At 43.1% G+C, this 141,770-nt stretch overlaps 6 protein-coding genes across 19 annotated transcripts in view; 4 read left to right on the plus strand and 2 right to left on the minus strand.

The window, feature by feature from the left end:
* Positions 1-7,728: 7,728 nt before the first annotated feature.
* Positions 7,729-8,868, plus strand: LOC130595919 (protocadherin-8-like). The gene has a single exon (XM_057403044.1). The coding sequence runs from the start codon at positions 7,729-7,731 to the stop codon at positions 8,866-8,868; it is 1,140 nt and encodes a 379-aa protein (XP_057259027.1).
* A 9,205-nt stretch (positions 8,869-18,073) lies between these two features.
* LOC130595894 (neural-cadherin-like) lies at positions 18,074-57,011 on the plus strand. The gene is made up of 32 exons (XM_057403002.1): positions 18,074-18,268; positions 18,726-18,951; positions 20,236-20,440; positions 20,831-20,942; positions 24,567-24,816; positions 25,814-25,956; positions 26,302-26,474; positions 26,817-26,985; positions 28,206-28,376; positions 31,146-31,318; positions 31,444-31,611; positions 32,515-32,764; positions 34,601-34,728; positions 35,881-36,067; positions 36,228-36,371; positions 38,964-39,247; positions 40,229-41,846; positions 43,735-43,828; positions 44,605-44,789; positions 45,418-45,650; positions 46,656-46,933; positions 47,982-48,196; positions 48,491-48,622; positions 49,445-49,568; positions 49,747-49,879; positions 49,978-50,158; positions 52,736-52,902; positions 53,188-53,452; positions 54,182-54,362; positions 54,797-55,050; positions 55,955-56,109; positions 56,531-57,011. Exons 1-32 carry the CDS (start codon positions 18,139-18,141, stop codon positions 56,930-56,932), a joined length of 7,530 nt encoding a protein of 2,509 aa, XP_057258985.1. The 5' UTR covers positions 18,074-18,138; the 3' UTR covers positions 56,933-57,011.
* Positions 57,012-58,194: 1,183 nt separating this feature from the next.
* On the plus strand, positions 58,195-81,512 carry INTS8 (integrator complex subunit 8). 5 transcript variants are annotated; one of them, XM_057403005.1, is made up of 27 exons: positions 58,195-58,390; positions 59,917-60,091; positions 62,082-62,222; positions 62,604-62,675; positions 62,915-62,966; positions 63,918-64,100; positions 64,684-64,791; positions 65,794-65,949; positions 66,368-66,468; positions 67,574-67,715; positions 68,531-68,601; positions 68,744-68,919; positions 69,866-69,999; positions 70,635-70,745; positions 71,309-71,510; positions 72,000-72,121; positions 73,144-73,328; positions 75,323-75,356; positions 76,006-76,062; positions 76,144-76,205; positions 77,063-77,181; positions 78,979-79,082; positions 80,067-80,117; positions 80,578-80,651; positions 80,726-80,790; positions 80,890-80,933; positions 81,297-81,512. In XM_057403005.1, exons 1-27 carry the CDS (start codon positions 58,261-58,263, stop codon positions 81,411-81,413), a joined length of 2,988 nt encoding a protein of 995 aa, XP_057258988.1. In that variant the 5' UTR covers positions 58,195-58,260; the 3' UTR covers positions 81,414-81,512. The 5 variants fall into 5 exon arrangements, with proteins under 5 accessions (XP_057258988.1, XP_057258989.1, XP_057258990.1 ...); XM_057403009.1 differs by lacking the exon at positions 58,195-58,390 and adding an exon at positions 58,817-58,835; XM_057403006.1 differs by lacking the exon at positions 76,006-76,062.
* Positions 81,513-82,360: 848 nt separating this feature from the next.
* CCNE2 (cyclin E2) lies at positions 82,361-97,062 on the minus strand. Of its 3 annotated transcripts, XM_057403031.1 has the most exons (12): positions 96,909-97,062; positions 95,339-95,377; positions 95,135-95,246; positions 94,916-94,975; positions 92,850-93,001; positions 89,843-89,978; positions 87,388-87,534; positions 85,900-85,995; positions 84,993-85,127; positions 84,091-84,202; positions 83,125-83,279; positions 82,361-82,714 (listed from the first exon to the last, which is right to left on the minus strand). In XM_057403031.1, the coding sequence occupies exons 2-12, from the start codon at positions 95,350-95,352 to the stop codon at positions 82,613-82,615; spliced, it is 1,221 nt and encodes a 406-aa protein (XP_057259014.1). In that variant the 5' UTR covers positions 95,353-95,377; positions 96,909-97,062; the 3' UTR covers positions 82,361-82,612. The 3 variants fall into 3 exon arrangements, with proteins under 3 accessions (XP_057259014.1, XP_057259013.1, XP_057259015.1); XM_057403030.1 differs by lacking the exon at positions 96,909-97,062 and having other exon boundaries at positions 95,339-95,627; XM_057403032.1 differs by lacking the exon at positions 96,909-97,062 and having other exon boundaries at positions 94,916-94,972; positions 95,339-95,625.
* Positions 97,063-105,846: 8,784 nt separating this feature from the next.
* On the minus strand, positions 105,847-116,951 carry TP53INP1 (tumor protein p53 inducible nuclear protein 1). 2 transcript variants are annotated; one of them, XM_057403034.1, is made up of 4 exons: positions 114,135-116,951; positions 113,290-113,638; positions 111,623-111,656; positions 109,125-109,282 (listed from the first exon to the last, which is right to left on the minus strand). In XM_057403034.1, exons 1-4 carry the CDS (start codon positions 114,244-114,246, stop codon positions 109,265-109,267), a joined length of 513 nt encoding a protein of 170 aa, XP_057259017.1. In that variant the 5' UTR covers positions 114,247-116,951; the 3' UTR covers positions 109,125-109,264. The 2 variants fall into 2 exon arrangements, with proteins under 2 accessions (XP_057259016.1, XP_057259017.1); XM_057403033.1 differs by lacking the exon at positions 111,623-111,656 and having other exon boundaries at positions 105,847-109,282; positions 114,135-116,949.
* Positions 116,952-136,265: 19,314 nt separating this feature from the next.
* Positions 136,266-141,770, plus strand: part of NDUFAF6 (NADH:ubiquinone oxidoreductase complex assembly factor 6) — a 22,105-nt gene continuing 16,600 nt past the window's right edge. For 2 of the 7 annotated variants that reach the window (XM_057403038.1, XM_057403041.1), the window contains exons 1-3: positions 136,292-136,429; positions 139,812-139,915; positions 141,150-141,272. In XM_057403038.1, the coding sequence (XP_057259021.1) occupies positions 139,895-139,915; positions 141,150-141,272 (144 nt within the window). In that variant the 5' untranslated portion in view covers positions 136,292-136,429; positions 139,812-139,894. Of the gene's footprint in view, positions 136,430-139,811; positions 139,916-141,095; positions 141,273-141,770 lie in introns of those variants that run through there. The other 5 variants (XM_057403035.1, XM_057403037.1, XM_057403036.1 and 2 more) reach the window with 5 other exon arrangements.

Genomic DNA, 141,770 nt, shown 5'->3' on the forward strand with positions numbered 1-141,770 from the left:
CTATCCTTGACTGCCTGTTGCTTTTTACCGCAGTACTGTATGTATGTGTTACCCCACATAGTTTGACTGCTTACACGTACAGCACACATGTTAAGAAAAAACCCACAAAAGAGGCCATCTGTACTTGTAAAGAAAACTACCTTGTAGTGTGTTGGCCTTTCTGCACATTTAAACAAACATGTTGAACTTTATTTGAACTGTGACATATTTTAGTTGTTAGTTTTGTCATAGTTTTTAAGATGTATTCTTGATACTTCAATTGATTCTGCTTTAGGAGAATCATTCAAGATTTTTACCTTTTTATATTAGAGAAAATTGTATTGCAGCACAGTTGGCACAGCAACCTTAAATAACAGAATGAACCTTTTATGTGGTAGAAATGCTGCTGTTGTTCCAGTAAAAAGGGCATCATTTGTAAAATGAGTGACTGGAAGAATCATATCTTACTGAGAAAGATGAGCCTGAATTTCTTATCCAGCTATCGATTAGCAAAAGTTTTACTGTCTATTTTAATCTCCACCTTCTGTGAAAAATAAGCAGTAATTTTCAGTATAACCCTCAGACAAGAACAGAGCATAATTACATCAGACTAGTACACAACCTGAGCTTGGTTTTCAGCCCTGTCTCAGGTTTAACTCCCTGGAAGGGCCGGGGGAACATTTTACAAGTTTTGATCTGTTTTGCTGTAGATGTTGCAATTCAGTTGAAACACGTGCCTTGCAAGCCTCTATTAAATGAACAGAAAACTCCCTTTGTGTTTCTTTTTGTGAAGATTGTTGGTTTTGTTTTGATTTTCTTTTTCTAAATCTCTGACTTTCTGATTTCTAAAGCTTCCTTTGTGTCTTAATACCCCAGTCTCTGAGGATGCTCCTGTAGTAAGAGGTGCAGCTGAGATGTATGCCAGCCATCTAACAGCTGATGTAAGAATTTGCATAGCAATTTGTGTTGCTATTTTGCTGGCTTATTTCCTCCTTCACGTTTCCAGTTTCTGATATGCTTCATCTTAGTAAAGGCAGAAAGATTACCTTGAAGAAATAAAGTGAGTATAGTATTTTCAGGCGCTCACCTGTCACAATTACAGTTGCAGGTTAAAGTTTAATCGAGCCACAGCTAAACTGATGTGTAGTTCTGTCTTAATCTTAAAAAAAAATGCTCTTTCACTTCTTGAATTACCACATACTTGAATTCAGTTGATAGATTTGCCAGGAGGTGTTTGAGAGTAAGTAAAGGCATTTCAGAAGCTTCTTTTCCTATTACTAGAAAAAGTACTGCTTTTATTTCTTCCAAAGTAAATGGAATACAGTTTGATACACTACAATCTTAAATGCAATTTCCATCGAGAAGGGGTAAGTAAGAGATGCAGAAGGAAGAAAGAAGGCCAAAAGATTTAACAGGCATTGAAAAATATTCAAACTATTTGCTCTGTGGCATTACTGGTTACTGAAAGGTAGAAGGTTAGGGACCAAATCTTATTCATACCACCTTATTTTTACTAAGTCATCTGCAAATGTCCAAATCTTATGATCCTTCGTATGCTTTCCCATGCAATTCACATGACTAGGAGCTGTTCAGGCAGGTTGTAGGGATTTGTAAGCTGTCATTGAAACTCTTCTTAATGACTGCTGTAACTTGTATAACCAATCCTTTAACCAAAAATCTAACAGAAGAAAGTGTAGGCTGTTTGTGTGGGTGCGTGGGCATGTGTGTTCTATTTCCATTTAGAGATGTCTGGTTTGCTCTTGTGTTTGGAGATGTAATGAGTGACTTCTGTTTTGCTAATTGGTGGTCGAACCTATGAATCTCCTAAATATGGACTGACAGGTGGACTCTAGAGTACTGTGGTATTAGAGATGAAAGAAAAGCTGAGTTGATTCCAACACAAGCAATATTTTATGTGAAATAATACCTCAACATAGATCTATATAATCATGCCTTTAGTACTCTTTTAAAAACCTTAAAAAAGTGGTAATTCTAAAACATACAATGTGTGTTATTTTAATAATCATTCCTACACCCTCAGTACAGCTAAAAGAAAATACCACCTTTCTGTTGCTGCACTCTTACTATGCCAAATGCAGAGCTAGTGATGCCTAAAGGTCTTCTGAACTGTTTGGTACCTCAGCTAGATGTTTAAATGTGTAATTAATCTGGCAATGTTTTTGACTTCACAGCTAAATGGATGTAATTCTGCCTTTCAAGTTATGTTTAAGGTTACCTCTTTATTTGATGGAAAAGAGGTGGGTGTTTAATGCCTTCAAACTTTGTTACTTAGTAATGCAGAAGAATTTCTGGTGGTGCTTTACTTGTTAATGATGTTTAGAAGTAGCGTATATGGCATATGGACATATCTATGTGCAGCTATTTAATAACAACTCTAAGGAATCTAATTCCTTTTATCTTATTTGTTGTCTTGGACAGGTTTTTATTGAAATAATGTATACATAGTAAATATTTTTCTCTTGTGACAGCTTTTTTTCTGTAAAAAACAAAAAAAAGGTAATAAAAGCCAAGTTCAGAAAGTATGGATTGTTTGGGACACAAACTGGTTTCTTCTTTCATTTGAGAAGTGTGATAGCCTTTCACAAAACCATGTAGTTCATAATGAATTAACCTCAGAGGCTGCGGTAGTGAAGTGATTTTTATATTCTATCGTATTATTTGTATATGCAATTTTCAGTCAAGTGAAGACTGTACTCAAATACGTGTCTTGATGGGCAGCATCAGTACTCTTGCAGATGTCAAGGTATAGCAGCATGCTCAGGCTGGATCCATATGTCATGCTGGTTTGATGACCTCTTGAGACACACTGGCATGAGGATGAGCAGCAAAATATGAGGTGCTTCACACAGAACTATTGAACTCTGCCTTTCTCCCTCAAGATCCTCCCCACTGCAAGCATGTCACCTGGAAATAAACTGCTATGCAGCATCAAGTGCTTATTCATTTTATTTTATTTTTTTAATCAACTAATGTACCATCTGTCTTGACTTTTTACAGGTTATTATTACATGTATTGGAGCTTTCTATCATTTTACTACCTTGTTGTAATTTACCATGTACTGATATGAAAACCTTGAGATTATTTTAAGTTCTGAAGATGGTAGAAATACCCTATGAAATGCTTCTCCAAAAATCAGTCATATGACACCTAACAAAATGTGTCTTTATGTCTTTAATTCATCATGGTTCTGAGTTTGACTGTTCATCAGTTTGCTTCCTTTTAGTCCAGCCAGGGAATGCACCAATGTTGAAGTATCTAAGTTTATCCATTAATTCTTCCAGCACATGGGCTTTCTGATTGTTTGTCTGAAAGGGAGATGGAGCTTCCTGTCACCATGAAATATGTGTTGATGTTTGGGTGCTCTTCCATGTCTTTATCCAAAACTGAGACCGTGGTTACCAGCTGTGAAATACAGACTATCCTATTATATGTAATAGAATTTTATATTTATATTTGGATATAAATATAAATAAATATATCCAAATTTATATTTGGATATAAATAGGTGTGTATAAAAAAATGTGTATTTTATGTCTGTATCTCTGCATGAAATATATATTCTGATTATGGTCAGTGATTGAAGTTGTCAGCTAAAATTACTGTTGTTCTGGGGGCTTTCTCCCCTAAATGGTAGCTCTGTAATCTGTTTCCAGGACATAATTTCCCAGATTTTCCAAGTTTTGCTGTGACCCAGACCAGCACACTTCAATTCCTTTATGCTTTCAGATTGCTTGCATAGCAAATGTGGGAGATGGTTTTTAATAGTAATCAGATGAGGTGCATTTCATTATGAATTAAATTGCACATAGAGAATACACAATCTAGAGTATTACAGGTCTATTCAGTAGGTTAGAACACACCAGCAGTATATATGTGTAATTTCAAGAGTTCTGAGCAGCCTTTACAATGCCTTGGAGTTTCTTCTTGTTTCAAAGATATAACTGTAATGTCTGCTGGTAAGCCGTGACTTCTGATGGTACTATAGTGACTGGTTATAGCAAGACCAAAACCACATTAAAATGGACTTTTTACACTGTTGCAATAAATACTAGCAGATTCTGTAAGATTGTAGAATCATAGAATGGTTGGGACTGAAAGATGAGGATGCCCAAAGCCATTCTTTCCTCTGAAGAAAGCTGAGCAAGGAAGGGCAAGAATGCAGCTGCCTTCTTGAGTGCATCGTGTTGTGCTGTCTGTGAGACCCAGAGCAGGAAGCCGTGGTCTCGCTGGAATGAGGGCTGGGTGCTGGAAAGAGCACAAACAGTTTCCTTGTTTAATCTAACTTCGGCTGAACAATAAGAGACATCGCTGCAGCAGAAGTGATCCACCAGTTTATGCAGTTTTAGAAAGGTACAGTAAAATCAAGCCTTGTTTTTGTATCATCATGCAAATTTATTTCAGAAGCACTAACAGTACTTCACATCTGTTTCTGCATTATTGACACCTGCATAAACGCTGCTGCTTTTTTTTCTCCTCCCAATTGACCCACTTTATGATGATCCAATCTGTAGTCTGAACTGCTGGTTGTATTCTAGTGGCTTGTCACAGCTGCAGGAGGTGCTGAGGAAGGCTGTCAGGCTTGCTGGTAGTTTGGCCTCAGAATAGCAATTCTTAGATTTAGTGGTTGCCATTCATAGTCTTCAGGTTTGCTGGAGAATGATAGAATCACAGAATGGTTTGGGTTGGAAGGGACCTTAAAGCTCATCCAGTTCCAACCCCCTGCCACGGTCACGGACATCTTCCACTCAAGCAGGTTGTTCCAAGCCCCATCCAACCTGGCCTTGAACACTGCCAGGGATGGGGCAGGCACAGCTTCTCTGGGCACCCCGTGCCAGTGCCTCACCACCCTCACAGGGAAGAATTTTTTCCTAATATCTAATCTAAATCTCCCCATTCCCTTTGATCTGTCACTACTTGCTCCTATAAAAAGTCCCTCTCCAGATTTCTTATAGCGCCCCTTTAGACACTGGAGCTGCTCTAAGGTATTCCTGGAGCCTTCTCTTCTGCAGGCTGAACAACCCCAACTCTCTCAGCCAGCCTGTCCTGTTTCAAGACAAGTTTTGATCAGTACCAACACACAGCACAACCTACCCTCTTCTGCAATGTGTTGTGTCCTGCAGGCCTTAACACAAACTCTCAACAAGCAAACTAATCCTAGAACTGGATGATCTGAGTGGTCTGGATGCTAACCCAAACCATTCTATGATCCTGTGATTCTAAACTGAATTTCTGTTTGGATGGTGGGGCTGGCTCATTCAAGTGAGTTAATGAGCTTCGGAGTACCTCTGTGAGGCAGGGAATTGCATTTTATTTTTATGTAGGGCGCAAAGAGTAAAGATAACACACTCAAAGGCTTGCTACCAAGCTTTGGTGTGGACCATAGATGGATCCTGATGGTTATTTTCCTGCCATTACCAGTAAACCATTCCTTAAAAATCTGTGGGTAAAAATAAAGTCTGGCAGCTTGTAATTGCAATGTGATCTTCCAACAATCCCTTCTCCTTGTGATCCCCCGCGGGAGCAGAGGTGCAGATCTAGCAGCTGGTCGTCACCTTTGACTGTTGCCTGTAATGTTTGACTAAAGCTGATTGAAATGGTTTCTGGCTGTCTTGAACAAAGTTTCACTTCCAGCCGAGGTATGTTCCTAGTGCACTTACACAGCTGGCAACAAACACCCCGCCTGCCTAACAGCATTCCAGGAAAACTAGCAAACCTGTGTCCAAAACAGCAAAAGAAGGGTTTTTAATGGACAAATACCCCGTTTGACCAGCTGGATGCAGAGGCTCGGCAAAAGGCTCTTCCTGTGCTGTTACCATCACTATGTGAAGGGAGATGGTGGTGGTGTAGTTTACCAGGATGAATAGAAGCCACTGCTGGGACTTCTGCTTGGAACGATGAGAAAATGAGTACTGTTTGGTTTGACAAGTAGTGGGGAGGGATTGGCACTGGGGCGGTCTGGCTTGGATTCATGCTTCCATAGAACAGGGTATGACCAGTGCAATGACTCCTGTACCCAGGTTGTTTTATGCATGTTTAGCAGGTCTGATGTGTTTGCCCAGTTCAGAAGGGCCATTTAAGTAATGCTGTCCAGAACAGCACACACTATTCTATTTCCAAAACAATTTCACCCAAAGACTGCAATTTTAAATGTGACAGCTGGTGTTATTTCATGTTGCATATTGGGACATTTTGTTCTTCCCCCTTCTGCCAAAACTGCATCTTCCCTGAAGGAGCAGGAGCCTGCATATGCGCTCCAGAGAGGCCACGCTTCTATGACAAGCCCAGCTCCCATCAGAAAAATGTGTCTGCTGGGTTACAACTATTTCTCCATGATTCAAGTATCACAAGGCTCTCTCTGCTTTCTGCAATAGTGGCTTTTCTGCTGTTTCAGTTACTGGTTGCTCTTGTAGCTTGGCTGGGGGCTTTCATCTGTGCTCAGGAGAGCAGGAGGTCGCCCTTGTTCCTTGGAGTCCCCCATACCAGAGTGCACAGCTCCTGCTCCTGTGGCTGCCTCTCTTGAGGAAGAGCAGAAGAGAGTGTCTGGCCAGCAGGGGAATAGCAGAATCACAGGATGGTTTGAGTTGGAAGGGACCTTAAAGCTCATACAATTCCAACCCCCTGCCATGGGCAGGAACACCTTCCACTAGACCAGGCTGCTCCAAGCCCTGTTTGACCTGGCCTTGAACACTTCCAGGGATGGGGCAGCCACAGCTTCTCCGGGCAACCACCTGTGCCAGTGCCTCACCACCCTCATAGTAAAGAACATCTTCCTAATGTCTAATTTAAATCTACTTTAAATCTACCCACTTTCAGTTAAAGCCATTCCCTCTTGTCCTATCATCACTGTCCTTGTAAAAGGTAGCTCTCCAGATTTCTTGTCAGCCTCTTTACCCAGTGGAAGGCTACTCAAAGGTCTCCCTGGAGCTTTCTCTTCTCCAGGCTGAACAAGCCCAACTTGCAGCCTGTCTTCACAGTAGATGCGCTCCAACCCTCTGATTATCTGCATAGTCTTCCTCTGGGCCTGCTCAAGCAGGTCCATGTTCCTCTTGCGTTTGTGCCGCAGAGCTGGCTGCCGTACTGCAGATGGGTTCTCACTAGAACAAAGTAGAGTGGGAGAATCACTGTTGGCCACCTTTCTTTTGACTGGGAGGATACAGTTGGCTTTCTGGGCTGCAGGCGCACACTGCTGGCTCATGCTGAGCTTCTCCCCAACCAACACGTCGAAGTCCTTCTCAGGGCTGCTATCAATCCGTTTTCCACCCTAGGCCGTGTTTGTGCTTGGGATTGCCCCGACCCACACGCGGGACCTTGCACTTTGCATTGTTGTACTTCATGAGGTTGGCGTTGGCTCGCCTCTCCAACCTGTCAAGGTCCCTCTAGATGGCATCCCTTCCAGCCAGCGTACCAACCGATCCACACAGTTTGGTGTCATCTGCAAACGTGCTCAGGGCACACTCAATCCCACTGCCCGTGCCCCTGACAAAGATGTTGAACAGCTCCATTCCCAACAAATAGAAAAAGCAAACTCTGAAATGGAGCGGATGGGCTTTCCCCCGGGATTGCCATGCACCGCGCCACGAGCGGGGTGGTCCCTCCCTGTCCCCGCCTATGGCTCTGCCCGGCCATGGGGCGGGACGGGTTCACATGTGTGTGCGGCGGGACCGCGGCTCAGTGCGCTCCGTGGGGTGCTCCGCTCCGCTCCGCACAGCTCCGCGCTGTTCTGCGGGATGGGCCGGGACGACCGCTGGCGGCTCCCGGTCCTGCGGCTGCTGCTGGTGCTCCCGCTGCTGTGCGGGGCGGCGGGGCTGGGGCGCGCCTGCGCTCCCCGGCTGCTCCGCTTCTCCGGGCAGGTGCCCGAGAACAGCCCGGCAGGAACGCGGGTGCGGGGCTTGCGGGTGCCGCTGCGGCGGCTGCTGGGCCCTGGGGAGCCCGCCGGGGAGTGGGCACTGGAGGGCGGCGGCGCCTTCCGCTTCTTCCTGCAGCGTCGGGCGGGCGGCGGGCGGGGGCTGCTGCTGCTCCGCACGGCCGAGTGCCTCGACCGGGAGGCGCAGCCCGAGTACGGGCTCCGGCTGCGCCGGCGGGCGGGACGGTGCCCGCGGCAGGCGCTGCTGCGGGTCCGGATCCTAGACCGAAACGACCACCGGCCGCGCCTGCCCCCGGCGCGGCAGCGGGAGGTGGAGGAGCTGGCCCCGCTGGGCACGGAGGTGGCCCGGCTCCGCGCCTCCGACGGCGACGAGGGCTCCAACGCGCGTCTCACGTACGGGCCCTGGCCGCCGGGCGCCGGCAGCCCCCTGCTCTTCGTGGTGCCCCGCAGCGGGCAGGTGCTGACCGTGGGCTCGCTGCTGGGGCTGCGCCGCCTGCGCCTTTGCGTCGCTGCTCACGACCACGGGCGGCCGCGGCCGCTGCGCAGCCCCGCGCGGTGCCTGCGCCTCGCCGTGCGCGGCCGGCGGCCGGAGGGCGGCGGCGGCGGGAAGCGGCGGTGGGCGCGTTCGCTGCCGCTACCCGAGCGGCCGCCAGGACCCGGCTCTCGGCGCTACACGGCCCGGCTGCCCCCCGGGGCGCGGGTGGGCGACGCCGTCTTCACCGTCCCGCGGAGCCGTGACCGGGCGGTGGGCGGCTGGTTCGAGCTGGCTTCGCCCGGCGCAACACCCGTGGCGGTCGACAGGACGTCGGGGCGGCTCTACCTGCGGCGGGAGCTGCGAGCCGGAGGCCGGGCGGAGGTGCTCGTCAAGGTGCACCGCGGCGGCGACGGCGGAAGAGGTAGGGAAACCGGACGGGGAGAGCGGGGCGGCGGGGATGGGACCGCATCTCCCCTGGATGAAAACGGGTGGGGAAGGAGGATCCCCCCTCGGAAGGGGGGACGCTGAGCGGGCATGGCCGTGCCTCTTGTCACCCGAGGAGGTGCGGCAGCGGTGGGATGTGGGGAGCCGCGGCTGCTGCGGGGGCTGCCCCCAGGCTGGCCTGGGCGGCGTGGGGGTGTGCCGGCTCTTCTCCGGTCCCACCTGCTGCTATTCCGCCTCCTGACTTCAGAGGAGCAGGTGAAAACGTGGGTAATGGTACTTTAGGTATGTTATCTTGTAAGAATTCTTGTCGCAGCAGGTTTGAAGGACCAGGGGAATTTGCTCATGAGTTAAGAAGCAGTTAAAATTTGTAGAAGAAGGAGATACAGCACAACAGACAGCTTGTCTTATCGCAGGGGGAGTTACCAGAGAGCCTCTTCTGTTTACCGTGGTCCTCCAAGGCCATGGTCAGGGAGAAGTGCCACTGCCCTAGGAGTGGGCGCTTACAGGTCTTCAGAGACAGCCCATGGTGCTTGGACACCCCTCTGCGACTGGAGTAATGCTGGAGGTCAGATACAGCATTGGCAAAGCTGTGCACAGGAAGGAAAAGAAGAGGTTGCAAAAGAGATGTCAATGAGCTTAACAAACAAAACCTAAAAACTATGTGAATCTGGACTCCTAGGAGTTGGTGTATGGTTGATGTAAAGCCTCAATTCTACAACAGCTTGTGTACCAAATGTGGTTCTCCTAGTGACACAGCCAAGAGAATGGCTAGATTTGTTAAACTTCTTACACCGTGTTAAGCCTGAAGTGCTTTACAGCTAGAAGTGCCATCCTTTCCATTTGTTACTTGTATCTTACTCAGAGCAGTTTTATTGTGTTTGTAACTGCAGCTCAGGTCTCTGACAATGGTACTGGTTATCATGCTTCTTCTTGGGGTTTCTTTGATTTTTTTCTTATATGTTTACACCTTCACTACAGAGGGAATGTTTATGGGTTCCTGTAGATGGCTTTTACAGTCTGATGCTCAGGAAATGTGAAACAAAGCTGGGAGGAAAGAAAATGTGTGGAAGCGTGCTGGGGGCTGTGATCTTTGCTGCTGTGCGCCATGTGCAGTCTGATAATCCCAGAACTGCCTGCTGAGAAACATATTCTTTCAGGAATGGGCTGTGTTGTACAAGTGAGAAACATTAAACATAATAAAACCACCACACAGTATTTCTAGGTACCGACTTTAAACCCCTCACCTGAGGTTGAAAGTAGAACTTCTCATTCAAGGTAAAGATGAAGATGGAAAGGTAATGTGTTGCTTGACCATCTCGCTTATTTATAATAAAAGCAAATAACCTTGTGAGCAGTGTTGTACAGATGATCAGTCGTGTTGTCCTCTCCAGTCTGGTGCTGTATAGCATGTGTTTACCACTGCCTATGCTGATAATGTATTGACAAGAGATGAGCCTCAGGGAGAAAGGAATTCGATGATCAAGTGGGACAAGGTCATTTAGACACTCCTTTAAACTACTTTGAAAATCAAAACTACCTCATAACTTTGTACAGTAATGAACTTGGGGTCTTTTTCTGGCTGCTTACTTTACAGGAAGATGATGAAATGGTGGGAAGCTTTGAGCATCCATTTTTTTAGCTGAAGAAAACCAGTGTACTGCTTAAACCCAAACAGAATTAACTTTAGTCTGCTCCTCATTTCCCATCATGCCTCTTACTAAATATAATTAACAGTGGGGCACATAGTAATCAATATCGTGGAACATGTGCCAAACTTAATTTTCTCATTAACTGAAAAAAAAACCAACTATTAGACCCTTATTAATTGCCATCTCTTATGTAAGTTGTGAATGGACTTGGAGGTTTCACAGACGCTGCTTCTCCAGTGATGTGTGTGTCTTCTTTTTCTTGTTATTTTTCAAGAAAAGCAAAGCTTTTGTGGAACTTCAAATTAAATATATATATATATAAAAGGAGGTCGGATAGTAACTTAGAGCACTGTTTCTTGCAGCAGTAGTCCTAAGAAGACAAGGTATTCATGTACATGGTTGAAATAATGAAATAAACTGAGTGTAGGATATGACAACCTCATGAATCTTACCTGTTGCTGAGTAGTACTCTTAGCAGTGATGTGTATGGGGCTGTGCCTGTTCTGTGGGGACACTAGCTGGCATTATGAATATTCAGTTCTTCTCCCACTGAATATACTTGGTTTATTGACAGTGCACAGCAAAGAGGTTTGAACAACTTCTGCTGTCTTGTTTCCCTACAGAGAGCAGTTAACATCTTCCTTAGAAATCTGGCAGATTGCCTCCATGTCTGAAAGCTTTGCTGTTCTGGGCTCTGCATTAGTCTTGGGATTGGTACCTGGAGCTCAGACGAGAATCTTGTACAAAGATAAGATCACACACCTGCCATTTTCTCATCCAAATTTCATTTTTGGGACATTTAACATTCTGGAAACACTGACCACACCATCAGAACAGCATGAGTTTGAGCATGGAAGGGCTGGGGGTGGTGGGGAAGGGTTGAAAGGCTGTAGCTCCCTTTCCCTTCCAAGCCTGCCTACAAGCACCTATGTAGGTTCTCATGCTTCTTACTGACTTACACAGGGTGGGACATGTACAGTTGCAGGACTCAGAACAGTCCTTTCTGGTGCTGGCAATACATATTGGTGCACACTGTAGGAGCTTTACATTTAGATCTTCATCTACCATGTTTCAGAAAGTGAAGGAACACAATTTCTTACCTCTGGTCTTTGATTCAAGCAGACTTTCAGCTCTGTTTTTTTTTATTTTATTTTATTTTTTAAATCTTAAAAGCCTGCCACTAAGGGCTTATACAGCACACACTGTGTTGGCTTGGAATAGTGAGACCTGCTCGGTGGTTTCCATGGTCCTGCACACACCAACACTGCAGATACAGCCCACACGCTATCAAACTGAAAACATCCATAGTAGGAAGTCATTCCATGATCTACAAAGGTTATTTTTCTTTAGCAACAAGAGAGACTCAATAATGCACAGCAATACAAATCGCTTCTCCTCCTACATGTTTGCAGTGCTCTGAAGAGTAAGCTTGAGGCCAGCAACCCTTAAATATGGGATACCTCAAGCTGTCACAGTGAGGTAAACTCCAGCAGTTACTTTGACTTAAATGAATAAAATGGTTGCAAGGCTGTTTAGTATTTTCGTGCTTTGGAAGTGAGAGGGATCTCTCATCCCTTGTTCTCTTTCAGGTAGGATAACAGCTACTTACCACTGTAACTGAATTCCAAGGAGAAAGATCTTAAATCTGACTGAGGCAGCTGTAGCATAACACTGTTCCTCGGCTGTAGTGTCTTCTGGTGGAATATGATCAGTATTGAACCCTTATGATTCACTGGAAACAAACTGCATTTTAAAGAGGCATCTGCCAAGTCTTGAAATTCCTGAAAATGCAATCCAGACTGCACACAAAAAGGTTACACGGTTTGAGTCCTTGCACCTTCTTAAGACACTTCCAACAGGATACCTACCGAGGATGGAAAACCTTTCAATCCACCTAACAAGTAACTCATATATGTTGTTGGCTATGATTTCAAATCAAGATATAGCTTAGATATTTTTTGTGGAGCCCATTGCTTCCTGGCACCCCCCCAACATTTTTAGAGCAAAATAAATCCAACTTCAGAAATAATAAATCTGAGCTGGCAATCAGATTTGGAGGTCACGCTACAAACTGCCCCTCCTGATACCAGCTTGATTAAAACCATGTGTGGGTACCATGGCTATGCCTTCTAATTCAGGTGCTGACAGAGAAAAAGCTTGCTTCGCTTAAACTGTGAAATCATTTTAATGGACAGGGATCTTGTCCTGGGTTCAGCAGACAAAACAGCAAGCTCCAGGATGAAGGTTATAGTGTTCCCCTGTCTGTGTGCTTTTGAAAGAATCTTACTGGAACAAAAAAAGGTGTAAAAATATATAGTTAGTGACCCAGAGGCAATAAAGAAGTGAGAATGTCTGATAAAGGCTATAGGTGGGAAACTAACAAAATGCTTAAAAACTGAAGAGGAAAATGTAAAGTTTATGTTACAAGTATTCTCAGTAAGGTACATAAGAAGCTATTTAAATTATAACACTGGTGAGTGGCTTCTCAGCATGTTTCAGTGCAGGCATTAGTGTTTCCTTGTTTGAGCAGTCACACCCATTGCTCTATATATTGAGATGTTGCCTGAGTAAACAAACACAATATATATATATGCCCAACACAAACTACTTTAAACTTAATAAGTGCCATTTTAATGGGGATAAGGAGGTGCTGTATTGTGTGAGACAACAGGAAGGCAGAGGTAGGAATTGAGAACGTGGCTCTTCAAAGGATGTTGTGTTCTTGGATTTCCTTAATGATGCTACCCTTGATTTTAATTAATTTCATTATGTTTTCCTTAAGAAAATTTTTAGGATTCCCCTTAGAATTTGTGACTGTACAGTTTGAGCCTCTTTTTTTGTTGGCAGACAAGGAACCTTGCAGGCAGTTTCACTTCTGTGAGTGAAGTGCAGCCTTGTTTCTGTTACTGGGGTGTGCTGTACCACACAAACATCTATTTTCTCCATATGCTTTAGCTGCCTTCTGAAATACAGACCGGAGAGGGGAAGATGGAAGTTGGGGGGTGGGGGGTGGAAACAAACTCAAAAAAGCTCTCCTTCCTATCAACAGTAAAAGCTATGTGACCTGTGAAGAGAATCAACTTTTAAATGCCAAGGCTGTAGCTGTGTCTTAGCTGCACTTTCCTTTTAAGGGTTGAGGCAAACAACACTACTTCTGTAACCACAGGTCTGAGAGTGCTTCCCAGCCTTCCTCTGGATGCGTACAGAAGAAAGGAAACATTTCTAAATCCAGAGGATGACGCCACAGCCAGGCTTTTAAGGCTAGGGCAGGGTGATGCAGCTGCAGTAAAGTTATGATGGATTTTGGAGTTCTGTTTCTGTATCTGCCCAAAGCTGTTCCTTGTGATGAATGGAATGGACACCTGCCTGTGGAGATGTCTTTGCTGCACCACAAATGCCATGGGTGTCTCAGATACCCAGTGTGATGGAAGTACCAGCTGTAGCTTTGCATTCACACAGAAAGTGGAAAATTGGCTGAGGTGGCTTCGCCACCAGTGCCTGCAGTAGCACCTTCAGTTAGTTGCCTGTTAACTCCAATTGTCCCACTGGGTAAGCCTGCAGGTAGTTTTGAGGTAAGGAGGACCTTGTCTCCTAAAATCGGAGAATCGGTGTATGTTTAGAAAACGCATCCAAGTGCTGGTGTGTATTAAGAAATATGCCATGAAAATAATGCAAAGTGATCTCTGCAGGCTGGTCTGTCAAGCTTGCTGGTTGTGGTTAACCAAACTGAAACCCACTGACATAGCTTTAGGCAGTTGGTACAGTCACATTGCCCAGCTTTTCTGTGGCTGTGGGCTGTTCATCCACAAGCTAATGTAGTGGCTTGTGGGCTTTTAAGGGAGTAAACAGAGCTAACTGTGATGGTAAGGACATTGCCTTGCCTTGAAGACATGGCCCTCTCTGCCTAGTCCAACATGTGTCCAGTCAGCGTGCTAGCATGTTACAAGGGGAAATGATACCGCTGAGCATTGTATCCAACTTTGGGAGTATTTGTGGGAGACCAAAGCTGTTGACGGAAACTTCACCTTCACAATCTCTCATCAGTGCTTGGGGTGGAGCTGACCCATCGGTTCATGGCAACGCACTAGCTGTGGTAGAACTGCCCCCATGCAACTTCTCTTAAGAGATTCGGAAAAAAGAAATTAATAAATTAATGCTTTAATTTTGGAGGGGGCACCTGTGCTATGAGAGCTCCTCCTTGCCCCCACACTTCTCCCAGGAGGGATGAACTCTTTCCGGTGTGTGATGCAGAGGCCAGATGCTTTATCCTGTTGATAGTCTTGTTCCACAGGCTATAGTGCATGATTTGTATTGACAAAATGGGTGAGCAGCAACACCACTGGGTGATGTTGCATTTTGATTTAATAGGATGCTGCGGTTGTGTCAGTGGAACAAAATAAAACACTATTGATTTCAGAGCCTTGATCTGTTAATGCCTTTGCAGTTACGACCGTTGACAAAACAATGCATTCCTGGCAAAAAAACCCCACAACCCTACTTTATCAAGACTCGTTTTGTTTCACTGACTTGTTTGAAGTGAATGAAAGAATTTTCCACAGTATTTGGTTGCCATGTGTCTGTAACACCTTAAAATCCTTGAGTTTCTCACGCCTGGTGTATGTGCAAAGAGGAGCCACCAGTATGGAAAACTGTCTGTACTGAATATTCTGAATGATGTGGGAAATACATGCTGTTTGACTGACCTCCTGTTAGTGTCCAGACAATGTTCAACACGTCAAGCAAGTTTGGACTTGCTTTAAGATCTGATCTTTTCTTCCATTTACTCACTGCTAGAATTAGAGTTTTGATGTGTGATGCAGACAACCCAGGCTGTTTGTCAGCATGCTTATAGGCTGCTTTGATTTAAGTTTTGTTTACTGGCATGAAGAGAGCAGTTTCAAGCCTGAGAAGCTGAAATAAAAGCCGAGGAGCTGAAGGAGTGAGCCAGTTCTCAGCTGCAGAAAGACATTCCACCTGGTAGCTGAAGTTTAGTACCACCTGCTGCTGTTCCACAGCCCCCCAGGTTTGGCCTCATCCTATGTCTTTCCTTTCATGTGGTATTGGCTGTTTCTAGAGTGGCATTTACTCTTACTTTTAAGCAAAGAAAAACATAAGGACTAAAGGATGTTTATGCTAGGAATTCCCTGAAGCTGCTGGAAACAAGTGACGCATGAACATGTAAGCTCCAGAAATCAATGAAACGCAAATGCTGAAGGGCAGGGGGATTAATGTATGATGGAAAAGATTTAACAGCCTTGCGGGTACTGTGCCCCTGCCTAAAGGCAAGCTTTGCTATAACCAAGTAATTGCTGGCAGGTATTTGTCTAGTCAGGTCTTAAAGGTCACATTGATGGATGCTCTCTCCCATCTCCAGACACTATCAAGTGCTCCATTATCCTTATAATTAAAAAATTCCTGAGGGAGAATCCCAACACAAATATTTTCCTTGGGAATGAGAGTTTGCTCCTTTTTGCTTTGTGTGGTAGGAACAGCTGACTGACTTCACACATCAGTCCTGTGGCATCTTTTAGCACTGTCAGCACATCCCTAGCAATCTCCCCAAAATCTCCAGGTCTTTCCACATTTCTTGAGAGGCCATGTCTTGTGGTTGTGCTCTTTGCTCTTCTCTGGACACTTGCCAGCTGGACCACATCTTTCTTGAATTCGAGTCTGCAGAACTTCACTTCACTGGCACAGGCTGCCTAGGGAGGTGGTGGAGTCCCCCTCCATGGAGTTATTCAAAAACCATGTGGACGTGGTTCTGAGCAACGAGCTCTAGGCAGCCCTGCTTGAGGAGGGACATGGTTAAGTGGTGGAATTGGCAGTGCTGGGTTTGTGATTGGACTAGTGGATCTTAAAGGTCTTTTCCAACCTAAATGATTCTATGGTTCCATTTCAGTGCACATTTCAGAGAGGGAGAGGTGAAGTTTTTGTAGAAGTCCAGAAAATTATCATTAATTTGAACACCAAGAATGTTTCCCCTGGTGTGTCCTCAAATCAGTGACATTTATTCCCTCATCTGTCTTTTTTAAAGCATAAAGCTTTGGTCTGGCTAACATTTGATGGGTTTTACAATACTTACAGCAGGATTAGTACCTCGTTATTAACTGGTATTTAACACTTGGGTCACCTACATGGGACAGTATTAACGAATTAGTCATATAATTATAATTCTTTTAAACCATTCTCTAGGTTTCACTAAATGGGAAAAACGCTGAATGTGCAATTCATCTCTGCAGAAACTAAAACTTCCTGAATTAGACCAAAGAATGAACAAAAATATATTTAAATGCAGCATGTCCAGAGGTTTTCATTCTGTTACTTGACCCTAGCTGGGTTAACTAAGTTAACTAGTTAACCCTAGCTGGGTTAACTATGATGTGTGTTTCTCAGCCCTCCCTCTTGGCAACGGATAAAATACTGACCGCTACAGCTGCTCTTGTGAGCCACCGGCTCATGCTGAGAGTTGTGCCTTGCGTTACACTGAGCAGTACCGATAAAAATATTCTTAGAGGAGCATGTTTAACAAATGTTCCCATGTACGTAATGTTGGTGCATTAGGAAACCAGAAACCAGGTAATCTATGAATTTCCTGCAGCCAAAGAAAGCATGTCTTAAAATATTTTAAATTCTTTAAAAAAACCCACAGCTCTTCAGTGAAGCCTTTTCCCTCCTGGGAATGATTACTGCCAGTACATTTTTCCAGCACATGTTTTTACTGCGGGTTAAGGCTGCTTGTAAATACATGGCTTGTGTGTTGGCAGATGTCTCTGTCTGTGGGCAGTCTTATTTAGTAATGGGTTTGTCTGGAATTTTTAGCATGCTTCTTGCCTTTGGTCCTGGTTTTGTCCATGTGCTGCTGTCCTCTTCCTGGGAATGCCCTTCCTGTATGAGATAATAGGTACACCTGAGTGGATGCTTCTCTCAATGTAGCTCTCAACAGCCCTGCAGTTTGTGCTGTGCTTCCCCTGCCAGTACACAAGGCTTGCTCTCTCCCTTCAGCTGCTGGCTGAGCTGCCCTTTCTCTTGCCTCTACTACAGAAGCAAAGACCAGAGCTTTGCCTGGGGAGGGTTCCATTTCAAAAGACAGTGTTTCACTCGTCTAGGATGCAACCAGATGGAACGTTGGGGGCAAAAGGGGGAAGCATGTCTGCCTTTCCTTCAATATCCAGTGGTTTGAGAAAACTAAACAAATGAGTGTTGGAGCAGGAAGAATTTTAGGGAGTTTTGATTTCTTAACTACTTCCACCAATTTTTAAGAGAACTATTTTAACAAACCTTAAATCTGATTTGGTTAAACTGGCAACATTTATGCTGAATTTGTTGAAAATATAAAAGCCAAATTTCACCTGTGTCTGGATAAGTACACACTTAAAACTATGCCATATGTAACTGACATAGTATTTAATATGCATAACTTATTACAAGATATTATTGAAAGCATTTTTAATTTGTTGTTAACTGGACTTAAAGCACAGTAAGCTGCCAAAGCCTGTGTCTGTACTGAATTTTTTGTGTACGAAATAGGATGAACACGATGGGCAATTCAGTTTGTTTATAGATACTCATGGAAAAGGTCTTAAACATTCCCAACTGAAGTTTGTGAGCAAGCTGTCTAGAGATCCGTGCATCTTTCGCAGATAACGACTGGTACCTCTGCCATGTCACACTCCTTGCCCCAGAAGAGGAGCTGCTGTCCTGGGGCATGTTCCCATACCCCTACCTGGCACGTGTTGATCCAGATGCCCGAAAAGGCACTCTCATCTACCAGCTTGTCGCATATTACAGTAACAGTGAAAACACCAGTGCTGGGATAACTTACTCACTCATTGGAGGTAGGTCTGTTCTGAAAAAAACCACGATAACATTCTGTTAAGTGGCAGATTTTTCTTAACAATTTCCCATTTTGTAATTTCATTGATAGATTTTTTCCCTTGGGGAATCCTTAAACATACAGCAGGAATAGCAAGTAGAAACTGGAACTATTTCAAGTAAAGCAGTTATGTGGATAGGAATCTTCCTTGCTGCCGCTTCCTTTGCTTTACTTCTATTTTGAAATTGATTGCAGCCTTACTGTTAGCTTAAAGCTCCATTTTTCACCCATCCTTGTTTCTTTTACACTTCACTGGTCAACAGAGCACGATGTGAGTGAAAGACAAGGTGCACAGTTGGGGAGGAAAAAAGAGTGCATGCAAAGACATAGGTAGATGACTGGAAAATAGCTTATGGTGGAGATGCAAACATTCTTGCTGTGTGGCATTTTTCAGACCAGCTTTGTGTATGTATTGATAGGTGGTGAAGAGCGATTCCGAGTAGATAAGAATACTGGAATCATCATGACGACTGGCTTGCCTTTGACATGGAACAAGGAGTATGTGGTTACTGTGGAAGCCACCGATGAGTATGGCAACAAAAGCCCCTATGCTTCCATTTCCATCCTGGCGGGCTCCCGACCTCCGCAGTTCACTAACATGTCTTACAGTGTGTTTGTCCCTGAAAATACTCCAGCAGGAGAAAAGTAAGTTCTACTCTGTTGAGTGAGCTCCCTCCCTGCAGGCTGAGAGGACCCTCACAGAGCACAATAAAGTGATTTTTTGTGGTGTTGCTTCTCAGGGCTATGCATATGCGTTTGCTGTTACACTTTAAAAACAACATGTTTTCTAAAAGAAATTATGCCTTTTCTGGTGCTTGAGAGTCTCCAGTGTGACGCATGGTGTAGTCTGGGATGTGCAGTTCTACTAAGATTATTTCTTTAATGCTTTTGGGGTTTTATTGCATTGCAACATGAATGAAACCAGCCAAAACCCTTGTCTGTGCATCTCCTGGAGCACTTCAGCTATAAATGAGTGCTTGAAAAATGCTGTCTTTTCATTAACCAGATTTGGAGTTGTTTGTATCCTGTTTGACTTGCATTTAAATATTCAGAAAGGCGGGTCATTGCCAGGCTCTTGAGATAACAACGCTAGTGTGAAGTGCAAATAGATACAGCTAAATCTCCAAGGAGCTATTCTGTTGCATGAAGAGTAGCTTAGCCAAGCCACAGCACACAGCAGGGAGATGCTGCTGAGCTGGCTCAGGTTTTACTGTCACTGTTCAGTTGCTTGTGAGCAGCATGGGCTTTTAAGGCACCAAGTAGCAGGTGGAGCAGTGCCTTTAAGAAGCAGGAAACCTCAAAATAGGCCAGTGAAGTAGGAAAAAATTGCTGGAGATGTGCCACTTACTCCTTAAAAGAGACTGAATGAGGAGAAGGAGGGAGACTTTTTTCCTTCCTTGGATCTTTCACTGAGATAGGCTTAAAGTGTTGTCCTAGACTGGTGTGAGACGGAGCTTCAAAACGTTCATTTCATGTGCTGCCAAGGTGGACAGCAGGATCTGGAAAGGCTCTGTGCTTTTTGGGTTTCCCATCCATCTCCAAACCTGTTCCTTTTCTGAATACGCAGCTTGAAAAAAAAAAATCAAGTATAGCAGCTCAGTTATCTCCGAAACTGAAGCTAAACGAGTAACTGCTGCCAAGTATTTGGAAGGGTACAATAGGGAAGAAAAAGATGTCTTCTTGTTAACGGGGGTTGAAATGGGTTGTTATCCGAGCCCTGCTAAGTCAGGGGATCAGTTGGTGAGAGAAGGTAGGTGGTGAGAGAGGGTGGGCTCCCTGTAGCCAGGGATTCTCAGTCCAAATACAAAGCTGAGACCAACACTGACAGAGAGTGAGCAATTCGGCTTTCCTCATCCTTGGGGGACAGCTCAGGAGACACCTTCATTGTTGTTGTTTTGAAGCAAAGAGTTATTCTCTCATTCTTTACAGAGTAGCAGTTGTTGAGGCTGTTTCTTTCCAGAGCCAGCCTCTTTCATACACTCTGCTGACGAACCCCAGCGGGCTCTTCAGCGTGAGGCAGGAGAGTGGAGAGCTTAGCCTGACCCATCCTGTGGATTATGAGAGTGAGCACCACCTCTATCACCTCTTACTGAAAGCCATGGAAGTTGAGAGCTCCCTCAGCAGCGTGACTGAGGTACGTGGATCCCTTCACTTCCTACCCACTACCTCTGCAATGTTCATTACTCATCAGAAGGACGCAGCCTAGGAAAACTAGTGAAGATGCTTGGGAGAAGGCTGGCCTTATGGTACAGGCAGAAGGCTGGGCTCTGAGCTGGGGTCAGATCTAGGCTCTGCGAAATACCTATTGTTATTCCTCTTTGGCTTTGTCTCCCATCTGCTTGGAAGGGGAGGAGATAACACTTCTCTGTGTTACAGGAGCAGTATGAGAAAAAGTTTAGCATCAGAGGTGTAAGGATGGGACAGCAGCAAAAGCAATGACTGCACAGGCAGTGTCCAGAGTGAGGTGACCATTTTCGTAAGTGTATAAACTAAAATCCCCTCACAGCATGTCCTTTTGTCTCAGGTCATGGTCCATATCACCGATGAAAACGACTGTTATCCTGAATTCCAGCACTCCATTTACAGCAGAGACAACATTCCTGAAACCATTCCTGTGGGCACATCTCTGCTGCAAGGTGAGAACCATGCCAGTACTTTTTGTGTCAGCCTTGCCACAGACCCAGTGGCTAGTTCTTGTTACACATTCATGTTCTTACTATGAGGAAGGGCTGTCTCTTCCACAGAGGGCACTGCCTGTGGAAGACAGGGATGGTAGCTTTCCTGGAGGTCTGTGTAGATAGCTTTAAGGTAACCTGGGAGTTGTGAGGGTCTTCAGTGAATACCACTGTGCTGTGCCCAAGGGAGGGATCCTGTAGTACCCAAGAGCAGCTAGGCAGCTAACAGACAGTGACTTTGGGGATTGATATAGCTTGTTTCCTTTAAATCTTGGGGTTGACTTTTAACTCAGCTTGGTCATCTTTTAGTGTCCTGGAAGCAGCTCCAACTAATTTTTCTTTTCTTAATGTGTTAAGAAAAATAAAAAAATTAGGTTTTTTGAACGGGCAGCTGGTTTTGTCAAGTATTAATGCTGTATAATTGACTTACAAAGTGTTAAAGGAAAAATCTTTGGAAAGATTGTGAATTTTGATATTTATGGTTATGGCTTTCCAGTCCTCATTCCAAGTTTGTCATTTTTAATGTGGCCACATATCACTTGCACATAAACCCTGAGTGCGCACATGACATTTCTAGAGGCTGGAATAGTATTCTGTTGAAAGATCAGAGCTGTTGGAAATAATTTTAAGCCACAAACTTCAAGGTCACTCTTGAAATACTGTGGTTGCACAACTAAGGAGTGAACTTGGATGATGCTGAATGTCTTGTCTCAGTCTTCAGAGTCCAGCAGACAAGGAGCAGAAGTCTGTTCTCTAACCTGTTTTATGGGTGTCAGTTAAATGTCTTCAAACATATCTTGAGATCTGACGTAGTCTGTTGTGATGTGATACATACCACAAGTGTGTTCTACCTAAAACTGGGATAACGCTTACAGGCTCCTTGTCAGTATTCAAGCTGAAAGTAGGGGCAGGTACTGGGGTAGTAACAGGACCATGGGCTGAGACCTCAGCGGGCTGTTGTGAACTGTGTGAGAAATTGGTAGCGCCAAGGGAAGACTTAGCAAAAATATACATGTCCAAGTTGTGTCTTTTGAAGACAACAGTGTATATGTCCTCAGTCTGAACACGTGCAGTTTGCGTGGTGATAAGAAGCTTAGCTTCCTTTGCATAGCCACAAGCTGATAAAAGGGCTGCAGGGACTTCTTTCTCTAACCACTTACCAAGAGAGTTCAGAGCTTGCTGTAGCTCATTTTTTGGTTAATAGCTCTTGGAAAGAAATCAGTTGATCAGAGTGAACAATTCTAAAATTCTTAAGCATGTGAATTTCCTTAAAGTGATGTTTTTCTCTCGGAGACTTGTAAAGCTGATCTAAAGTCACCCAACTGTGAGGGGAAAACATGTTCCTCATCTCCAAAGCAAGCAGAACGGCAGAATGGCAAAGCTGTGCAATTGCACCCACTTTGGTTGTCTTGCCATACAGGAGACATTTCAGGAGAAAAAGCCTTCTTAGAAAAGAAAATGTGAGAGGGAAGTATTGTGACAGTCAGTGCATGAACACTTGGTATTGAAGGGCTGAGCAGCAGCTGTAGTGGCTGCAAGGAAGCAGTATGTGCAGCCACCTGTACCCTGCACTGGATGAGTGCTGGGTCACTAACTGACTGCCAAAGAAAGTATCATCTCAGGGAAAAGGGAAAATATAAACCTGCAGCTCTTACCCTGGCTATAGTTCCTGAGGGGTGGGTTTGCAGCCTCCCACAGGAAAAACGAATGCAAACTCATGACAGGCTTTGCCGTTCTGTGGCTGACTGAGTTGCTGTCGATGGCAGTGAAAGAGACAGTGTGACATATGCCATTTGTTAAAACTGTGGTTGATGTAAATGTAGGTTTTAGTTGTCAACCATTTTTATTTTAACACACTCAAAGTCTGGCTTGTATCATGTTTGTAGTGCTGAAGCAACGCTAGCTGAGTCGATCTGTCTGCTTAGTCATTATGGGCAGATTTATGCTTACTGCATGTGCTTTAAGTTGTCTGGTTGCAAACAAGCTATGATCTGAAAAGCAGGGAGGGATGCTCTCAGCAGGGGTTAACATACTCCTTCAGCTGCACCACTGTGCCAGAAGAGTGGTAGCTGGCAGCTTTGTACTAACATACTAGGCTTTTAGCTGGAGTTAGCTGACACTGATCTAGTTCGGAGCATGGGCAGAGCCAGCACAGACCTGCTCGTGGTTGCTCTATGTTCGTTGGAATACCTTTGCAATGCAGATCAGTTTGCAAGATGGAATTAGATGAAAGGAGAATGGAATTCCCAGTTGCTGTTGGGAAGTAAGGCATGCTTTTGTCATGTACAGGTAAGTGTCGCGTTCCCTGTTTGCCAGAAAACATTCGGGGAAAAAAAAGAGTATAATCCTTAAGCACATAAAATGTTTTTTTTGTTTTGTTACAATATCTCAGTAATGACTTTGTAGATTAAATCAAAACTTTTCAAATGAAATGTTTGTCACTTTCTGCATGTCGTTCTAAAAACAATACTTAACCACTAAATGTAGCAGGTTTAAGTCACTTTCATTTCAATCTTTCTTGAGTTTTTAATATATTTCACCTTTCAGTACAGCAAGATTAATTAATTCTAAAGCCCTTGCTTTTGTAGTCTGTAACACACCCAAACGTTTATTCACAGAAGGTTTTGAGAGATGTTAACTGAGATGTTACAATCACCCTAAATGCCCTTTTAAACCAAGATTAGTAACTTTCCACAGGCACTTGAGGTTTTTTGCAACTAAGCACAGCATTTCATTGCGCTTTTTCCAATCTTTCTCTTCCCCTTTCGTATTTTGAGTTAAGATTCTGATAGTGATGAGTTGTTGTTTCTTCTTTTCATTTTTGGATCATGTTTTCTGCCAGGGTGCCCTTGCAATCATTGTTTGGCTTTCAACAGGCTATGCGCTACCACGATGGCTGCATCTGTATCCTCGTAGTAGAATAAGGAGTTTGCTTAATTGCAGTGTGGGTGTGATGTGAAGCCTCATTGTTTGACTAGAAAAATGGCAGGGTAATTAAGGAGGAGAACTCCCGCTCTTAATGATCACTTTCGATGCTCCAGCTCTTTGTTCTGCTTATTTGCTGCTTCTGAGCAGATGGGACACCCAACATACTGAATAAACACTTGCTGGGGAGGAATGTTTAATCACTCTTTGTACCTTGAAGCGTCAGGTAATTAAAAAGTACTTTAGCTGTAACATCCCTGGGAGCTAAATAAATTTGAACAGCATACCCTGAGAGAGTGAGGACACAGTTTATGACTGATAATGTTCTACAAACTTGCATATTGATTGCATGGTAATTAGCAGTGTTGACTGCTATTTGTACAAAGCATGTTGGGATTATGACTCTCTTGCAAATTTACCTTACTGTGATCTCTCAGGCTGGGTTGGAGTAGAGGGAATTGTTTTGCTTTTTTACTTGCAGCCGTCTGCTAAGTTCTCAGACTCTTACCACAAAAATAAGGCTTTTATGGATAAAACAGATTTGGGTGATGCCTGTTCTCAAAAAAGGAAAAAAAAAAGCATCTGAAGTTGACTTGGTAGGAAATAGAATAACCAAACCTCTTCTGCAGCATGACTGTTGTTAAATGTGTTCTCTCATAGTGCTTGCAACAGACTGTGACTCTGGCTCCAACTCTGAGATTGCTTACTTCATCCAGAGCACTGATTTTTCCATCACACAACACGGGGTCATCAATTCTAACCAGAGGCTGAACTTTGAGCGAGCAAACCATATGTATGAGTTTGTGGTGATAGCTGTCGATAAAGGACATCCCCCTCGGACAGGGACAGCATCTGTGCGAATCCGGATGGCCAACGTGAATGACGAGGCTCCCGTGTTCTCCCAGTCCATGTAAGCCAGCTTGAATGCCTGCACTGATTGTTAAAGATGCAGTTTATATGTGTAACCTTAATAACACTTGGCTAGATGGTGACTTGTTGGTTTTTGCAACTATAAGTACCAATGGAATCAAAGGGTAATTTGTATGAAGAAAGGCTTTAGAAGTTGGCCTTTCATTTCTAGATTGCATAAAAAAAAGCACTAGTTTTGATACCAGCACATTGACTTTTTAGAGAGAGAACAGAATGAATAAAGGGCCTAACTCTATATGGAATGATTTTGACTGTGGTGACTTCTAGGTATTAAAGTGATTGTCCATGCATAAGTATATGACAAATAGATGGTAGTTAGCAAAGCATTAAACTTCATTTATCACCAGCAGATTGTATTATAAGATAATTTCATGAGGTCCTGGGTGTTTAAAATGTCTTCTTTCCATTCCTGAATGAATACAATTTCTATTTTTTGTACAAGTTTAAAATTTAATGTTAATGTCCTTTCCAACCCTAACTGATCTATGATTTTATGATTCTATAGAAATGTTTTAAATACAAAACATACATACATTTATTTTCAAAATTAAATACTTTCACATTCATCTCTCTGGTACTTTTACGTTCACTTTTACATTCATCTCTGCAGTATCTGATGCTTTCCATTAATATACAGGGACATAAGAAATGCTGCATTACAGATACTAGTCCTTTTTCCCATCTTCTGGAGATAAGTGATCCTGGTTTACATTATAGTGCAGTACGGTGCATATTGATATCTTTCCAAAGATCCTTGGACATTACTTATACCAAAACTGCAGGATTAACAATCCTAAAATACCCTGAACAAAGATGATCAAAGTATCATCTTAAATTGATTAAAGATTCCATGATTGCATGCCCAAACCTTAAAAAAATATACATTCCTAATGGATTTATAATGTTGCCTGATGGATAACATGGTTGGGGTTATTCTGATACTGAATGTGCTGCCATTGCTCCCTTATGTCTATCAGCTACAGAACTTTCCTCTCCGAAGATGCTGGTCCCAGCACCTTAGTGGCTACTGTTCGGGCAAAGGATCCTGATGGAGATGGGCTGCTCTATCTGATTACAGGAGGCAATGAGGAGGGCAACTTTGAACTAGATAGTCAGAAAGGTAAGGAAAGAGGTTTTAGGACACAGTTATTTACTGCCTAATCTGTATTGACCACTTCACCTGTGCATCAAAAGCCATGAGAAAGCACCATATTTATATACTCTGCAAACGGAGATGAATCAGTGAGAATTAGCTGTTTGATATGATGGTGATTCTCCAGTTATCAGCCAAAACTTGGGATCTTGGTCCAAGGACTTTGCAGTCTAAGATGACCAATTCCTACGCTTTGCAACCGAAAGGCAAACTAAACCAGCAATACAGTCACAGAGAAATGTGATGCTCACTTGACTTTGTTAGTTTGTTTGCACAGGAAAATGAAATGACACTCTATGCTTCCAAATTTAGGTATCATTAAACTCCGCAGAAACCCACCGCCCAACCTGAAAGGGCCTCAATACACACTGAACATCACTGCGATAGATGACAATGCCTCAGGGGGACCCACCCCTCTCAGCAGTTTTGCTGAAGTTATTGTAGGAGTTAATGACATTAATAACAACAAGCCTGTCTTCAGAGAGGTAAGATGTCTTTCTGGAGATATTCTTTTCCCATCTGTAACTGGGATAACAACTCTCTTTGCTACTGGTAATTCCTGGTGGGCTGAAGGGACTGTGGGTGCAGAGCAGAATGAATCTGTAAGTGAACACACAGCCAGGTTTCTTCATTGTTAAGGTGTAAAGTCATCATTCTCATTTTTCCTTCCTCTCCCTGAAAGCTTGATTTCTTTGTGAGTATAAGCAAGAGAAGTGATTTTCTTCTGAGTTCTTCTCAGACATGCTGGAAATACATTTTGACACTGTGCAGCAAATTCACATGTCTCTGTGTAATATATAGGGTTGGATGTTTCGGTGTATTTCTAGTGCACTTACTACAGTGACAGCACCTGGGTTCTGGAAAATCAGCCTCCAGGCACATTTGTGCTACAGGTAGAAGCCTATGATGCAGACCTTGGTGTCAACGGAGAGCTGAAGTACGGGCTCATGCATCGAGATGGAGCTTCCCTGGGCTTCAGCATTCACCCAGACACAGGTCAGTAGCTTCCAGATTACTGAGATAACATGAAAATTCTGTGGTATTTTAATAAGAATGCTACTCTATCAGTGTGTCCATATGTGCTCATGTTTTAACTGTGTAACTGAAGGCTTAGTCGTAACAGCATATAAAATAAACACTGGAAAAAGTTCAGAGTATATGGATAGCCATGCACATAGGCTAGATTAAGATCATAGTGATTTAAGTGACAAATTAAGTAGGGAAGCAAACCCCAGGTCAATAGAAAGATAAAAAGCTATTCTGTATCAGTTATCTTCCTACTGGATCAAGTGTAGCTATAAAAATGCAGAGCAGAAAGTGACTAACAGCTTGAGTTTGTTCTTTCCTTCAGTGTGTCCGTGGTTAATTTCTCATCCCATGCACAGACGGTAGGTCCAGCGTAGAGTGTACAGAGGCAAAACCCTCCTATCAGAACAGGGCACTGACAGACAGTGCATTTCAGAGGAAGAAGTTGTAAAACTTGTTGATGTTTCTACAGCCAAAACAGTAAAATGGGATATTTGCATGTCCAGGACTGAGTGGGATACTGGAAGGGGCTACAGTAGAGCAGCAGAATCCTGGTCCCTAGCATAGCAGAGACATATAAGCCTGGAACTGGCCTCAACAGGAACGGTTTAAAGTTGCCCAATCAGAAGAAAAGGGCTGAGACAGGGAGAGACTTAGTAAAGAGGAAAAACTGAAGATTGGAGAAAATTGTTCCATTTATTAACTGATCTATGTGATTCTATCCAATTTTAATCTGTTCTATGAGACAGCCTCCAGCTCCTGTAGTAGAGATTACTTTGGTCACATCACTTGTGCCTTCTGTGGTGTGACTCCTCCCCAAAGTAATAATCAGCTGTCTTTGAAATAGTCGGTTCCTTGGACTGTCACTGGGGTAAACTTAAGAGAGGCCTTTCAATGAGGAGGAGAAAGTCCTGCGCTACATGAGGAGTGAGATAGCAAAGTTATCAGACTGAAGTTCCTTATCAGGGCAGCAGAAAAGAAAGCTGTTGGTTACTGGCAATAGGTGACATGTGAGGAGAGGAGAGACAGGGGAACTGGAGTTGGTCTTCTGCAAGACATGCATTGCAGGGTTGGTGTGGATTAAGCCTGACAGTTGTGCTGCATGGTCAGAGGTTCCTGTTGTACAGGAGATGTGCAGGTCCCTTTCTGCAAATTCAGTCCCACAGAACAGGAGATGTCTGTGTTCCCAGGAGTCATCACGACCATGCAGAGTTTTGACCGGGAGAAGCAGAGGGAGCATACGCTGTCTGTTACTGCTACCGACCAGGCACAGGAACCACTGATCGGCTTGTGCCAGATCACCGTCTTTATTGCTGATGTCAATGACAACGATCCCAAGTTTGAGAACAGTCGCTATCAGTGTGAGTGTTTCTTAATACCTGTCCCAGTACCGCAACATGAACCTGGTTAGTAATTACTTGTAATAGTGGTCAGGTTTTTTAGGTGACCAGTCTTCCTTTGCTTCTCACTAAGCCAGTTATTGTTTAATCCATCATTAGTGGAAATATGCAGAATAGATTGGTCCTCTTTACCCACTGCAATACTCTTAGAAACACAGTATTCACTCCTACAGATAAGGCAGATTGTTCCCTTCCCTTTATGGCTTTTCCGTGCCCCATTTTTCTGCACACTGAATTTTTATTTGATGTCTCAAAGCAAAACACATGACATCCTAGCTGGGAATTCATCAGCCCTGACTAGAAGAGCAACTGTCATCTGTGTCTCTTTAACACAGAACGTCTGTTCAAATAGGCTGGAGTGGTGTGTATCTCTTGTCAAACAGCCTGAAATCCTTGGCTTCTAGCTTGCATTTGACTGGGAGCCCTGATGCCTCCTGTAACTGGGTTGCTGAGCTAGCTTTTCTCATTTGCTGTGGTGCAATTCCCGTTTTATGCGCACATGATGTGCTTTCTGTCAGTCTTCCGTTTAATTTGACTCTATGCTTCTCCAATAGTATCCTGCACTTCCACACACTTGGGGCATCTACATTTGATGCCACCCACAAGTGACAAACATACTTCCTAGCCGCTGGATGAGAACAGACCCTTTCTTGTGTAATTGCCTCAATATGGCAAAAAATAGTTGTTGATGCATGTGACAACAGCTCCATTTTGGAGATGTTTTGGCAGTTCTATGGCAATGTCATGTAGGGCAAAGAGTGACCAATGCTTTGTTAAAATGAAGATGGCTCATAAGTAAATCATCTTTAGCATCACAGAGGCCAGTACTTAGCAGCATTCAAAAAGAAGTTGGGTGCTCCTATGGCAGGATTTTAACAGGATGATAAATAACCTGTTCAGAAATAGTCTAAATATACATCCACACTTCAGAGTTATGCACAAGGACAGAAAAAACATTGTGTTTCACCTCTGTGTGAGTGTGACTAACTCCCAGCACCAAATTGATTAAAATGTTCAGATTGGGAAGAGCCATTTCTGCATTCCTACGGGTAGTTTCTGCAAACCTGGCCAAAGCAGTGATCAGAAATCAGGTGGGAGTGATCTCATTGAAGAGGAATACATTTGGACAGAGCAGAAAAGTCCTTAAGGTAAAGGTAATGTTTGTGCAAGGATGAACCTCTCTACCTTCAGAAATGTTCTTCATGTGAAACTGCCCAGGATTAACTTTTTTCAGCCGTAGTGAAACTGAGCAGTGATCTGGTGATTATGGGGACTCCGGCACATCTGAGGAACAGGCAGATTTTCTTCTTTTTCAATGCACACAGGGTACCAGCAAAGATCTGAAGCAAAGGCAGCCCTTTGGGACGGGGAAATGGCAGATAATGAGGTCACTTTATGCACAGTACTTTCCCAGCATCTATACATAAGTAATCAATGTTGGTACGTCACAGAATTAAAAATAGCTTCCTCTCTAACAAGATCAAATGCCATTAGTCATAGGTTTCTATTCTTCCTGGAAACTGCTGGTTCTTTATTCCTCTGCACTAGGACATTGGTCAAATCCCTGATTTAAGCCATGCAGCTTGTCATCTGCCTGCAAAACAGACATTAAAGAAATGTTTAACTGCGTGCAGCAGGGATGTCATAGTGAGTGTTGAAGTTATGCCAACAGCAAGAGAAGTACATAAAATGAAAGAGTACAGCCCTTCCAAGTAATTTTGTGGTTTTCTTACAATGCAATTTAACAGAATTTGACTATAAAAGCATAAATTAAAACAAAAAAAAAGAAGATATTTTACAGTGTTTCTTAGCAATAAATTCCGTTTTCATTAATCTGTTCTAGTGTCAATAAATCTCTTCTGAGAGTAGCTTTTCTGACATAGCAGGGACATGATCCTACACCAACTAAATATCCTGGGGAAGAGGGAAGCTAATTGAAGCTCAAATTGCTGTTCATGGAGCAAGTGATTGTAGTGGTTTAAGGGTTTTACTGCCCTGCTGCCACAGCAGCAGGTACACCTAGATATTAAGGGAGAAAACATGACTGCTCCAGTTTATAAATAATACTCATTTCTGATTGTCCCACTTTAAAAATGCCGAAGAGGACATGTACAAGGAAGATCAAAGGTACGAAAGGGTATCTGAATAAGAAGTGATTAAATTGACTGGGTTGTCAAAACCTAACTGTGACAGCCTTCCCACTACCAGGGCTATTTCAATACACTGAGCTGACGGAGACAGTGCATGGCAATGGCTCAAAAAACACAATCATGCAAACACCCCTAGTTACTTGGAGGAAGAATTGGTACTGGTTGTCTGAGGATGGAGGAAAGAGCAGGACCCAAGTCAGATCAGAGCAATCTAAAGACTGTAGTGTGGAAGAGAGACAGGTATGCGATAGCTTCATATAAAATTGTGCCCTGCAGAGAACAGGGGCGTAGGAAATGACTCCCCAACTTAAGGGAGTCTGTCTAGGACTACAGGCATAAAGACACATTTGCCTCAGGTGGATTGCTGGGAACAGGGAGTGAGAGGTAAGGAAATGCACATTTGTAAAATGATCATTGCCCTTGCCTTGGGCAGCTTCTCCAAAACACTGGGGAATCTTCACTGACCCGAGTCTTCACGCTTTGCAATAACCTGCTGACTCCCTACAATGAGTATTTCTATTATACACAGCCTGGTAAACCAGAACAAGACCTGCTGACAATATCTTTTGTCTTTTCAAAGACTTCCTCAGTGAAGACACTGCAGTGGGGACAAGTTTCCTCCGTGTTGCAGCTCATGACAGTGACCAAGGTGTGAATGCTGCTGTCACGTACTCAATGTTAGAAAATGAGGTGGAATACTTCAAGATCAACCCCAGCACAGGCTGGGTCTATGTGAACTGCCTGCTACCCCAGGTAATGCGACTCTGCTTGGAACAGAGCAACCTCCAGCCCCTCACATCCATTGCAGAGGGTTAATTGTAACCTCTTGGTTTGTACAAACTGGTTTGCAAATATCCCCAATCTCCTTCATTTCATAGACAACGCGCATTAGTAGCTATATTGTAGCAACAGACGGAGGGAACAGGAGCAGCACTGTGGAACTGACTGTAACTGTCACTAATGCACTCAGCCAGCCACCCCGGTGGGAGCAGAGCAGATACTGGGTAACCATCCCCGAAAACACCATTCGTGACACCAAAATAGTGGTATGTTAAAAGCGCAATTACTTCCCTCCTTCTTCTTTGCGTTTCAGTTTCTCCCTCTGTTGTGCTCTCTATATCAAAAGCACAAGGATGCCCACCCTGCAACCTTCCTGCATTGTGTTCTTTCCTATGTACACCATTAGTGTTTGTCAGAAGTACCTGTTACAGAACAGGTTGCCGTTTCAGCTGGCAGCAGTTTCCTAGTGACTTCTTACACCAGTGGCCATCAGGGGGTGCTCCTGCAGAAGCAAGACCCATGTCCTGCCTGCGTGGGAAATTCTTGAGTGTTCCCGTTAAGGGCCGGCTCCTCACTCCTCCATTCTCAGTGGACCGTGCTGACTCTCTGCATCTTTCCTACAGCTTTTCTTAGTTTAGTACTACATCGTGGAATGGCTGTAGTTTGCTTTGTGCTCTTCTAACCCAAAACAATTCCTTGTTAACCTGCCCAGACATATTCTTTAAGGATAGTCTCTTCTGTAAACTGCCAGATAATTCCCACCTTCCTCCTCCTACATGTAATATCCAAGCACTTGCAAACAATTTAGGTTTGGTCTGTATCTTGCCTGATAAAATATACAACTCAGTGAAGAAATGGTCTCCTTTTGGATTGCTTTTGTTTTGGAAAGAGAGAGGAGGGATTTCCTTTAGCCAGTGATGCAGTTCTTGCTTGGCACATTTAATGGCAGGTAAATTTACTGTTGATCACAGATCTGCATCAAACTTAAATGTTGTACAGTGTAACTCAACTCCATAAACTGTTTCTGTTTTTTTCTGTTATCCAACTCATACAGCCCTGTATGTTTTTGGGGAACACACATGCATGTATGTTCTTACCATCAAACTGAACATTTAACACTTGCAGCCCCTTGCTTCATGAACATATGTGGTGGCTCTTCTCTTCTTCAGACCATCAAAGCCATATCCCCTCTTGGTGATCCCAGAGTTACATATAACATGGAGGAGGGTCAAGTTCCAGAGACTAACATGCCAGTTCGTTTCTATCTGAAGCCAAACAGAGCTGATGGATCTGCTTCTCTTCTAGTCGCTGAACCACTTGACTTTGAGACAACTAAGTTTTTCACTCTGACAGTCCGGGCACAAAACGTAGCAATGACTACTTTGGCTTCCTTTACCACTGTTTGTGTGAACGTAACAGGTAAGCTTCGCTGCTGTTAGAGCAGCTCATTCAGAACAATATTCTTGGTTTTTTTTAGCATAACATCACAAATTAAGGTAACATCCATGAAATGCCAAGCCACCTAAGAATGCTTTGTGTGTTTCTATACTGCAAAAGGAAGTTGTGCAGTCATTAAAAAGGTCTATTAGAGATAATTTCTAACTATCAAATGTGGAAATGTGACAGTGCAAATATGGGCTGTCTGAATGTCTATGTGACATTAGTGTCTGCTGTTATAAATGTAATTGGAAAGATTTTCTTTTGATAGACAGAGAAATCTAGTAAATGGCCCCAAGCTATATTGAAAGAAGACTAGTATTACTGGAAATATTCCATACTATAGAAAGAAAACCAGCCCAGATAGGTTGGATTTGTGTTTGGTATCTCTTTAGGGGGTTTTGTTATATTCAGTATTTTTTATTGAACACTGAGATTAAAACTCTAGAAATGAAAATGCCAGGGTCCTTACGATAGGTGCAGTTTTCAAAAAATTGATCCAACCCTCCTTATAGCAGGATCTTTTGTAACGCTCTGCTCCTGCAGTCTAAAACTATAAATCTGATTTTAATCCCTGCTTTTTGAAGCATTAGTGGCATTACTTTTGATATGTAGATGTTTAGATGAAAATATGAATAGGCAAAGTCTCCAGCAAAAACATTTGTCTCACTTACTACCATTGAAATGGAGACTTCAGTGGTAATTTGAGTGGGGATCCAACTTCCCTATTTCACTTTATCACAGCATTGTCCTCTATTTCACAGTCCATCGATGCAAAACCGCTACAGGTTTTAGAGCAAGAGTGCTTCAAGTCAGGGTCTGAGCCTCATCATGGATTATGGACCCTGCCCCAAAAGATTTTTCCTATGGTGCAGTTACTGGTGGCAGAATTTGGTAGAAACTCATTCTGCTTTTTTTAATCTTTAAGAGAGAAATAACCTCCAGAAAGTTTCATGCACAGAATTGTCCTTTATTTATGCACAAGCACACAGAAAAGGGAGTCTTTGATAGCATCTTTTTTTCCTTACCTTGCTCAGTGAATGTACAGAAACTTAACCTTAACCTTAATTCTCTTCTATAAAATATGAAAAAACAGCCTGGTCAAAAGAAGTTTTCACAATGATGCATGTAAGAGAGAAAGAAAATTGTGATTTACAGGAGCCCTCACCCACAACTTAAAAAATTATATATTTAAGACACTGGTTGTGCAAATGGTTATGTGTCAGAATCAGTGGAGTTGTGTGGCAGTAGTAAAACTAAGCATGTGCTTATGGGTTTGTAGAATGAGGTATTAAGAATTTTGTCTGCTCTTCATTGAGACAGATGGATCCAAGGAACTGTCATCACAGCTCCTCTGTTTTGGCATTGTGCCATGACACAGGAAAATTACTTTCTTAAAATATGGCTGTTAAACTGTGAAAAGTTCAAAAAGATGTAGGGGACTGCAGCATTTCTGAGTTGAGTCCTCTTACAAAGAGGAACCTGTACTGAGTAGTCATGAGTTGAGCAGGAAGATGTGATCCCAGGGCAATTTAAATGGATCCTAGTCAGTGCTGCCATAGTTCTCCTGCCTGAACCTTGTCCTCACCTGTCCTACACAGCAATTTTAGGGAGAAAATGTGTCAGAATCTGGCCCTTCAAAGCATGTCTGTAAAATGCCTCCTGACAACTCTCATGAAAATGGGAAAACCCAAAGCAGAATTGCCTCTTACTATGAACCATGTGAGTTCTTTCTCCAAGCAAATTTACAACTGTGGGGAAAAAAGAAGTAGTCTTCAAACATTTTCTTACCATGGTCCCTGTCACCTCCTTTTGCAGATGTCAATGATAATGTTCCGTTCTTCGTGTCTTCTAACTACGAGGTGTCTGTGCCAGAAGGCGCTGATGTTGGCACATCTGTGGTTCAGGTGTTAGCTACGGACTTGGATTCTGGCCTACATGGAGAGGTTTGACCTTACATCCAATTCTTTTCTTCCCAATAGGTTTTAGTATTAGTGAGAGTACGCAGACAGCAGATGACAGGGTAATGAGCCACAAACACTTCATACAGCACTTGTCAAGTAGTTGTCTAGCATATGCCCAATGTATATAATATTGCTGTTCACGATCTTGTGATCCTGCATCATAGCATCTTATCTTAATCAGCAACCATGACAAAGAACTGATGCATGATTCTCAGGGTTGCTCCCATGACAAGACATGTCAGGAGGTCGTTGCAGGACATGCTTCCATATTCATGCCACTTTGGCATTTAAGTGACAGTGGTTACGGTCAGTTAAACACAGCCACTTAAATATGGTCAATTAAATAACATTTCATTTCACCATCACTGGTCAAATGATTGGTAAAACCAACATTTGACCGTCACTGTCCTAATGACCCAACCCCAGGAAAACGCTGTGTTATGAAGGAACCTGCTAATTTTCTGTGCATTTTCCTGAGCCTTTCCCAAAAATCCTACTAACTTCTCTGGGGGGGAGCTCTGGCTAGTAGAGGTCTCCTGTCTGTCACTGTTATTTTGCAACTTCTGAAGAGCAACCTGTGTGGTAGAAGTGCCTAGCGGTGCTCTGGGCATGACTTCAGGGTAGGGGTGGAAATGTGTTTTTTTCAGAATAGGAAGCCAGACCTTTGTTAAAGGGATAAATGTGGATAGTTTTCATCAGCTTTCATCAGTGGAGGTTTTCATTTGTTCATTTGTTGAACAGGACCCAAACTCTGTTAGCCCTGGGGTTTTTTTTTGAGATCAGAAGCACGATGGGTTTCTAGAAGCTGAGGAGACACCAGGGAAGATGTTATTCCATACATTCTCTGTCCTTCGGTTATTAGTGATCTTTCTTAACTGCTCTTACTGGCCACTGTTGGAGATTAGATACTGAGGTTGATGGGCTTTGATATCATTAATACAGATGTTATTCTGCTTGAGAATTCTGGTTTTTATATCAAAATGGGCAAAAAACTTAGAAAAATTATGTCCAGATGAATGGTCTTTCCTCAGAGTCTTTCCGCAGACAGACCCAGAAGGCCACTGGGGAAAGTCACAGCACTTGGATATACAAATGAAAGTGGAAAACGCAGCCACTCTAACTATTCCTTTTTAGGTTCACTACTTAATACTGAAAGATGCTAGTGAGGATTACCAGTTCTTCAACATTGAGCCTGAGACAGGAATTATTTCCACCCATGCATCTTTTGACAGAGAGAAAAGAGCCTCTTACTTGATTGAAGTTCAGTCTCAGGACTCTTCAGAATCTGCCAGACCTGGGATTCATGGACAGCCCAACACAGGTAAAAATAGTAAGGAAGTATACATGGGGTAAAAGATATCAGAGACTGGGTTCCTTAACTCTTCTAGACTTAGGGGGTATGTGAGCTGCCTGGTATACAACAAGGTACTCCACCGCCATTTCCAGTCTGCATATTCCTCTTGCATTTCCTGTTTCCTTAGACACAGCCTACATAAGGATTTTTGTCAGTGATGTGAATGACAATGCTCCAGCTTTTCCTCAGTCAGTGTATGAGGTCAGCGTAGATGAAGACAGGGATGTTGGAAGTCCTGTTGTGACAGCAACAGCAGATGATGAAGATGAGGGTGAGTGGATCCTGCATGTCTTTCCAAGTCCTCCTAGTACTACTGTGTGTTGTGTTTAGGGCTACATCCTTCATGGGCAAACAAATCTCTGCATCCAGGAGATGATCAAGCATTTCAAACATTTGTAAAAGTGAGGAAAGACGTTCTGGGCATATGAGAGATTTCCTTTTATTAGGTGCTCAGGTTCACAGGGCAAAGTTAGAATCATAGAATCATAGAATGGTTTGGGTTGGAAAGAACCTTAAGATCATCAAGTCCCAACCCCCCTGCCATGGGCAGGGACACCTCACACTAAACCATGTCATGCAAATAAGTTAAGCTAACATACAATCTCTCTGAGGCAGAAAGGAATCACCTGGAGCCACAACCATGCTGTAACTGACTCCTGAGTATTTGCTTGCTTTGTGCTGACTCCTGTGCTTTCCAGATCTCCCTGGGAGTCACTTTTACATACTGCTATTGCAAGAAACTCAAACCTGTGTGCTTTTTTGTGAGTTAGTGGGCTGAATATGCTTGTGGAAGAATGTGACAACAGTGGAAGATGACATGGCCAGAAATTAAGGTAGGGAGAAGGGAGGAATAAGGCATGAGAAAAACCAAAAAGCCAGACCTTCTTTTTGAGCCCACACTTATATCAGCTCTGATGGTGTGAAACTGCCCCTGCAGTGTGGTGAGACCAGATGGGCTGAGCCAGTCCAAGAACCATGCCAAGTGCAAGGTCCAACCATGCCAAGTGCAAGGTCCTACACCTGGGTCGGAGCAATCCCAGGCACAGCTACAGGTTGGGAAGAGAAGAGATTCAGAGCAGCCCTGCGGAGAAGGACTTGGGGGTGCTGGTTGATGAGAAAATGAACATGAGCCGGCTTCAGTGTGCGTTTGCAGCCCAGAAAGCCAACCATATCCTGGGCTGCATCAAAAGGAGCGTGACCAGCAGGTTGAAGGAGGTGATCCTGCCTCTCTACTCGGCTCTTGTGAGACCTCACCTGGAGTATTGTGTGCAGTTCTGGTGTCCTCAACATAAAAAGGACATGGAACTGTTGGAACAAGTCCAGAGAAGGGCCACGAGGATGATCAGGGGACTGGAGCACCTCCCGTATGAAGACAGGCTGAGGAAGTTGGAGCTGTTCAGCCTGGAGAAGAGAAGGCTGCATGGACACCTCCTAGCAGCCTTCCAGTATCTGAAGGGGGCCTATAGGGATGCTGGAGAGGGACTCTTCATTAGGGACTGTAGTGACAGGACAAGGGGTAATGGGTTAAAACTTAAGCAGGGGAAGTTTAGGTTGGATATAAGAAGGAAATTCTTTCCTGTTAGGGTGGTGAGGCACTGGAATGGGTTGCCCAGGGAGGTTGTGAATGCTCCATCCCTGGTAGTGTTCAAGGCCAGGTTGGACGAGGCCTTGGGTGATATGATTTAGCGTAAGGTGTCCCTGCCCACGGCAGGGGGTTGGAACTAGATGATCTTAAGGTCCTTTACAACTCTAATGATTCTGTGATTCTATGATTCTATTCTATGATTCTATAAGAACATGCACCACCAGTCATTTCCTGTCTTTGCTTCTCCTGTGCCTTTTTTGCTTCTTTCATGAGCTGGTCCAGCTCAACCTGCTGGAGAAAAACAAACCCATTGAAAAAAAGAAGGCAAGCTGATGCAGTGGTGACAGAGCCCAAATAAGCACCAGAGGAACATGTTGCTGGGAGCAGATAGGAGTTGACCATTTCTTTCAGTGGCCTGTGCCTCTTGGTGTCTATGTTGGAGAAGTAAAGAGGACATTTAAAATTGGCTGCTGCACTTGAGCGAATTGGGAAAAATGACTAGCAAGTGATGCTCAAACTCATGCTGCAGCCGAGCTCTTCCAAGCACTAATGTTGGGCACAGCCTTTTCACTTTCTTGCTGTCCATGTTGCTCTAGTCTTCTCATCCACAGCCGACTCACAACTTAAAATGCTGAACATTCTCTCTACTCCTAGCAGTTCACCTATTTCATTTGGGAAATTACTTTCTATCTTGAAATTCAATGTCATGTTTGTTTTTTTTTTTTCTCTTTTCAAACATGTAAACATGGGGCTTTGTTCCTAAAGATTTTGCAGCAATATCAAACAACTGCTGTTATACAGGTTAAATGTTCTTACAAGATGAATTCTTGCTCAAAATAAGAATTCTGTTATATTTTAGCACCATCCAGTGGTTAAAGAAATAAAGTTAAGGAATATTGGCGTTTGAAATGAGAGGCTTAGGAAATATTGAGCAAAAATAGCTTCTAGTATTTTAATAGTATGTTATTTTATTATTGGCAAATGAACACACAATAAATCGGAGACACACAATTCCTTCATTGTCAATAAAAAGGCTTATGTGTCTGCAAATTATATTTCTAAATATAACTGCAGACCTAACACCCAATTTAGCATACACAAACCCTTCAAATTGCATACATGGACCATTCTGTTTGTGTCTATGTCTGTGTTTTATCTCCCACACACACTGTAACAGTCTGGGCAAGTACGGTTTCTCTTGGATACATGTCCACTATGTACAGCTGGACTGTGTATTCAGAGAGTGAACAGGCAGTGATCATTTGCTTTCTGCTGTAGGTGCAAATGCTAAACTAAGGTATCAGATCACGTCAGGAAATGTGAAAGGAGTTTTTGATGTGGAACCTGAGGTTGGAACTGTCTTCATTGCTCAGTCTCTGGATTATGAACAAGAACAACATTATGAGCTCCGGCTTGTAGCTTCTGATGGAAAATGGGAAAACCACACTCTTATCATCATCAATGTTGTCAATAAGAATGATGAAGCACCAGTCTTCACTCAACATGAATACCAGGGCAGTGTCTTGGAGGAGCTCACAGATCTGCCTGTATTTGTTCTAAAGGTAAAGCAATAAGCACAAAGCAGGGTAAAACCTGACTTTTTGTTCAGCTCAATCCCATCCATTCATAGAAACCCAAAAAGATAGTTTATTTAGGGTCACTGAGCCCTGGTATTAGGATTTAGCTAGCAACATTCTGTAAAGAAGAGAATAAAGAAAGCCTGGTTGAATTTACATGGTGTACCTGCTCCCTTGACCAGCATAAATAATGGTTGGACTGCACGATCTCAAAGGTCTTTTCCAACCTAAATGATTTTATGATTCTAAACGTTGAAAAACGTGATAGCTTTCCTCTGCAAAGCAGAGTCAGCATATTTTGAGTAACTATATGAGCATAGTGTGGTTATCACATGTACCTCATGCATTTAAGTCACAGACTTTTTGGCTACATTTATACTACCAAATAAACATTACCAGGGATTGTTCTTTGACTCAAACTTGATTATCTTCGTTATTTTGGTGTTAGAGCAGTCTCTGGCATGTGGACTGCTTTGTTGTCCTAGCTAGCAGTATCCTAAACAATCCTGAGATGCAAATCAGGAGCTGTAAGTTCTCTCTGGCCTGTGCTGATAATAAGCTTGACTGTAAGGCCACACTGTTTTTAAAGCTTTCTATTCACTCAGAGAGAAACAGATGCTGTTTGCCTTTGTATTCCAGCACCAAAGAGTTTCACAAGAAACATTTGCACAGCAGATCAGTTATTACTTCCACTTGGTTCTTCTTGAAGTTATCATCTCGTCTTTCCAAAATACACTGGGAAGTAGAATATATTAGTCTGTCTAAATGTTATACTTTTTGTTTCTCCAGGCTATGCATGATGTTTATTGAAAGAGTACTTGACCCAAATGACTCAAACCAATAGATGTTTGCTGTTAAAATACATGCTCTTTATTTAGCCTGCACAATACCAACTGCCATCAATAAAAGAACAGTAATTTTCTCTTTTCTTTTACATAAACACTTACCTGCTGTGGCTTGTTCCAGGTTTCTGCAACAGACCCTGACCAAGTGGCTGATCAAAATGCCATTAATTATTCCCTGCACGGACAGGGAGCCAGCACTGAATTCAGCATTGATGAGAACACAGGTGAGATCAGTGCAAATAAAAGGTTAGACCGTGAGAAGCGATCAACGTGGCACTTTCTTGTCCTTGCAACGGATGAGAGCGGAGAGGGGCTGACTGGCTTTGCAGATGTGATCATAGAAGTGAGGGATGTGAACGACAATGCACCCCTTTTCCTCTGTGTGGTGGATGGCTGTTTCATGGGCCACATCCCTGAGGATTCTCCAGCAGACACTCCTGTCACAGAAATGACAGCAGTGGACCTTGATGACCCAAAGGCTGCTATGAATGCTGTGCTAACATACAGCATCATTCAGAACGTCCAAAATGAAATTAATCTGAACTTATTCTCAATTGACTCAGTTAGTGGTACCATCTATACAGTGCTTGGGACACTAGATCGGGAGAAGGAAGACAAGTACCTACTTGTGGTTGAGGCCAGAGATGGAGGAGGGCTCACTGGGACAGGCACCGCCACTATTTTGGTGACCGATGTAAATGATAATGCTCCAGTCTTCCTGCAAAGGATCTACACAGCATTTGTCTCTGAGAATGCAAGTATTAACACTGAGGTGGCAGTAGTGTCTGCTGTGGATAGAGATGAGGGAGAAAATGCCATGGTGACATTCAGCATCCTTGATGGGGACAATGATCGCAAGTTCTCCATAGAAACGGATGAAGTCAACAACTGTGGGTTTATCAGGCTACGAAAGCAGATTGACTTTGAGAAGCCCCATGAGAGGGTGTTCAATTTGACTGTGAAAGCAGAGGACATGGATTTCTTCAGCATCGCTCACTGTGTGATCTATGTGGAGGACTCCAATGACCATGCTCCTGTTTTCTACCCTAAGTTCTATGAAGTAGCTGCACTGGGAGAAGATGCACCAGTTGGCACCAAAGTTGTTCAGGTTTCTGCTGTTGACTTGGATTCTGGCCTGAATGGAAGGTTTTCTTTTCACCTACTAAACAAGTCTGATCCAGATGGCCAGTTCTCTGTGGCTAGTGATGGGTGGGTGATGGTTGCAGGACTGCTGGATCATGAGATGGTGAAACAGTACCAGCTCATTGTCATTGCGACTGATATGGGGCAACCCCTTCTGACTGGCAGTGCCACTGTTTTAGTCACTCTGCAAGACATAAATGACAATGGGCCAGAGTTTGAAGCTCATTATAATCCAGTGGTCTGGGAAAATACACCTGCTCCACAGGCTGTCCAAATGAACGAGACCTCTACATTGCTGTATGCTACAGACCGAGACACTGCTGCTAATGGAGCACCTTTCTCCTTTCACCTTCTCAGTGATTTCGATAGTCTGACTAACTTCAACTTGCAGGACTTCCACAATGGAAGTGCCTTGCTCACCGCGCTGTGTACCTTTGACAGGGAAGTGCAGAAGGTGTTCTACCTGCCCATCCTGATCACAGACAGTGGAATCCCGCCAATGAGCTCTACCAACACACTGACCGTAAATATTGGGGACCAAAATGACCACCCACATTCTGCTGGCTACATGGAATGTCTCATTTACAGCTATGATGGTAAATTATTTCCTGATGCTTGCTTCCACGTGTGACAGTAAGACCAAAGAAGCAGCTATGAGATGCACAGGACTCTGTCCTATTCCACATAAGCTAAGATCTTAGAGATGCTATTGAAGTTTCCTTAAGCCCCACCTGAGAGCAGTGGGGGTGCAGGCGGGGGGGGGGGGAGGCAGGGGGTGTGGCGAGGGGGTGCACAGGACCGTGGGCCATTTGGTTTGTGGAAGAAACTGAGTCAACCTTGATGGAAGTGCATAACTGGTTGCTATTCCATGCGTGTTTATCAAATGAGTAATGGTCTCTGGTTTTCAGATGCAGTTTCAGATGTATTAACATTTCAGGGTGAAAAAAATAACAAAATTCATAATGTTGCTGACAAGTGATGAGTCTGCTGAGAACCTTCTTCCTCTTCCTTAAACCTTTTTCGTCCTTCAGACTGCAAGTCAGTTTTAGTAAATACATGTAAGCTGAACTTGTGTAAACTGCCTGAGACATTCATATAAGCCTTTTGCTGACAAATGCTGTTATGGGGGAATTTTCTGTGAATGTTCCCAAGCGTGAGAGAAGACATCTCTCCCTTCTTGCTTTGGCAATTAGCTAGCAGTTCTCTTGTGATCCAGTGTTCCCACATAAGCACAACATGAAGATAAAACACACAGGTAAAAAGAGTCTGGGATGCTTGCAGCTATGTAGACTCAGGTCATTCCTTCTTCTTCTACTCTGCTGCGTATCTTGTGGTTCAAAAGCACATGAAATAGATTGTCTGTTGTGGGCACACTATAAACTACTTCTGTGTAGATGCTGTTGACATTTATTTGTACTGAAACGTTGTTCTGCCTGTTGTGTGCTCACTCTCAAGTTCAGCTTATGGTAAAGTTGAAACTAAGTCTGGTTGCTATTTGCCGAGTAACTCTGCTTGTAGCCTGAGTACCGGGTCTTTTCTTTAACCTTAAATTAGCTACCTCTTTAAAGATTAAACTCATCTGTACTGTTAATTTCTGGGAGGGACTATTCAAGTCTTCAGATATTTGGTTATTTAAAATCTTAAGGAGAGACTGTATGTTACATTTATATAATGTGGGAGTCAAGGGCTGAACTGCTTCCTACAAAATATCCAGTGAATGTTGCCGTAGTTGTCAGAGGGGTACAGGTTTCTCTCCTTTTTGCATGAAGTCCCTCAGTTGTCAGGGTTTATGCTGTTCCTTTTCACAAGGTGAAGTCCTATATTTTTTCTCATCTTTGTGATCCTTGATTCTTTACTCAGTAGATCTGTGAATTCAGATACCTGTGGGCCTTTCCTTCAGAAACAGCTTTTGTAAAACAGAAAAATACTAATTTGAGAGCCTTGCTGAGAGAATGCAAAACTAGCAGAATGCATGCTGCTTTTCATTTCATCCCAAAGTCTCACCATCTACCAAAAACAAGCCTAGTTACTGTAGTTTGGACATCTCTATCTTGCTGTCATTCCCTCCAAATTGCTATTGTTTTTTGCCCTTTAGAACCCAGTCGGTATTTTGGTTGTTTATCCTGCCAAACCCCAATTCCTCTCTAAACTGCCCTGTAAAATGCTGCAGTCAAAATAGTGAAAATCAGTAATTCCAAATACCTCTTACATCTTTCCTCAAAGGTGGCTTTTCCTTTTTCCTTTCCACTGCTTTTCATTGCAGTCACCAGTTGAATTAAATCTATGTAGCCATATAGGAAATACACAGTAAGTGACACACCATACGGTATTTGCAAACTGATGCACATCTTCTCTCGGGAACTATCATAACTGGTTTTTGTAGAGGTTTTAGACTTAAGACAAACCAGTAAAACCAGAATGGCCAACCTGTTTGTGTACTCATGAGAGGTCTGATTGTACCACTTACATGCTGTGTTTTTTTAGGTATCCTTCCCACAACTGTACTGGGCCAGGTCAGTGCCCCTGACGAAGATGATTGGGATCACAAAATCTACCAATTTGAAGGGAAAACATCAAGGTATTTGGAAAGAAAAATGGGAGTTGGGTGAAATGTATGGAAAACTTGTCCACACACAAAACCATTTAAAGTATTTAAAGCACCTTTTTTTGAAAACAAGTGTGCAAAAGCATTTTGTTGGTTAGAAGCTTGTGTGTAGCTCTACCAAAGTCCTTCTGAGTATGAGACTGCAGTAAATAATGCTGCATGCCAAACTCATCCACTTCCCATTTCTTGATGGCCACCATTATAAATCCCTGTTCACAGTCATACCCATAATCAGTATCAGAGGGCTACTACAGAAAAATACCCACTAACTTCCATTCTCCTTCATCCTAGCTCCTGAAGAGCTGGTGTTTTCATGACACTATTGGTTTTAAGACCTTATTTGTATTGGCTGTATTTATACCAAAGTGTCTGGATTATGACCAGGGTTGAGATGTGCATGTGCCATTCTAAGGTTTTGACAGAGGTGTCACTCTCAGTGGGTGTATCTAAACTATGAGTTTGCACGGTTTGCAAAGTTATGGCTGTAGTGGCCTGAGTCTCCCCACACAGTTAATATGGCATAGAATCAGGAAAAAACTTTCTGGATATACTGGTGAAGAGTCATTAGGAGCCAACAGAACGCAATGTAAAATGTTCTGATTTGCTCTGATCCTTCCTGAGGGAACACATCTGCTTTCTCTGATAGCTTTCCCAAAATGAAGTGGATGAGAAAAAACATCAGTAATGATAATTACTACTTGGCTTTTGAACTTCTTTCAGCTTGTTCCATGGCTTAACTCTTATTACAGGTACTTTATCCTCAATGATAACTCAGGTTTGCTGACTATTAAAGAAGGAATCCCATCAGGAACATACAACATAAGAGTCAGAGTCATTGACGGAGTCTGGCCAGATGTTGTCTCAACTGTAAAAGTTGTAGTGAAGGAAATCAAGGATGATGCCCTCCATAATGCTGGTTCTATACGAATAAAAGGTAACCAATATGAAATAGGATCATAATACTGAAATCTACCTCTTTAATGTTACTGCTATGTTACTTAGAATTCTAATGCTCTTAGACATGGGATGAGCGCTTTCTAAGCAAGGGTTTGAAAATGCATCTTTGTTTGCATGGTCCTCTGAAACTGCATATGAAGAATCATCTATGGAGAAAAAAGACAGCAAGAAATGCTTGTCAGAGAGACAAGAAAAACAGATGAAAGATTTCTACACCAACTTTTTAACAAAACAGCAATTTGTATATCAGAAAAAAATCTTTATTTGAACAAATGTCTGCCTGAAATTTCCCAAATTGTTTCAACCTCTGTGCAAAAATAGTCTCCTTAAACATTTTTTTTTTATTTAAAAGAATAATAAAAGAAAGGAAATTAATGAGTCGAAAAGCTTCAGAACAACCCAGAACAAACCCCAAACAAAAAAAGCTTCAAACCCTGAACAGAAAGCAGCATGGAAAATTTCAGAGTCTAAAAATGAAAATACTCCTGAATTTGTAGTTAAGTCTGTTTTCTGCAACCTAAATCTTTATTCTGTGGTGCTCCTCTCTTTTACTGCTACAACAGTTGCAAGATATATGTTTGTCAGGCTTTTAACTTCTATTACAGATATCACTCCAGAGGAGTTCATATCCCAATCCTCTGAAAAACAGAGTAAATACTACCAGATGAAGAAGCTCCTTGCAGAAATTATATCAGTCCAACTGGAAAACGTTCACATTTTCAGTGTATTAAATAGCCCAAGTCAAACCCCAGGGGTTGATGTTTGGTTTGCAGTTTATGGTCCACCTTATTACAAAGCAGAAAAGCTTAATGGCAATGTAGCAGCCTCCAGAGCATGGGTGAGTATTGATGCTACATATGAAACCACAGCACCTTCTCATTGTGTCTATTCAGATAATATCCATTGCCTAGTGCATAGTTAGAATGACTGAGGGGGTAGTGTCTGAGAAAAATGTATAGTTTTAATCAGTAAAGCCAAATAGTCCTTTGGCACTTATATTAGAAGTCTCAAATGTGAATATTTTAAAAGCCAGCCTATAAATACAAATTTAGTCACCCAAACATAATGAGCTTTTAGGAATGTGAACATATTTTTCCTATTGAAAAGACTGTAAAACTCTGTATGAAGTATGTATTTGGCTGTTGCCTTTCTACAGTGTTTAAATGTTTCAGTTTTTAGTCCTTTACACAGGAATGTTCTGCAGCTGAAACTCACAAACCAGTCAAAAGTTCCAACTTTCTGAGTGAAGAGAGCAAAGCAGTAAAATAATCACTCTCCCGAGTGGTTTCTCCAGTGGAAAACCAGGGTGGAAATGTGCATTGACAATTTAGTGAAGTTCCTGTCCCTCTTGCAAAAAAATGTATTGATAAGAGTTACATAACTCTTTTTGTTGGAAATGTGTCTGTTGATAAACAGAGGCTGAAATATGAGTTATGTTTAGGAGCAGTGCTGCATTACCAATTCACTCTTGCCAGGAAAGGTATTTCTACATTGGCCAATGCCTGTCCACCCATCCCAGTAAATCTAAACTAAAAATACAGTTCAGATGCTATGTAAATAATCCATCAGAACCATCAGTGGTTAATATCTATCAGCTTTGGAGGAATATGATATTTTTGTCCTCTAAGTGTTTGCTCAAGCTATAATTGACTTGTACCAAGGCTTTGTCCCTAACAGATGCCAGGGTGAACTGCCTTCGTCTGGATATGGTGAGGTAGATGTTGGAAGGACAGCACAGCAACGAGTTTTGAAAATAAATAAGGCTTGGTATTTTCATTGCTGTCATCTGTGAGTTTCCTTTCTGTGGAAAAGTCACATGAATGCAACTGATTGTTCTCCACAGCTGGAAAACATCCTGGATATAAATATCACTCAGATTAGCATTGATGAATGTGTGACTGCAAACTGCACTCATAGCAGCGGATGCATCAGCACGCATGAATGGAGTCATATGCCAACAATAACCACAGCTGGAGGGATTTCACTGGTGTCTGTGACAGTCCTGAGTCATGCCCTATGTGGCTGTGCAGCTCGGGAGAGCCCTCATCTCTCTTGCTCCTCATACCAGAAAAACCCTTGTTTCAATGGTGGCACTTGTGTGGATACTAATTTGGGCTACAGGTTGGTAAAGCTCTGTCTGGTGTGCAAACAGAATGCTTCCAGTTCAGCATCCTGTAAGGAGGATGGACTGGAATCTTGAGGAGGCATCACTGCATATCTTCTCACTGTGGCAGATCTGAGTTTTGTTATACTTCATGTGTGGGTCTTGCAAACAAACCTCTATTTTCAGGTAGATGCCCAGGTTTGTCAGTCTCTGGGAAAACTCTGGGAAGCAGGAACTCCCTGCTCTCCTGCCCATTTCTGTCACTCCTTTAGTTTCCCCCTCACAGGTTCTGTTATTGTCATGCTGTGATTGCTCTTTTCTACAGAATCCCCAGCATATTAAGGAAAGAACCCCAAGTACCTCTTTTTGATAGTGTAAAGAAAATAAACCAGCAAGCAGCTTGCAGTAAGAGTGGAGATGTCAAGATCTATGACAGTCCCAACTCTTCTCACTTTTTCTGGACATTAGCATCCCACAGCTTTCCTGGGGAGATGTTCCAGTTGGACAATTTTTCACAACGAGAACAATCAGCCATTAGAATAATCTCCCCGAGGGAGGTGGTGGATTCCTCAATATTGGACATCTTTAAGATTCCGCTGGGCAGGGTGCTGGGCCATCTTGTCTAGACTGTGCTTTTGCCAAGAAAGGTTGGATGAGACAATCCTTGAGGTCCCTTCCAACCTGGTGTTCTATGATTCCTCTGATTTCCCTGTCAACTTTATGAAGTCTTTAAACAAGCTGATAACTAAGCCTAGTTAGAAGTGGGTTTCTTTTTAATTCTTTTATGAAGAGATTAGAGGTTTTCATGTGTTTTGTAATGGGTCTGACATTTGTTCACAGAATATACTTGCACAGACACATTATCATCTAGAACTAAAGCTAAATTGTGTTTGTAAAACAGGTCAATAGGAAACATTTTTTGATGGGAGTTTTGCTTGTGCTTAACCCATGCTATGGTCTAAGCAACATGGGCTCCCATGTTTAAAGTGGAGTCTCCTACTGTGGGAAGAGCCTTTTGTGACTTCTGCTTGGATGGAGGATTTTTGCTTTTATTTTTCTTAATAGATGCAAATGTTCTGCAAATTTCCATGGACCAGACTGCCAGCAGACAAAACACAGCTTCAGAGGCCATGGTTATGCCTGGTTCCCTCCTCTTAAGCCTTGCTTTGAGAGCCGCATCTCCTTAGAGTTTATCACCGAAGTTGCTGATGGCCTTCTGTTGTACCACGGACCAGTGGCACAAGGGCAGCCTGGAGAACAGGAAGATTTCCTTGCTTTAGGTTAGCACTTTAGAGAGTATTTGTTCTTTGTGCTTGTGTGAAGGTGAGATTCTACTTACAGTTGATAGGTTTTTTTTTAAGTAAGGTTCAGTAATTTACTTATGGAGAATAAAGAGAATGCAGAATAACTTGTCAGTATGCCCAATTTGTGTCCTGTGTCACTGTGCTGGAAGTTGGACTTTTTAAGCTGTATAAAGAACTCCTCCAAATAAAATCTAACAGCAACAGTTGTTTCAACAGAGTTGGAGTGGGAACATGGTTAGTGCATACCCAATAAGAGTCTTTCCTTTGCAGAGCTTTCTGGTGGTGTCCCATCGCTGACTGTGAGCCACAGCTTTGGTGAGCTTTTCCTGCAGCTGTCACCAAAAGTTAATGTTGCAGATCGCCGCTGGCACAATGTTAATATTATAAATGATGGAAAGGCAAGTGTAAATATGGGCAATCCTTTGGAAGCAGGAACCTAGTTATTCCTTTCAAATCCTTTCTCCCTTCTGTAGAGCTCTTCTATCAACCAGTCTTTCACCACCTCTGCAATAGCAAGGATTGAAGCCTGTCAGCTCAGATGTCCCCTTAAGTCTTGAAGCAGTGAAGCAGAACAAGGTCTGGAGAAGTCCAATACGATTTTGAAACTGGCCCTCCTAATCCCTTTGTTTAATGAGCCTATCTATGTCACTTCAGAGCTGTGACAATCCAGGGGTTGGTTAAATGTTTCCCGCATTGATTGGGTGAAATATCCTTAATTTCTCTGAGCAGGAAATCCTGCCCCACCAAGTGACCTTAGACATGCAGCACAAAGGAGACAGACATGCTTTTGTGTAGGGAGAACATCTTGCTGATATAACACTGGTGAAGCTAGGCTCCCTTTTCCTCTCCTGAATAAGACAAGCTGGGGGGCATGTCAGGATCTGGGCTGGGGAGCCTGGCAGACCATCTACTCTGCTAGATTGTCTCTCTGAGTCCTAATGTGGCAGAAAAGTGCAAGAAAACCCCATCTTGCCTCTACTGTGTGAGTGATTTGGCATGGTCCTAGTAGAGCCAGGTCTTTCTTTCGTATGGCTCCTTAGTTATACACCATGCGCAATAGCCTTCCAGATTAGTATATGGAAGTGTTCTATTATCTTCATGAAGTTTCCTGCACCATCATTGCTAGTTACTATTCCCCTCATGCTAAGTGAAAGAAAATGTGTAATTAAAATGTATGCACATCTCTGGATGCAGTTGTTTTAAATAATGTTTTTCTCTAGAAAGTGAAGCTGATTCTTGACCACTGCACAAATGTCTCCATTAGAGACAATGACAATGTTGTTAAGAAGATCTTCCAAATGGATCTTTCTGCCTGTGAAGCCTCTGGAGAGATTGTGGGATCTCAAAGGTAAAAGAATCCAACCAAAAAAAAAAAAACCAAACAACCCCCCCCCCCCAAAAAAAAAACAACAACAAGAAATGGAAACATAATTACTCAAAAAAGCTAAGGAAAAAGCAGGGAGGAATCAGCCAAGTTGCTGAATTTTGCATGCCACTGGTTCTTTCTTTCCTTCTTTTCCCTTCAGCATGGGTAAGCTCTTCAGTGGCCACCAGGCCCTGCAATTGGGTGGAGTTAAGAAGACTTTGCCTTACCACAGTTCACAAAGGCACTTCAGAGGGTTCGTTGGCTGCATACGCAACGTCATTGTTGACAGCAAGGTAGGGCTAGTAAGACTAGTCTTGGTAGTTAACTGTAGTCAACTGTCTTGCTGTTAACTGTAGACACCTGATGTGATGATACTCTTGTCCTTTTCCAGGTCTATGACTTAGAGCACCCTGCAGAGTCCTCGAACAGTACTCCTGGCTGTGTCCTCACAGATGAAATGTGTCAGAGTGGTGGGACAGCCCCCTGTGGGGCCCATGGCAAGTGTGTTGGTGGCTGGGATTTCTTTCGCTGTGACTGTTCCCCAGGATATGCTGGACCAGCATGTGAAAAAGGTACTGCAAGTTCTAGGGAGAAATTCATGGTGAGGATCAGTGGGAACAGCAGCAAACATACTGCTTTAAAATTTGCCATGACTTTGAATTGAGTAGTGTAATAAGATCATGCAGTACTCTGGGAATGACTTAGATCTGCAGCAATGTAAGGATCCTTCTAATTCTTGCTGAATAAAGTTAATGGCCCAGATGGGGGTCTTGTTGATACCTGCTTTACATTGCAGGAGAGGCAAGTGGTCATATGGGTTGTTTTGTCCTTTTCATCACAGCATTTTATCTTCCAGTGATGAAAGATGAGACATGCTGCATTGTGCCTTCTTCCTCTGATCATACTGATCACAAAATGTAGCTAATGAACATGGTATTATTTGCCAGCTTGCAGTGGTTATCAGACTGATGAGGTTGCCAGCTCAGTATGTTCCTTCTGTGAAACCTGAGGGCGTAACCCTCAAATTACCCTCAGACCCAATTTTCCATCTACAAAATTCTGGTAATTGCATTTGTGTCTGTCACTGGAATGAATTGAAAGTTGTGCAATGCCTCTAGACCACAGCAGTGGGTGCATGTGGGGACATAGTATCAGGCTGGCTTCAGCAAATGTGTTACCCTGTACAAAAGCAACATGAAGTATGTATCAGAGAACAAAAGCATGCAAGGATGGATAATTAAAACCTAAGAGTCACAGTAAGACAGTGCAGAATCTTAGCAGAATTCCAAACTTTAGGAAATAAATACTTTAACTTCTTCTTTAACATGGGCCCCACACAGCCATGTTCAGGTAGAGGGGAAGCACACCTGAAGCCTGAAGTTGGCTCTGTCCTGCCTATCTTAATACCTTCAGCACCCATTTCTGAAGCAGAAATTGGAAGTGAGTTACAGGCATTTACTGGGACTTAACCTGTCCTGTATCTGCCTTCTCCCTCTAGGTACAAGATACAAATTATGAGGTTAATCTAAAAGTCTATAATGAGCACCAGTTTCCTGTAACTTTGGGGGCTTTGTGTAGCGCTGGAAGAAAATTAGCGCCTCAGTCCTGTTGTTTGAATGAGCTACAGGTCAGGATGAGCAGCAGTGAGCAGCTGGAAAGGAGCGCATGCAAGATAGCATTGAATCAGTGTGTTGTTATTAATACACAGGACTGGTGGTGTATTACATATATTTCTTCAGCTTGATGCGCTCACTTTTCCTTCTTGTATATGGAACAATAATACCATATGCAGGCAGCCAGACCCTCTATTTCCTTCTCCATCTGCTACACAAGACTTAAAAAATTACTTAGCAGAAGCTCTCTCTGTCCAACAGGGTGGACAGAGAATTATAATAGACACATTCTAGGCCTGAAGAGTTCACTGTTTAAAGCATTTATGATAACCACATAAGTGGTTAATACAGTTCAGTTATTTGTATTAACATTTCGCGGACAGATGATACTGGTTTATAAACATCTGCCTAGATTTAGGTTTTACTGTTTTGCATTATCTTGGGATGCTGGCTCACAAACCTAAGTGCTGTATTGGCTCTTACCCCACACCACTGTGGGACAAACCAAGTGCTCAGAAAGTAATTACTCAAAATCCCTAATTCATAACTTGGTGTCATAGGAAAACTAAGATTGTTTCCAGCTCCTTCTAATATACTGGGCTGCAAAATGCTGGTGTTCAGCTGGTGCTTTATGAATAGCGGAGCCATGCTCACAGCAAGGAGCAGACAACTGGGGACAGTGTCCCAAGAAAACCTCCTGCTCATCAGCTAGAGTTTGTAGCTGCAGACATAGTGAACAAGAAAGAAGAGTGTGTTAAGAAAAATACTAGGAGGAGAATAAGCTAGAGGAGAAAAGAAAGCACACTTCAAGAAAGAAAAGAGAGGAGAAGCAGTGAGAGGAAAAAAAAAGAGTGCAGAAATTAAGTCTCTTGATCATTTCATATTTCATGTCCTGGGAACCAGATTAAATGCCCCAGGATGAGCTCGGCACTCTTCGGACTTCTACTTGTGTGACCTCAGATTAGCTGTTGATGCCCCAGTGTTCTTCCTGTCTAGTAACTAACTTGGACTATGTCTTTACTTGGTAAGAATAAACTTCTTTTTTCAACAAAGCTGTGCTCAGAACAAGCAGATCTAGGATTGCTGTCAGGTAGTGAGACTGAACTGGGTGCCTGCTGCGTAGAGCACCAGGGTCTTGGTGGTTTAGTGCTTTTTGATTTCCACAGAAGTGTGCAGTGCAACTTGATCAAACTCTGCTGGGTGGCTGTCATATGGATTCCCCAGCTTAACAGGAAAATAATTAATTTCAGTGCATTTTCCCTAGTTAAAACATGAAATACTGACATGATTCTGTTTGTGACATGCAGAATGTTAGAGACAGTATCTAATTGTCCTTTTCCTGCCTAAATTCTGTATCTGTTTTGTTCTTTTTGTCTTAGAAGTGTGAGGGGTGTTTTCCATGATGCTTCATTACTTTGCCAAAGTTTCTTAAGAATTAAAACTCTCTCATTCAGAACTAGCTAATGCTCAAGCAGTAGAGATCTGAGGGAGCAGTAATTTCTGAGATTTTTCAGTTTTTATGTGTGTTGTGCTTAGTTCTTCCTGAATGGGCTTTTGGAAGGGACAGTTGGATCCATTACGAGCCAAGAAGTGTCCTCAGCACTCACAGCACTCAGATCCAGATGATGGTGCGCACCCGTATCTCCCACAGTACCCTTCTCAGCTTGGCTTCTGCAAGTGGGAATGACTACATCCAACTGGAGGTGAGCAGTCCGAAAGTCAGCTGGGAAGACTTAGAGGTAGACATTGGTAGGAAGAAAGCTGATTAAAGGGTTCATGTGAGTTTTAAGAGTGGCCTGTAAATAAAAGAGTTGATAATTCCTGGTCCTGCAGTTTTCTTGTAGTAATTTATATCTGGGGATAAAGCACTTAAAAACAGGAGTGCTGTTTTCATTTTAAAAACTCAGGTTCATTTCTTTAGGCAGGACTGTGTAATAACATTTAGAAGTGCATTTCTGTTTCTGAAGGTCTTTATCATCTTCCTCTAGGTGGTTGAGGGTTTCTTTAACGTTAACGTCAGTTTAGGGGACAAGAATCACTCTCTGAGGATGAGGACATTACGTATAAACAATGGCCAGTGGGTTCTTCTGACCATGGAGCGATACAACAATGAATTTACCCTGCGTGTTAACAGTGGTGGAGGAGATCAAGAAGTGACCTCTGTCTTGGGTGCAAATAGATGGTTCGAGATGGAGTGGGCAAGCATTGTGCTAGGAAACCGCCTTCCCAATCATTCAGAGAGCAATTTCCAAGGTAAGTGATATGATAGGTTCCTAAAATGAAGGAATTAAAGCCTTAAAGAGGCATCTTTGAGTGTATTGGAGAGTCCGAAACCCAAGTAAGAATTCCCATGGAGGCTACTATGCCCCTCTTCAACTAGGGAACTCACAGCCAATGTTCAACTCTCTGTTTGCCATTGTATCTGGTTCTAGTGAAGGTATCCTGCAGATATTAAAAAATAGCACTTCAGATTTTTATTTCCCATGCCAAAGCCTCCAAGCAGGGAAATCATGTTGTGATCTTCACTGTCTTTTTGCCTCAAAAGGGTTTAAGGAACAGACACACCACCTCCTGGTAGGAGAAGAAGGATTTGCAAGGCAATTCATTTCCTGGAGTGGGGTGCTGGGACTTTAAGATTGTGGCTCAGGAAGACAGCTTTTTCCATTCTGTTTCTTCTCATTAAGCCCCACTTTTACAATTGTATTAGTGGAGCTGTTCTGATTCATAGCACAGTTCTGCTAATTCATTGCATTGGTACAACCAAGCTGTTCTGGAGGAGTATTGTTGCTCTGTAGATCAGCCAGAGCACATGAGCACATATCCTGTAGCTCTTCTTCTAAAACAGAACAAATGAGTAGTATAAGGATCTCTTCAAAAAATGTTTTACATTTTGTACAATGCTTTAAGGTCTCCTACATACGTGTTGGGGGCTAAGCTTGAGGTGGGGAAGTTGCTAACTCAATATATTTCTCTTTGATGCAGGTTGTATGCGTGATGTCCAGCTGAATGGTCAGCCACTGCTTGTGGAAGGCAAAAGCACACAGTTTGGCTTAATTCTAAGGCGGCAAGGTGTCACGATGGGATGCCATTCCAGTGCCTGTAGCAGCCAGCCCTGTTACAGCCCTTTCCTTTGTGTAGACCTGTGGAGAAAATATGAATGCCGGTACATTAAGCCTTTGCTTTTATCCAGGGGTAGCTGGGAAGTTCTTTCCTTCCACCTTGGTTCAGGAAATTGCCTCTTAGCAGTAAAACTCCCTACTGCTGCTGGCCAAAGAGAGGCGTCCCAAGGACAAATCATTCTCTCCATCTCATCTCCCATCATGAACTAAACTTGCCTTTTCCTGCAAGTATGACATGGAACCTACCACAATTTTTATCATGTTGAGAAGATCACATGCCAGTAAGAGAGAAATGTTTGTGTTTCTACTAGCTCACTATGTTAGACTTTATATATAGTTCCTCAATGTGGATTTTTGCTTTGCTTGAAAAGACTTTAATTATTTGCTTTAAAGAAATCATAACAAGCTTTGCTCAACACAACATACAGCTCCAGGTGCTTTGCTTGCCTAAAAGATATCTTCTGCTTTTGTTGTTCAGGTGTCCAGCTGGGAAAGTAGAAATGACAGACAAACTTACAGGGCTCAGACACTGTACCTCATCACCCTGTGGATACTGGACCTGTAGGAATGGGGGTACCTGTGTAGCTCAATCCCAAGACAAGATTATCTGCCAATGCCCCGAAGGTTACAAGGGACGATGGTGTGAAATTAGCCAGGTGAAGGCAGGAAGACCCATGGGACTCAGCTCTGGCTCTATTCTGGCAATCAGCATGTGCCTCCTTGTCTTCCTAGGTAGGAAAGCAAGTACCTTTTTTGGTTTCTTTTAGATCTTATACCTTGCTCCACTGAATCAAGCCTGCTTTACCCTTTGATGTTGTGATCAGTGTTTCACTTTTTCTGGAGATCACCAGTTGGGAGTTTATTTGCAAATACTAAAGACAGGCATCAGCACATAGAGTTTACTTGCTTTGGAGCCAGTTCAAGCAAATTTAGGACTTCTCTCCTCACAATAACTTTTTCAGCCCTTCTTAAGTAAGAGCTTTCTATGTGTGCAAATCTATGTGCAGCTATATCCATCTGAAACTTCCACCTGCCCTGAGCCCTTACATTTGTAATAGATAGGGGCCTACAGATAGTACCTGCTATTCACACATTAGGAAGGAAAGATCTTGCTCTATAAAGTTTATAATCTTAACAGGGAAGCCTCATTAAGAATGTAGGGCAGAAAGAGATGTTCACCATGTGTCCAGTTTCAGGTGCACTTTGGCTGAAAAGTTAGTAACATGATAAAACTATTTTCGTATTGATAAACTGCATACACAGAATAGTAAAGACTCCATGATTATATTACATTTGTAACCTTCATTAAAGCAGTGTTTTACTTACTTTGGGTATCTTATTTACTCAGGATTGGTGAAAGGCCAGAGACTGGCCAAAATGCCTTCTATTTAAATGGATTCCTTTAGGTAAGTAAAATACCCTTTTAATGAAGTTTATAATGTAATATACATAGATGATTCTTTATATTCCTGAATATAAGTTGTTTATATATTAACAATTATGCATTTCTTACCTTGGAATTTGGTTGTCAAACTAAGAGTTGATTTAATATCTCTGGAGTCATATAACTACTTGTTGATCATGCATCATACTTTGTCAAATGACATATAACAAATACGTCATTTATTTCTTGCAGCACTCTTGGTCTCCTACACAGTGTGGAGTCAGTGGGGAAGTTCAGGGTTTCGGAAAGGAGGAATTTACCACATTCCTGAAGAGCGTGAAAGCTGGGAGGATGTTAGAGAAAATGTTTTCAATTATAATGAAGAAGGTGGTGGAGAACATGACCAGGTATGATGCAGCTTCAATCCAATCTTTGCAAGTGCAACCTCCCCTCACCTTCATTTCCCAGACCTCTTATTTAACTTACTGTCCTTATCCAATTGTTTTTTGGCTGCTTGTTTTTTTTTTACCTTAAGTACTCTTGAGTGGGAGACTTATGTTGCAACCCAGTCTGTACCTTTCACAATGCTGCTTGTCTGTGGCTACCCTTGAGGGGGCTGCTCTGTACACAGCGTACTTGCTTTAGCTTAAGGCTATCGCTATGCAGAGGAATTTGGTATGATCTGAACTTAGCCCTTTGAACTAGGGCCTCTCTTCAGTCTGTAGAAAACACAGAATGCAGGTTTGTGTTGCACTGAGTTTTATTTCTGGAACCTGTTTCCTTTTGTGTTGTTTGTCTCTGATATTTGCATTCTTTTGTATCTTCCAGAATGCTTACAATATAGATGAACTGAAGAAACCTCTTCATACCATTCCCCACTTCTCTTTGAGGGCAGCTGCTTCACACTTCAGGACACACATTGGCCCAAAAAGAGACTCTCTCACAAAACATGAACATCAAAACCAGTCAACATCAGCTGTTATCAGTGTCCCAGACCTCAAGGAATACATTTCTCAAATCATTTGGAATGCAGACAACAATCTACAAAGTCTTCCAGCTGACACTATTAATGTTTACTGCTTAGAAGGGCAATGCTCTCTAGCAGGGAGCCTTAGTTCCTTAGATTCCAGTAGTGGGGATGAAGATCTAAATTATGATTGCCTCGAAGAGTGGGGGTCAAAGTTTGACAAGCTTAGAGAACTCTATAAAGTCTCAAATGAACATTTGTAACTGGAGTTAAAGGAACTTGCCGTGTGGACACTACTTTCAAAAATGTCCTTTTTTAAATGTAATGTACATCAAGTAACTTGATGCACTCACTTTTCCAAGGAGTGACAATCTGAAAGGTCTTTTTATATGCACTGTACAAACAGTTACTTAACAGTAGAAGTAAAAGACTTTTAAAGCATGAATTTTCTTGAAAACCTTGGAATGTATAATTTCTGTAGAATAGCATTATAATATAGCTTTTTACTTGTGAAGGTCAAAGTGACTTACTAGAATTATCCTGGTTGCAAGAACTTGAATTACTTTCTCCCTAGTATTAATATGAATCCTATCAGGTGAGTAATGGTGGGTAAGACCAATTTTTTCTAACTGTATTCATTTTAGACTGTGAAATAATTATTACAAATATTAAATAGAAAACACTTTAAATTCCTGGTTCTCGTCAGTTTTTGTCTTATTCTCCTGACCTGTCATCTCCCTTGACAGCACACACACCACCCCGCTCGCTATTACAGGCGCCCCATCTGTGTGAGCCTGAAAATATAAAACTGTATTCAAGAAAATCAGACAGATGACTGGAACAGTTAAAAGCTTTTGCTATCATCCTGCTTCCTCCCCAGACATTGATATCTTAGGAACAGAGATGTCTGAAAAACTTAAGAACCAGCTCCTGGATAGTTGCAGCTTAAGAGTGGCATAAATGGGGACAGAAGTTACTGCTGAGAGGAAGTAGCTGCTTCCGAGACTTCATTAGAACCTGTCCTTCTTCATGGATTGTCTTTGCCTTTCCGTAGGACATTAAGGTATGCATGGGCAGGAAGAGGATAAGGATTAGCCATTTTGGCCTAGTCCGAGCTGCGAGCCTGCTCCGGCTACTGAAGTGCCTAGCTTTCAGCACTCCCTTCTCGCCTCAGGGCGCACAGGTGATGCTGCTATAGGGACACGGTGCACACACTGATGAGGGAAGGCTGCAGTAGTGCTGGGGTGACGAGGGGAGCCAGCCCAGCGGTTTCGGTAGGAGGTCATGCTGCTCTTCCACCAGCGTTCCTGCCGCGGGTGTGAGCAACGCCAAGCCGCCACCTCCCTAAAACGAAGCGAGCGGCGGGACCAAGCCCACAGCGCCACAGACGCCATATCCCCGCCCCACAGGACCGCCCCCAGAGACGTCCCGGCTAAAGGCTTGGGGGCGGAGCCATGGACGCCCTGCCCCTCGTCTGGCGCGGAGGGCGGGGCTGGCAGCCATCTTGTTGCCGTCACCGCCTCCGTGAGGGTAGGTGCGACGTGCACGGCTGCGAGTGCTGGCGGAGGGGCCTCTCGGACGGGCGGCGGCGATGAGTGCGGAAGCGGCGGACCGGGAGGCCGCCACCTCCAGCCGGCCCTGCACGCCGCCGCAGACCTCATGGTTCGAGTTCCTGTTGGAGGAGGCGCTGTTGGAGCAGCACTTGCAGAAGCCCTCTCCCGGTGCGTGCAGCGCGGCGGGGCCTTGCTGGCAGCGCGGACCCCTCCCTTCGGCATGGGGAGCGGCCCGGCCTCTATCGGGCCCTGAGGAAGAAATGTTCTCACGTTTCCCCGCGGGCCCCTGTCCCGCCGCTGCGGCCTGTCGCTCGGATGCTGCCTCCGCCTTCCCGGGGCCTGCTGCCGGCGTGGCGCCGCCCACACGCCTCCTGCGTCCCTCACTCGCTCTGGCCCTCGGCTCTGGCTTCTCCCAGGAGGCGCCGCGGGGTTGGGCACTCTGCGTCGGTGAGGTCGTGGCTGACCAATCCCTGCCCGCGGTGCAGGCTTGGACACGGAGGGGCCGCGGCGTGGTTATGGGGGGAGAAGGAAGGGAAGGAAGGTTGGCGGTGCAGAGGCGTGTGCTGCCGTGGGGCTTGTACCCTGCGGTAGCGGGGAAGTCACGGTGCTGAGGGTGAGAGGGGGCACTAGGCCCAGCGGCAGTGCAGACACGGCTGTGCAGCCTTAGTTAAACGTAATCAAGAACATCTTTTTCTTGGTTTACATTAACTTTCAGATTTAATAACTTGATTTCTCCAGCTTTCCTGAGTGGTAGATCACTTTTCCCTTTGCATATGTGAATTTTCTTTGTGGAAATGTAAGCTTTTTATAATGTGAAGTGCTGCTTGCAAAACTCATTGCAATTTTCTCTCTTTGAAGTATTGAAAGGGCCAGGAGTTAGAGATCTCCTAAAGGCTCAGTGCTGAAATTACTCTGTCTTCTTAGGCCTGGAATAAATAAAAACCTAGCCCGGTGTATTATAATAAAATTATTATATTTAAAAGTAGATGATATTTTGATTAACATATGTGGAGTCATCATCTTCAGTACATGAATTCTACAAGCAGGTGAAAGAAACAAGATGACCTTGTATAGTATTGCCTCTACAAAAAATAAACGTAAGCGTAGTCAGGCAGTATCTTTGTGTTTAGATCTTACACTTCTATTTTGCAATTAAAATAATAATGCAAGTTTTATGTTTCTCAAAGTTCACTGAAAGTGTAATAGTTGTGATTTGGTTTCAGTTTTTCAAAACAGATCAGAGGTACTACAGAGACTGTCTTAGTGTGTTCTATGGTCTGCAGTTGCAAGGGAGAGTTATCTTTTAAATGCATTCACAGGTACCAGCAGTTGCTTGTAACTGTTTTTTAAAATACAGAGGATAATCACAAGTAGGTATGATTTTAACAACAGGTAACTTGTGATTTCAAGAGGCAACATTTATTTTCTGTAGATGCAAGTACTGAAACATAATTAATACAAATTCGTGAAAAGAAAGTATGAGAACATGGTTATCATGGTCAAGTAAATTTGAAGGTTAAATATATGTTAATAGCCTGATTTGAGTCAGAATAAGCAAGATATCCTTTGGGATGAGAATTTGGCAGGTTATAATGTCAGCTGTATAAATGACAAGAAGATCTCTGTTGATAGCTGCAGCACAGTTAATTTCTGGGCTTACCCAAAATCTGAAGGGTGGCTGTGTTTCTTTGCAGATCCACCACCTGTGGAGCTGATTGTCCAGTTCTTGGAACAGGCTTCAAAACCCTCTGTGAATGAACAGAACCAGGTCCAGCCACCACCTGATAACAAAAGAAATCGCATTTTAAAACTTCTTGCTCTTAAAGTTGCTGCTCATCTGAAGTGGGATTTGGATGTATTAGAGAAAAGGTACAATATGTGCATCTTCACAGTGAAATTACTGAACTGAAGTGGCCCAAGTTCATTATTTTATCAAATGGAAATCTGTCTTGCTTGCTTTTCTGCTTATCTTTCTTACATTAAGTCTGGGGTGTGACAACTGAAGTCAAGTTCAGCTTCACCTGTGGGTTAGGAAACAGTTTTGATGAAGGCAATGTCTGTGAGCAAACCAATACTGTTTGTAGTTTAGAGAGCAAGAATAGTGGGTCACATTAAGATGTGCACATCTAAACTGCATAAAGATAAAATTTAAATTACATTTTCATCAGTGACAAAAAAAAAAATCGTATTATTTCTCTTGAGTTAATGGAATGAGATGTCTTTGACTTTTACCTATAAAGTTCTTCTACTCCTGCACTGAATAATGTTTTTGTCATCTCATCAGATACGTCATATTGGTCTACCTTAGTAAGGTGTTTTGGGGTAGGATTACTGCTTGCCAAAGTACCTTTGCAAGGTACAGCACAACTGCAGAGAATGAACAGAAGACTTTAGTGTGGTTAGTTGTGAAAATATTGTATGGGCATATAATAGGGATTTTTTTAATAGATATATACTGTAGCTTTGAAAGCAGATGTATAGGAATGTGTACAAAAGGGTTGTTGTTTGGTTTTGCTGTTGTTTTGTGGTTTTTTTTTTTAATGGCTGCTTCGCTTCTCCCAGAAGGAATTTATACTGATATTTATTCATGGTGTATTTTCTGTCAGTTGGTACCTTTGCTTCTTAAAATGCAGGTATAATTCTGATTCAGAAATCAGCCCTACTGCATGATCTTATTTGGCTGATTTTGATAGGATTGTTTTGTCCATCTGTGGTGGGTTTTTTTGAGAACCAGTGTGAACTCATTTCAGCTACTTAATTTAGCATCTCTGTGTAGTAGAGTGTTCTGTTAGCTCATGAAGCCTAAAATTGTTTTTTCATTAAGAAATATGCTTTTGTTTGTTAACTGATTATGCCTAAAGGTTCAGTCATGATAGTTTAAAAAGGAATAAAGTAACAGCTTGAGCCAAGCTTTTTCATAAAGCTTCTGCTGTTATCAACAGTTGAATGATGTTCTACTCTTGCCAATGAAAACAAGATTTCTGGATCTTGAATAGTGAGAACAGCACTTGTTAGTTTAAAAGGAGAGCTTGATAGCAGACCTGAAGTCTGAAATAGTACAAGACAGAAATTTATTAACAGGAATTCTGCCTTTAGTTGGTGGAAGTGTAGTTTCATTGGTTGTTTTCAAAACTGGCTTCAAAGATTGCAGATTTTTCACAAGATCAAAGGTACTTTGGCAGTAGCTGATCACTTCTAATTTCTGATAATGTCCAAATCAGGAATAGGGTTTCAGTTGTGTTAAATTACACCTCAGAATCTCGGAGTAATGTAGTCCAGCCTGCTTGCCTTCTCATTTTATCAAGGAATGTTCTGCCCCAGCTAATGTATATTTTTCATAATACAACTTACAGTGCTGTATTCCAGTTCCTAGTCTTAACTTCAGTGTTTACTTGTGGATGCTGTGGAAAGGGAGATAAACCATGATAGCACAGAGAAATGTTCCCTTGACGTGAGTGAAGTTCCGTTCGCAATGGAAGTAGGATCTGGGACTGCTTCAAAAGGATTTCTGATAAGGATAGCTAATAAGATAGGATCTGCTGTTCTGGGTGACTGGATTATTCTGGGGATGTGTCTGTGAACCAGCTGATGTACTACTGCATATTATTAAATCAGCTGTCAAGGCAACCTTCCCCTGTGGCTTAATTTCTGCTGCTAATACTAGTAACTGCTTTACATACCTTATGTAGAGCGCCATCTGACCCAGAGCATTTCTTTATACTAAATGAAGATACTACGCTTGCTTCCATGGGATGATAAATAATAATGTAATACTGAATAGTAGTGTATATTATTTTAAACATCCCAGAAGTAGGATGTTTATATGAAATATCTTTTTCTCTTTTTTTTTTTTTAATAGCTTGTCAGTGCCTGTATTGAACATGCTACTGAATGAGCTTCTGTGTATCAGCAAAGTTCCTCCAGGAACTAAACATGTGGATGTAGACCTGGCTGGCTTACCCCCAACCACTGCAATGGCAATACTGCTCTACAACAGATGGTAAACTTCTTTAAGGCAATAATCTTAAAATCACGATACAACAAAGCAATGTTTTCTTCTATCGATGTACATTGAAGAAGAATCTCGGATAGTAATTTTGTGATCTATATGTAGGTTATAATGAGGAGCTGAGTCTGAAAAGCTATTTTACGGCTGGTTTTGTTCCCTAAAATGTAGTCAAGGTCGTGGCTTGAGCTCTTACCTTGCAGAGTGCTGTTTTTTAGCTATTTATGGACGTAAGACCATTTCCTAAATACTAGATGTGCTCTTGAGTAGGGGGTCTATTCTAATGGTATAATGTATCTGAAATGATAAACTGGTCTTTTTGTGATGTGTAATCTGCTTATTACACTTCTTTGCTTACTTTTCTCCCCTGTGTAGGGCCATAAGAACCATCGTTCAAAGTAGCTTTCCTGTAAAGCAGGTGAAACCTGGTCCACCTCAGTTAAATGTGTAAGTTTCAGGTATAATTCATTTGGATTTTTTGTGTATTTTGTAATCAAAAATTTAATTTCTAAGTGGATTAAATCATGTTAGTAATGTACAGTTGCTTAAAATGTCTAGTTTTAGCCCTGGAAAACTTAATTTATTTCAAGTGTATTCTTATTTTCCTTTCAGACATGCTTGATACATACCAAACATGCAGATTTGCCTTATAATTGAGATCTTGACCTCTTCTCTCTATTGTCCAGGATGAACCAGATGCAGCAAGAAAAGGAACTAACTGACAATATTTTGAAAGTGGTGAGACTTTCCCCCTCCCTCCTATTTTTGCTTAAATTTACATGTAAATATGACTAGACAGGAAATTAACAGTTGCGTCGCAGTTTTGTTGAATTCAGTATTATTTATGTTTGGCACTTTCATATTTGCTACAGTTCCAGACTGTATGTTCCACATTTCTGTGTGTTCTGAACTGCGTGGTCTCTGCACAGTATGTAGTATGGAATGTGTGTTGTGTGATGGAAGTATTCTTACATCAGCCATCCTTAGCACCGTATGGATTGAGCAAACCTTTGCAAAATCAGTGTGATTAGTTACTAACACCATACCATGCTTAAGCTGCAAAATCATATGGCAAAAAAACTCGGCACTTATTGTTTCCCTTTGAAAGTAGCCTGGCTACTTTCATAAGCTTCCATAAGTAGCCTAGCTCATTTTCCTGCACTTGTACTACTTTGGATCAGTTAATGAATTTGTATTACACATCTTCTACAATTCTTTTATTTTTTCATGGCGTTTTTGTTTGGTTTTTTTTTTTTCCAAATAGCCAAGCATGACTGATGTTTGTTCTACTAATTCATCAACATGTTTGAAAAAAAAGTTGCTGTTCATGTACAAGCTGTTATTACTTCATCTGTGAAATAATAACATAAAACTTACAGTCTGTGGCATAACTTAATGTTTCAAAAATGAACAAAAAGATGGTAGATAAAATAGAAAAATATTTTGTTTAAACTGGCAGTAAGGGTTTGATCCTGTTTCTCTGACTGCCTGAAGCCATAAATTACTGTACAAGAAATACAGTCACAGATTCTACATAGCAATAAGACAGTATACAAGGACTTTCTTTTACTATCCTTTTACTGTTCTGTTACATTCCTAGTGTTAATTTAAACCCAAAGCTAACCTCGAAACCAAAAAGTTGTTTGTTTTTGTTTTTGTTTTTTTTTCAATGGATTTGAACTATTACAGTTGAAAGAGCAGGCTGCTGATTCTATCCTGGTCCTGGAAGGAGCACTTAAATTAAACAAAGATCTTTACGTCCATACTATAAGAACTCTGGATTTATTAGCCATGGAGCCTGGTATGGTGAATGGAGAAACTGAGAGTTCCACAGCTGGACTGAAAATCAGTGCAGAGGAGATACAGTGCCAGGTAGCTTACATTCTGTGATAAAGCTTTCAATTCATATCTATTTCGTTAGGCAAATTGTTAACGCGTATGCGTAATGCGTATGTGTAACATGTATGCTTTTTGAGATAAACTGCAGTGTTTTTCTATTAATGTTTCCCATGTTCTCTTTTAATATAATGGTGTATTACTGACTTTGTTTTTACATTACTAGAACTTCAATTTAGAACTTAGAATTTCAACACTGTAATTATTATTGCTTTCCCCAACTCCTCACTTCTCCCCTACCCCACAGAGTAACCCATTATATGATAAGGACAGTGTATTGCATTGTTTTAACAGTTACATGGAGATCAGTCTGTAATTTTGTAATGCCTGTGCAGAATTGCACACACTGGGATCACAGTTAAAGAAGAAGCAGTATGGTGGGGAAAGTTACGCAGTTTGTGTAGGTATATTAGATAAAACTAGAAATAGTTTAAAGTGTGTATAGTGTTTGAGTTGAAATACTTAATCTTGACTTAAAATGTCATATTAGTTTCCAAAATTTGGTTTATATTTTATTTATGTTTTTCCAAAATGTGTTTTATGTCACTGCTGTTTGTAGGTTTGCTATGATTTGGGTGCAGTCTATTTTCAACAAGGATCTACAAATGCAGCTGTTCATGAAAAAGCTAAAGAAATGTTTTTCAAAACAAAGGAGTTGATTGCAAAGGTACCAAGTGTTTTATTAGCATATGTGTTTCCAGCTCTTCTGAAAAAGAAAAACCTTGCCTAAATTATTGCTTCCTTTTAAAGCAATTTAATAACTGTCAATGATGCACAGAGTTTCTAAAGAAACTTCATGGGATTTGGACAACAATTTTTGTGGCTTTTTTCCATATTCCTTGGATGAAATCATATTAACAAGCTGCAGTATATTGCTGCTTTGTTCTATGTATTGCCTTACACAGTTGTTTTGATGCAAGGAATGCAATGACTACACCTTCAGGGCTAATATTAACTGGGCTGAACAGCACATTCTGTGTCATAGAATCATATAATCACAGAATAGTTAGGGTTGGAAAGGACCTTAAGATCATCTAGTTCCAACCCCCCTGCCGTGGGCAGGGACACCTTACACTAAATCATATCACCCAAGACCTCGTCCAACCTGGTCTTGAACACTGCCAGGGATGGAGCATTCACGACCTCCCTGGGCAACCCATTCTAGTGCCTCACCACCCTAACAGGAAAGAATTTCCTTCTTATATCCAATCTAAACTTCCCCTGTTTAAGTTTTAACCCGTTGCCCTTTGTCCTATCACTATTGGTATCTATCACATTGTGGTATTTTGATTGCAGTGATATGTTTTTTGAGGAAGGTAACCATACAGCACTTCCTATTCTTTTTTTTAATCTGGCTTTCCCTTGGAAATCATTGTGCTCTGACTTTCTAAAAAATAGTGTTTTAATTTATAATTAATTCCTTTTTTATTTTGCTTATTTATATTCTAAAACCTGCAAAACTCAGAATTTTATTTAAATAGACAAAACATGGTCTAAGATGTGAAAAGTACGTATAAAAGTATGCTTTTAAAAGAAGTCTGTATATGCACATTCATTTGTTGTTTCATTGTTACCTGGGGAAACTGTGAGTTTCTGTTAATGTTTCCAAGCTAAGCTTATGCTTCCTAATACTTCAACCACCAAGATCTGATTAACCCTTACTTTTCAGAATGGTTCATCATCACTTCATTTTACCATAGATGAAGAACGGTTAGCTGGGTACTGTCAGGCATGTGGAGTTCTTACCTTGTCTTCTGATGATACATCTCAACAGGCAACTCCTTATAGTCAAATCCATAGGTGTATGAAATCTGGCAGCTATCAGGTAAGATGCTTAAATATACCTACATGTATTTGAGGGTTTTGTTATCATTCTATTTGGATGATTCCACCTGAACTGATAGGGATTTAAGTGTTCCAGTTAAACATTAACATAGCATTTTAGAACACGTATGTAGGAATATAATTTGATACTTTTTTAGATTAAAATATCTTGAATTCCATTGAGATACGCAGGTTTGCTTGACATTTGGTTTTGGGAGTTTTGGGTGGTTTGGTTTTTTTTCTTGGATTCTTTGATAGAGAGCTTATGTCGTTTGGTCCCTTTCTGGTTTAACAAATTTTAGTATCACACATGGTACAAGTTGCTTCTGTTAGTTTGATCATTTCTATCAGACAGAAAATTACTTTAACTGTGTCTTTTGCGTTATGCATTGACTATTCCAACTGTGTTTGTGTTACAGGATATAGTGAATATATTCCTTGAAGATAATCTAACCCTCAGTTTACCTGTTCAGTTCAGGCAGTCAGTGCTGAGAGAACTCTTCCAAAAATCTCAACAAGGGTGAGACATTAAGTAATGATCTGTTCAATGATGATGAAAAGCAGTTTTCGTGAGTTACATTTATCATAGAAAGTAGAGAAAATCTTCTAACAACAAATCCAAGAAACTTGAGCCTTTATTTCTGTTACCAGTAGTCTTAACTACATCTCCCAAATAGGGACCTATGTTGTGATGTTTCTCACTGTGCCGTATATGGGAAAAAATTAATGAGAATTAACACTTAATTTTACCACTTTACTGATCTTATTTACGCCACAATTGATCATATATATGTGTGTGTGTGTTTGTATATAGAGCTGGTCAGGTTAACCATACTAAGCAATAATACTGTAGGAGATGCGTACTTTGTTGGGAATGCTGGCAGTTAACTGTGATTAGGAGCTTTGTGCACTGCTGAAGTAGCCTAGGGCTGAATGAGTAGGATGGTACATTTACAATAACAAAAAAATTACAATAAGCAGAGAGAGCTAGGTACGTTACAAGGGTAGCTTGTGAATGGCTCCCAACTGAGAAGTGCTAAGCAAATGGCTGCATCTGAAATTCAACCTTCTCTGGAGCTTAGGCACTTGAATGGGGGCTATATGGAAAGCATCTCCATATAATCATGATGATAATTCTTCCCTGAAGGGAAGCTGCCTACAGGTTTTTCTGTTGAAGAAGTGAGAGACCCGGTTTTACATGTGTGAGAAAAAAAGAAGTATTGATTGTAACGGCCTCTTGTGTAAAACCTCAGTAGTTACTGAATTCAGTTTTCACATCAGCTAGAAAGGAGTCAAATAAGTGTCTCCTGTGAGAGAATCTTGGAGGCTGTAGCTTAGCAGTGTCTAGGGGTGTTTTCATCTCTGATATGGCTGATACAGAGCACCTTCAGGGATGAGCACTAGACAGAGATGAATGGAGGAGCATGACCTTGCAATCTAGTCAAGGCATGCAGAGATGGATCAAGAGAAGGAAGCCATACGTTCTGATTATTTGTCTATATTTTTGTACAGTGATTGTGTATTCTGAGATGCACAAATATTCCTGAATTTTTTGAAATGTCAGCTGTGTTGTTAGCTCTGTTTGTCAGAGATGTTCCGTGATCTTCAGTTTTGTGTTCATGCAGGAGTGATGCTCTGGATGAAGTTTGCTTCAAAGTCTGCGTGTGCAACACAGTCTGCGATGTATTGCAGGGTCGAACAGTTGATGTTCAGTTTTGTCAGCTGTTCCTGAAACCTAGCAAAGAGAAAATAGACTTCCTCCTTGAGGTAAACAAAATTACCTGAAATTAGAAGGGGAAACAGTATTTAGAATTATTGTTGCAAGGAATGCTCAGATTTCTGAAGCAGGGAGGAATACTTTGTACTAACTTCAAGAAAGTTGATTAAAGTTTGAGAAGTTACTTTGCAATCACACTCTGTGATCAGTCTTGCATCTGTGTTTATAGCTCCATTTCAATTTCTCCATATTGGAGAACATCTTTCCAGAGTTGACCTGTTGCTTCAGATTGGATTTGAAATTGCTACTATTCCTTGGCATCATTGAAATAGAGACCTTGTTGAATGTTTGTTTTTCAGGGAACAAAGAAACAAATTCTCTAAGACAGAACTTCAAACGAAGTAAAAGCTGGCAATTTAATTCAGTTACCTAGTTATCTTTCAACTGCTGCTATTTTAACTGTTAGTTCTAGTGAATCTCACACATTTGCACTTATAGAAATGTTGGTTCATTTTTAAACTCCTGTGAAAGAACTTTTTTATATACTTGATAATCTTATAAGGCTGAGTGCTGCTGTGGCACTCAGTGTCAGCACACCTAAATGTCAGAGGAATAGGCAAAAGGAGTGTGAATTGTGTCTGATGAAAGATTACAGTTGTGTGGAACAGCCTGCCTTGTGCAGGCTGAAAGAAACTGATCCATCTGTGATGGCTACAGTGTTTATCAGATAACTGGTGCCTCACTTGAGAGAGGGAGTTACTGGCTGATACTAATTGTGAGTCAGAAAACTGGGTAGAAACACTGTGTGTAACTAATTGTAAATGTTCTAAGGGGCTGCTTAGTTATTTTCTGCTTTCTTTCCCAGGTTTGTTCAAAATCATTAAACTTGGAAAATGCTTCTGAAGCATTGAAGAGAAAAATGGCAGCATTTCTCAAGTATGTAGCCATACTAAGATAACATGAATTCACACTTTGAAAGCAGTGTAATGCAATACAATAAATTATTTGAGAACTTGCAGCTGAAAAAATAAGCGGCTTCTTCCTGCTTGCTCATGTATTAACTTTTTCATTTGTTTAGAAACTTGTGTTTGGGTTTGGAAGATCTTCAGCTTGTCTTCATGATTTCATCTCATGAGCTGTTCATGAAATTGCTGAAAGATGATGAACGGAAGCTCCTCATTGATCAAATGCGGAAGAGATCACCTCGAATCAATCTGTGCACAAAACCTGTGGCTTCTTTTTATGATATCCCAGGTATTTTTCACAGCATTTCCATTAACTTGTATGCAGGGAGTGACCTGTTTCCATGCTTGAAGTTATGTGCAGGTCTGTTGTATGAAAAAGTTTGAGATAATGGTTTCAGAGAGAATACTTTCCATTTTTTGTTGGTGAATGTCCTACTTTATCAAGAAGATGACTATTATTTGCTTGTATGTTGCTTGTATCTCAACTGAGTATAATAGATATGCTCAAATGAATGTGTCATCATAGAATGATTTGGGTTGGAAGGACCTTAAAGATCATCTAGCTCCAGTTCCCTGCCATGGGCAGGAGCGCCTTCCACTAGACCAGGTTGTTCAAAACCCCATCCAACCAAGTGAGAGAGGTGTGGCACTTAGTTTGAGCTATATCTGGCTATTGTTACTGTTGCCGGAAAGGGCAAACTGCCTCTGGATTTAGAGGAGTACTAATGCTTGTCTGACTGTTTGGTGAGCTGGCCCAGGAGTAATGTCCAGATGAAGTTTTAAACTTGCCAAAGTGAAACAAACCTTTTCAGCCAGTTCGTTTCCCAGGTACAGCTGTCGGGCTGTGCAGCTAAACAAGTCAAAGCTGACACAAGAGGTGCCTGTAGGTGACTGAAGCTGGAAAGAACTGACCTTGCCTTGACTTAACGCCATTTGTGAAAATACATATTTTCACTAAGGCTGTACAGGAACACTACTGTGACAAGGGTAAGGGAATACTCAGAGCTGCTGCTGTGAGAAAAGGGGGCATTGTAAGTTGCCCTTTTGGTTGGGGGAGCTGGGAAGCTAGCACATGGTGTTTCTGGAAAGGCACAAAAGGATGTATGTAACCTTCAGAAGCATTGATGTATCTGCTGTTCTTACACTGGTATATTTAAATTTTCTTATATACTAAAGGAATACAAGCATCTATGTTAAGAAGGAATGTGTTGGAGACCTGATTGCTTTTCTTCTAGCTTCAGCAAGTGTCAATATTGGCCAGCTTGAGCATCAGCTCATACTGTCAGTAGATCCTTGGAGGATTCGACAGATCTTAATTGAGTTGCATGGTATGACTTCAGAACGCCAATTCTGGACAATTTCAAACAAGGTAATTCATCTGCTCATAAGTGCAATTCAAGGTCTGGTTAGGTGTCATGCTGCAATGAACAGTAAACATCTTGTCATAGATCTCAGCATGGTTAATTTTTTTCCCTTTTTCTGCATAATGGTGGTTTAATAAGAATGATGGTAAATACGTACACTCTCATTCTCTATTGGAAGTATTAAAGCAAGATGTATAACTTTTAAGGAATTACTGGCTGAATCGTAGGCTTTTCTTGTGAGAAAACAGATTTCTGTAGCTTTTGCTTTCAGTGTTGTTCTGACTAGTCAGCAGTATTACTTTAAGTATTTAAACTTTTAAACTGACGTTAAAAGCTGGCAGCAGAAGAGAGGAAGAGATACAATTATTACACTTTTTTTTTAAGTAAGGATTTCTTGTCTTTTTTTTCCCCCTCTCCCAATTATTGCAGATTCAGAGTATGAGCAAAGTAAGGTAGCTAGCTTTCTTTATCGAACTTCCATCAGAGCAGTACATTACTTCTGATTAGATATAAAAATGAAGGACTTGGCACTTAAATGGCAATAATTGTAAGTGTTTGAGTTTTGTTTATAACATTGTGAGCAGTGACGTGAATTCTAAAACCTGTTTCTGTGCAAATGTCCTATATATTTCTCTCCCAGTGGGAAGTACCAAATGTTTACGGCAATGTTATTTTAGGAATCAAAGACAGTCTGACTAGGGATTTGGTCTACATCCTTATGGCAAAGGGATTACACTGCTGTGCGATTAAGGTGAGCAAGTCATCTAAAGGTACTGGTGAGTGAGTTTGAGCAATTGAATTTCAGCAACACTGAAAATACAGAAAGCCCTTCTTGAGAGAAAGAATTGTAAAAATGGGGTGTGAGGGAGATAGTAACAAGTCCTGTGTGTCATATAATGGTTTAATATTTCTGTCTCAAGAATTCCATCAACAGACCAAGGATAATGGCTTTCCAGTTAGTTGGGCTTGGAGATTATTTCATTCATACGAAGTTTTGATGATGACGCACTAAATCATGTTGTATCTAAACCCAGTTTCACACGAGGAATTTATTGGAATGCTGGTTTATTTTCCTTGTAGTTGACAATACTGTAGTTTGCTAAACTACAAGATAAAAAAAAACCACTGCACCCAGTATGCCAATAGTTACTTCTGGTATGTTTACTTCTTGTTTTCTTTAAAAAATCTGGAACTGTTAAGCTTAATAGCAAGGCCATAAGATTCACATATTGAGAGCTGAACAGTGCATTAACTCTTAGTCTTCTCCTTTATGAATCCATTAGGAATCATTAATGCATATCCTTCTCATTGCAGGATTTTGTCCATGCAAAACAGCTTTTTGCTGCTTGCTTGGAGCTTGTGACAGAGTTTTCTCCAAAACTCCGCCAAGTCATGTTGAATGAAATGCTACTTTTGGACATTTACACTCATGAAGCTGGACCTGGCGCTTCTGGAGAGCGTCCTCCTTCTGACCTTATAAGCAGAGTCCGAGGATATTTGGAAATGAGAGTTCCTGGTAAGTACATTGCTGTCATTTGTGGGACGCAATAAAGTACAAAGCTTGTGAGAAAGGAATAAAGAAAACAACTTTATGTGATAGGTTTACCATTTAGAAGTGTAATTGGAAAAACAGTAGTGAAGTTTGACACTGGTTTTAGTGAGGCTTTAGAAGTCTGATTAGTTCTTGGAAGCTGGAAAAGAGAACAGCATGTCATGAAGCCTACATACGGCTAAACACTGACTGGCTAGTGCCATTTAAAGGGCTTGAACAGGATAAAACATGGCTTCACGCTGAGGGATTAATGTAATGCTGTTGTGGTTAGAGAAGTCGTTGCTTCTAGCTTTCAGAGGTGAGGTCTCTTGTAGGACTGAGTATCATGTTTTTCTGTGATAGCTATGGAACAGAAATATCTAATCCGGGGGAATGGGTTTTGCTTGCTTTCATATAACACTGTGTTTGTTTAAAAAAAATAATAAATAAAGCAAAGAACATCTGTTCTTCCAGATATTCCTCTTCGACAAGTTATAGCTGAAGAATGTGTTGCCTTCCTGTTAAACTGGTGTGAGAATGAGTATTTGACCATGCAAGTTCCATTACCTCTGGTTCAAACTAATCCTTATGTGAAGGTAAATAGTGCCCAGTCTCAAAGCCTTTTCAGGCTGTAATTTACTTTTTCGTGCTGGGATCTTTTGTACTTTCAAAAGCATGTGCCCTTTTGTCTCTAGAGTGTTGGGTTTTGTGGCTGTCATGACTTGGGTCTGGTGTAGGAGACAGCAGGGCTAAGCAGCAAGTGTGTTTGACAGGTCACTAAAGACGTGAAGGCTATGCTGCAAGGGCATATGAAACAAATTGCACTTAGCCCTTGTTGGCTGCCAGCTGAGCTTGGTTTCGTAAGCATCAGGTGTGTGTGGTTGTGATTGAAATCCTGTAGCACTTCTGTAAAGGAGTCACCTCCTACATGAATTCAGGCTGAGAGTTCTAGCTGAGGGGAATGAAAAGTGTATAGATCTGAGGGGAATAAAAATGTATCTGGTTGTTGTTCTGTTTGTAAGACACTTGTTTTCCAGGTGTGCTGTGGTGGTTCTGTTTTTTAACCCAAGACCAGTTTTGAATTTTTGGAGACATCCAAGCATTGGTTTTTTGGAAACTTAGCTTTCAGAATGGTTTTACAGGACTGTTTCTGCTTCAGAGTCTGGCAGTGAAGCTGAAAGCAGATCATGTTCCAGGACAGGTTCATTTTTGGCCTGCTCTGCTTACCTGTGATATTTCCTAATTTCTGTCCTGAGCCTCAATTTTTTCTCTATAGCAGAGGGTGTCAGTATCAGTTTAGATTAATTATTAGAGACAGTTTTTATAAAACTGTATTTTACAGGGTTTAGGTTTTATGCTGTATACTGTAGTAGAGCGTAAAGCTTGCTTTCTGGAACTTGTAATAATAAAATATACCCTAAGAAAACTACTAAAAGGATAACTCCTCTGCTGTTTAATTCCAGTCTTCCAGATTCCTCATGTCCTCTGCTGCAGAGTTTAGTCACATGGCTTTGTAGTTTTCAACTTAAAATAATTGTTTAACCATTTTAAATGCCCTTGCTGTAGTCAGTGTCCAGAGAAGCTGCGCTTACTGTATTTTCTCTTTTGCATTGTATAGCTGGGACAATTGCTGGCTGCTACTTGCAAAGAACTTCCAGGTCCCAAAGAAAGCAGACGGACAGCTAAAGACCTTTGGGAAGTTGTGGTACAAATCTGCAGTGTATCTAACCAGCATAAACGGGGGAATGATGGCAGAGTGAGTTTGATAAAACACAGGGAGTCTACACTGGGCATTATGTACAGGTGTGTCTGCTTAAATTATTTTTGAAGATTGTTTGAATGGTATGTCTGACCACCTGTTCCCTTCAGAAATTGTCTGGATTCCACTGTCAGAATGGTGGCAGCAGCTAAAGGTCTTTACTGAGTAAACAGTCCACCCAATGGCAGTGTTGGATATTAGTGGTGATGTGTTGCCTTTCCTTTTCAGAGGGAGAGAAAAGGAGTGTATGGGATTAAGGTCAGAATACAGACACTGAAGCATATGTGTCTGTGCTCCATTATAACCAGTGTAGATCTTCCAGTAAAGTCAGTAGCATCTAGAGGGCAGTTTAGCTGACCAACTGGAGGTGTCTGCTTTTCATTAACTGAAATTGTTCTGCAGGCTCCATTGACTGCAACTCTGTTCAGTTTTGGTACTTGCTATACAGAAAAACACGTGGACAGGCTGGAGAGGGTCCAGAGAAACATCCGATCCAAGGGCTGGGAAAGCCTGCCTTATACAGAAAGGCTGGGAGAGAGAACTGGGTTTGTTCAGCCTAGAGAAAAGAAGACTTAGTGGAGACCTTTTATTACCATGTTCCAGTAGTTAAAGGGTGGCTACAAAGAAGATGGAGACTTCCTTTTTACAAGGAGTCAGTCACATGGAAAAGATGAGGGGTAATGGGTACAAGGTACTACTGGGGAGATTGCAGTTGGGCGCAAGAGGACAATTTCTGAGAATAAGAATAATCGGCCATTGAAATAATCTCCCCAGGGAAGTGGTAGGTTACACTTTCTGGATTTGTGTTTGTGATTTGGTTGGGCAGGGTGATGGGCCTTCTGGGGTCATGCTTTGCTAAGAAAGGTTGGACCAGATGATCACTGAGGTCTCTTCCAACCTGGTGTTCTAGGATTCTGTGATTAACTACCCTTATAACTGCATTAAACACCTACATAAACACCAGCATAGGTGTTTATGTGTATCTTGAGGTTTCTGAATTTAAAGCTAAATGTTATTCAGTCTTGAAATGAAATTCTTGTTCAGCTGAGCTCCTGGGAAGAGGGAAAGGAAGAAACTGTTCTTGACTGGAGTAATTTCACCGTCAGTTCCCTAACCTCTGCCAGTCTTAGTTTAATTGACTGATGGATTGATTCATTCAGGACTCTCCGATTTGTTCTCTCAGTAAATATTTTCAGCCTGTTCTTATGTTCAAGCCTAATTAAAAGTTGCCTGTTACGGTAAATTCTGGGATGTATGATTATATCAAACAGCTTTCCATGTTATAAACTTGGGAAAGATGCCCCTGTCAAACTATTGACTGTTTCTTTGCCTTTCTTGAGCTAATCAGGTTAATGTGTACCTAAGACCAGCTGCTTTTGCTTATCCTGCTGTGGGATGGGTGAGAGAGGGTATGTGCTTGCTGTAGGTTTCAGTTGTACTCAGGCAAGGAAAAGGAAGCAGTACAGGTGTACTCTGGGATGCTGAACCTCTTCTGACCCCTCTGATTCAAACAGTGAAGGGCAGTGACCCCGTTGTTGTTATGGAAAAGAGGCAGTGAAACCTTTTACAAACAGGCTGTGCTTGTCTGGGTTGTTTTATGGTGACAGTTCTGGTGTGGCATGATGAGGAAATCAGTGTACATCGTAAATGGTCACTGCACACCCTCTTCTGTAAGCCTGGAGGTCACTGTTGCAATCTTAGCTGGAAGAGATACAGTACAGCTCAGTTGCTTTCCCTTTTGGAGTCAATGGTTAACTAGCTACAAAGTGATTTTCCTGCCTTTTATAGCTTGATGGAATAGCACATACCTCTTCTTTAACCTCTTTTAAATGTAAAACTTGCTACTTGACTGTATTAGAAGTGAGTGACCTGCCTGAGTGTTTTCACTTGTTTACCCTGCATTTGTGAACTTAAAGGTGAAAGGCTGTTTTGGCAGGTGAAGGATTTGCTTTACGGACCTAGTTTCCAGTGTATTAACTTTGCATGTATTCTTTGTTGTGAACAGTTACTTACATGGGGTTTTGTGTCTCTAATTTAGGAGTGAATTGCTGTCCTTCATCAAAAAGCTTCGGGTAAGTTCTGGTGGTCTTGAGAATGTGTTTGCAACCAGAACTTCCTTTTGATAGAGCTTTTTTCTGGACTTTTCCTTTTAAATTCCAGAAAGTCTGACAGCCCTATAGGTGTGTTGTACGGCTGAAGAACTCCTGGATTTGCTATAGCTATCATACAGCAGTGTTGCATAGTCTATGAAAAAATTACCCTGAATTCTGACAGTGGAGATCTGTTACCATTAGGAATGTATCTTATTGCAGCTGTCTCAAAGCAAAGCATTCCTTTTGGAGGGAGGAGGAAGCAGCTACGTGCATCATAAAGGCAGCAGAAGTAAGAGGAATGGAAATTGTTCATAGCTTGTGGGTTTGTAAGTGCTTAAGTTGTAGTGTACCTAGCTCAAGTTTAAGGCTAGGCAGCAGCCACGGAAACAACAGAAATGTGGAAAACCTGAGTGAAGTTTATATTCAAGGTGTTATTTGGGAAAATGTGAATTAAAGACTTCCCTCAGAAGCTCTCACAATACCCTTGTGTTGCAGGATTCCTAACAAAATACTGCCCTATTTCAATGTAGTGATGTCGGAACTTCTTGCATAGCTTTAGAGCTTAGGGAAGAAACTGGAGTTTCGGTAGTTCATGGGAATGCTATTTACTGTTTTTTTCCCTTTACAGGAACCATTGGTTTTAACCACAATATTGTCCCTGTTTGTCAAGCTTCATAATGTTCGGGTTAGTACATACCATAAACATCATCCTTGGCTTTCTGGAAAGGTTTCTCTTTGTAAATTCTCCTAATCTTTCTTCCCTTAGGAAGACATTGTGAATGATATTGCAGCAGAGCACATTTCCATCTGGCCCTCCTCCATCCCCAAGTAAGATGATAATTAAAAATACAGGTTTCAAAGTATGTGTTCACATAATTGGTTTGGTTCTGGTTGCTGTGTGTTAGTTACTGTGAGTGTGACTTCTGCCATCATAATAGCCAAAGGGACATATAGTATATATTGATTTGTTCTGGTTGGATTGAACTATATTTCTCCAGTGACATTTAAAGGCTCTGTGGGGCTAGAACCTCATTGGTTCAGATTCTTTGTATGCGCTGGGAGAGAGGTGATTCCTGTGAGAGAGGGAGATTGTAAAGCTTAGTGTGGTTAATCTGTCTTTAACCGGTCTGATTGAATAGTCTTATTGTTCCCGGTGTAGATTTCAGTGTGTATTGTAAAGTCAGGCAGAAGGAAATTGTTCAGTGTTACCAGAATTTAGCAGAAGGGTGAGTAAAAACATGTTTTTAAAACTGGAAGTTCCACACAAACTTCAGGAACGGCTGCCCAAGCAATGTGCCAAGCCATTCCCTCCTTCCTTTCTAAGCCTGTTCCATAGGTTTCCAGAGATCGCTGTGGCCTGTGGATGCTGTGATAAATTTGTAGCGGTTTCAGGTGTTGTCTTCAAACACCTTGTCCTTGAAACTGAGCAGATGTGTTTTTGCACAGAACCCTCTTGCAGTGTAAGCCCCAGGTAGAGTTCTGATGTCTGTGAAGGGTGTATTTGTTCTGTCAGACTTGCAGCAGTGAAACAATTCAACAGTAGGCACTAAGTCTTCCTGAGTTATTTTTGCTTGACACTTCATGCAAGGTGCTTTGGACTTAAACTAGATGGGAAATTGGATCCATGTTTAAAAAAGCAAACTGATGACTTAGGAATTATTTTTCTTCTGGTTTTTATCCTTTAGCCTCCAGTCAGTGGACTTTGAAGCTGTGGCTGTGACAGTGAAAGAGCTGGTGAGCTACGCACTGACCATCAATGCAAACAACCACTTCTGGTTAATTATTCAGGCAGATATTTATTTTGGTAAGTGAAACCAATGTCTATTGTTAGCATGTGTGAGGAGTGCTTTGCTGCTCCAGGACTATGTTTGACATAACGTTCCTTAAATTTTCTCTTATGAAAAGAAGCTTGTGGTAGATGAGTTTAGAATCCTCAGGTGAGTTTGGGAGGTTGTCTAAACCCACAGAGAGACTTGGCTTTCAGTGGACTTGCTTTTAGGGTAGGGGAAACTGTAAGCATCATAATTAACTTCACTTTTTTAGGGCAGTTTGTCCTTGAGTGCTATAGTTACTGAAGCCTCTAATATCAGAGTCTTTTATTAAGTGAATGGAAAGTTGTGTGAGTAGAGATTGCTTTTAAATGTGGAGATGGGGTTCACTGCAGCCTAAGCCAAGTGGGGCAGAAAGGATCTGTGTTTGATGTAGAAAGGTATCTAGGATTTGTAAACTAGGAAGCATGAACTGATCTGGTGTTGGTTGTGATGGGAAGCCCTTTCCTGTCATTTTGTCCTCACCTGCCCCTTCTGCAGTACTTGTCCTTGCTCCTCAGCAAGGAGCAGCCAACAGAACTGGGACATGAAGTGTTTCAGATTCTGGGCACCATGACATGCACCCAGACTGCACTAAGGCAGCACTTGCCTAGAGAAATCTTGCCCAGATTATGTGATACTGGGCTTTGTTAAATTGTTCCCCACTCCAGAGTCAGTCCCTGAGGCTTACTTTGTAGTGTGAGTAAAGAGAGTGCAGAGGGGTAGGTGCTGAAGAATGACCTTTCAGAAGATGGGCAGACATGCACAGTACTACCTGGTGCATGAGCTAACGAAGGACATAGCTGTAGATGTCCTCAAAGGTAGCTGGGTATTTCTTCCACTTAAATTATCAGTCAGTACCACTCTAGGGGAACTTAGCATTTAAGACAGACTGTTCTTTACTGGCAATAAAACAAGGTACACTTCTGTGCCTCTGCCATATACTTGCTAGTGCTTTGGGCTGTAAGAGGAGACAGGGCACATGTTCCTGAATCAGCTGTTTTTTGGAGTGGAAGCATACCTGTGGTGTGCTGTAACCTGTACTGCAGAAATCCTGGCCTGTTTCTTCCAAAGAAGACAAATACCTAGAAGATGTTTTGGGGTGAAGGGGTCTTAATCCAGTGTTTAATGCTGTCACCTTTTACATGGGAGAGTGATTCAGGGCTATAAACTGGCAGCATTTGCTGTTCACACGAACTGGAGCAACCACCCAGGAGTAGGATGATTCTGTAGGGAGCCTCAGAAGCTGGCACCCAAAAGAGCAGTGCTTGGAGCACACCTGTGTGTCAGATCTGTGTTTCAGAAGCATGTGGATAAGCAGACTGCTCTGGCCACGTGTCCCCTGTAGGCTGCCCTCCTGTCAGCCCAGTGAGAACTTGCTGGGAATAAAACTAGCACAGAGCTATGAGGTGTGGCAACATGAGTCAGCCCTCTAACTGGCACCAGCTAAGCTCCTCCACTACCACCTGTGTGCCTGGTTCAAGGAAGTCAAACTTCTTTACTCTCAGGTTGATGGATTTAAGATTCAGTACCTGAAGAACAGGCAGTAATTCTCAAAAGGCAGAACTTCTCTGTGTTACCGGCTCTCTTCATTGTGTAGTTTTCTGTCCACCACTGTTTTACCACCTCCTGTGTGTTGGGGTTTTTAAACAGTGATAGGGAAGTCACTTTCCCAGTAGACTTGAGCAGTAAGGGAGATGTATCTGAGTCATTCCATAAATAATTGATAAGAGACTTAGAAGTAACTGCTCTGTTTACTTTAGAGACCTTATTTTGCTTTTTTTCCATTGCAGCAACGAATCAGTACTCAGCAGCTCTTCACTATTATCTCCAAGCAGGAGCTGTGTGCTCAGACTTCTTCAATAAAATGGTGCCACCAGATGTGTACACAGACCAGGTACACTAAAATGGAATTTGGATGTACAGAAATCTCTTTTGGATGCGGTTGGCATCCTGATTCTGTGTAGAGCCAAAACGGCTCCCCAGGCCCGCACTCTTGTAGCCGTGTAGCCAGATTCTGTACTGCTGTGCAAGGAGGTCTGGAGGTGGGTGAGATTGTAACTTACCACTGCTGGAGCATGCTGGAGGTGCAGCACTGCACACAGTGGGTACCTGCCCACTTTGCAAGCATGTGTAACAAGTGGCTCTTCAGTTGTGAATGGGCCATGAGTAAGAATCCCTTAATAACTGTGTGTGCTGGGAGAGTCTTTGGTCCCAGCCACAGTGTGTTCAGTGGCGCCTTTCAGTCACTGTAACCTTTATTCCAGGCATTTGGTTTGTCAGGAAGCGGGTGTGTTACTTGCAGGCTGCATTTTGGTGGGCAATAGGAAGGAGCTGTCTGGACCCAGGGAAAGTAGTGATTTATGTGCCCTGTCCAACTGCTGCTCCCATCATGGTCCCGTTCATACAGCATATGAGAGCTTCAGACCCTGGTCAGGGATCATCTTCATTGTTCACAGCCCTGTCCAAGCTGTGCCTCCCTTGTGCCAGGCAGCAGTGGTGCAAGAGTCCCAGCTGGGATAGTGTTCTGTCACATGTGCTAGTGTGTGCCTACCCCGGTGCTGTTCCATCCCCACATTCCATCAGGCCTTGTCAGTAGGCAGCAGGAAATAAAGGTAACACTTTTTAACAGGCCGCAGCTTGGCTCTTAACACCAGAAATGCAGCACTCTCTGTACCAGGCACCATAACCCCTGTGAGGTCTCCTCAGGGAAGAAAGCTCAGTCCATCAGTGGATGTGCTAGAACACAGGAGTTGGGGGAGTAAGGATGTAGGCAGCCAGTTAGATGGTCCCTTGCATTTACAAAACATGAAATAAGTTGCTGTTTGTGTTCCAGTGTTGGCGTTTCAAAATGCGTGTTCTGTTTTTAACCATTCTGTAGGTGATAAAAAGAATGATAAAGTGCTGTTCTTTACTCAACTGTCACACCCAGGTAGGAGGTGAAACATGGCAGTAAGTAAAACGCTGGTTTTTATTTTGATGTTAATGGGGAGGAAAGTAAAATGGAATCCAGCTTTCCTTGTAAATGCAATCTGCACTATTAGTAGATTTTGTTCTTACTGTTGCTGCTAGGACACTGAAAGGACTGAAATTAGTAAATAGGGATATACTTGGAAATGCTGTAAATAGTAGAAAGAATCTGGGGTTTCTTTGTCCCTTTTTCTGTTAGTACATGGATATATTTATTTTCTGTAGGGCTGAGTACGTACCTTCCCTTTAGTTACTGCTGTTGGTATTGCAGCATGAGCTGTGGCTGCTCTCGTAGTTCAGGTGCTTGGAAGGTGCTCACTGTGGAAAGGAGCTCTGGCTCAGGTCTGGAGCAGGGGCAGTACTACTGAGGGGTTCTGTGGGGATTTGAGGCATTGAAACCCACCCTGAGTCTCTCCTTACAGGTAGCTATTCTATGCCAGTTCCTCAGAGAAGTAGACTACAAAACTGCATTTAAGGCACTGCAAGAGCAAAACAGGTGAATGTTACATTTGTAGCTACGTGTACAGGGGTTATGAGTGTGTTAATAACGTGGTCTGTGTGCTCTTTCAGCCATGATGCCATGGATTCTTACTACGAATACATCTGGGATGTCACCATCTTGGAGTATCTGACATGTATCCTTTCACTAGAATACCATCGGAGCTCACACTGGATGTTCGTGGCAGGAAAAAGTTGATTTCCTACCCCAGTGTCTTTTCTTGACTCACCCTCAGATCTCCACCACAAAAGAGGAGAGACAGACAAGCGGCAGATAGCAGTGAGTGCACTGGGGTGCTGGGGCGGAGTGGGGTTCATAGAATGGTTTGGGTTGAAAGGGACCTTAAAGATCATCTTGTTCCAACCCCTTGCCATAGGCAGGGACATCTTCCACTAGACCACGTTGCCAGGGAATCCCCTGCCAGGGATGGGGCAGCCACAGTGTCTCTTGGCAGCCTAACCAAGACTACCATAGTCTGTCTTTACCTCCCTGAAACTGTATTGTATAATTCTTAATGGAATCTGGATGCTGATGGGAAGTGGGGGGGGTGGCATAGAAATAAATCACTACTGCTGAACTGGCCCCGTAGTGCCACAATCTCACTTGAGCACTGCTGCTCACCCTGTCTCTTGTTCTTGCCAGATAAAAGCCATCGGCCAGACAGAGCTCAATGCCAGTAACCCTGAGGATGTCCTGCAGCTTGCTGCCCAGAGGAGGAAAAAGAAGTTTCTTCAAGCAATGGCAAAACTTTACTTCTAGGCTAATACTGGAGGGCCATGATAACATGGGTGGGAATGGAAAAAAAAAATATCTTTCAAGACTTTTATTTTTAAAATTAATTTCAATTTTTATACAACATTTACAGTCTAGTATTTTTTTTAGAAATAGATGAAATCTTATAATAAAACCCTTATTTTACAAATTGTACAGAAGGTAGGAAGCAACTTCAGCTGGTTCCACCATGGCTTGTTTGTAGAAGGCATGCATTCAAGTTTGCTGAGTTTGATGTGGATGGGGGCACCTGGTGCTCAATGTCCCCTAACACAGGTCCCTGGGTGTGGGGCACAGGGATGAGCATTGTGCCAGAGGGAGGAGGACGGATACCCACCATTCCCAGTACTGTCCCTTCATCACAGAAGTGATTCAGAGGTAGTGAATCTTCCAAGAACACAGTAGTTAATGCTGTTTATAAACACTGATCAAACACAGCTCCACAGTTGTTTTAAAATACTGTTCCTAGGACATGAGTGGTTGTAGAGTACCAGAAGTTCACTTTTTCCCATACCCTCTCCAGTTCTTATGTTTATTGTTGTAAAATGGAACTCCTTCCAAGACTGAACTTCTTCCAGTTAGGGTTACGTTTCTGCTTGTACTCTTACCTGAGGTCAGTGAAGCACCAGAACTGAGGTTTAAGGCAGCCCTAAGAGGCCACCACAACTGGGTCAGCCTGCTGTGGAGCGGGAGGCTGACACCGGGTCACTGCACTACACTGCAAGGAGAGAGTGGTGCCAGGGGAGGGAACTGCTCCCACCCTGACCTCCCTAACACCCTGTCAGGCATTAAACTCTGACCTTAGCAAGAAAAGGAAAAAGAACAAGTCAAGATGAGGTAATATGTACAAGCTGTCACTAAGTTCTGCTGTATAACGCAAGTCTGACATGTAAAGCTGAGCAGACAAACTGCCATGCAGCCGTTTTAAAAAAATTCATAAATTAGGAATGGTCAGAGTTGAATTAAGTTGTGTGTTAGAAGGGAGCAGAGCAGCCCTGGCTCCTGCGGTGGCACAGGGGCTGCTGCCCTGCCTAACTCAAGTTTGTAGGAGGACACTGGTCTCAATTTGCATCCACTGCACCTCTTAGTGCTCAGGTCTCAAACAGCAGTAAGAAGGTGAGTCACTGTTAGTGTGGTCTTGTTCTGAAGCACCAAATCCTGTTCTGTGTGTGATGGCTGTTGTCATTTCATTTCTTCTCTGTACTTTTGGGAGGGGTGATTATTCCTCCTGTTGACAAGGGTGATAACTGACCTGGGGCAGTAGGTGCTACTCCACTGTTTACTTCTTCCTGCACAGTGACGGAGGAAGATAGTAGTTAATACCTGTGACATGTTGTATACACTTGTTGCACTAGTGCTCAGCAGCACTTCTCACACTGCTAGTACCATTCAAGTAGTCCAGATCTAGGATACTAAAAACCCCAAGGTGCTGTTATACAGTAATGTAAAGACCATCATCTCTTAAACACATCACCCTTACTTCTAATCGAAATCTGTGTGTGTGGCTTGCAAGTGGTACAGTAAAACGCATCTGGTTTATGGCATCACCACCCAGGAGCCAGAAGCAAGCACCTAGGCACTGCTGACCACACTGGCTGCAGAACCAGGCCGGGCATGAGCAGAGAGGTGCCCGACTGCAGGAGAAGGGATGTGTAACCTACTCTCAACTGCCTGAACCGTGAGTGCACAAACCACCTACCAGCATGTCCAAGTAATTTGTGTGTGTTTGGATGTTATGTCGATCCTCTGCTGCGACCTTCTTGAAGTTCTTCAGTTTCGCAGGGGCTTTTTTTGCCACAGCCACAAAGGGAACCATCCATTCAACACACTCCGAAATGCTGTCCCAGTCTAAGCCTAGAGGGCACAATACAGTTCTATAGTTAGAACTCACAAAGGAGTTCCACAGTGTTCTAGTAGAGCCATAAGTTTTAAAACAGTAAGTACTGCAGATAAAAATTCAGAAACATCCTCCCACAAACTCCCACCACTTCCCTGTGCTCCTTACACACCAGTGTTGTAGCTGAGGATGGTGACCACCGTCACATCAGCAAAGCAGCACTGTGGCTTAGAGGGAAGGCTCAAGTGCCTTCTCCACTTGAACACAAGATTCTGTGTTCAGGAAACACTACACTGTGGTTACAGTCATTCATGGTTCTTGGGCAACATACAGGCACTGAGCTTAGTTCAGTGGTTTGGGTTTTTTTCCCCACTTTGTAAGGGACAGGCTGGTAGGATGAGCACACAGGTTAACTGAACACTGCTGGCAGGCAGGGGTGGCTGCCTGGTACTTGCATTTGAGGAGAAAAAGTAACCAAATCACTTATAGCTAATGAGCCCCAAACTTACTGGAAGCAGTGAGCACCTCACAGAGCAGTGTCACCCCAAGAGCAAGAAGGATAAATCTATTCCATTTCCTTAGTGAAGGCCATGCTTCTGACAGCGTTCCTTCTTTTTTGAGTCTTCGTAACATATGAAATAGTGGTAGGAAGTGAAATTGGGGGTGGGGAAGATGAGACCCAATGCAGAACAGAACAAACTGTTGGTGTCTGTGTAGCTTTTGCTTGTTGGCAGCCTGGTAAACCAATACACTCATAGTGACCTCAGGCATGTAGCAGCTTCCAGAATTCCCCACCTGACACAACCAAGCTTCACAAAGGCTTCTTACCTGAAGCTTTCTTAACGACTTCAATTGAGGTATAATGGCAGAGCGCTGCAGCAGCAAGTGTTCTGTACTGGAAATCCAAAGAATTCACATCCAGAATACAGAGGTCTAAGAGCTGAGGAAACAGAGTGAGGAAGTACAGTTACAAACTTCAACAAGATGATACTTCAGCATAACCCTGCCTCAGAAACTGGCCTGCACACTGCAGTCCTCCTACAGCCCCTGCTCTGGAACGTGGCTGAGCTTTTTAGCATCTACTGCACCATCCAATTTAGTTTTGGCACCAATGGCGAGACCCAGTTCGCACTTTTACCAGCCACGTAGGAGACACTTGGCTTGCACAGACTGAAGCACACCTCTAAACTCTCAGCACAGCTCCAGGAAGGTGTTTTGTTTAAATGAAGGTACTACCCAGCATCTCAGTGACAGCCCAGTCTGCTCTTCAGAAACCTCCCTTAGGCTGGACATAACACATGCCCATAAAAACTGGAGCACAGTAGCTCCAAAGTAGTGTCTGCCTCACAGGCTGCCTCCTGGCAATGACACAGCAACACCCCAACAGTTAACTGCCCACAGTCCCTAAGTTATCCCCCTCCTCTCAGAGCTGTTGTCACTGTTTACAGAAAGCTGCAGTGCACAGCCATTTAAAAAAAAGATGGATTTTTATTTTTCCAGTGTACAGGAAAGTATTTGACGGGAGCATTGAGCTGGGAGACAAGAAATGTGGGCGCTTGTTCTCAAAACTGAGGATGAAGTTTGCTAGCACAGTCAAACTTGCACATTACTTAACAAAGTAACAGGCAAGGTGAAACAAGAGAAAGCATCCTGAATGGCTCTGGGGCGCAGTATTCACTTGTGCAGGTAGTCACTCCAAATAGCATCTTCTGACACAGTTTACAACCTACCTGTGCTATTTGAATAAATTTTTCCTGAGAATACTGAGGTAGCAGCACTTTCGGAACATCCTTCAGAGCATCCACTTGAAGATAGAGGTTCAGCCAAGAGACGATTGTCACTGGACAGAGTTCCCATTTTAAAGCCTGTAAATATGAAACAGTTGCACACCTTAAGCCATGCAAGGCCAGTTTTATGCTCTGATCTCTTTTCCCACACCCCTCCCCAAGTTTGCACAGCTTATTGCACATCCTCAAAAGACACTAGAGATTATGCACAATTTCAAGTATAGATACTCATTTTAGATGGCAGTCTCACTACTTTTTGACAAGGCTGTGTCACAACCAGCACTAACACATATTCCTACAATTGTGCACCTGGATCTTACATTATCTTCCCCACTCAGAACTTGGGAAATCAAGAGTATTTCTCCAAGCCCTCAGTCTAACTGCCTGAACCTGCAGTTCTTACCTATTAAGGAAGAGCAAATGCGTAAGGAGTGCTTACACGCTCCTTTCCAACACAAGGAGCCCAGAGTAGTGTCAGTTCTTCACCTAGCTCTCCTAAAGGCCCCGGCTTCCAGACAGCAAAGGGCTCTGGCAAGTGCAGCACATTCCAGTGACAGCCTTCTGGTCTGCCCCACAGCTTTCACACAAGAGAAATTTGTCCTGTCCTAACAGACCAGGACTTCACCTCAGCCAAGGCTTTAGAGATCCACTGCACATAGAATCATACAATCACAGAATGGTCTGGGCTGGAAAGGACCTTAAGATCATCTAGTTCCAAAGCCCTGCCATGCAGTGAAGGTTTTGCAGAAACAAGAACGTATAAAACATGTTCCTATTCTAAGCAAATGACGTTAAAATACAAGGCTTGGTTGGACAGTCAGCCAGCACTTAAAAATGGCAAAGTTCTTACCTTTAACATAATAAGTTCCATTCTGACAATATCATCTTCACTGCAAGCACCATCAGTGACGTAAGCAAATTCCTGTATTTTAGGAGCGTAGATTTCCTTTAAAAGGAGGGAGAGGAAAGTGAAGGTCAGAATGCCTTACAATGCTAAGAAAGCTGGAGAAGATGCTGGCAAATACTTTTCAGCCCATATTGACATAGTAACATTTCTTACCACATCACAGAATGGTTTGGGTTGGAAAGGATACCAAAGCTCATCTAGTTCAAACTGCCTGCCACAGGCAGGGACACCATCTACTAGACCTGGTCACCCAAAGTCCCTTTAGGCACAGGAAGCTGCTCTAAGGTCTTCCCTGAGCCTCCTCCAGGCTGAACAAGCCAAGCTCTCTCAGCCTGTCTTCTTTCACTAGAACAACATTTTCCTTGTTACACGAGGTGACTTGAAACTCACAGTATGAAGAGATATTAAAACCAAGTAGGCTTGTTGTATGTTATCTGTGGTAAAACACAGTAGATTTATTGCAACTCTTCTAGCTCTGGGAGAAATAAACGCTGACCAAGCAATTAAGCATTTTTTTTTTTTTTTTTACACTCTTGTTTATACCACATTTTACATCAAATGGAATGGCTGAGAAGATACGCCACCCCAGTCCTACAGCACCCTGCTGTGTTAGAAATGGCTTGCTGGGACACGTCACATGCAATGTCAGTGCTCATGTAGTCACATAGATTTATTATTAAAAAAAGGCTAGAAAAAGATGAGAGAAAAGCCCCACAGCCACTGTGGCTGCAAAATCCATGGTGCACAGATGTGTTATTAAAAGACCTTGGCCACAGAACTACTTCTCTATCAGCTAGCTCCACTAGCTGGTGGCCTGATGCCCCACGCACTTCCTTAGGATAGACAACTGCGGGTAAGGCACTACCTTGGCTTTAGGTCGTGCTACATCCATGGGGTGCCAAGTATGGACACTCAACATTCCAAGTTTTCCTTTCAGCCTATCCTGTCATGCACTATACACAAATGGCTCGTAGACATAGTGCACAACATAATGCATCATCACCACTGCATTCTAAAAGAGAGAAACTCCACTGAATGAGGTTACAGGGGTATCAGCCTGAGGCACAAGCAGTTTGGGACTTGGGCTTGGCTCTCTTCAAGTCCCACACCCATTCCTGAGATTGTTTGCCAACTGCTGTATATTTGGAAAATGACAAAACAAAACAAAGCTACTCCCAGCACATTTGCATACCTTTCAAGTTTATGTGGTCTCTTTCCCTGCTGCTGAGGAAAGGCACGACAAAGACTACGCTCCTAAGAGATTGACATACACACAACTCAAGGAAGAGAAAAAAGTTTCCCCTTCTGACCTTCAGTGTTGTATGTACACACCAAGTTTAAAAGATTCAGACAGAAGAAATTAACATGTTATCACTGTCTTTTTAGTTATTCCAAACTTAATATCCTACTCCTTGTAACAGAGCTTCTTACCTCAAGTTTGGAGGCAATGAATAATGAGGTAATTCCTATGAGCTGAAGCATGCTTTTGTTAATGTTCTTCTGTGTCAACATGAATCTATCAAAAAAGTCTTGAGCTAGGTAGAAGGTTTCCCTGTGGAGTGCATACACCTCACATACCTGCAACAACACAAAAAACAATCCAGTTTAATGTTAAAAAACTCTTGTGTACACACATTGGAGTATTCAAGCCTTAACAGTAAAACACAGTATGCACAGTTTTATCTTTTGTTCACCCAAGCTATCATATATCCAGATGTGTTAGCATATAGTGGTTAGGATGGGACTGAAAAAAGTACTTCCTTTGCTCCCACTTAAACACAGATTATCTATGATGCCCTAACATACTTCCAAATTATACTTTTTCCAACCTGACTAGCATCTACTTTTCCTAAAAGTGAGTACAAACAACTTTCCACTGAAAGAAGGTGGACCCATTGAGGGAGGGAAAGCAAAAGAGAACAAAAAAACCCCACTCACGTGCTTGCTTAAGAATACTCTACTTTACACCTCAACCTGAAGTCACTGAGCAGATCCCCCCTGTACTCCTCACAGGTCTGTCCCAGGGCAGGACCACTAGAACACTTGAATTCCTTGGCTCTACAGCAAGCAACGCTGGAAGCTGCAAGCTCTGTTAGGTGTGCTGCTGGCAGCCCCTCAGGCACACCACAACCTCGCTAAGCAGGAACAAAACTGCAGGAATGGCCATCTGCTCCCTCCAGTTGCAGGGCTCCCCACAGAAAGAACTTCTAATACCCACATTCTGTCAATGTGGTTCAGATGCCAGTACAACAGAAGAGGAAAGGAGACTGCCCAGGCCTGGAGATCCTCTGCACGGGACTACTCTTTCCTCTGACCTCTAACTGTATTTGGGTGGGTCTGCCACAACTCCAGCTCCTCTGCCACTCTGTCTTTTCCAAAACTAGAAATTAGTTAGATAGCCATAAATTAGTTATAATCTATGTATGGTCAACGGGAAAGAATATCCCAGAAATAGATTCCAAGTGCTTCATTATTTCACTTGGATACATAGTCAGAACAAACTCACTACTAGCTACTTCCTAACATAAGGCTGAAGCTCATTACCAAATTAAAACACTTCCTGACCATCCAAACGCAACTGGTTGGCAGTAATACCACAGCTCATTCTTTTAGGCCTGATCTAGTATTTGCCACTTGATACACTACTCTGATATTAGTAACTGCTGCTCCAAACAAGATTTAGAACTAAAGACATACAGAGCAGGACCGCCCATTAATAAATGGCACAATTTCTACGAAAATCTGTTGCCTGCTCATAAATCTTGCTCATGTTTAATAGTAACTCAGTTATGATGTTACAGACAACAGTGTTAGGAGCTACTGGAGAACTCTCCAAATTGATGGGATTTTAATCCACTGTGCCATAGAGAACCACTGAGCTGGGCAGCAAGGCCCTTGTTGACATTTCTGTTTGGAAATTGCAAGATTGTTTTCCTAAAAGTTTAAGGAAAAAAGAAACAATTTAACAGTGGCATATAAATCACACACTGGAGGAGGTAGTGAAGTACACAGCTGGAACAGTTTTGATATTCAGACTATATTAAAGGACAGGAGGAGTGCCACTAACATCCGTTTCCTTGGAGTACTTGATATGGAATTGGTAAACCTGCAAGATCCCTTCTGCTGATGGGCAAGGACTGCAGGAGTCAAACGTTACTTTTGGCAGTGGAGATTGAATACACTCAGTATAGTGTATTCAAACCCCTCCAGAACATGGCTCTCTAGTTACAACACTAATATTCATTCTTATGAACTGCCAAGACTGGGAGCTTCCATTTTGTTTGACAACTGGAATAGTCTGAAGTAAACCAATTAGATCGGGATATGGATATAGTTTCTTTGTAACCCTTTTCAACTAAGAACCTGTTTGTATCAAGAAACCCACAGTGTCAGCCACTTTCTTCTGCTCTTTTCATAGGACAGAATGAAAAATTCAGCAACAAGCCAGGAAATAGTGTCGGGGTCTGACATCTAAGAGCTCTTGACATAGACAGGGCCAGGATAATAACTCAAGTCCTCAATCCAGATGCAGTTATTAAATGGCTTAGATAACATTTAAGGAGCTCCATAACTAATCTGCCTATGACAATTTTAATGCAGGTGCCTCAAAACTAGATTTCTCCCTTTCCTAGGAAGTAGCATGGCAAGAGCAGAAAATTAAGTACTACTCCTCACTGCCCTATGTGGAAGGTTCAGAGTCTTCTGCTAGGGAAGACTGGAATGTAGCTCACCAAGAGGACCAGGAACTTGTAACTAGTCTGCTGCAAAAGAGGTTTAGCTTTTGTCATTACTGCACATTTTGTTATTAGATTTTTATGTAAAATCTGTGCTTTTATCTGCCTACTTCCCAGAAACAACACATGGCAAAGTAATTAAAAGAACACACCTCTAAGAGCCAGTCTAACAGTATTGATCTCATGTGAGGTTGCAAACTGGAATGTAGTGATGTGAAATGTTTGCAATGAGCGTATCTGTTCTCCTTCTTCAGAATGTTGAGCCAGACGTCTTTGGAATTTCCCCAGCTACAGAATAAAGTTACACAAAGCATTGTTAAGTATATATATACACAGCTTCACAAGAGAATTACAGAAACATTATATATTGTTTACAGATATTCAGGAACAAAAACTCTGCCATTCTAAAAGTACCTCATGGCAATTATAAAACTGCAGGTATACTCTGAACACGTTACATCACCACAACAGCAGCTTGCCAAAATCATCAGCAAGTCCAGTTTAACAGAACAGACAACAAAACTGAATGTGTGCATCCTAAACTTACACATACAACCCTATTTTGTCTACTTATGCGTCTGTCCAGAGCACAAGGAAGCCAACCCCCCCCCCCCTTAAGAAAACTACCCCACTCCAAGTAAAACAAAGCATACACAAAGCTGTCCAGTTTAGTCTGAGAAGAACATTTACAGATGTGTTTAAAATTCATTCACCCATCCCTTCCTTTTCTAGCCTACCTTGAGGCACAGAAACAGGCTACCGTGAGAAAAAAAATGAGTTCTTTATTGCTAACTTATTCTTCATTAGCACTGATGTCTACTTGGGAAGATTTGTCTGTATCACTAATAAGGCTTGGTTTTAATTTGCAATTATTGTTATTATGAATTGATGTGTGTTTTCTCAGATGTACTTCTCATCCCACAGTCACTAAAAGGGACATCATGTTAATCAGTGCGAAGCCGATTTCCTCCTGAAATTTTGGGGGTTGCATATTCACCTTTCCAAGCAGAAGCAGTGACAGAATAAACAGCCCTGATCACTGGTATCATCCACAAATTCTAACCTCATCAGTTCCATTCTGCTGCCACCATATGTAAAAAGCTGGAGAAGTACTTGCTTGTTTAATGAAGTTTCCCCATTAAAGAGGGCAGGCACCAAGAAATGTATTATGATCTTCCTACAGCAGTTAGAAAAGCAGGAAAAAAGGCAGGTGAGAGTAAATGATCCTCTTATTCACCTAATTGGAAAGGATTGAGCTCAGCTTTACCAGATGCCTAGCGACAAGAGGGTGAACATCAAGCACTAAACTCCTTTATTGGACCTCTGCATCTGAACCTATCTTGGGGATCCAGGAGTTTCCAACAACTTGCTAAAGCAGTGCACGAGATTTCCTCATCATCATTTTTGTTTAAGTTAAAAAAAACCTCAAAACCTACTTTGCACTAAGCTTTCCGACACACTTGAAAATGTGATGTGCTAGGTACAGAGCAGAGAGCATGCTGCTCTTTGAAGCAGCGTTCAGCAGGCTCGGGAGTAATACTGAGAGAAAAAAAGCAGTTGAGTTTGAAACTCAGTGAAAGTGACTGCAAGAGACCTATTGCTTTGCACTGAGCCAAAACACCACCATGCTCCTCCCTGTTCTGATCAAATTTTGGCCAGAACATATAAAACCAGAGTGTATCTAAAAAGGTTCTCTTAGAATCATAGAATAGTTAGGGTTGGAAAGAACCCCAAGATCACCTAGTTCCATCTCCCCTGCCATGGGCAGGGGTACCTCACCCTAAACCATGTCACCCAAGGCTCTGTCCAACCTGGCTTTGAACACCACCAGGGATGGAGCAGTCACAACTTCCCTAGGCAACCCATTCCAGTGCCTCACCACCCTAACAGGAAAGAATTTCCTCCTTATATCCAATCTAAACTTCCCCTGTTCAAGTTTTAACCCATTACCCCTTGTACTATCACTACAATCCCTAATGAAGAGTCTCTCCCCAGCATCCCTATAGGCCCCCTTCAGATACTGGAAGGCTGCTATGAGGTCTCCACGCAGCCTTCTCTTCTCCAGGCTGAACAGCCCCAACTTTCTCAGCCTGTCTTCATACGGGAGGTGCTCCAGTCCCCTGATCATCCTCATGGCCCTTCTCTGGACTTGTTCCAACAGTTCCATGTCCTTTTTATGTTGAGGACACCAGAACTGCACACAATACTCCAGGTGAGGTCTCACAAGAGCAGAGTAGAGGGGCAGGATCACCTCCTTCAACCTGCTGGTCATGCTCCTTTTGATGCAGCCCAGGATACGGTTGGCTTTCTGGGCTGCAAGCGCACACTGCCGGCTCATGTTCATTTTCTCATCAACCAACACCCCCAAGTCCTCCTCCACAGGGCTGCTCTGAATCTCTTCCCTGCCCAACCTGTAGCTGTGCCTGGGATTGCTCTGACCCAGGTGTAGGACCTTGCACTTGGCATGGTTAAACTTCATAAGGTTGGCATCAGCCCACCTCACAAACATGTCAAGGTCCCTCTGGATGGCATTCCTTCCCTCCAGCGTATCAACCGAATCACACAGCTTGGTGTCATCAGCAAACTTGCTCTTCAAGTAATACTTCACATTCCGCTTCTCATTTTCCTAAAGCATTGCAGTGAATTTAACAACCCTTTCACTGAACACCAGGCTCATACAAACTGCTGCCAGTGTACTCATCTAATAACTGAACAGCTAAGAAATTCACAAATGGAAAAATCTGATTCTATGAGCCAATCTATCCCTCTCCAGAAGGGAAAACTCCTAAAACTGTGACTGCACTAAGCATCTACACTGCATTAGCAAGCTACTGCCACAAGTTTATTTGCATATTTGTACATTTTTAAGTTCTTAAAGAAAAATTTGCTTCATATTTTTGCTCAGTCAATTCAGTCTAACTATCATGTGCCTCTTAAGCACTTAGGAGGCCCTGGTACTAAGTTACAAGAGTTATAAAAGGCAAAAATTGTATGTTTGGCACCTTTATAAGATCATGGGGACAAAAAAAAACCCACAATGTGTCTTTTTTTGGACATCAAATTGTTTCTGAGATAGGAGACAAGTAGAGGTATGGGTTGAGTGCTGCTCACTGTTATATAAATACAATACAACAACAGATCTGCATCTGGTAAACTTACCTGAGTTCTGGCAGAGGTGATGGGTTTATGAAGAGGTTTCTGAACCGGTACTTTTTGAACCTGGAGAAGTCAGTGGTTACTGACTCTTTGTGAGGTGTTTCAATAATTATGCAAGGCGAGATGCCTCCTGTTATTGTAGGCGGCCAACAACTCTGCAACATAAACAAGGTATCTTTTAAATGTTGATTTTACTATGAGAGCAAGAAAGACAAGAAATAATTACAGTAACAACAATGCATGTGATGTATGTTAGTCTCTTTGGACCACAGCATCAATTCATGTACTGAAACCAAGGACAAAGATCAAATGCCAACAAAGCCTTTCGCAGTCAAGACGGAACATGCATAAACAAATTTGATAAATTTGGGAAAAATCAGCTTTGAGGAAGACAATTGTCTTCAGTTTATGAACCTGCAAGTAACCTATCCATTGCTTGAGCTGCTCAGTTATAGTACATAAGGTAAAGGCACTCATTGCTACTAAAACACAGGACATTAGTTTGCTGGTCCTATCTACTTATCTACTCAGAGGGAAAAGAAAGGAGGGTGGAGGTTTTACTGTCTCTCAGTGAAAATTCAGCAACTTATCTTCCAATTAAGCACTCCAGAGAGGAGCCACCCATCTCAACTCCAAAGCTAGATACCCACTGAGCAAGCAGCAGCTGTGAACTATCTCTCAGCCAAATATGGGATGCAATGACTCAAAAGGAGAAGAGTGCAAAGTTCACATAGAAAGCTTCGGAGAAGGAATTCTAGATTACTTCAGTTAACTCTTGTTTCACTAATACTTATTTGGTTGTACATAACCAATACAAGTAAGGAGGTATCAAATGCATGGAGTACATTCAATGCTGTAATGGCTGACAGCCTTCAAAATGGTGACAGAGAGCCTTAATTATGCTTTGTGGAGTTAGGGAAGGGGGAATCCCATTCACAAAGAATAGCAACACCAACTCCTGAACATAGAAGCTTTTCCTATATAGCTGTTCTGCAAGGTAAATGACACACAATTCCTTTAGTTTATCTAAACCTATTTATAACTAGACTAACAGTGAAGTTACATATTCCAGCAAAATTGACCAGCACACAGCTACCAAAAATAAAAATAAAGAGGAGATCCTGCTCCTTCTCTCCTGTGATCCTCACTGCCCAAGTCCTTCCTTTGTTAGCTTTGATGTTTGTAAGACCCTCTGCTGGGTTGATTCAGCTCACTAACCTGGCAGAACATTAACTTATTTTGTAGTGCTGTATTAGCAAGTTGAACCTGCACACTGCTCCATTTAAGGAGAACCAAAAATGAAGCAGGACATAGGATGGAGTACATGGACAGTTACCAAGGAAGGAAAGACAGGGGATCAGGATTTCCCCCATTCAACAAAAGTCAAGTTGTGACATGCAGTTTCACTCAAGTTCAGCTGATGTAGTTACACAGCATTTTTCCCATACACAAAGGTTGCAAAGGCAACTTCACAACCAGAAGAGTTTTGCTTCATCATAGCCGTTAGTCTCACTTGCTTTACAAGAGGATAATTGCAAACAAAACTTGTTTGAAAAAGAAAGTTATTTTACTAAATAAATATTTTAGCCCCTCACTTGGTTTAGGAGTAGCCCATGTTATTAAAACAGATTCCTAAACTGATTTAAATAATCAAAAGAACAGCTAAATGGAAGTAAAGAGGGCCTGAATGGCTATGGGTCTTCTTCACTAAATGGTCATGAAACCACACCTTAAGTTAAAACAAGTGCAATGATCTTGATTAGACTTGCCTCTTAGGCCTCACTGCTCTGCATATGAAATTATTCTGAAATATCTGGGTTTATTCTCATTTTTACACCTAACCTTAGTGGTTTCCAAATCGAAGGACCCTTTATCTGCAACAAAGCCACGCATAAAACTCAAAAACATGTAAAACCATGCTAAGGCGCTGTGTTCCCATAGCTCTTAATATCTAATGATAGAAACTTCCCCTATTCAATGTTTTCTAGTGTGGAAAGATTTCACACCCACCAACATAAACCACTTGGACCCCCTCACCTATTTTGGACTGGTATTCAAGACTGCATTACCTTAATCTCATATTGATGTTTTTTAGCAATTTTTCCATCTTCTCTGTTCTTCATCTCCTGCTGGGAAGACACACACATGTCAATTCATTGACAGTGACCAGCATACCCATTCCTAAAGCTAAAGCAAACGGTTACTACTTCTGCCCCACTTTCTAACTCAGCAAAGATTTTCCCATCCAAACATACTGGAGAACTTTTCCAGTTGCCCAAATTGGTCACCTCTGCTGTTCTCTTTTTTCTGGTCTGGAGATGTTCTGATGCCTGCAGTTCCTGTGGAGACTCTTCTTGACATGACAGTGGTAGCTGCTGATGCTTGGCTTGCAAACGGCTACTACAAAGAGCAAAAAGACATAAGGAATTAAAAGAGCAACAGTGATAGATGAACGCAGATAAGCTGGGTGTATTACAATGCTAACAGCTTACCTACGTCTTGACATCTTCTTTGGGTTGTAAGATCTCTACCTGAGGATCAAAGGAATAATGTAAGCTCAGTTAATATATCCTCCAGAATTTAGGACCAACTTCCGTATGTTGTGTTGCAAGATTCATCACAAAGAGCAGCATGGTTTACACAACTGAAACAGAAGCACAACTAATTTACTGGTGTGAAGAATGCCTAAGGCATATAATCACAGGCAGCTCCATGGCCTGCGGGGGGGTTCACTGCTGAAGTGGGTTACACAGGGATGCCCACTAGGCCATCGGTCAGTTTCGCTCGGGTGAGTTAGGCTTGTATGGCCCAGGCAGTGAGAGAGGGAAGATGTGAAGGGTCATTTCCCACTCGAGAGAATGTGGAGGGATCCCAGGGGCTGCGACTTCCAGGGCCCTTTACACCCTGCAGCCACCGGGCACCCACAGACAAACACTCTACCGAGGCAGCAGCTCCCCGGCGGGGGCGATTTCTCCGCGCGCCCCCCACACCTGCCGGGATGGGCTGTGCCGAGCTGAGCCGCGTCGTGCCCGGCCGCCCGCGCTCCCGCCGCGCCGGTTCCGCGCCAATTTGCAGAGAGCGGGGAGGCGGCGGCCTGCGCCGCGCCGTGCAGAGCCGGGACGGGACGGGGCGCCTCGGCCAGCCCCGGGCGCCGCGGGGGTCAGGCTGGGGTGGGGGCACTGCCGCTGCCCGCGCTCGCTCTCCCTCCAGAAGCGGCCGAGCCGCCGTCTGCCCCTCTCCCGCCGCAGCCGCTGAGAGGACGCGTGAGGGCGCAGAACTGCGGCTCCCCCGCGCTCCCGCCTTGCTGCGAGCGAGGCTCCCTCCAAAACCTGAGGGGAAGTGGGGGGGGGGCGGCTGCTGAGACGGCACCCCGGCACTCGGCGCCACCCTCCTTCAGAGGGGAACACCGCAGGGACCGGGGACCGTGATGGGGTTGCCCCCACCAGGCACTCTTCTCGCCAAGCTGCTGTACCGAGATCTAGGGCCGGGGAGAGCCGGGACCCGCCGGGCTAGGGTGAGGACGGGAGGCGCGGGCCAGCAGTCGGGGTCAGCCCGCCAAGCGGCTCGGCCGGCTTCCCCACCCCCACCGCTCCCGTCTCCCTCCAAAACCACCATCCCGCGCTCCGCCACCCCCCACAGGGCTCTCCCGCCGCCGCGGGGCAGGGGGTGAAGGGATGGAGGCGATGGCGGGCTCCCGCCGACACCCCGGCCCGCCGCCCTGCCGCCCGCAGGCGTTGCCCGCGCAGGGCCGTCTCCCCTCACAGCGGCGCCCAGCAGTGATCGCTGCCCCAGGAAGGAGGACACTGAGGGGCCGCGCGCGGACACCCACCCCCATGCTCTCCTCAGCTGCTTTCCTTCCAAAACGGTGCCGGGCGGGCAGCCCGCGCATTGCCCCGCTCCCCTCGCGCCGGCACTGCCGGTACCGGGACCGCCACCGCACCTCCCATCAGCACCACCACAACCACCGCAGCCTCCACCGCCATCCTTACCATCGTAACCACCGCTAGCCCTATCATCATACCCACTGCCACCACAGCCGGCCCCCCCAGCCCCCGAACGCACCTCCGCTCCTGCCGCCCGGGCCGCACTGCTCAGCTGGCGCCGGCGCCAAGTCCCTATATACCGCGGCCGGGCCCGCGCTGCGCATGTGCGAGGGCGGCAGACAGCTCCCCCGCCCGCCGCCCTCCCGCCGCCGGCGCCCTCGCCCCGCTCGCCCCGGCACCGCCCCTTCTCCGCGGGGCCGCCCCAGGCCCAGCGGCTCCCCTGCCCATCGTTGTGACGGGACACCCTGCGCCCCGAACCAGCTCCCTCGGCGGAGGCGTCCCAGGACAACGGCGGGCAGCGTCGGGTAGAGGGCTGTGAGCGCTGCCGCCGCGCAGGGAGAGCCGCTCCGCTGCCCGTCGCCCGCCCCAGCCCCGCTGGCGGGACACCCCCAGCACCGCCACCCCGATCCGCTGCGCCCAGCCCGAGCTCCGCGCCCCGCTGCCGTGGGGTAGCTCCGCCGGCAGCCTCACGCGCAGCGCACGCCGCGCGCCCGGCAGGGCTCAGCCCGTCCCCCTCGGGGCGGGGCGCCGCCCGCTCCAGCCAATGGGAGCGCGCGGCCCCGCGACAACGTGCAGCGGGCGGTGGAATGTAAACACGGCCCAGCCGCGCGCGCCCTGCCGCGCCCCGCCCCCTCCGCGGCCTAGAGGGCGGGCCGGCTCCTCCCGCCCGCCGCAGGGCAGCGCTGGCCGGCCCGGCAAGGCGCGGGTGCGTGCGCGCTCCTCTCTGCGGCGGCAGCCTCCTGACCCGCCCGCGCCCCGCATCAGGCTGGGGCTGTCAGCCCGCTGCCCGTCACACATCACCACGCAAGGTCGGCCTTCACCCAGCTGCGCCCCATTCAGGCACCCGGCTCTGCTGCGAGGGGCCCGCGCCTTTGTGTTCAAAACTTTCCCTCTCTCCCTCCATCTTTGCAAGCCCGTTTAACCACAGAGAAGTTCGTCCCAGCAGCCAACAGGCCTCTCCCAAGCACAGCCTCCGTGGTCCCCCATGGACGGCCCTGTCCCCTGCCCAGCAGCTCCCCACTCCTGTCAGCCAGGCCCATCACCATCCCTCAGGGTCTCACCGAGCCACAGGAGCACTCATCCTGACATCCCCCTCTCTATCCAGAGATGGTGCTGAAGCTCACCATGAGTGCCAGGCACACCTTCCAGTTACTATAACATCACTCAAGGATTGTGTGGAGTTTCTTAATAAACATATATATAAATAAATCCACATTACCTCAAAAGCAAACAGACCATGTACTTAGCACTGCTTTGAGTATATGTTTTTCTCTGGAACACCCATATCAGGGCACAGATCCACAACTCGGCACCCAGCCCCTGCAGCCATTTTGCTGATGGAAAACTGGTGCTTTCCCTCTCCTTTCTGGCGGCACAGAGCACACGTGCTGCAAAACAGCACGAAGAGAAGCCACAGCTGCCTTCAAGTAAATCCACATCAGCTTTTTTTCACTTCTGCTTTTTCTTTTCCCAAGTGTAATGCTATTAAAGAGTAAACATGGGTTTTACCTCCAAATATGTAATCTGGTAATTAAACCCAGGACACATGATAATCAGGTTTTGGTGCTCACCTTATCATTTTAAAGGGCAAAAGAAAAGGTAGCACAGCCCACCAAAGACAGATGTTACAGTAGGGTGGCTAGCTGCAGTTTAACAGGTCACAAGTTTTGGGCAGCAAGGGCCATCTCTCACCTGCAGGTGCTTACAGCACCTGATGGTCCACGGACAACGACTCCTGCAAACTTAAACAGAATGCACAACAGGTGGGCAAGATGGGCAATTGCAGCCACCTGGTCATGTCAGCACTGCAAAATGCCCATTCCAGTTCTTATCATGAAGGAAATCCATCAGCTATGGCTCAAAATGCATATAGAGAAACCCCACAAATCACTGCCACCTCTAAAGAATCTTTGTCAACTCTATACTGCACCAGGTCATTTCAAGAGATCTAGCTCATGTCATAGTCCTGGATGCCTGAATAAGACATGAGGTAGCTCTGTTAGTTCATCTCCATTGAAGTCCACCAGCAAGATACATCCTGCTGCCTGGAAGCACATCTCCCACTCCACTGACTGCAGGGAGTGGGCAAACTTGACCGAAATCTAACTTCAGGCCTTCAGGCCCAGTTGCTAAAGTTGAAACCCTGCCATAGCCAGCTTGTTAAAAAGAACTGGACCTTCACCAAGGGGCTAGCAAGAGTGAAGAGACAAAGTATCCTTTCCCCTAAAAACTCTCCAGCCTTCACAGATGTTAAATTCTGGTTTGGTGGCAGCAGCACAGCGGTTTTGGTGTGGGAGGAATAAATCTTATGGCACACTGTGAGAATACTGCAAAGGGAATACTAGCTAAAAATTGAATGGATCAGGTCTGCCATAATTAGGTCTCAGAACAAAGACTGTATGGATCCTGCTCATTTCACCACACCTTTTGATGTGAGCTGCTACAGGTTGCGAGCCACCATATTTGTGGTTTTGCCTCAGCAGCAGGAAATGTACCAGGTCCCATGGGCACTCTCCTGCCAGCAGCTTCTCCCGTAAATTTTCAGCAGTACAGAAAAACCCCCAGAAGCCAATGTGTAATAATATCCTGCTGCAGACAATGAAATTATGATTTTAATGCAAGCAAATGAGCTGACCTTTTGATGTGGCAGTAATACTGAAGTGACTTAGTCCACACTGGGACACTTCCAAGTGAGCTAACACACAGTACATCCCCTTTCATTGTGTGGCTGCCTTCTTAGGGGGATGAGTGTAAAAGGGAGAAGATTTAAGCTTCTAAAAATACACTACAACTGCTAAGCAGTATTTGTGCTAGGATCTGACAAGTCCTTTCAGATTAGTCTAGTGGCTTTCTTTTTTCTCTTTTATTCCACCACTACACCCCACTCCCCCCAGTTATCACTTCTAGATATGCTCCAGAGAAGGTGTGAACCCCATTGGAAAGGTGGGAATGACAGGACATTCCTTACAAGTTTATATAGTTAAGGTTGCTTTTCATGGTTATCTGTTTATGGATCTTTTTGAAAGACCCCAGAATCTGTCAGAATCTACCTCTGAAGCTGTGAGGGTTGTCCAGTTACTGAGTGTGCTTAATATTGTCCTTCTTCCAGAGCTTCCGAATCCATCTGTTTTTTCCCAAAGAAAGGATCATTATTCCATTATAAACATTTGCACATTGCTCCACTATGTTCCAGGCACAAAATAACATGGGATACTGCCCCCTGTATTCCTACCTTGTTGCAGTAAATATTTCACTATGGTCATTCACCTGTGCTGCTAGGCTTTGTCCTTTTGAGCCACAACCACGTTGTCAAAGCTGTTCTATAACTTAGTTAAGGGAAAGGCCTGCTCCAGGACTTTTGTGTGGATGAGCTCATTGTTTTTAAGAGAAGTTTTAAGCTTATTTATTGCAGAATGGCTCCAGCTACATATCCCAAGACGAGTACCATTAAAGCTTCATACCCTTCCTCAAGGAAAATCCTTTAGTAGGAAGCTGCACCCTTCCCAGACTGTAATGGTTTTTAACATTGAACAGCATGGGATAACTTGAAACCTCAAGGTTTCAAAACCCTTGTTGTCTATTAGAACCTATAATATTCTATTACCTTCCTGCTGTTTCATTTCAGAGACTTTTTCAAATAAGGCATTATCTAGTTTAACATGCATTAAGGAATATTTTTAAGACCTGACAAGATAGACTTATTTTGTGTTGGTTTTGTTTTTTTTCTCTGATTTGGTGGAGGTAGAGTCCATATTACAGTTATTAAGAATCTAATAGTTAAAATACAACACAGAATGAACCTGTTGGTCATAAGCATGTGAACATGTCTTTCTAAGCTCAATACCAGCATCAGAGAGCATGGGCAACAACCAGCTGTTGATGAGAAACCTCTATGACAATCAGATCAGGTTAAGACAACCAGTACTGAGAGCTATTTTTATAGTAAAGGAAGAAAACTCAAGTAGAAATCAAAAGTTAACTTCCAGAGCCAGACCTACAACAGTATAGCATGATACAAGGATTTCCTCTTTGACTTGAATTTTTCAAGGCATGCTTCTGAAGGGGAAGGGAGAAGCAAAAGGAGTGAGAGTTACCAACCTTTTAAGCCCATATTCAGAAGTAGATGCCATCGCTTCCCAGCAAACCAACCAATTGCATCCTTCTGGATCTTGTTAGTAGCCTTGCTCTTTCTTCTTTCTCAGCAGCAAGAAGTTTGGAATAAACATTTCTCATCCTGAAAGTCCTTTTACACAGAAGATGTTTTATCCATCTCTTATCAGAGACTTATATCCTTTCTTGTACATTTAAACACCCACTCTCAACACCCCAAAGTGCAACACCTTTAAAGTACAATCCTTATGACCGAACAAAGCCCAGTAAGGACAAGATCTCTGCAGTGGAAAGCAGCACCTGTAACTAATATCCAAGCACTGATCTATCTTCACCTACCTCGGTGTTGTAGCTCCCCTCTGTAGCTAAAAGAAATAACAAGACGCACCTTCCTCATGCTTTCCAGTGTTGCTTCTCCACTGGGCTGTAAAATGTGACACCTTTTGGACCAGGAGATACATAGGTAGGGGAAAAGAAGGAATCTCCAGTCACAGGAAAGAACCATGTAGGACACAAGTAGGACAATAATACAGTACCTTTTTTAAACAAAACAGATTAACTTATCTTCACCATGACCTCCTAGGGTGGGCAGCATGGTAGGAGACACTTCTTCCCCCTGCTCCCAGGAAAAACAAGCAAGTGACTGTAGAGGAAAAACCCTCTTCTCCCTGGGTCAGCTGCTGGCCTATGAGTGTATGTGGTTCCTCATTCAGGTGACTCACATCACCTCATCAAACCTACAGCTGCTGGGCCCAGAGCTCAGAACTTTCTTTTCCAGGCATGCAAAGAGGTGAAAAGCATTTTATGCTGATGCTCCAGATTCCAAGAACTGTAGCGAAAACCTTTTTGACACTTTTTTAATGCAACCTTTTCAACACCTTTCCAACACCTGTGGACTAAGGCTTTCTCCATAGACTAAATCTTCTCTATGTTTAAAGCACGTTATGGATCTCTCCAAAGGAAAAGGTCATATGCAAGGGATAATAGCCCATCCCCAAATGACCACCACTAGTAAAGATGTGTGTCTTAATTCAGCTGTTTGGTGGTTTGTCACCAGCAAAATCTTCTCTCTCCTCCCTATTTAATACACATCTGTCTCCTATCCTCAGCCTCACACCACAAAGAACTAGAGCTGAAATTCACTGCTGGGAATAGACAAGGGGCTATCTCTGCCCATGTCAGTCCCCCCTTTCTTAATTATGATCTTTTTTAATCACCTTGCAAGAATTGACAGCTGTTGGCCTTTATCTTACATACCCCAAAATCCTGAGGCCTCCCTCCTCTTTCTCACCTCATTTTCCCTCTACTGATTCTCTGCAAAGCCCAATTTCAGGAAATCTGTGATTCTTTCAGCATTCAGGCTGATCTTAAGGCATAATTATATTTCTTATTATATTGCCTGACTCAGTCATCTTGCTTGGACACAATAATGTGTGCAATCCAGGAGAAAGTACAGACTTACTGCACAGCCCATGTCTGCAAGCTGAGATATGAAGTCTGCTCCTGGCCACTAGCCTAGTTTTGTTAGTCTTATCTGGGTTTTCTCTTTTGGCTATTATTCTTTTTCTTTAGCTTGCCTGTGAAATTACAATGTATTTATCTGCCTTGTTAAGGTATTTGAGTGTTCCACCTATCAATCTGTCCACAAAACCTTGTTAAAGTCAAGAGACTTTAACTTCTGAAGTGTTAGTTAACAGCATTAGCTCCAGGACATTATTCTCATGAAGAAAAACCCTGGCTAGGAAATAAATTTCGTACAGGTCCTGTTAAGCCTCAGTTCAGTCCCATTTACTCTAGACTGATCTATCATGACCACATTATGGGAACAATGGTGCTGCAGCAGCACTAGCCTGTTCTTTTGATGAGTCATATCTACGTGTGTCAAAAGCCTGAATGCTGCTTGTAAGCATCACTCAGTAACAGAGGTGACAACATCTTGTGGTTGTAAACAGGCACCAAAATTAGTGAGACAAAGAAAGCACGTACTGAACGACTCGATGAGGAAACAGTGCCTCCATCAGTGCTAAGTATCAGAGAGAGCAGTAATTAGTATGCTAGCTTCATCAGAGATGTACAACGATTTATATAAACAGGAAGACTAGAATGTAAAGTGAGAACTTAAATCAATATGGTTACATTGATAGGACCCTTTGCATGAACATTTTCACTTTGGCACTAGGAAGTTTAAGAAACTCTAGCTCATGATGTTTTGGAGAGCGTCCAACCTAAATTTAAAAAGCTGTGTTAAGTCTGATCTAAGCACCCCCAAGAGGAACACTATCAGCACAGCTATGTTAGGTTATCTGTATGGATATGATTGTACAGGCAAATGTTCTCCTGAAGAATACTGTATAGCTCTTGGCATAGACATGCTGCTTTGATAAATGTACAGGTCACACAATCTGCATTTGAAAGGGAAAGGTTGTACTCAGTGCTTGCTCTGGGAAGATGCTTTGCATCTGGGAAGATGCTTTGTGGCACAAATTCCTTTTCATCTCTGTCAGTTACATAGATCATTTTGTTGCCCAGTTTGTTCCATGGTGAGAATCAAGTCAGGGACTATTTGCAACAGCTCAGCCCATACAAGTCCATGGGGCCCAGCAGCCTGCATCCAACATGCTGAGAGAGCTGGCTGATGTCCTTGCAAGGTCACCTTCTATTATCTTTGAAATGCCACAGAGACCAAGGCACCCTGATAACCGGAGGGAAAAAAAAAAAGTCACATAGTTCCAGAAAAAGCCGAAAGAACAACCAGAAGGCCACTGAGCCTATTTCGTACATTTAAGTGAAATTCCTGATATTTCAGCTTGCACCCATTGCCTTTTGTCCTTTCACTGGGTAGTACTATAGGAAGAGTCTGGCTCTGTCTTCTTTACCACCCTTGTCAGGTGTTTATACACCTTGACAAGATCCAGCCCACATCCCTGAGCCTTTTCTTCTCCAGCCTAAAAAATCACAGCTCCCAGCCTCTCCCCATTATTTCAGTCTTCAATACCATTACGATCTCCGTGGCCTCTTGCTGGATAGACTTCAGTATTTCCATATCTCTCTCATACTGGGGAGCTCAGCACTGAACACAGCATTCACATGTCTCAGTGACGTAGAGCAGAAGGGAAGGATCACCTCTCTCCACCTGCTGGCAACACTCTTCCTAATGCAGCCCAGGAAGCTTTTAGCTTTCGAGGCCACAAGGGTGCACTGATGGCTCATGGTCAACTTGGTGTCCTCCAGGACCCCCAAGGCCTTTTCTGGCAAGGCACTTTCCAGCCAGTTTGCCTGGTGCCTGGGGTTATTTTTCCCTCCAGGTGCAAGACTCCATATTTCCCTTTGCTGAACTCCATGCAGTTCCTGTCAGTCCATTTCTGCAGTCTGTCAAAGTCCTTCTGAATGGCAGCACAGCCCTTTGGTATATAAAGAACTTCTACCACCTCCTGCAGTCCTGCCGATTGCACACCATGACCCAGGTCATTAATGAAGGTTGCAAGTGCAACAGTGCAAGATCCAATATTGATAGGGTACACCAGAAGCAACTGGCCTTCAGCTAGGCTTCATGCCACTGATCACAACCCTTTGAATACAGCAGTTCATCCAGTTCTCAATGCACCTGCACACCATCTACTCACATGGTCTATAACTCATCAGTTTGGGGGATGCTATGAGGGACGTTATGTGGGACATTTAAAGCCTTGCTTAAGTCAAAAGAAACAACATCCACTGCTCTCCCCTCAAACACTGAGCCAGTCATCTAATTGTAGAAGGCTATCATGCATGCTTTACCCTGCATAAATCCATTCTGGCTACTCCTCATCATTTTCTTGTTCACCCTTGGAAATGGTTTCCAGAACTATTTGCTCCATCACCTTCCCAGAGACCAAGGTGAGGCCAACTGTCTTTTAGTTCTCCCTCTTCTTCTTGTCCTTTGCAGATAGGAAGGACATGTCTTTCTTCCACCCCTCAGGAATCCTGTCCATTGCTATAACCTTTAAGATAATTGAGAACAACTTCATAGTAACATCAACCAGCTCCTTCACCAGCCATGAATGTGTCCCATAGATCTGGGTATGTCCCATCTCTAAGCATTTAGCTTAATCTTTCTTAACTAAGGGTTGATAGTCCTTGCTCTAGCCTTTCCCACTGGCCTCCTGGGCCTGCAGTTCCCAAAGGCTGGTCTTACCAGTAGAAACCCAGGCAAACAAGACTGAGTACCTCAGCCTTCTCCCTGTCCCTTTGCCATGAGAACTCCTGCCCCGTTTAGAAGCAGGCCCGCATTTTCTCTGATCATCTTTTCGCAGCTGATATGCCTGAGGATTGCCTGTTGTCCTCCACACCCCCTGCCAGGTTCAGCTACAGACAGCTTGGAATTGGCTCCCTAAACACATCCCTGAACATTTGCATAGGATGCTTATGTTCCCCACAGGTTACCAGTCCCTACCTCCACCTCTTGAACATTAATGTTTTGTGGTGGTGCACAGCTGGAGGATGATAGACAATGAGTATGAGTTGAAACAAGAGAAGTTCAGTCTAGATAAGCAAAAACCTTCCCCTTAGCCCTTGCACGCTTGAAGTGGCAATGTGTTTTTATCTGGTCACCTGCAGCACTTCTGCATGTGGATCAGAAAACACAGCAGCTGGCAGAAGTGTGGAACACTACTTAAACATCATCACTTGATCAGCAATGCACACTGATTCTCTGAACTTTTGTGCTAGAGACAAGCATTCTCTAGCTTGTACCTGTATAGTCAGTACTTGTATACTCAGTATAGTCAGTACTTGCACCTGCCACACCTGAACAAGGTGCTCAGGCATTTGGGTTAACTGATGTGCAATATAAAAGAACAGACTGACAATTTTTAATAGGCCATTTTTTATTGAGAGTTAAGATCACGTTTCCCACAATGTGCAGAATGCACTATGAAAACAAAATACAGAAGATCACTTTAGTAAATACACACTGGTTAAGCAATGCTACTTTTTGGCAAAGTGCTGTATCTTGTTGTTTTTCAGCTTGTGTTATAACTATTAAAAATAAGAGCCAGACATTCTTCCATATCAAAAGGACTGCTACAAATAGAGAAGTGGCTCTGGAGAGAAGCTGCCATATGTGCATAGACTGATGTACAGTATTAATCCTAACTGAAATGTCCCTTTTGAATCTTCAAGTTTGCTGTGTAGAAGGCACAGTTTAAAATGCAAATCTGTCTATTGACCAATACATACGAAAATACAGTTTCAGCAAGATTCATGAATATCAAATCAATATAAGACAGTGCAAGGCCTCTGCTTTTTACAAGAACACACACTTTAATACAAGTCAAAAAACCATAAGAAGCCACACAGCTTGCTATTAAAACAGAAAAACAAAACAAATCTATTTGCCCAATAGCTCCAGGCACAAAATGGGGCTAGACCGACATAAATACGTAAACCACATTAACAAAAAGCCATTGATGCAGTACTATCTCACACAATAATATGGTGTCTAATATTACAAATTGAGAAGCACAGCTTTGTGCAACAAAATAGTTTATATCCTGAAAGATATAGGTTTTCATCACCAGAAAGTCATCTAGTAATGTAGTATAAAAAGATCAGTATCTCCCAATTCTAGGAGCAGTCTAAAGTTGCATTTACTTGCCTACTGAGAAGAACAGTCCAAGGCTCTCACTGTAATGCCTGGGAGCCTTATACTCTCAACTCCCATCTCCCTGTCAAGAGTTAAAAGATTACTTAACTCCTTCTAACACTGGGAGGTGGACACTCCATCTTCCTTCATTTCACTTTAAGAAAATTAAAGCTGAAGGAAAGTAGTTACTTTTATACAAAGAAAAACAAAAATACAGGAAAGAGAGGAATTTTCCTGAGCTAGGAAGTTGGCAGTGAGAAGGAAGTTTAAACTGGGCAAAAAGCTGGAGTGATAAAAGCAGACAATCTGAGGCAAGTAAGAGTATTCATGAACAGATGAGAGACTGGTGAAACCACAGCTATTTGCAAACCAGAATGTTTGGACCACAAAAGAATTGCTGTATGGACACAGACACATACTGCTGAAAACACTAACAAAAAATCCCTATTTTTGAAACTTACGATGTGACCAATTCTGTTTTCTTTCACTGTGTGTGTGAATTTAATGTATTTTAGGAAAAAAATAAAATAAAGGAGACTAGTGTATCCAGGAAAGCACCTATTGCTTTTACACACTTAACTATCTGTGAGCATCCCCTTGCAACAATCTTAACTAACCCCAGTGAAGCAGCACATCTGCAGTGAAACAAAGGTTATAAGTGCTATTTCCTGTATACTAAGCATGTTCCACAACAATTCCAGCTGCAGAATGTGCAACAGTACCATTACATCAAGGTCAATCCAAGTTGTTAGAGTTTGGCTTCAATGAATTTGAAGCATTTGGCTGAATTTAAAATACTTCATAGGTCTAGAAAAATTCACATTACTGATCTAATTTTAAGGACTCCTCACATGACTCCTTATACTAGCTTTTGTATAAGGACTACTGGAAGACATTGTTGAATGTAATGTTAACACTTTAATGCCCTAGGCACTAAACACAAGTTAAAACCAGTAAGTCACATTAAGTACTGACAGAAAGGGGGATAAACCTACTGGTATTTCCCCTCTTTCTTCAGTGCAGATTTCTGCTTCCTCACCTCCATAGGCATTTAGTTTACTTCCCAGATTGATCTATCAGGGCTCAGCATGCCACATGGCTGCTGTTAAGAAACAGGGTGTACTGAACAGGTGAACTTTGTGTTCTGGGTTTTCAAGTGCCTGCCAACTTCCAAAACATTGTACAGCGTTCTTAAGAAAATTACTTGTTAGTTTTGAATGGCTTTTCTTTCCTGTTGCCCATGGAATTGCTATCCAGCTCTTCTGCCCCAATGGGCTAAGGGAATAACACTGCCAATCTATCTCCATTTTTATACACCCTGTCATCTCTGTGTTTAGTTCTGTAAGACTGTTTTTCAGCATCCTCTTATCCCTGCCACACACTGCCCTTCATTTCCAGTCACAATTAACTTGGACTTAATTTCTAGAGAGAAAGAGAAGGGAGAAAATTTGAACTAATAAGACCTTCCTTCTAGCTGCTTTTGAGCTACTCAGACAATTTAACAGCAATTAGCAGCTCAGAAATAGCTATCCATCAGCCTGACTTCTTTAAAGAGCAGTCAGCTACTGATGGGATTAAAAGAAGTCAGTACACCATCCTTTTCCTCTAAGTAGACTAGAGATTAAATGAAATGGGATAGGGTAAATACATCTTTTAAAGACAGAAAGAATAAGAGAAAAGGAATAAGAACCCAAACTGCACCAAGTAAAACCCAGTTCAGCTCTGTGTTGTGCATCTGCACTTAACCCATAGGCCCACTTTTCCTTCCACTCCACTGTGAGGTACTACATCTGTAACACCAGTGCCATAGCCTACTGCAACAATATTAGGGGGGGACATTTAACCCTTTCTGATATCCATATCAAGTACCCAATACACCTACACAGACTCCACTAACACAAGTAGGTACTAGGCGATTTACATTAGACGTCCTTCTTGTAACAGTTCAGCATAGCTACCCACTGGCAGCTATAGTATGCCTTTGTTAGAAAGTAATCATATATGCTGAATATAGACAGATACACAAGCTGTCAAGTTCTGGTTATTAAAGAATACACCTAACCTCAAATTTTCTAACTCCACTTTGATTAACGTAAAATATAACTGATTTCCATCTCAGTTAAGTGTCTTTAAAAGATCAACTAAGAACCCATCTATACATCATAGTTTATAAAACAGCACACAAACTACCTTAGTGATAGGCTTCCAAGACATTGATATTTAACATCAATGTTCAGGACTTACTGCAAGATGTTTGGAAATTTAGGTATCATTTTAAAAGAATGCAACTCTAGTTACAATTGTGTTGGAGGCATTGACAATCAGCTTCAGACTGACCACACTTACCTATGCACGGAAACAAGAGTAACCTAAAAAACAATTAGACCATAGATTAAAACCACAAGAGCCATCAGTAATTGAACTGACGCTGGCAAGGCTGGTGAACAAAGAGTCCATTGTGCTTGATTTGCCGAGAGTGGCAATCCCTGGTGAGGTTTTGGCGACGGAGACCATTTCTGTTGAGATAATGTCTTTCATTATGTTCTTTTATCCAGTGGCTAGGACGAAAGCTCTTGGTTTTTTCCAGAAAAGCTGAACGAGTAGCAAGAGCTGTGACGTAGCAGTGAACACGCTGCCCCGTTTCATTTCGGGCTTCCAGTCTAGAAACGTAACAAGCAGGTATCAGCCATTACTGAGGAGCATTGGAAAGACATGCAAACTATACAGGGCAGAACAGGGACATCAACATCCAGCATTTCAAAGGAGCACTCTTATTCTACTGGACAGAGATTTGGGCTGAGGCGAGATCAAGCCAGGAAAGCCACACTGGTAAGCCATGTGTAGTGCTGCTAACTCACTTTTTGTGAGGGCACCACAATAGCCTTTGGACATCTGGTGTCTCATACCACTGAGCCCTTCCTTCCCCACCCCACCTCCCTAAGCCCAGAATGCAACATCGATCAGAAATGTAAGGCAATGTGTGTCACACTGCTCCAGCCTTAGAAGACTTAGAGTTGCTCATTACGCAAAGTCTGGTTTAAGAAAAGTCATCTTGAACATAAGTGGTTCAGCCTGAAAACAGAAGCACACCAATAAAAGCATGTTTGGATTGCCAGCCACACAAATAAATCCAAACAATGTTTGTGCAGAGGAATGGGAAAGATAGATCAGTTGTGACACACACAGGAAATAACTCAGAAAGATGGCTCTTCAACCAGCCCTTCAGATTTTATGAGCAGAAAGTCAGCAGTTTTGGCAAACCCTTTCTCCATCATGCACTAGTGAAAAACAAACCAGCAGCCTATGCAAGCAGGGACTGACATACTGAGAAAGGACTTCCCTACTTGACAGAACAATCACTGGTGTTTCCTGAAACTTCCCAAGAAAAGCTAAAGATAGCCTGGCAGTTCTAAAAAGCAAAGCAAATCTGAAGTCTGAGCTCCACGCTGCTGTGAGACCAGCGGCACCAGAGTTGCTTGCCTTCTCTCTCCCCACCCAGGACACAGTCACTAGCTGTCAACTCAGTGGTGCCCAGAAAAGCTGCCTACAAGACCAGGAGCTTGCCAAGGCATGACCAAGAGGCCTCTTGGGAAGTCTGCTTGTCAGCTCTAGCATGACTACTCTAGAGTTTCTTTTGGAAGAGCTTAACTTTCAATTATCATATGATGTCTCTGGTCTGCCAGGCCCATGGCAGACACCCTTATAGCCTTGCTCTTGAGGGGCTGCAGGTGCCTGGCAGAGAAGTGAGCTCTTCAGCTTCCCCAGGTCCTACACTGGAGCTAAATACTGTCAGCTCTTCTATGATTCTATGATTTTAAACACCCAAATCCACTTTCTTTTGGCTCCTTGGGTAACTTGACATTAACTGAAGCCTACAGACTCCAGAAGAGCCATGTGTGACATGCTGGTTTTCTCCTGTTCATTCACTGGATATTGTCCTAAACCTAACACTTGTAATATGAAGCAAGAAGTGAGCAAATAACACAGCACAAATCAATTCACAATGCCTTGTAAGTACTTTCTATGCAGATTACACCAGTTTAATTTTGATCAGTGCTGGAAGTGCAACTCCAAGTGAAGCCCTTCTGAGGAGAGCTTAAAAAACTATGAAACCACACCAAACTTATTAGGATGAGAAAGACAGACCAGCTGTGACACACAGGAAATCATCCTTTACTTCCTAATCATGCCCTTGCTGCACGTTACTAGCTAGCAAAGAGCATCAACTGCTAATACAAAGTGGTGTTGTTTGTTATGGAAAAACATGACTAACCTGAAGAACACAGGGGAGTTTATACAACACGCTTTTGCTTCAAAAGGAATTTAAAAGGAACAAATAGATTTCCTCCTTTTGTAGGGGAAAAAACTGGTTTAAAATTGCTGGTTGAAGATATTTAAACTTTTTGCCCTCTTATCAAATGCCCTCCCAGCACCAGTTTGCAAAGCAACATTCTTCTACTTATCTTAAAGTGGAACTGGGATAGCAGAAGTGGTTTGAATTAGCTAAAAGGCCACATACTTTTTCAAAACATGGCATTTTGCTATCTTAGTGGCTGTCTTTGGTAGCCTGGCACTAGTGAGCCCTGAGAGAACAGGCCTAATGAGCCTGTTACTGTACTACTCCATCAATACTATCAAAACGTAATTTTAGAGGGGCTGTACCTAAAGGCAGACTGCTGCTACATATGTTCACTGCTGCACACCTGGCATCTATTTTGCTAGAAAGCACACAGGTCCTGATAGTTGCACTACAGAGCCAGACCTCGCAAGACAAATTAAAGGCTTCAGACCCCATCCCAATTAATATTTAATTACTTTTTTCTGCACTTAGCATTTTGGCTTGTTAAAGCAGATGTAGTTAGGCTTGATCAAGTAACATCATTTGGCACAAAGGTTAGTCCTAAAACCAGTATTGTTTTGGCAGACAAGGCTCTAGAGGAAGCAGCGTTGCTAGCAGCCTGATCAAACAAAAAGCACTGTCCCAAAACAGTAGTACTTACTGTGCCAGTGTGCCTTAAGCAGCTTTTCTTGGCCCTACAATGTTAAATGGTCAACCATTAAACCACTAGAGACTTCAAAACAGCTTCTGAAACTGCATTAGCAGTGTAATTGATGTTCCCAGTTTCTGTAGCCTACTTCGGCTTTAGACTTAAGTCTCACCCTGGTTCTGCCACCAAAAATAACACATACAAAAGCCTAGATTCTCTGATGAAGCAACAGCACAGAATTCAGTGTGAAGAAACTTACCACACACCAGCTAAGTTCATCACACCTTTAGCTTCCCGACAAGTTAAAGCAGCATGACTGTACTGTATAATGTAAGAGAGCATTCTTCTCCAAAGGGATCTATACCAGTACCCCCAGTTCAAGTCACTGAGAAGTCAGTACCCAACTTTGTGTGTTACTATTCACTGCAAACTACTGTCTTTCACTAGGGTAAGCCTCACAGCCTACAGTGCATTTGCAGATTCCTTCAGACCCTCCTTTTAAAAGCTGCCGTGTACTTCTAACTTCCCCCAGTTTAAGTTAAGCTTGACCCTTGATGCCTAACACCACAAGCTACCATCCCCAAATAACTGTACAAATCCCCATTCTAAGATGAATGGTATCAGCATTATACTTCAATATTATACATCAGCATGTCATCTCAAAGTCACCTGTCTCTTTGAAGTACAGACTTTAAATATAGCAAGGAGCTGATCAGAAAAGTCCACGGGCATCTACCTACATCAGCTCTAGCACTACACTCATTTTCTCCTGCAGAAGAAAGCTTAGTATACTACAATTTGTTTTTTAATTGTTTCTAAGGGTAACCATCAGATGGGACAAAAAGTCAGTCTTTGTTATTAACCAGGAAATCATAAAACGCCCAATTATTTCCAAATCAATGAACACATGGCCAAGTGTGGAGTCATAAAGTAAAGAAATACTCTATTTGTATATATCTACGTATGCTGTACTTGTATAGCTGCATATACTGGACAACCGAGAGCAGAGAAGCAGTGCATGGCAAACATGCCTCTGCAATAATTCCCCATGGCCAGATTTTTGGGACTCAAATAAGCACAACTTCTTACCTCACTAAAAGTAGAAGTTTGCAGCACACATTTTTACCTCAAGGGGAGCAAATTTTGTGGAGTATTTCAGTTTGCTTTGTTCCACAAGCAGCTTGTAGGAAAACTTAATCCTGTCCTAATCTACCACTAGGTTGAAGAATAAAAAAAAAAACCCAAACCAAACCAAATTCCCCTGTCAGGATAATTAAAGTAAAATTTTCCATCTCAGGAGGGACCGTTATGTAAAGTTCTGAAAAATACACATAGCCAAAAAGAGGGCAAGGTGCTTCCAAATCCATGTGATGAACTTTAACTGCCACCCGTTTTAACAGCACCAAAGTACATCCTGCCAGGGAATAATCAGGCTCCATAAATATTCCTTGCAGTGTCAAAACAGCAAACCCAACCGAATCCTGACACGGTCATCTTGTGTAACATTTTTCTAAGCAGGCAGGCAGCCCTGACCCTCCTACCCATCTTGCGTAGTATTCATGCTTTATTCACCTGCTTGGAAATAAGCTGGAAAATTCAGTATTAAGTGTCTAAGCTGATCAAGTAGAAACCAGATATTTTCAGCAACAGAGCTCCCTGATAAATGAAGCTGAACATACCTCGGACTACCTGGGCTGTGAAACTCCTCATCTCCACACCCAGTCTCATTAAGGCTGTGACAGGTATTGTGGACAGCGTACACAGACATGCTGGGATGCTCGATGAGGAGGTTCTCCATTGGACTGGTTTCCACTTTGATAGTGGTCAATCCACCTGCAGTAAAACATGGGGGAGGGGTAATAAACCAGCTCTCCTCCATGGGGCATGACTCAAACTGGATGAAGCAAGACTCGCTGGCCTCTGGAAAGTGTTCCAAGGGAGACGGTAAACAAGAGAAGGCAGGCGAGCCATCTGCGTCCGATGCTTCAGCGATGTCCGCTTCCTCCGCGGAGCAGTTAGTGCAAGTGTCTGCCATTAGTCAGTGTAGAGGAACCCGTGGAGGTTGTTGACCGCAGGAGGTTGATAACAACATGGTTGCACAGAGTCAACAACGGGATACAGAAAAAACAAAGAAACAGAAACAAACCCCTATTAGCAGATACACAAGTTTTTGTATTTTTAGAAGTCAGGGGAGGGGCAAAGGTTGCTCCCTGATAAGCCATGCCAGATGTGCAACACAACTGTTATCAGCAAAGCAATACAATTGCATAATAAGTCAAATATATTTTATCTGCACAAGTAGTTCTGCTGAAGCCTGTGTCATGCTTATAAACCTGACATACTTTTTCTCATCAGTTTACATAACATGTTTTAGTACATTTGGTTGGAAGACACCCTACACTAATCCACACTCATTTTATGCAGGTAAAGTTTCTTCCAAGCTACTGGTGTCTTTATAAGGAAGTAAAAGAAGTAACAGCCAGAGCAGAACAAAGGCGGAGCTTACATTTGACAGACATCTTACCTATAAAGTCAACCAGAATCCACTCGTCATCTTCTTTCTCACTGAATTCTGGCTCTTGGCTGGACAGGCTATCAATCTCTCCCATGAGCATGTTATTTAACCTCTGGAACATTACTAAGGCAGGAACAAGACTTTGGCTGGTAGGTCTTTATATCCAAGGTTCAAGGCACAGCTCACACTGTACTAGCAGAGTGGCATAGACTTGAGATTAAAGTGCATAGATGCTTTATCAACTTAGGTACAGGACATGCAGAGGCATGTCTGGTGAACAGTTTATGTGAAACCTGCAAAAAAAACCAAACACCAATGACAAGGGTCTTAATGACAAAGCAACAGGTAACACCCCTAGGGAACAAACTAAAAGCCCTCTTTTTGGTGCAGTCTGAGGTACTAGTAAGCATTTTTGCCTACGAGGAAGGCAGCTTCACTGGCATTCACCATACCCTCCCCAGATTCATACAGGAAAAGCCTAAGTCTGTCCTTGGAGCTGAGCACCTTCCTCCTGATTCTCCTCCCTGAGCAAAGGTCTGCTCAGGTTTCAGTTCCCACCTTCTGTTATGGGAGGAGAGGACTATATGCTATATGCTCACTGCATAGGCGGTCCCTCAGCTCCCTGCCTGTCTTCCTCACAGTCAGAGAGATGCAAAGGGCACCTGCATTCTTCTCTAGACAACACATCTCCTCCATTGACACAGCCTCACACCTTGTCCAGGGACTCCTGTGAGGGCTCTCAGAGGTGCCCAAGGCAGTGTTTCTTCTCTCCCATCTCACACAGTTCAGGGACGCTGCCTACAAGTTAACACAGTAGGAAGGCATGTCCCACCTTCATTGAGTAGTGTACTGTTCAAAGTACACCACGTAGTTACCAGTGTGATCATTTTCACTGCAAGCGCCCAACTAGTTATGTATGGTAAGCCTAAATAACACAGAAAAGTAACCTGTATACTTAATTATCTACATGTAATTAGTCACCATAAGCCTGAACTCTACATTTGGCAGTTAAGATGAAAAATCCCATCAGTACAAGAAGCTGAATATTCACGCATGCAGATCTGCACGCTTACAGCCTTTGAATATTTATGCGTGAGCCAACAAATAGAAGCCATTAAAGTAGCTGAAAAAGTAAACACTGTACATGAAAAATATTCACTGATTTAACTACAATTCCACTATAGAAATATTTGAATTACTACAGCATGTCAAAATTATTACACATTAAACACCTGCTTAATAATTAAATAGGGAAGATACACATGCAAGAGGGCATGAATGTCTGCACTCAGAAAAGGAGTAAGACACACTATACTAGACAAACCCAGCTAAGATACAACTCACAAAGAGTATTATTTAAGGCCAGCACATCCTGCTTCATCCTATAACTCTCAGGCCACACCAAAGGATCATTTTGACCTTCTACACCACATTACCCCAGGACACCAGACTCCATTACCTACTTGTTCAATGCAAAGACAAGCACCTGCTCCACATAGTACTGCTCCTGTAGACATTTACAAGCTACCTCCTCATTCAAACAGCACAAAAGGATAGGGGTGGCATTCAGAGTAGTCTTCAGAAGCAATATGAAAAGGTACAGTGTAACTCAGGAAGTTATGCACTCTAGCTTTTCAACAGGATAATGCAAGACTAGGAACAACTGGCTCAGATGCAGTAGAGATTAAAGGCTGCCTTTTCAGGACCACACTTGAACATGAGCCATCTGGGCTCTCTAAGACAGCCACAAGAAAAATCACAAGTGTAAAGAAAAATGATAAAGTTCAAAAAATAGGCTCAAAAAAGAGAAGGAGAAATTGAAAATAGTCAATTATGTGAAGAAAAAGGCAAACATTTATTCCCTTCTTCTACATTCACAGCAAGCAGAAGTGGCATTTAGCTACAGTGAAGTTCAATTTTCAGTGGTTACTAGCAGGAAATGCTTTTAACCATTAAGGTTTCTAAGCTCTGGGTGGGTTACCCAAGGAAACGCCAAATGCCCACAGTGTTCCCAAGCATCTTCTTGAGAAGGCTTGAGAGCCTCAGTTACAGTCAGAACTTGCCATGGATAAGGATATGGACTCCAAGTGGAAGCTTAAAGCCTACAGTTTTCCAGTTACCTTCCACATCTATTCCTATCTCTTTTTTGGCACTATGCCCAGGAACAAAAAAGTTCAGTTTTTCTTTAGGCTGACTAGCAAGCCATGGCGTAACTGCTGACCAGTGCTGATGATGCCTCTTCCTTAGGCCAAGGCTGGAAATCACCTTCATGCAGAAGCTGCCTTTTTGTTCTGTGCATAGAGTGGAGCAAGACAAGAACTCACACTCTTAAATTAAGGCTCCACAGGCATCATAACAACATGAAATAATTAACCTCTAACAAGCGAGAGGCCGCTGTTCCTGTTCCACAATTCCCTATAGTGGAATTGTTCCTGAGAACATAAGCTAAACAAACCACAGCTTGACCCATAAATGTCTTTCTGTAGATCACAAGCAGTTTGTCCAATCTCCTCCTTCCCCCACTCCAAGGAGGATCCATAAAACCCATCTGAATCATTTAGAAACTGGTTGATGTTCCCACATCCTTTTGGACAAGTGCCCTTAGCAATGCCACACTTGCATGCTATTGCACAAGCCAGACGAGGAGCAAGCAGGAACGCTGTTATCAAGGGGAGGCAAATGAGGCAGAGGCCCACAGAGAGGTACACTGGCTGTTAGAGAGGAACGATCAGCTGCAAGAAAATATGGGACCAGGAACAGCTGACTCAGCCACAGTCGGGATGAAAAGGATGTTAGAGGTAACACATCCAATGCACGTTAATACTACGTTGCACTAAAAAAAAAAAAAAACCAACAACACTCAAACCCACTTTTTTCTTTCTGCCCCAGCAGAGGAGATGGGGCGCATGCCAAGCAAAAAAGAAACGAAAATAAGACACTCCCTGAAGCGTCCGCTGCAGTTCCTGGCTGCCGCGCCGCCCGGTGCCTTCCCCACGGCCGGTTCACGCCGCCAGGAGGCTCCCACAAGCCGCTTTCGGAGGAGTCAACGGGTCACCCGTCCGGGCTCCAGAGCCCAGCCCCGCCGCTGGGCGGGGGGACGCGATTACCAGCTAGGAAAACGGGAAAACGCTCCCGGCTTCGGCGCTGCCCGAGGAGAGACAAGCCAGGATGGAAGCCACGCAGACGGGAATCCCGCCGCTGCTGCTTTCCACCGCCTCTCCCGAGCGCTCAGACCACAGGACGCCGCTACACCCCCCGCTGTGATAAGCCGGGATACCGACGCCGTGCCCGGCCTTAGCCTTAACCCCGGCCCCTCAAAGCCAAACCCACCTGAACAGCACTGCTCCACTCCGCGCACCCACCCGCACCGCGCCCCCGGAGCCCTTTGTTGTGAGAGCCGCGGCGCGCAGCTGACGGGCCGGCAGAGCTGGCCCCGCCCCTTCCCGCCCCTCCGCCAATCGGCGCCGCCGGCGGCTGTCGCTAACGCACGTGACGGGCGGGAAGGCACGCGGGGAGGCGTGGCCCCTCCCGCCCAGCCCGCCCCTCACCGCTACAGGCTTGGGAACAGAGGGACTGGAGTAGATAAACCACTTATTAATGCTGTAGTTAAAGATGGAAATTAATTAGTAATTAAATAGGCACCATCTTGACTTATGGAGGGGTTTCAGTAGAAAGGGGTCTGCGAAGATCATCCAGTTCCAACCCCCTGGCATGGGCACGGACACCTTCCCTAGACCAGGTTGCTCCAAGCCCCATCCAACCTGGCCTTGAGCACTGCCAGGGATGGGGCAGCCACAGCTTCTCTGGGCACCCCGTGCCAGTGTCTCACCACCCTCACAGTAAAGAATTTCTTCCTAATATCTAATGTACATCTGCCCTCTTCTAGTTTAAACCCATTACCCCCTTGTCCTATCCCTACATACCCTTGTAAAAAGTCCCTCTCCAGATTTCTTCTAGGCCCCCTTTAGGGACTGGAAGGTGCTCTAAGGTCCCCCCAGAGCCTTCTCTTCTCCAGGCTGAACAACCCCAACTCTCTCACCCTGTCTTCATAAGTAAAGTGTTGTAGCTCCTGTGATCATCCTTGTGGCCTTCTCTGGATTCGATCCAACAGATCCTTGTCCTTCTTGTGTTGGCTCCCCAGAGCTGGACTCAGGACTGCAGGTCCAGTAGGCTGAAGCCTGTTAGTTGACTTGTAAAGATTCCAAGTCAGACTTCTGAAGTCCTGGAAGACTTGTGCATTAGGTCACTTACCCCATCCACTCCCTGTTTTTCTTTAAGGAAAAGACAAGAGGCAATGAACAATGAACATAAATTCAGCGCTCTTTGGAGTGATGAGCAGCTAATAAGGAAGGAATTTCCAGGCAGTGAAATTACAGTCCAGAAGAGCTGGTGTAGCTGTGCTGCACACCTTCAGTCACTTAATATAACTCTGAATACATCAGAGTGTTAATATTGTTGCTTCAGACTGCAGCAAATGCTGTTTAGGAAAATATCTGTGTCCTCTGGAAGATGCTGAAACAAATGGGCACTGTGTAGCCAAACAGCAGTTTACATGCAACACATCTTAACAATTTAGGAATTTTCATGGTTTCAGTAGTGCTGAGTAACATGATTTGTAACAGGCAATAACATTTTCTACTAAAATACAAGGTGTGCAGCCTAAATGTGTTGTAGCTGTGGGAGTCCAGATAAACTTCTTGACCTTTTATCTTCAGTGTTTAATAACATCTTCTTTTGTACCCTTTTTTCCCCCTCCCTTTTTTTGAGGACTAAGCTTTTCTATGTAAAACAAAATGGGGAAAGTACATTTTTGGGGAATGCTGCAAAGTGGCTTCCTGTGGTTGGGAACAGGCTGTGTAACTTGGCTGACAAACTGCCCAGATGGACAACTTACAGTATTTTTGCAAAGCCTTTCAAATGTCTGGTATTTGGTGATACTTTTTTAGGCTGAGCTGACCCTTCCTGAATGATGAGATACATAACCGGCACTATCAGGGGGTGTAAACTGATTGAATGTCTGATTAAACTTTCAGTTTGTAAGTTGAAGCAATTCATAAAAGAGCCTACAAAGTCTTTTTGATTTGATGTGATAGTGGCTCCACGGCTGGAGGGGGCTGGGAGATGGCAGAAGCAGCACGTCTGTGAATTCAAGATAGGCGAGACAGAAAATTAAATGTACAGAATAAATGCCTCAAAGGATTTCTCTGTATTGCAGAATTACACTGTGTTAGAACACGTTAATTAAAGCGATACAAAGCAATTAGTGCAGACAAGAACTGTCATGTTTGGCAGCTGTGTTAGCTTAGGTCAACAACAACAACCAGTGTTAAACATAGTAGTCTTTGTTTATATTGACTGTTATATTAAGCACTATATGTTAATCAATTAACATAATGAACTTTTCCAGTGTAGGCAAGCCCTTGGAAGGCTCGGGCTGTATTTGAGTCACAGCCTCCTAATGAAGTTAAAAAGCCAGTCTTTATGTTTTTTAAAGTCCCCTGAGAAGGAATTAGATTAGGAATTAGATTAGGAATTCTGTGGCATCGATTTCTGTTGTGCTGTTGAGTGCATTCCTCTTCATTTCACTTATCTTATGCTTTAATTCCCGGTCATTATAAAATGGTGGAAACAATGGACTTGCTTACTTTTTCCTCCAAATCGCATCACTGTTGGCAGGAGAGGGGCAGATCTGAAAGCTACTCCTCTACCCCTGGCAACCAGAATACTTTTGTTCCAGATCTGAGAAGTACTTAGGCACATGAATGGTTTAAAATGAAATAAATTACATGTGTGACTTACATACCTGCTGACCAAGAGGGTGTTTCATCATGCACTCACTGAGGTCAACGACAAATTTTCTGGTGATTGCAGTGGTGGAGGTTGTGGCCTTAGCTGCTTTATCCAAGGTCTTTCAAATCAATTAGCCTTTCTATTGATTCTAACAGTTGTTACATCAGACTCTCAGACAGCAAAAGAAATGCAGTCATGTTGGTCTGGGGCTTGCTGAGCACCAAGGTTGACCCAGAGACTAGCCTTCCCTTGAGGATTTTGACTTTTAGATTTGTATTACAGGACAAAAAGAAGAGATCTCTGGAGCAAGGGAACCATTCGTGTTTCCAACAATGTGTGCCCTTGCACAATACTGAATTACTGGTAGGAGTTAGCAGAGAGTCTGTTGTACTGTGTGCTCAGTGGCAGCTTAATGGCACAGGCATTGCTGTGCCTGCAAAAGTCTCCCTGTGCATCCAGAGTGCTCTGAGTGTCACAGGGATAGTAAGCCCCTGGGCAGCAGTCCTCTGTTATTTGAACTGTATTGATTTTTCAACATCCTACACATTAATGCAAGGCATGACCTATTGTCTGGGTTCCCACTGCGATGAAATACTACAGCAGCATTTAGCAGGCACAATATATGTCTAGCCATGGAGTACAGAAACACTGACCTTCCTACGACAAGACCTGCGAGTTACAATGAGCACATTGAGCTTACAACAAAGCACTGCCATGTGTTGTGCCTCTTGAAGAGGCCCTACTCCGCAGACATGCCTGTTTAAATGGTAGGTGAGAATGCAGATCTTTGCATTAGAAACACTGAGTAGCAGGAGGGAGAATGATGCCAAACAGAGCTTGCACAGACTGAAAAAATAATCTAGTAAACTTTGGAGAAGATCGATCCTCCAGACAACGATAAATACAAATTCTTTCCAAACAACGTGTAACAAACCACTTGCTATCACCCTGAGTGATTTACACGAACAAATCCACTGTTTCCACTCAGCGTGAACCTGGCATATCTGTACAGGAACCTCCACACCATTCACCTTTTCTGATAAGCGTGTCATTGGTTTAATGTCACTGAAACCCAAAGTTTCAGTTTCGTGTTCAATTAAAACCTGATGTTCTCAACCTAACTGTGATGAAGACCAAGTCTGATGCCTTCTGCCCCACAGATTCCATCTGGCTGTGGCAGAAAGCCCAGTGCTGCATGGTAAGAGATTCGACAAGATCACCGCTGTCAGATAGGTCTGGGTCTGTCCTCCTCAATGCAATATGCAGAAACGGGGAGGGAGTGTTATAATTTAAAAAATACCTGAAGTTTATGATTAACCACAATGAAACAGTTTTGGCTTTGTTTGGGTTGTTTTGGGTTGTTTTTTTTTCCCCTATGGAAAAGATACTAACTGCTGTTCAAAAGAGTCCAAGCTTTTCTGCCCAAATTTAGGTACAAACACTTGAAACCTGTTGTTTAAAGCACAGGCAGTCTCAACAGACCCAAGCTTAAAAAAGCAGTCTCACATTTGTGTCCTTGCACAAATGTCAGTCCCTTTTCTGAAGTGGACTTCTACATTTAAACATCAGTCTCAATGAAAACAGGCACTTCCTTTTCTGCTCTTCTTCCCCTCACTTTAGTTAGTGCAAAGGTTTCTGCAACATTGGCTTAAAGATACCAGATTGATTGTTCCTGCTGTGAGTCACAAGTTTCTAATGCTGTTTTCCCAAACAGCGAGTTAAGATTTTGAGTAAGAGCAGGTCTTTCCAGACTTTTATACAAAACAAGTGTTTGAGACCTGATGCTTTATTTCTAGAGTATGAGCTAAGCAAATTCAAGAATCCAATTTTGACACGACTAGGAGCCTCATGATTTGGCTGACTGAGATCCAAGGAGGCAGACATTACTGGATATGATCCTCCAAACCAGACTGAAAAAGTTGTGGGATTTTGTTTTCCATGGAAGAACTATTATCTTAAAACATTCAACCTGTTGTCCTTTTCAGCAAAGAGTCCTTGTTAGAAAAAAAACAACTCTTTTTCCTAGAAGCTGTCAAAATGCAATTCCTACTTTTCATATTGTTCAAGAACAAAACCAGGTATAACTCTGTCTTCAAACTGTCATTGGCGAGAAGCCATTGTAAATCATAGCCAGATTAAAAAAATAATGGTAAGCTTTAGCCACAGTTTGAGCTCTTTTCCTCCACTCTGTCAAAATATAAATCCTCTTGGAAGCCAGTAGAGATTTCTGTGTTCTGAACAACTCTGCTTTTTACCAGAGCACCTTCAGTGACAGTACCTAGACTGTTAGCTTGGTCTGCAGTGTGTCAGGTGCCTCAGCCCACAGTGCCAGCCAGGAGAGAGGCAGATGCCTCTTCTTGTGTTACTACGTGAACGATCTTTCTCCGGAGCCAGAGACACTCATCAGACATCTTCCATTGGGATTGTCTGTCCTCATCCATATTTATCCCTTGCACTAGAAAAAGTCTAACATATTATCACTGCTCTTGCCTGAACCTGTCCTCTCCTTCGGCACCCGGTAATAAAAGACCCTACTGTACCTCTTGGTGCAACCAAGAATCATGTTTTCTGCTGTTTTATTCTTTACCCTGAGATTATAGAGGTTTTCCAAAGGCACATCTCCCACCTAAGACAGTTAAATGTTCGTATCATCCAAAGGAGAAATGACCTGTGCTTTTTTGACTATGGCATTGAACATGCATTTGTTACATTTATGACATTCCTACACGCTTTGGATATCTAATAGGTTATGGCCATGGTTCTTAACCCCTCAATTTTTTTGTTCTTTATTTCAGTGGTGATGTTAGCATGATGGGCACCCTACAAAGCATAGGCAAGTCTGCTTGATCAACTACTACAGGCTGAGTTTAGGAGGAACTTACCTTGGTGCCGTAATTTATTTTCCTAGGCTGGATTTCTCTTTGTAATGACTGTCAGTTAAAGTTCAGTGAAATAAGTGGGGTTTTCTGTCTGTAGCTTATCTGTGGTTTACCCCATGTGGGAATTATAGTGTGCAAGGCAGTTTCTTCCTTAAATTGTCAGCCCAAAGTGTGTTTTGTTGTGTGGCTAGCCATGCTTAAAACTCTTCCTTGAATTTTGCTGCACAAAAGCAGTCATCAGACACAGTGTTCACATCTCTGAGGCATTTTTAGTCTCACCAGCAATCCATTTGTTTCCTTTCAGCTCTGCCACTGATTCATCTGCTTCCTCAAATAGTGAGCACTATCTTTGTTCTGTTGTGACGAGTTACAAAAGAATCAGCAACAGAACTTTAGCACCAAGAAATATGAATCACATCATATGCTTGGATGTGCTTAGATTTCAGCTGTAAGACTCCATCAAATTGCAAATTACTATTATTTTTGAAAGGCCTCTTAGTCTTTGCAGAGTACAAAGCCACACACCATGATTCTGTGTTGTTGTTTTTTTTAGCCATGGATGTTTCTTGCAAATACTGAGTCCAGCATTTCTCAACATAACATAGATCAGTCCCAATACATTAAAAAACACAGCCAAATACTTCCGAGGAGAAGATCAATCAATGTCTATAGCAGTGGAGACTGAGGTGAACATGGTGGACAAAAAAAGACATTCCTGTTCTTAGGTCTCAGGCACTGCATTAGCAACAAAGCAAATCAATACTTCAAAATGGCCTTAGCTTGCATGTTCAACCCTAATTTTAGCATGGTATATATACAAGTATATATGGGGTGTTTCTGTGTATTTCATAAATTATTTATCCAGTGTATTACAGTATCTCTGTATATGTAGTTCATACATGGAGGAATTGACTTGGGATCCCAAGCACTTACTGACAGGTTTCCTTTCTTGCTTAGGCTGGACGTGATGAACACCAGCACTCTGTGCCAGCTGAGCTCTGCTGAATGAATAAATCCTGTGGGAGGACTCCTCTCTTCTGTGGGCTGAGCGCTTCATAGAAGCCAGGTGCAAGCATCATCCTTGCGTACTGAACTGCTGCAACTCAGAATCTGGTATTACAGACATCTGAAGAGCTCTTTTCAGATAGCATTTTAAGACTGGCTCTGTGCAATAACGAATTAATGAGGTCTCAGTCTCTGCAAGAATTGTGCTAATGAAGCCTCCAGGCAAGAGGCAGATCCTGCCACATGCCCTTCCAGTCTGGGAAAGTTCACAACAAGGATTAGCTTCCCTGCATAACAATATAACTCCCCAGATGACAGCAAAGATTTTAGTAAAACCTGCCAGCAAGATTGTCTTGTCCAGCCATTAAAGCAGGAGACCTGTAGTTCCAGATTTAGTAGTTAACCTGTTGCGTGGCTGTGGGCAGAATACATAACTCTGCTTAAGTTCCTCATAGGTAGGATGTGGTCAGGTAGTCAGGCACTCCACTGGGATGATGCAAGAGAGTTGTTTGTGCTTAACCCTTTTTACTATAGGCTGTCTAAGAACTTTTCAAATAGCTGTAAGCTGTTGGAAAGGTGCTTGGATAAGGTGAAGCAGAGCTGCTCCCAGGGTATTTTTCCAGCTGATGGTTCAGCTCATGTGAGGTCCAAAACAAAGTAAGTTTGTATGCTTCAATTCCTAAACATATACAACAAACCAGCACTTTCTTGGCTGTGAGTGACAGTGTGACAGAATGCGACAGCTTGACAGTGATGCCCTCAGTATCCAAGCACATGGTATCCCCCAGGTCTCAACCCCAATAGCTGATGTACTAAGAACCATTTGCCTCACCTGTGCTAATGCTCCAAAACACGCTACCAGAGGTATTTTAAAGATACATTTTTCACTCTGCTGTGGTGGAAGTGCTCACGTATTAGAAATGTTTTTCATAAAAAAATTCCTGGCAGAAGCAGGGCCTTAAGAGTGTCTTCCAGGAGTTTTGGAAAAACATCATGACTGGTTGTGACAGAGTGAGGAATGTGTTGTGAGAAAACAGGCAGCTCAAGAGAAGAGCTGAATAAAAGACACTGAAGTTGAAAGAACTGTTTTTCTCTGTGCCTGAATTTTAGACACATTATCACTCAAATGTCAGTGCCTGAATAATTAAGCTGTTGTAATGAGATGTAATTGCAGAGCTGCAAGGACAGTAAACATAACTGCACTATTATCAGGACAAGCTGAGCTTCCAATGGTGCAACAGGTCAAACAGCTATAATCGTACCACTGTACCTGGAATAGGATAAGTGAAGGGGCCACATGCAGGCTGCACATGAACATACTGTACCTGGGCTCCAAAATTATAATTAGAACAAAGCTGAAGGTTTATAGATCCCAGGCACAAAACAGCATGATGAAACTTACAGAAATTTGAAAGTAGGATGAAATATAAGCTCAATACTGAAGTGGGCAATGTCACATTTGTTAACTACACAGCTCGGATTGTTAGTGAAGAAAAAAATAAGATGTTGTTTAAGAATAGGAAATCCAAGATTTCATGTCTGGTCAATAATCCACTGCAAAAATACAGACTGAGGAGCAAATGAGTAGGGAGCAGCCCTGCAGAAATAATCTGGAGGTTGCATACTCCTTCAAAAAAAGGAAACTACATACTGAGAGGTTCAAATATAAATAGAGGCTATAAAATACATGAAGTAATTCTTCCACTTTTCTCAGTACTGGCAAAGCTCAGCAGGCCTGGCTTGGGGCGCCATGCTCCAGAGAGATAAAACACACATCAGGCTACAGAGGAGAGGAATGTGTATGATCCAAGCTCTAGAAAAACACAAGAAGATTGGAGAAATACAGGGTGCTGGCTCTAGTGAAGAGAAACCTGACAGAAATTTGAGAGCAGTCTTTAAAAATAAAGATATTGCAGATTAATAAGACATTCCATTGCAACAGAAATAGACTTTGGTTAGACATTAGGAAAAACTTTCTAAAAATAAGGCTAGTGCTGCATTAAGCTAGATTGCCTGGGGATTATAAATCTTTTTAAAAAGAGATCAGATAAAATTTAGTCAGGAATGACAGAGATAAAATTCATCCATCTATGGAGAGTGGGATGGTACAGATGACTTCTTGAGATCCCTTTTCATCTGTGTATTCCATGATCATCCAGAAAGTGAGTGTTTGTTTTGTTTCAGATATGCTTGTTTATTCATGCTGTTCACTTGCTTCTTCACCTTGGAAATGGAAATCCTTTTATTCAGTCCCAGTCAGCATCGACTTCAGGTTTTTCTTGTACTCTGTAGCAACACAATGTAGCTGTTCAAGGTGCAAAGAGATCAAGACAAAGTTTAAAATTGTATTAGTTAAAATAATAACTTTGAAGGGACAATCATACCAGTCAAAATACTTATCATTGGCTTCAAATCAAAGAACTTCATGAGAACAAGTCCTAGGTTGTAAGTCTCGGCCAATTCGTGTGGTCCCTTTAACACTTCAAAGAGACCATGCTGTTTGGATGAAACATGCAGATTCCCCAGGACAGGCAACACGGAGTCAGGAACAAATCCACCTGGATCTATTCTGCAAAGCAGCTATTCCCTTTTTGATGTACTGCAGGGGAAACAGGAGACATGTCACCATTCCACCATGCTGCTGGTGCCCATCGACACTTGCATACATCTCCACATCACCAAGACCATGGACTGACTTGGAGACTCTCTAACACAAAGGAGGTGGCACGTGGATTTAAAGTCTGCCCACACTGCTCTCACTGGATGACTGCGCCCTTCGGCAGGTCAAGCCTGAGACAAGCTCAGCAATTTAGGCCTTCTCTTGCTTCTACAGATGACTGGTGTTTTTTTTCTCCCAGTGTTCCTATGGTGGTAGAATCAAAGCCCTGAACAGCTAAGCTTCCTGCCTAAGTCCTGGGAGATTTGGGCACCGTTTGACTGTGTTTCAGTCTCCATGCAATTTTGGTTATTACTGAGAGAGTTTTAGCTTGTCTTCAAATTATTTCAACTCCATTTCAGTGATCCTTGTTGCGACATGCTAAGCCACTTGGCTCCTGAGCAAGTGCCTTATAAAATGGATAAAGTGCTTCTACCTATTATGATTATTTTGCTAAATATGGAGGGCATTTTGGCTGCCCTCCCCCCAGGTTGCTACAGCAACACACATCTTTAAGGAGTCATTCTTCTAATTGTGTCAATTGGGCTTATATAAGAGTATTTCAACTACCCAAACACTGTGAAAAGCGCGGTCTGAGGTCTGGCTGAAGATGAACCTCATGCTCCAAACCCTAATAAAATTATATTAAACTTCCTTCTGGTGTAGCTGCGTTAGTCATGGCGAGCAGGAAGCAGTGCAGTGGCTCTCTGAGCTGGGCTGGGCAGGCTTGCTTGCTTCTCTGATAGAAAGAAGCACAACAGGCAGCTTCTGAAATGCATCTCTGGAACAAAGGACTCAAAAAGTGAGCTTGCATTTTGCTTGCAATGTATTATTTTATGATCAAGCAAAGGAAATTAGAATGCAAACCCAGTACATAATGATGCCTGATTAATGATTAATACTTTACACCTAAATGGTGCCAGATCAACTGCTAATGCTTTACAGCTATATATTGCTTTTCAAATAAAGCCAATCTGTGAAATACATATAGACATACAAGTCACAACAGTGAAAGTGCAGCAAGTGTCTGATTGACACCTTTTACTGGAGTGATCTGAAAGCTGCAGGGCCATATGGAAGCTTTCCAGGCAACAGCAGTGCCTTGCTCATGCGAGAACACTATGCTACTTCCCACACAATAAAATTAAATTAAGTTTGTACTAACTAGCTGCTTATTTTATTAGTTCTACCCTCCAATGGTGGTTTTGCAACCCGGATCATTATGTGTGAATAACAAACGCCTTCTGAAAACTTGGTTTACTTGAGACCTCTGTCATTAAAATATTAGCAGAAGGCACCAACTTGCTGTTACATGACATTACACCACCACACTTGCCATGTTCTGCCAGTGCTATGACTCATCATGGGCTTTTGCTAGAGAATGGCTACTGAAATGCCATCCAATATTCAATAATTGCTGGCTGAAACCTCCTGAAACAAAGCAAATGGTATATTTTTAATTGCAGCCTGTGATGGTCATAAAATACCTGTCCAAACATAACAGTATGGTTGGTCAAGTATGAAACTCCATTCATCCAAAAGAAATTTAAAAGCTTCAAAAATCAACACACACTAACTCTCCCAGATTCTCATCCTGTGTTGCAATGGAATTACACACTGAGCTGGAATATTATGTATTGTGTAGAATATGGAGTGACAGGCTTTTCACACAATGTTTTCAGATTATAGGGAAGTGTAAAAATGGCACTTTGAATAAAAGTTTATCCTCACTTTGTTTTTAATGCAGTTACTGGGGAGCCATGAAGTAACTCCCAGTTGTGTGTGTATGAGATTGACCTTGAAATGTTTTTATGTTAAAAGATGATAATGGCTTATACAGGAAAAAAAAAGAGAAAAAAAGTCCTACGCTCATAGATACCACATCCCAGTGCTAGCTACATTTAATAGCTCGATAACTCTAGGCTAGCGTAAGAATCACCACAGTCAGAGCAACTTATTTTGTCTTTGCATGAGGATGCTTAGCGCTGGAGTCTTTGGTTAGGAATTAGACAATGGAGCTGAACACTCAGTGTGTGAAATCTCAACACTGAAATGCACTGGCTTCCTTTTGTCAGAGAGGGGGTGGGGAAGAGGCAACATGGGGGAAGGAGGTGATCAGAGAAGTTCCCCAGCTCAGCATTTCCAGTGCAAGCATTGACCTACACTGACCTGCCTCCCAGGCTTCCAGGACTGAAGCTTTGCCATACCGATGCAGAAAGGATTACTTCCCCATGGTTTTTAGTCGTCAATCTTCCAACCTAAAGCTCTTTTCTCCTTAAGGTTCTCAGTAATTCTTCTGTTTCAGAGAATTGCCATAAATCACCTTTCTACATCAGCACTTTTTCCCTTTCTGTGCTCTCTAAGGGTGTTTTGTCGTTGATTTCATCTGCCCTGCAACCCTTTTCACTATCTTAGCTGCATTTAATTAGCATGACCATTTATAATGCTCAGAGCTGAACTCTGGACTGTTGGTGGATTTAAAAACAATTGGTTTTTAAAAGGTGTTTTAGAAATGCTTTGAGATCCCACATCACCAGAACGCTGTGGGGAAGTGAAAAGCAGGGCAGGAGGCATCTCATTTTTCCCAACAACTGCTGTACTTCACTAGTTATTATGGTTGGCTGATAAGGGGCACTTTTCGGGGAGAGTGTTTCTACCTAACACTGCAGATTTCAGTATGAAAATTCCTACATGTGTTTGTGCCCTGAAGTCCTCTGCAGAGATCCTCCCAGCTCCTGCCTAAGTGTGTCCCCTCTCCTAGGCCCCATGGATCTGAGAAATCGCTCTGGCCAAGCAGAGCAGGAAGGGATTCTCTTCAGGGAGTAAGAACGCCATCTGTGAACCAACACAGATGCTAACTGCTGAACCATGTGAAGCTTCTCTACCTGTGATGGCTCTGCTTTGCAGATTCCTCACATGCTCAGGGCCACAGGATGGAAAAACCTAATAACCTGAAAATAAATTTGACATTATTCCAGGATACATGGATATTTCACTGTCTGTCCACTTCCCTGAAGTGCTTCATAAGTTACTTCAGTTTGGTGTCCACAACCAAAATGCCAGCCTCCTTGTTTCAGATTTCTTTAGTACTTTCCATTTCTACTACATTGTACATACTCTTCCCAAGAATACTCAGGTGCTTTCTGTTGACCCACTGACGTCTGGTACTATTTACATTTTTCCCAGTCACAGAATGACAGAACCAGTGTATTCTGTCAGAGCCTGGGAGGTGTCTCTGAAGACCATGGAGTCCACCCTCCTGCTCAAAGCAGAGCCAACTAGAGCTGTTCTCTACACCATGCTTGGAATTCCTTTTGTCAGGTAAGGGAGAAACGTGCAAACATGAATGCACAGCTGACATAGCAGGATCCTGATGTCAGATGGAGTAAACCAGTGTGACAGGGTGGAAGCACTCTGTGTGACCTCTGAGGAAATAAGCCCTGACTTTCAGAAGGGGACATGCTTGCCTAGAGTAAAGACTAGGCAGAAAGCAGTTTGAGTGGACACTCAGGTCTTGCTCGCTGATCTGAGAAGCTCTAAGTGCCCAAGATTTTGTCAGAAAAATATTTAGACACCCTAGATCCTATTTCTGCACATGGCTGTAGGTGCTATTATCTTGGTAGAGCCGGGTGTCACAGCATCCCTTGCACATCAGCATCCCTTATTCGCTGCAGGGACCAACCTTGGAAACCCTGTATCCTCTCAGCAACCATTTTAAAATTAGTATAAAAAGAACAACTGCTGCAGTGTCTCAGGGGCCTACACAGATGTCTCTACACTGTATTCTGCAGTCCTTTCCCTACAAGTGTTCTGCGCTGTATAAAACTGTCAAGTCATTTAAGGATTTTCTTCTTTTTGAATGACTCACAATGGGTTTCAAAAAGAAACTTTTTTCAAAATGAAGCTTGCAGGGATTTGGGCTGCAAAGCTGACTGCCTGTTCTGCTCTCACTGGGACTGCCTGGCACCTGCCATGAGGGGCTGGGATGAAGGAAGGAGAGAGGAGAAAAAGCTAGTTTCATACCATGAGCAGGGAAGGAGGCTGTCACTGTGAGACAGAACAAAAATCAGGTGGAATGAATCCGTGTCTGTGTCCTTTCAGCTCTATAACTTTCGGACATGTTGCTGCCAGCCATTGGTTACAGGTGAGTTTCCCAAAGCATTGTCTCATCCCTGGTGACTGGCAGACTGCCTGGCCTACAACACCCTAGGAGTGCCTGTTCTGCACAGAAAGTTTTCTCTGAGCCCTTTTACAAGCTGTCGGAAAGGCCCTGGGGGCAGCGAGGGTGCCTGGGATGCTGTAGCACTGCCAGCAGATCTGTAACGTTTTGTTCAGCTGCCTGGCAGCACGTTCAACCCTGCAAGAGTCTGGAGCCTGGTTAAAGTTCCTGGACAGGTCAGGGGTCAGGATGAATTAACCATAATGAAGAGGGATCCGCTCAGGCCACCATTTTTTTTAAACAGCAGGAGAGAGCAGAAGTTCCTGGCTTGTGTCTGGTGGAATTTATCCAAGTGCCAGGAGAGGCCGTCATCTTGGACTCTGCCGGGGTACCCAGTATGAATTATCCTCATTGACTGACAAGGCTTGGGCAGAGCAGGCTGCAGTATCCTTCCTAGTTTGTGCTCATACAGACCCCACATGGCAGGCAGTGAAATGGACGTGGGTCCTTCTGTCTCTTATGTTGGTGAAATGGCATTAGGCAAACTCCCTTACAGCTTGAGGTCTAGAACAGGCACTCACAGTGCCAAGTTCTACCCTTTACCTTGCTCCAACACACAAAAGCAGCAAGCAGCAGCATGCCTGCCAGGAAGCTCAAGGCAGAGGATGAATGGCAGAAAAGGGAGTGGTCTATAACCAGCACAGTGAGTGCTACCAGTCTCATCCCCTCCATCTCAGGTAGCAAAGCTGGCAACAGGCCTGTGGATGTTTCCCCAGTGGGACAGGGCTGGTAACACCCCGTAACCCCACCAGCACAGAGTAGTGATGTGTCCTGTTCCCCCAAAAGGCCTTGAGATGTGAACACTAAAGGTGCAAGTCACGTAAAATGGCTTTGTCTGGGGACCAAGAAGTGTCAGCCACTCTCAGATGTGACCACTGCAGACAGTGCATGTGTTGCCACAGGAACTCAGTGACAGGATTTCAGGAAGCCAAGCTGCCAGCCTTGTGCTTTACTCCTGCAAGTTCCTAAAAAAAAGAAAACAGGAAAATGTAGAGATCTTGGTAGAACATGATAAGGTTCTGGAACAAGTTGCTCTCTCCTACCTAGTGGTCTCTGCCAAAATGCCTGAGGGCTCTCTCACCTTGTGCTATCTGTTGCTGCTTCTTTCCAGACTTGTCAGGGATAAGTCCTAGTGATGCAGTTTCCCATTATTCACCTTCTCTCCTTCTGGGTGCTAGTCTGGTCTGCAGGGTTCCAAGAAAAAAGATATAAGCAAGAGCAACATTCACAACAAACACACCTGTCTCCAACAGAACATTTAGCTCTATTTTGGCTCTGGTAAAAAACATTCACTTAGTGGATTACATTGAAATCCTTGTTATATCTCCAGTTGACTTCACCTGCATGCCAAAACCCAGTCTGCACACCCCCAGCTTCCTCCCAACAACTTCACAAGAATTTCAAACAAGAAAAAGTTGGCAGCTTGTTGAAAGAGCACAGAGACCTTGTCCTTACTAGCCAGAGAAAAAACGCTGGTACCTGTCCGTGAAGAACTTGTGGCTTTTCAGTTTGCATGTTTCTTGCTAACACTGTTTATCCAGGTAGCATGGATGAGGCATATCATCTGGCAAGCTTACCTCTAAGCTTTTTACAACAAAGATGATAACAGTGCAAGATAAGGGGTACATACAAACCCAAGAGTTCATTATAAATGCATTTGCATCCAAAGGAGCAGCAGAAGGACTTAGCTCTATGTTATCTTAAAAGCATACACTTTCTGAATTCCACTCAAATACTCACTGTGTTTGCATCTGATACTGCATGTGTGTCACCCCAGGCAACAACATGGAACCAAACTGTTTGCGTGGGCCTGCGCTTCTGTGCAAGGGCAGCAGACAAGTCATCTCTTCTCATGACAGTATGGAGGTTTTAGGATGGCTCTTGAAAAACTACAAACAAAATTCTGAGGCAAATTCATTGTTCCTACAGAAAGTCAGATTTTCAAAGGAATTCCTTAGATTAACGGTGAAAGCTTCTAATGCTGGAGTTTTTATTTTGACCTCAGAGTGGAAGCTGGGCAGTCAGGATTTCTAAGGCCTTGAAAACTTAGTTCCAAGTTCCGCTTCTGCCTGTTCAAGTGTTCAAAGAATGCGGTATAGTTTTGGAGAGGCTCCTAGTCAGAGAGGGTCAGTAACCTACAACCAGTAGACAGATTAAGGTTAATTGGCATGATCTGAGTGCCAAAGCTATGTCCTTATTCTGAATTACTCTCTGTAGAAGTCCTATTTTAATCCACTTGCTAAAAAGAGGTAAGAGACTATCCTAACAAAAGATAGGCATCAAGAAGTATCATGACATAGAAGTAGCATGACCTGAATGCCCACTGTTTCACTCACGAGTTGCCAGTCTGAATCAGAAGAAATAAAAAGTTGTTAATATCTGGCCTTTACGTGGTGGTACATGTAAAGTAGACCATCTGTTTCATGGGAGTAAAATCTGCATCTCAGGTAAAACCACAGGAGGCTTCAGAATATCAGATGAGCAGAAATTCCTGTTGAGTGCAGTGGTATACGCCCATGGTTGCCAACGGTGCTAGTGGAGAAGGAAAAATTACTGTTTCCTTTTACTTGGAAGGACTGTCACTCCAGCTCAGTCTTGCAGCACGCAGCCAAGGAAGTATGCAGTGGTCCTCATCCTCCATAAACCACTGAGAACTTTGTTTCCTACTGCTGTCACAGCACCTTTTACAACCTTTGTGCTCAAAACTGGTGAGTGAAAGAGCGCAATGGTAACAAGAAATAAACAAAAGTTTACCAGCTATTTATCTACAGACAAACCCACATAAAATAAATAAGTGCAGCAGCAACAAAGATGAAACCCCTTTACTGCAACATCATTTGGGAACTTTCCATCTACTTTGTAATTAAAGACCTAGCTGTTTAAACCATGGAAAATGGGAAAATGGGAGTTTTAAAGTGTCCCAGTGCTTGTTACCACATGCATTAATGTATTATTCTGTAGCTAGGACTCAACTGCAGTTAAACATTTTTTCTTGGTATACTCCTTTAGACAAAGATTATGGGTTGAATATTTTTAGTAGTCCAGGTAAAAATAACTGCATACGCCTGCTCACTGTGGCATGGAACTGGACAGGAAATACTATTCTTACTACACAGGTTTTTTCCTTAACTCTGATACTGGACTTAATCCAGGATTATTCAGAAGAGGAAAAGGAGAGAAAGGGATAATATATTCTTGCCTGTGTGGGCGCAGAGGACAGACCTGTCAGATCAGTGCTCATATTCCTGCTTTCATTGCTATAGACAAGGGATCCCAGTGCCAGTCCCCCAGATCCCAGTGAACACCTCAGCCTCTGGTCAGTGGATATTCCAAGGAGGGTCTCTCTCTCCCCCATTCTCTTCTGCATTGAGACTTTTTGGTACAAGCATATGAATACATGTAGTCCTCCAGAACTTCAGCCTCTGTTTGGCCATCATGGGGCAGCTGAGAGTCTCTTTTTCCTCATTTATATGTTGGCAAATAATATCCGGATGTTGTTTTAATAAGGATCAGCTATAACTGATCAGTGTTTCCTGACACAAAACTTAAGGTTGTTTTTTTTTTTCCTCAGAAATTCCAGGTTGGAGCAATAACCGAATTATCTCTACCTAAGCCAGCCATTGCTGTCACTGGCGTGGCTGCCCAAGCATTTCAGTTTCATCTGAGGAGTCAGGGGGACAAAATACTTTGGCAATAATACACATAAGAAAGACAGGCAATCATCTTTCAGCTTCTGAGAAAAACAGTGAACAAGGTGATGAAATGTGCTCTTTAACACAATGGAATCATTAAAAGAAGTGTTTCTAGATGCCCCTTACTAACCCTAGATTTTCATATACAGTGTTAAAAACTCACTAAAACATTAAGCCAAATCATTATTCCTACTGTGCTGGCAGCACAAAAGGCAACTTACTAGAACACAGACTTGAAGAAGATTTTCAATAACTATACATGACATGTGAAATAGTTGTCTAAAGAAAAAAACTGTAATTTAATGAGAACAGTAAAGGTACAGAACAATAAGAAACAAATGTCAGCACACCAAGATGAGGTCAGAATTATAGTTTTTTATATGACACCTGGTTTATTCTTTTCTTACTAAGGGTTTAAATCAGTTTAATACCATTTTAGTTCATTCAGTGATTAACAAAAGTTAATATTTTATAAGATTTATTTATAATACCCTTGAGGTTTTGAGTCTGTTTATGTAACCCTTCTGCCAGGAACTGGCAGCCACTGAAAGAACTGGATTTGTTTATCTAGGGGTTCTCTCTGAAAACTTAAACAACAGCAGTTTCAGCCTCCACCCAAAGCTAAATGACCTCCTTTGGGTGCCCTGACAAACAATAAATCCTGCTCAAGGCATAGCAAGGGTTTGAAACGAGGTCCTAAGACAAAGAGAACTTTAGAGATGAGGGAAAGGGAATAAGAAAGGCTCAGGATAAACCCACAAGAGCCACTAATCAATAAAAACCCTAATGCTCCAGTGAAATCCCTAACCTCCCTCTCCTCTTCATCTTTGTGACACAAAACAAAGGCTTGCTCTCATTTCCAAGCAGATGCCTTGTCACCTGAATGTCACTACCCACACAAAACTCTCCCCACACTTAGTCTGTGGCTTGACTTTACAGCTAAGCTAATGAACCTGTGTGTTACTGTTCACAAATCGGGAGGGACATCCTGCCCTCTCTTCAGCCCCTTGCTCGTGCTGATGCCCTGTGCTGGTGCTGATGCCCAGCTAACCATGCGGTGAACTAAATCAAGGCACCAAACTGCCATAAAACCCGCTCAGGAAACCAAAAAGTGAGCAGTGGATGGGTTTCTGCTGGTTCAACTCTCTCAAATCAACTTGCTGTACTGTAAAATGAAGGTCAAAGCTGGTACCAGGGAAGAAGATGGCAAAGCTGGGAACAGAAAGCCAGACTGCTGTTGCTTCTAAAAACTGAGTTGGGCTGGTGTAGTTTTGGGATGAAACTGCTCTTAAGCATGGCGCTTTTGTATGAATGTTCTGACCTATCCCCCTAAAGGCCAACCTTTGAGGCAGCATGGCCACTCTGTGGCTACAGGACTAACAGGACCATTGTGTCTCTAAGTAAACTCCACCCTGCCTGTACAGCTGGCCTGTACAGCCACCCAGCCAACAGGAGGAAATTGGGCCCTGCTGCAAAACGTATTTTACTGAGGACTGAGCCCTAGGGTCATCTTTGCAGAGCTGCTCTCCTCTGCTCCCTCAAGCAGCAAACCAGCCCTGAGGTCTTCTCCGGTGCCACGGCTGCTCCTGCACACCTCCTGTGCCCATAGCTAGGCGATTTTTACAGCTCAACTTCCTCAGTTTCTCAGGCACCCGGTTTAAATGTGCCAGGTTTACCGGAGAGCGCAGGAATTCACCCCGAACCGCCCGCCTCGGGAGCCTGATGGGGGGAAACTGAGGCACATCGGGCACATCGGTCGCCATTTTCAGGACAACAAAAGGCTCCCACAGCTCCCCGGGCCGCACCCGAACATTCTCGGGTGCCATCTACCGGTGCCTCCTCCATCAGGCGCTGATAGCGGCCGGGTGGCTGCCGGGAGAAGGCGGTGAGGCGGGCAGCATGGCGGCTGCAGCCATAGCGCGGAGCGGGCAGCGGATGGCGCGGGTAGCGGCTGCCCGCAGGGGGGGCCCGCCGCCGGGGCTTGTCGGCGGGCGGGCAGCGGCGGCGGGCTGGAGCCGGCCGGAGCCCGGCGGAGAGGTGCAGTACTGCGCCGAGCTGGTGCGGTGAGTGCGGGGGGAGGCCTCAGGCGTAGATGTGCCTCTCCGGGCGGGGGGCTTGCAAGCGCTTCCTCTTGCGGGAAAGGAGCTGAGTTCCCTGGAACCTTTCCAGGAGTTTCCCCCTCCAGACGGGAGTTTCACCCGGCTGCCCTCGGGCACGCGTGGTCGCGAAAATAACCCCTGCGGTTCCCAAGTGCGCGGTGGCCGCGGTGGGTCCTCCCCGGTGCCTCGCCCCCTCCGTGAGGGGAGCAGTAGAGAGTAGCCAAATGCTAAAGCAGCATGGATGATAAAACCTGCAAACGGGGAACTACTTCCCCCACCTGCTTTCACAGCTGCTCTTACGGAATAACGTTTCCATTTCATTGTCTCGGCTTTTTGGAGAGAAAGATCACCGAAGTGGGTGTTTAAAAATAATGGGTGTTTTCAGACCCTGGGTACTGGGCAGTAGCCGGGCGCCCAAAGTGCTCCTTGGAAAAGTGAGCCAGAGCAGAGGAAATCCTTCGGACAGCTGGACAGACAGTTCGTGTAGTTTCTCTGACCCGAATGCAGGACGGGGAGAAGTCTGTGTTGTCAAAAGCGTACATTTTTGGTCAAATCAAAAATGCTCCAAGAGAAGCCAGAGTGCAGCTCAGACACTTCCAAGGCAGGCAGTGTTACCTGCTTGGCTTTTGGGCTATGAACAACATACAAGGCCCCTTAGCTGCTTTCTAATCCACAGGAGTTCAGAGGTACAAAGTAAACAATTAAACAAGTCTATTTGTAAAGACTTAAGGAATTTCTCTTTAGATACAGTTGTTCTAGGTGGCTGACCAAAGCAGGCAGAAGGCCTCCAAGCACGGGACAGGATTATCTTCTCCAAGCTGATGCTTGTAAAAGATACAAAGATATGTGAGATCAGCAGTAGTGTTTGAAGTAGGAAAGCTAATGGAAGAAATGTGACAACCTCAAATTTTCCGTGCAGCACCAAGCAGCAGGTCTTTACCAGTGCATCAGAATGCATAGCCAGGTTGCATTTGCCATGATAAAACTTGAGATTACAGCTTTGTTTTCATTGCTACTCTATTCTGGATTTGTTTACCTGTTACTGGGGAGATCAGAAGCTGTGTGTACAGTTAATATACAGGTGAAGTTAGCATATACAGGTGAAATGTTTTCACAAACTATGAGCAGAATAGTTAGGTTCCAAGGCACAGGAGCTGAGAATGGTTGAATTTGAATGTTGTTATTGTTGTTATTTTTGTTAGATCAAAAAAGACTACTTATAAAATACACCTGCATTCAAAAATAATACTATGAAAGGTGGTTATGCTTTTGGCATAATTTAATTGACGCTGCTGTTTGCAGTAGCTGATATATTGCATGGGAATCAAGTTATTAAAAGTAAGAGGAAGGACTTAACCATTCAAGCAGAAATAAAACACTTGAGGCTATGCAAGCATCAGTAACTCACCAGTCCTGAATTTGTGTCTCCCACATGTGAGGAGGAACAACTGAGTTACAATTTAATGATGTAGATTTGAGCAACTTTTTTCAATATGCAAGGTGTCCTTTCTCTTTGGTTTTCCTTTTTCTGCTGAACAACGCTTTTAAACATAGCTTTAAGCTAGTTGGTTAAAAACATGTTCCCCTGATAGGTAAGTTTTCTGTCTCTTGCTGTTTATGACTTCTGCTCCAGAAGGCAAGCTTGTGGCGTGATGGTACCATGGAGTTTGTAACATGGAAGAAACCAATTACAGTGGAAGTCCAGTAATGGTCTTAGCCAACTTTTCTTCAGTCTGTAGGTTTGCGTGTAAACTTGTGCTTACTTGAGGGGGAAACTAAAAAATACTCGGTACCAGAATTAAGGTCATTCAGTCCTTTCTTCATTTCTTACACAAAGAGATTTGGCGTGAACATGATCTGTGGTCATACCAATTCTATTTTACAGGCTGAGGCTTAATGGGTTTGGTTTTCTGCTGTTATGTCCAGGAGTGCAGTGTCAGCATTAAATTAATTTTTCTTTTTGCCTTTTTTTTCTTAAGAATTTTTTGGCTACATTTGATTTTTAAGCTTAGAGTGATTGAAAACCAAAACAACAAACCAACATGCCAACACCATTAATAGAAGGAAGACAAATTTCTCTATTGTTCTGCTGTATTCTTTCTGTAATGTGTTCCTTTGTTTCCTTTCTGGAAGTAGAGGTGTTTTTGTGTTTGAACAACACAGACAAAGTATATAACTGGGACTTGGAAAATGTGGCAGTAAATGTTGCAGCTCTGCCCAGGGTGGGCAATACTGGGCATTACCACAATCAGCCCCGAAAAAAACACTAGGTTTGAGTTGGTAACGCTTTTCAGAAAGTGTCTTCAGGGAGGTTCGGTGCATCTGTTCTTTAATGAAGGTGACCTTTACAGCTTGCTAAAATTCACAAATGTTATGGTTTTGTTGATGCTTCTGTATTTGCATCAAGCTCTAAAAGAAGTTTCACAACTGTTGTGAAAACTCTAAAGCATTTGCTGGTTGTCAGCTGCTGCATATTGTAGGGGGTAAGAACTTACGTTAAATCTCAGCAGCTTTTTGTTTGATGCTAAAAGTAGCAACCCTAATAACCTGTGATTTTAGTTTGGCGTTGCTATTTTAAGCTCACATTCAAAAGAAATATGAGTACATGCAAGAACAGCAGACTTCATGAAAACAAGTAAATGTCTTTTACTTGGCACCTGCTTCTGACTCTCGAAGTGAAACTTGGGGGAGTTGCTGGTCTTGTTCTAATGATGAATCAGGTTACAGGCTTATCAGAGTACACCAAAATGTTGTTCAAAACAAGCAGTTCGCTTTCCAGAGGTGACCAAGTGTCTTTGTTAGCTGTGGTTATGATGATTTCACAATTTATGAGTTGTGCACTGTGATTGTTTTTAATTTAACAGCACACCCAAGTGGCCAAGCAAAGGCATATCACTCTCTACTGGCAACAATTTACCCGTGGTGAATCTGGCAAGACCTAGATTTCTTACGCTTCGAATATAGTTACCAATATACAAAACCTTACTGGCTAAGCAAATGTTCTTCTGCCAAGCTCCAAAGCACAGTCTTAAAGAAATGTGGTTTCATGTCTGGGAGTTGGACAAGCTGGATTCTATTTGCAGATATGCCACAGCCTCATTCCATGCCTTTAGCCAAATAGCTTGAGATCTGGTTTTGAGAGGTACACTGGGGAGTTCAGGCAGCACCCCCTCACTCTTGGAGTTTGTCTTATTTTAAAATAAGCTTTCAAGCTGCCGCTTTCGCAAAGTCAGAGTTTTGAACTGTAACTTTTTTGCTACTGTTTTAGGAGTTCAGTGCCAAGCCGCAACACACCCGATTTACATAGAGCTATAAATAATACATGTATTTTTTCATCCTTTCACAGAAAGCGTGACTATGAAGGGTTTCTGTGTTCTCTGCTGTTGCCTGTGGAATCTCGAACCTCTGCTTTTGCCTTGAGAGCCTTCAATGTGGAACTGGCCCAGGCAGGTATTAAAATACATTTGTGAACTCTGGAAGTGTAAAATAAGAGTTTCAATAGTGCAATACAAACCTCTAATTTTGAATGGCCTGTGGAAAGTAGCCAGTCTCCCACCGTTTATTTTGCATATATGTGCATGGTTTTGCTGACTTTTCATTGTACATTTTAAAATCGAATGATAACAAACAGGCTGTGGTCCTTGATGCTGTTACATAATTGCATCTATGTCCTGGCTTCAAGTGCAGCGACTGAATCAATTAAGTGCAGCTAAATCCTATCTGTTGAAGGTCTGTAAAAAAATTTGGATGATATAATCGGTTGGCAAAAGCCTTGGCAAAAGCCAGGTGATGCAAAGGCTGTGGGGAGGGATGTTTGTCTTTAGGGAGTTGTGGGAGGGAAGTGGCTGCAGTCTTTCCCCTTTGCTAGGTGGCCAGAAACTGCCAGGGCAACCAGGAAAGTTGGTAATGCTTGCCAGAAAGGAGTGGTCCAAGAAATGTGCTGAACAAACAAAACCTCTGAACAACTTCTGCAGGCTGTGCTGGCAACCAATTGCACTGCCCGCCCTCACTGCTTTTATCACTGCTTCTTTTCCTTCTGGGAAAACAGCTAAGGTGAGGGTCACACAGGGCTTAATCTCCATGGGTTTCAAAGTCAGGCAGAATGAAGACTTTTTTGTGTGCTTTATGAGGAAAACATAGGGCCACAAGCATCATCAAAGGTCTGGAGCATCTCTCTTATAATAAGAGATTGCGGGAGCTGGGCCTGTTTAGAGAAGACTGAGAGGGGGATCTCATTAATGCATATAAATATCTCAAAGGTGAGTGCCAGTAAGATGGTGCCAGACTCCTCTCAGTGGTGCCCAGCGACAGGATGAGGAGAAATGGCTGTAAACTAAAACACAAAAGGCTTTGCCTCAACATGAGGAAGAACATCTCTGCGTTGAGGGTGGCAGAGCACTGAAACAGGCTACCCAGGGAGGTTGTGGAGCCTCCCTCTCTGGAGGCATTCAGAACCTTCCTGGAAGCATTCCTGTGTAACCTGCTGTGGGTAACCCTGCCTTGGCAGGGTGATCTCCGGAAGTCCCTTCCAGCCCTAATGATTCTGTGATTCTGTGGATAACTGTGAATTCAGAACTGATCACTTTCCCTACTGAGTTCGGCTATGTCCTGTGTCTGTCTTTTTGTGTAGATAGACCAAGTGCCTTAAAGACACTGAATTTCACTCCAGATGTATCCTTTCCAGATCAAAGACTCCATAACTCAGAAGACTACAGGTCTGATGCGAATGCAGTTCTGGAGGGATGCTGTGGAAGGCATATACTGTGATAACCCGCCACATCAGCCGATTGCTACAGAACTGTGGAGGGTAAAATACACTTTTGTTGCCCTACAGTTCACTTAACTAAAATATTACTGTGGAAAATGATGACATCATTTTGTGTGTACTGTGTTGTATAGTTAATAGCATTATTTTATCTAAAACAGATAGTGTAAATTATTCTTGTGTCTGTGTTTGATATTGTAAATTGCTGACAGCCAAAGAGCAGAGTTGAAGGATATTTAGGACCTAGTTGGAGGGTCAGACTTCTGTGAACCATCTGCTTTTTTCTCTTCTGTTTAGGTGAAGGTCGGAGTAAATTGTGGTAGGCTGTAAACTGATACAAAGTGAGGTGCATAAGTATATTGTCCTGAGCCAGTGCTAGTCCTGCCTGAAGAGATTAAGCTGTACAAAAGACAGGAGGCTAAGCGCAGAGGCTGCCTGAAGAGATTAAGCTGTACAAAAAGAAAGGAGGCTAAGCACAGAGGTTGAAGTAGCAAGTAGGGTATGAGGAAAAGCTCAAGACCTTCATACGCACTTACTGGG

Source organism: Pezoporus wallicus, unplaced genomic scaffold, assembly GCF_028554395.1.
Source record: "Pezoporus wallicus isolate ANWC-B61680 ecotype Strahan unplaced genomic scaffold, APGP_CSIRO_Pwel_v1 contig_2456, whole genome shotgun sequence".
Taxonomy (NCBI): Eukaryota; Metazoa; Chordata; class Aves; order Psittaciformes; family Psittacidae; genus Pezoporus; species Pezoporus wallicus.

Bases quoted from the DNA above. Each gene is read 5' to 3' on its own strand.
- INTS8 (XM_057403005.1), top strand. From the start codon at position 58,261: ATGAGTGCGGAAGCGGCGGACCGGGAGGCCGCCACCTCCAGCCGGCCC. The intron at 62,676-62,914 runs GTAAGTTTCAGG...TCTATTGTCCAG, and splicing joins GGTCCACCTCAGTTAAATGT to GATGAACCAGATGCAGCAAG. The intron at 76,206-77,062 runs GTAAGATGATAA...TTTATCCTTTAG, and splicing joins TGGCCCTCCTCCATCCCCAA to CCTCCAGTCAGTGGACTTTG.
- CCNE2 (XM_057403031.1), bottom strand. The intron at 87,535-89,842 runs GTGTGTTCTTTT...GTGTTGTTGCAG, and splicing joins TGTTAGACTGGCTCTTAGAG to GTATGTGAGGTGTATGCACT. The intron at 84,203-84,992 runs GTAGGTTGTAAA...CTGTTTCCTCAG, and splicing joins AATTTATTCAAATAGCACAG to CTCTTAGACCTCTGTATTCT.
- LOC130595919 (XM_057403044.1), top strand. From the start codon at position 7,729: ATGGGCCGGGACGACCGCTGGCGGCTCCCGGTCCTGCGGCTGCTGCTG.
- TP53INP1 (XM_057403033.1), bottom strand. From the start codon at position 114,246: ATGTTCCAGAGGTTAAATAACATGCTCATGGGAGAGATTGATAGCCTG. The intron at 113,639-114,134 runs GTAAGATGTCTG...GACTAATGGCAG, and splicing joins GATTCTGGTTGACTTTATAG to ACACTTGCACTAACTGCTCC. The intron at 109,283-113,289 runs GTATGTTCAGCT...TTACGTTTCTAG, and splicing joins CACAGCCCAGGTAGTCCGAG to ACTGGAAGCCCGAAATGAAA.
- LOC130595894 (XM_057403002.1), top strand. From the start codon at position 18,139: ATGTTCCCATACCCCTACCTGGCACGTGTTGATCCAGATGCCCGAAAA. The intron at 28,377-31,145 runs GTGAGTGTTTCT...GTCTTTTCAAAG, and splicing joins TGAGAACAGTCGCTATCAGT to ACTTCCTCAGTGAAGACACT. The intron at 48,623-49,444 runs GTGTAAATATGG...TTCTCTAGAAAG, and splicing joins TATAAATGATGGAAAGGCAA to TGAAGCTGATTCTTGACCAC.